The sequence below is a fragment of the Oryx dammah genome, unplaced genomic scaffold (genome assembly GCF_014754425.2).
Source record: "Oryx dammah isolate SB20612 unplaced genomic scaffold, SCBI_Odam_1.1 HiC_scaffold_26, whole genome shotgun sequence".
Taxonomy (NCBI): Eukaryota; Metazoa; Chordata; class Mammalia; order Artiodactyla; family Bovidae; genus Oryx; species Oryx dammah.
In genome coordinates, this window is record NW_024070210.1 from 80,137,331 (window position 1) to 80,256,143 (window position 118,813).

At 49.9% G+C, this 118,813-nt stretch overlaps 8 protein-coding genes and 1 long non-coding RNA gene across 15 annotated transcripts; 4 read left to right on the forward strand and 5 right to left on the reverse strand.

Annotated features, from left to right (window-relative positions):
* Window positions 1–13,269: 13,269 nt before the first annotated feature.
* Window positions 13,270–21,753, reverse strand: DHRS1 (dehydrogenase/reductase 1). Its single transcript, XM_040227353.1, has 9 exons — window positions 21,464–21,753; window positions 20,903–21,077; window positions 19,583–19,726; window positions 19,356–19,435; window positions 15,330–15,462; window positions 14,872–15,018; window positions 14,254–14,323; window positions 13,839–13,919; window positions 13,270–13,664 (listed from the first exon to the last, which is right to left on the reverse strand). Exons 2-9 carry the CDS (start codon window positions 21,050–21,052, stop codon window positions 13,528–13,530), a joined length of 942 nt encoding a protein of 313 aa, XP_040083287.1. The 5' UTR covers window positions 21,053–21,077; window positions 21,464–21,753; the 3' UTR covers window positions 13,270–13,527.
* On the forward strand, window positions 21,721–27,645 carry NOP9 (NOP9 nucleolar protein). Its single transcript, XM_040227350.1, has 10 exons — window positions 21,721–22,124; window positions 22,298–22,738; window positions 23,664–23,774; window positions 24,022–24,163; window positions 24,831–25,023; window positions 25,643–25,783; window positions 26,177–26,302; window positions 26,473–26,709; window positions 26,924–27,029; window positions 27,368–27,645. The coding sequence occupies exons 1-10, from the start codon at window positions 21,878–21,880 to the stop codon at window positions 27,523–27,525; spliced, it is 1,902 nt and encodes a 633-aa protein (XP_040083284.1). The 5' UTR covers window positions 21,721–21,877; the 3' UTR covers window positions 27,526–27,645.
* On the reverse strand, window positions 27,628–30,840 carry CIDEB (cell death inducing DFFA like effector b). Its single transcript, XM_040227354.1, has 5 exons — window positions 30,349–30,840; window positions 29,835–29,979; window positions 28,802–28,951; window positions 28,375–28,565; window positions 27,628–28,201 (listed from the first exon to the last, which is right to left on the reverse strand). The coding sequence occupies exons 1-5, from the start codon at window positions 30,387–30,389 to the stop codon at window positions 28,069–28,071; spliced, it is 660 nt and encodes a 219-aa protein (XP_040083288.1). The 5' UTR covers window positions 30,390–30,840; the 3' UTR covers window positions 27,628–28,068.
* Window positions 29,897–34,444, forward strand: LTB4R2 (leukotriene B4 receptor 2). Of its 2 annotated transcripts, XM_040227351.1 has the most exons (3): window positions 29,897–29,982; window positions 32,576–32,671; window positions 33,032–34,444. In XM_040227351.1, exon 3 carries the CDS (start codon window positions 33,052–33,054, stop codon window positions 34,126–34,128), a length of 1,077 nt encoding a protein of 358 aa, XP_040083285.1. In that variant the 5' UTR covers window positions 29,897–29,982; window positions 32,576–32,671; window positions 33,032–33,051; the 3' UTR covers window positions 34,129–34,444. The 2 variants fall into 2 exon arrangements, with proteins under 2 accessions (XP_040083285.1, XP_040083286.1); XM_040227352.1 differs by lacking the exon at window positions 32,576–32,671.
* Window positions 34,445–36,794: 2,350 nt separating this feature from the next.
* LTB4R (leukotriene B4 receptor) lies at window positions 36,795–39,505 on the forward strand. Its single transcript, XM_040227359.1, has 2 exons — window positions 36,795–37,588; window positions 38,206–39,505. Exon 2 carries the CDS (start codon window positions 38,221–38,223, stop codon window positions 39,268–39,270), a length of 1,050 nt encoding a protein of 349 aa, XP_040083293.1. The 5' UTR covers window positions 36,795–37,588; window positions 38,206–38,220; the 3' UTR covers window positions 39,271–39,505.
* A 557-nt stretch (window positions 39,506–40,062) lies between these two features.
* ADCY4 (adenylate cyclase 4) lies at window positions 40,063–55,707 on the reverse strand. 3 transcript variants are annotated; one of them, XR_005718785.1, is made up of 27 exons: window positions 55,611–55,707; window positions 55,080–55,287; window positions 53,691–53,888; window positions 53,425–53,586; window positions 52,731–52,880; window positions 52,143–52,291; window positions 51,957–52,068; window positions 51,106–51,233; window positions 50,792–50,950; window positions 50,406–50,538; window positions 50,031–50,204; window positions 47,519–47,562; window positions 47,298–47,384; window positions 47,032–47,101; window positions 46,617–46,714; window positions 45,867–45,951; window positions 45,623–45,760; window positions 44,543–44,653; window positions 44,164–44,348; window positions 43,900–43,984; window positions 43,286–43,444; window positions 42,220–42,366; window positions 41,820–41,927; window positions 41,586–41,700; window positions 41,160–41,284; window positions 40,873–41,076; window positions 40,063–40,706 (listed from the first exon to the last, which is right to left on the reverse strand). XR_005718785.1 is itself a non-coding variant. In XM_040227355.1 (26 exons), the coding sequence occupies exons 2-26, from the start codon at window positions 55,236–55,238 to the stop codon at window positions 40,924–40,926; spliced, it is 3,234 nt and encodes a 1,077-aa protein (XP_040083289.1). In that variant the 5' UTR covers window positions 55,239–55,287; window positions 55,611–55,707; the 3' UTR covers window positions 40,205–40,923. The 3 variants fall into 3 exon arrangements, 2 of the variants coding, with proteins under 2 accessions (XP_040083289.1, XP_040083290.1); XM_040227355.1 differs by having other exon boundaries at window positions 40,205–41,076; XM_040227356.1 differs by lacking the exon at window positions 55,611–55,707 and having other exon boundaries at window positions 40,205–41,076; window positions 55,080–55,551.
* A 981-nt stretch (window positions 55,708–56,688) lies between these two features.
* RIPK3 (receptor interacting serine/threonine kinase 3) lies at window positions 56,689–60,768 on the reverse strand. 2 transcript variants are annotated; one of them, XM_040227357.1, is made up of 10 exons: window positions 60,594–60,768; window positions 60,250–60,390; window positions 59,803–60,112; window positions 59,174–59,319; window positions 59,002–59,048; window positions 58,630–58,797; window positions 58,433–58,518; window positions 57,866–58,207; window positions 57,662–57,722; window positions 56,689–57,018 (listed from the first exon to the last, which is right to left on the reverse strand). In XM_040227357.1, the coding sequence occupies exons 1-10, from the start codon at window positions 60,611–60,613 to the stop codon at window positions 56,837–56,839; spliced, it is 1,503 nt and encodes a 500-aa protein (XP_040083291.1). In that variant the 5' UTR covers window positions 60,614–60,768; the 3' UTR covers window positions 56,689–56,836. The 2 variants fall into 2 exon arrangements, with proteins under 2 accessions (XP_040083291.1, XP_040083292.1); XM_040227358.1 differs by having other exon boundaries at window positions 58,630–58,794; window positions 60,594–60,765.
* Window positions 60,769–82,920: 22,152 nt separating this feature from the next.
* On the reverse strand, window positions 82,921–84,263 carry LOC120853487. Its single transcript, XR_005718786.1, has 2 exons — window positions 84,019–84,263; window positions 82,921–83,934 (listed from the first exon to the last, which is right to left on the reverse strand). It is a non-coding gene; the product is annotated as an uncharacterized LOC120853487 (long non-coding RNA).
* On the forward strand, window positions 83,005–94,654 carry NFATC4 (nuclear factor of activated T cells 4). Of its 3 annotated transcripts, XM_040227360.1 has the most exons (11): window positions 84,633–85,488; window positions 85,664–85,792; window positions 86,874–87,969; window positions 89,407–89,569; window positions 90,172–90,371; window positions 90,681–90,853; window positions 91,284–91,424; window positions 92,312–92,367; window positions 92,616–92,742; window positions 92,929–93,510; window positions 94,240–94,654. In XM_040227360.1, exons 1-11 carry the CDS (start codon window positions 85,287–85,289, stop codon window positions 94,305–94,307), a joined length of 2,937 nt encoding a protein of 978 aa, XP_040083294.1. In that variant the 5' UTR covers window positions 84,633–85,286; the 3' UTR covers window positions 94,308–94,654. The 3 variants fall into 3 exon arrangements, with proteins under 3 accessions (XP_040083296.1, XP_040083294.1, XP_040083295.1); XM_040227362.1 differs by lacking the exons at window positions 84,633–85,488; window positions 85,664–85,792 and adding an exon at window positions 83,005–83,090; XM_040227361.1 differs by having other exon boundaries at window positions 85,401–85,792.
* The last annotated feature ends 24,159 nt before the right edge of the window (window positions 94,655–118,813 follow it).

The following is a 118,813-nucleotide window of genomic DNA, read 5'->3' on the forward strand; positions in this document are numbered from 1 at the left end:
ATGTGACAGGTGCAATCTTATTACATCATAGTCGCAAAGGGTGGAGGAGACGGGGTGGAGGAAGGCTGCAGTAGGCATGAAATATTTTTTCGTGATTAGCAATCCTGAAACTAGGAAGTTTGAGTCAAGCAGACTTAAGGGAGGAAGTGAGTCTTAAATCTGCTTCCAAGAAGGTGGAGCCTGGTTTTGGAAAGAGGACAGGAAGGGCATTTCAAGCACGTGTTATGACAGGAAGGTGGGTGAGAGATAGCCAAACAGACTTAGCTGGCTGGCAGAGACTGAACCAGGTGCCTGCAGAGATAAGAGCAGTGGAGCCAAGACAAGCCTCTTGCTTTAAGGCAAAAGGATGTGTCAGGAGTTATATTTGGCCTCCTGTGTGGGATAAGTGGGAAGCAGGCAGGTGTCTGAGGCCACAGTCTGAATGATGCTTGAGGAAGGGATCTTACTCCCTTCTGTGCAGAGAAAAGAGCAAGAATAACCGAGTACTGACTGGGCCCAGACATCCTATTTGAGGCACTCACCACCTATTATGATTGCACGGTGAGGACCGGTGCATACAGTGGGTTCCCACGGAGGTTAAGTTGCTTGCCCAAGGTCGCAGAGCTGGGAGGAAACCAAGTGCCCCAACATCGCGTTCACTTACTGAGTTTATGATTAGTCTCTCCAACTAAAAATTTATTCCCTTCCTTTTACCCTCTGATCTCAATCCTGTGCTAACTGAACATCAATCAACCTGAGTCACATGACTAAAATTGCTGTTGTCGGTAACAGAAGAGGGCAGGGTGGGCGCAGGTAGGAATTCCACCCAGTAGGGAATGGAGACCACGGGAGGCAGTTGAGAGACCCACCAACAAACTCTAGTAGAGGCATGTGAGGGCCAGACTTGGGCGTTGGGGTGAAGAATCCTCACTGGGGAGTGAAGGGAAAAATAGACTATGAAGAGAGGTTCTGTGACCTTGAAGCCAATATTAATAACAACTAAATTCTTTACAACCAGGATAAGAAGAAACTGAGATTCTGCCCAAGGTCACACAATTTGTAAGTGATACAGCCTGGTGTCACGCTGAAAGTCAGGGTGCCCTTCAGAGGACAACTGAAATCACCCTTTATATACACACAATAAAGTTTTCTCCTTCTCTAAAACAAACTGACCAACCAACCAACTTTGGCTGTCTGATTTCAGAAGACACCGTATTTTCCCTCTGTCTAGCTTGTCCACTGTGCTCAGCTGCGCCCAGTGAACGTCCAGAGTGTGGGGATGTGAAGCGTCGCGAGACTTCTGGGAAGCTGGGGTGGGTGTGCTGGAGAGCCAGGTTGGGAGAAGTTCTACTGTGAGGAACTCAGAACTGATGGTCTGGGTCTTCTTGAGGCCATAGTTCTGCCGGGTATCAAGCGAGGAGTGAGTGGTTAGATGTTTGGGTGGGGGCACCCCAGGCGCTTGAGGGGAAATCAAATGCTGGGAAGTCTGGGCCAGGCTCCTCTGTCCATGGAATCCTCCAAGCAAGAATACCGGAGTGGGTTGCCATCTCCTCTTCCAAGGGATCTTTCTGACCTAGGGATTGAACTGGCATCTCTTACATCTCCTGCATTGGAAGGCAGGTGTTTTGTTGTTGTTGTTGTTTTTACCATCAGCACTTTTTTTTTTTTTTTTTACCATCCTGGTCTTTTGGGAAGCCCAGGGATCAGCTTAAGTTGCAGTAAAGGAGTTGCAAGGGGGAATAGCTGAGCCTGCCACCTGCCACCCTGAAGGAAGGGTGGAGTTGAAGCTTCTCTACACAGGAGCAGAAGCGGCCACTTCCTGTCTCTTGCAACATGGAAGCTCGTCTCCCTCAGCTTCTTGACTTTCTCTAACCTTGACCACCACCAGAACAGGACATCAGAGCTGGAGAGGGCTCGATGGATCATCTGGCCCCTGCTTATTTCCCAGCAGCCCTCACACACTTGGTAACATGAAATCACATACACGTTGGTGGCCGCCAGGGCTGGAAACCAGGTTTCCCAGTGACTATCACAGAGGTTCTGCAGCCATCAGCTCCATCTTGGGACATGTTTAGGGAGAAAATGGTTAACTGTGGGTAGGATGATAGGATAGTAGATATAACTGGTAGGAATTTCATCTCCAAATAATGGTGGTTAATGTGTGTTTGTCAACTTAAAGGGAAGTCTCTACTGGTGGTGGCTCTTTTCAGTGACATGCTGGCTGAGCACATTGCCATTCTCAAGAACTGAAGGCTGCTAACACATAGTTGGGAGCAATGCTGGATGATGGAATCCGGATCTAAACTTAATTTGAGGGCCCAGATTTGACCAGATGGCATCGAGTGGGGACAGAGGCACAGTCTGGTTCTTTGGTCCTCACACCATCCTCTGCACAAGGGCATGATGTGTTGGCAATGGAATGACACCAGTGGGCAGACAGGGTGATTCTGGTTGGGACAGGGTTGGTAAGAGCTAGCACCTTGCCAGAAGTAGTGGCCTGACTTTGAGCAGCATGAAGAGAACTTTAGGACCCAGAATGAGGGGGTGCAGAGGCCCCAGATCTGTGATGGTCAGACCCTGTTGGGAGTGTGTGGTCCATTTAAGATGGACAGGGACAAACAGCGAGGTCCAGAGGGAGAAATCAAGATGGTGAGAGCAGGCCATGACCAGAAAGAGGGTGTGGGAATGTCAAACTTGGGGAGAAGACTCCAGGGGCAGATGGTCTTCAGACTCTAAGGGCTTCTAGTTGGAACAGAAGCCACATTGATTCTGTTAATCCTGAGAGCAAAGAACAAAGACCGGTGAAGGTATATAGACTTGCTATGGGGGAAGACTTTCTTACAATTAAAGCTGTCCAAAGATAGAATGGGCCTAAATAAGTGCTGGTGAATTCACCATCATGGGAGAGGGGGATAACCAAATGTGTGCTGGTCAACAACTTAGTGAAAATGGGGTAGAGAACATTCGAGGACTAGAATGTTCTCCAAAGTTATGAAGGAATCTGACTCTTGGGATGGCCTCTGAGGGCTAGCATGACTCAAAGTCCAAGAAGATCCTTCATATTCACCACCTCCCCAAGGTTCTGGGGTCCTTCGTACTTGATTTGAGTGCTACAATTTTTTTCTGTCCTCTCTGCTCCTCAGTTCACTCTGCCAGGTTGGGGAAATTCCTCAATGGCCAGTGGTGCCACCAGATACCCATAACTGGAGAAGAAGAGAGAATAGATTGGCCAGTGAGAGGGAAGGGCAGGGTGCCAAGGCTGGGCCCCAAAGACAGAAGGGCCCCAGAGGGAAAGTCCCCATGCTAGAGTATCCTATTTCCCCCAGGGTGTGGCAGGTGCTGACTCAGGTTGGCAAATCTAGGGGAAGAGATGAAGGGAAAGCAACTGAAAAGCTGGAAAAACTTCTTGAACCAGAACTAGTCTCTATTACTAGAGCCAGGTACTGCATGGTGGCTGGTGAAGATGACAAGCTTGCCTTAAAATTGCCCAGAGTGTGGTGAGGCTGGGAACATGGCCAAGAAACTCACTGCCTGGCAGGGCCTGGATGACAACCACCAGTGCACAAGTCGAGGGTATGCCTTGGGTTTGGGGCATATACAGTGGGAGTGGTGCCAAGAAGTAGTAGTCCTGGATTCTATGCCTGCATGAGAAACAGAATCCTTAGGACAAGGAGAGACTGTGGGGTGCTCTGGGTGGTAGATGAGAACAAGGGACAGAGGACAGTCCCAGGAAGGAGGAGCTGCTTGCTTTGGGGAGGACCCAGCCCTTATCTCTTCCCTGTCCATTCCTTTGTTCAACAGAGAGTGACTGGGTGCCCCAGAACTGGATGCCATGGTAGGCATGGAGGGCAAATAGATACATGGAGCTTATGGCCCCAAGCAGGGCTGTCCCACAGACCCTTTGGAAACAGTGTAGAGAGGCAGTCAAGTAACCTTATAGGCAAATGTAACATTACAGCTCTGCCTTTAGAGAGACATGTGTGACTCTGGGGGATCTCTTATGCTAGTGGGTGAGGTTCGCAGGGAAGTGAGCTTGGAGTTGGGGCTGCAGGTGCTGCGGAGGAATCCTGGCTTGGGGCTCAAGCATGCATCTCCTCTGTGCCTCCCCAGCAGCAGGCCCTATGGTGCCTGCAGTCAGGTCATCCTGTGGGGGTGCACATCCCTGCCTTCTCTCTGGCCATGCTCTCTCAACAAGGCTGCTTTGATTGCATGTCCCCTCACCTAGTCCAGTGCCTGCACCATGGTAGCCACTCAACAACTATTTACATAATTCAGCCAGTCAATCCTTGAGTAGTAATCACTGAGTACCAATACAGATCACCCCACAGCATGATGAAGACTGCCAAGGTGCCTGCTCTCATAAAGCTTATTCTCAAGCTGGGGAAACCCACTCTGTAGAAGCAAATACATACAAAAGATGGTTTCATCGAGTCATAAGTGCCCCTAGGAAAATTAAATACCCCTAGGAAAGATATACACATCTGAATGCAGAGTTCCAAAGAATAGCAAGAAGAGATAAGAAAGCCTTCTTCAGCGATTAATGCAAAGAAATAGAGGAAAACAACATAATGGGAAAGACTAGAGATCTCTTCAAGAATATTAGAGACACCAAGGGAACATTTCATGCAAAGATGGGCTTGATAAAGGACAGAAATGGTATGGACTTAACAGAAGCAGAAGATATTAACAAGATGTGGCAAGAATACACAGAAGAACTGTACAAAAAGGATCTTCATGACCCAGATAATCACGATGGTGTGATCACTCATATAGAGCCAGACATCCTGGAATGTGAAGTCAAGTGGGCCTTAGAAAGCATCACTATGAGCAAAGCTAGTGGAGGTGATGGAATTCCAGTTGAGCTATTTCAAATCCTGAAAGATGATGCTGTGAAAGTGCTGCACTCAATATGCCAGCAAATTTGGAAAAGTCAGCAGTGGCCACAGGACTGGAAAAGGTCAGTTTTCATTCCAATCCCAAAGAAAGGCAATACCAAAGAATGCTCAAACTACCGCCCAATTGCACTCATCTCACAGGCTAGTAAAGTAATGCTCAAAATTCTCCAAGCCAGGCTTCAACAATATGTGAACCGTGAACTTCCTGATGTTCAAGTTGGTTTTAGAAAAGGCAGAGGAACCAGAGATCAAATAGCCAGCATCCGCTGGATCATCAAAAAAGCAAGAGAGTTCCAGAAAAACATCTATTTCTGCTTTATTGACTATGCCAAAGCCTTTGACTGTATAGATCACAATAAACTGTGGGAAATTCTTCAAGAGATGGGAATACCAGACCACCTGACCTGCCTCTTGAGAAATCTGTATGCAGGTCAGGAAGCAACAGTTCGAACTGGACATGGAACAACAGACTGGTTCCAAATAGGAAAAGAGTACGTCAAGGCTGTATATTATCACCCTGCTTATTTAACTTATATGCAGAGTACATCATGAGAAACACTGGACTGGAAGAAACACAAGCTGGAATCAAGATTGCCGGGAGAAATATCAATAACCTCAGATATGCAGATGACACCACCCTTATGGCAGAAAGTGAAGAGGAACTAAAAAGCCTCCTGATGAAAGTGAAAGAGGAGAGTGAAAAATTTGGCTTAAAGCTCAGTATTCAGAAAACGAAGATCATGGCATCCGGTCCCATCACTTCATGGGAAATAGATGGGGAAACAGTGGAAACAGTGTCAGACTTTATTTTGGGGGGCTCCAAAATCACTGCAGATGGTGACTGCAGCCATGAAATTAAAAGAGGCTTACTCCTTGGAAGAAAAGTTATGACCAACCTAGATAGCATATTAAAAAGCAGAGACATTACTTTGCTGACTAAGGTCTGTCTAGTCAAGGCCATGGTTTTTCCTGTGGTCCTGTATGGATGTGAGAGTTGGACTGTGAAGAAGGCTGAGCACCGAAGAATTGATGCTTTTAAACTGTAGTGTTGGAGAAGACTCTTGAGAGTCCCTTGGACTGCAAGGAGATCCAACCAGTCCATTATGAAGGAGATCAGCCCTGGGATTTCTTTGGAAGGAATGATGCTAAAGCTGAAACTACAGTACTTTGGCCACCTCATGCGAAGAGTTGACTCATTGGAAAAGACTCTGATGCTGGGAGGGATTGGGGGCAGGAGGAGAAGGGGACGACAGAGGATGAGATGGCTGGATGGCATCACTTGACTCGATGGACGTGAGTCTGAGTGAACTCCAGGAGTTGGTGATGACAGGGAGGCCTGGCGTGCTGTGATTCATGGGGTCACAAAGAGTCGGACACGACTGAGCGACTGAACTGAACTGAACTGAGGGCATTGACTAAAATATTTTATGTCATGTTATTATGTGTGAAATCTTCATAGAAAATTGAAATAATTAAAATTCACAGCTTATTGTGTTCTTTACCTTAAAGTTAAGTAGAGAACATCAAAGATTTGTTTGAATCTTTTTAAGGAAAATTTGTAAAGTTAATAGCATTTTAAAGCAATTTTTAAAATTTAATGTCATTCTGCACATTGTGGGTGGAGAGATATTTAACTCTACTTACTGTCAAAGCCATGGTTAGGATAGGAGAAGCCTTGACAGTGTTCTCATGTGACAATATTCTCAGTAGGACGCCACTAAAAAAGGAAAGGAGTCAATGCTTTAAAACAAATTCTTCTGGACAAGTAATGTATTCGTGTCATAAGTAAGTGGACCATGATCGAAAGCAAAGCCTATCCTTGTGGTCCTTCCTGTGTTGAGTGATGGGGCGGGCACAGGGTAAACTCTCAGAAAGTCAGGTGTGACGTGGGGAAACAGGAAAGGCTGATGCGCAGGAACCTCCATGTGGACAGGCAATGAGAGGAGCATCAGTTTTGTGTTCCGTGTATGTATATTTTTATGAGTCCTTTTAAAATCAAATTTTGTTTTTATCCTTTTGTTTTTTGCTTGTAAAAGGAATCTGGACTTTTCACTCTGTAAATAGTGTAGATGCACCTTTGCAAAGAGAAATTCAGCATCAGAAGACAAGGTTGCCCTTTAAAAAAGGAATGAACTAGGACCTGTGTGCACGTCGGGAGATTTAGACAGGAGCATGTGAAGCAGTGCAGGGCTGTTCATGTGGATACTATTGTTTGTTTCAGTCTCTACTAGAGGATACTGAGCATAAAAATTATAAAGATAATATTAACTACCATTCTTATGTATTGCTTTATTTTTACTAGTGATTTTCAACAAAGGTGGTACTGTCTCTAGGTCAATGCTATTCAAAGTGTGGCCCACGAACCAGAGCTGGTCTGTGAACTATCTATTTATTGGCCTGCAATGAGATAAGAGCAAAAACTGACAGTAACCATTTAGACACTTGCATGGTAATTTTTGTCTGTCAGATGCAATAAAATGGAACTTATATTCTGTATGTTTTAATTTTTTGTTTCATTTTCCCCTAGTGACTTTTTTTTTTTAAATAAAAGTATAGATATTGGACAGATTATGGAGTTGGGGAAGGTAACTGGCTTTTTATCACAGGTAGTTTGAGAGACACTGCCCTAACAGATATTGTAGGAATGTGTGGAGGTGTTTGGGAGTATAGTAATTGGGGGAATACAAGACATTCTGCTTCCCTTGTGGTTCAGCTGGTAAAGAATCCACCTGCAATGCGGGAGGCTTGGATTCTGTCCCTGGGTTGAGAAGATCCCCTGGAGAAGGGAAAAGTTACCCACTCCAGTATTCTGTGGAGAAGGCAATGGCACCCCACTCCAGTACTCTTGCCTGGAAAATCCCATGGATGGAGGAGCCTGGTAGGCTGTAGTCCATGGGGTCTCTAAGAGTCAGACACAACTCAGCGACTTCACTTTCACTTTTCACTTTCATGCATTGGAGAAGGAAATGGCAACCCACTCCAGTGTTCTTGCCTGGAGAATCCCAGGGACGGGGGAGCCTGGTGGGCTGCCGTCTATGGGGTCGCACAGAGTTGGACACGACTGAAGCGACTTAGCAGCAGAAGCAGGGCATTGAGATAAAGCTAGTGGTGGTGGTAGGGGTCCTGGGAAAGAATGAATGAGTGAGTGAATGAATGGCGAGCCATGGCGGTCAGAGCAAGACGTGCTGCATCCATCTGGGTGGGGCAGAGAAGGCCGAGCTGGGACTTAGATCCTTTAGATGCCATAGCCAGGAGCTTAGGGTAAGGTGGGGAAGGGTAGTCAGAGGTGTCTGCACCCTAGGCCTCATGCAAGGTGGGGAGGAAGTGGACAGGGAGTGGTGTGGAACCTCTGAATTCAGTGCAAAGAAGCAGAACGGCCGGAATTGCTGACTAAAGCAACACTGTGTCTCTGTATCCCCTTTGCACCCATCATGACTCAGGCTTGAGTTCCGAGGGGAGTGGAAGGGTGGGGCAGGGAGGACCCGGAGCTGAGGTTCAGGGAGCTTGCAGGGTTGGCCAGCTTCCCCAGGGCTTGTTCCCACAGAGGTCCCCGGTGCCCCCACAGCTGGCAGCTGTCCTGTGCAGTCTTCTCCCAGGCCCCAGACCCCTAAGCAGGGGGCAGGGAGCTGAGGTTGAGGCAGGAAATAGATGGGCTCCAGGTTAGACATTTACAGCCAGCCCCCTGTTTACACTGCTGAAACCGTGTAACTCTGACTGTGACTCGAGTCCAGCCTAAACCCAGAATGGGACTTGAACCCACAGTTTTTTATTTGTGTATTTATTTTAAATGTCAAAGCCTAAACATTTTTTTTAATATTTATTTATTTGGCTGTTTCGGCTCTTGGTTGCGGCACTCCGGATCTTCACTGTGTCCTGTGAGATCTTTCCTTTAGGCACATGGACTCTCTAGTTGTGGTTTGCAGGCTCAGAAGTTGCGGCATGTGGTCTTACTTGCTCCATAGCATGTGGGATATTAATTCCCTGACCAGGGATCAAACCCACGTTCCCTGCATTGCAAGGCAGATTCTTAACACCTGGACTGCCTGGGAAATCCCTCATCATCTTTTTTTTAAGTTTATGGAGAGTCACACTTTAAATTTTTATTTATTTCTGGCTGTGCTGGATCTTCCTTGCTGCTCGTGGGCTTTCTCTAGTTGCGGCGAGTGGGGGCAACTCTCTAGCTGCTGGTGCTCAGGTTTCTCATTGCAGTGGCTTGTCTCGTAGAGCACAGGCTCTGGGCGCACAGGCTTCAGTAGTTCTGATGCACAGGTTTAGTCGCCTGGTGGCATGTGGAATCTTCCCAGACCAAGGATCAAGCTAGTGTTCCCCGCATTAACAGGCAGATCCTTAACCACTGGACCACCAGGGAAGTCCCCCCTCATGGTCATTTAATTGAGAACACAGGCCTGTTCTCAGGATTTAATGAAGCTCAGGTTCTTGATGTCTCATTGCAGAAAGAATTCAGTGAGAGACAAAGGGATAGGTAAGAAGTGGATTTATTTGAGAGAAACATGCTTCACAGACAGAGTGTGGGCTGTCTCGGAAGACAGGAGGCCCAGAAATATGGGGTGTCAGTTTTTATGGGCTGGGTAATTTCACAGGCTAGTGAGCGGGTGAATTATCCAACCATTCTGGGGAAGGGACAGAGATTTCCAGGAACTGGGCCACCACCCACATTTCGATCTTTGATGGTTGGCCTTAGAACTGTCATGGCACTGGTGGATGTGTCTTTTAGCTTATGCTAACATATTACAATGACCGAAAGCTGGAATCTGAGACCCCATGGTTCTGCCCAGCTTCCATCACCTGGTTTTTTGCGTCAGTTAGTTGGTCAGAGCTACCTCCATGGGGACTCCCTGGGGACAGAAGCTCCACAGGTGGCCTCATCTGGGCACCCCTAACCCTTGGGCAGTTGCTCTAGAAAGAGAAGTCCACTTCAGGTGTGACATGCATCTTGCAGGAGCAGTGTGGGTCCACTTCTGAGGAGCCCAGGGCTGGCCAGGCTGCTGAGGCCCAGCTCCGCAGCACCACTGCTGCTTCTTGCAGCCATTTTTCTCCATTCCTTAGGTCATCAGCTGCTGTTTCTCTTACTCTCCCTGCTAGCAGGGTAGGGAAGATTTTGGCGATGGGAGCAGCTCCATAAGAATATGGGAAGTAGTGGGGCCTCTGGACCCAGGGCTGCCCCTTGTTTGGAAGTGTAGGACACAGGGGCCAGAACAGGCCTTTCAAGCCCGGAAAATACAACCCTTTAGCGCAAGAGAGGCCCAGATTTGCATGCAGTCAAATCTCTTCTCTGAGTATGCTTAGCTGTCTGCTTGCACAGGCGTGGGCTCTCTCTGTGGCTGCTTCCAGGTTGGGACTGGCAGTGGTGAGTAGGGATAAAAGGAAGGCTTCTCAGGTTACCTTTGTATACGTTTTGGATTTTGACCCACGTGAATGCTGTGTTTTAGAAATGTACATTTTAAAATGCTAACCAAAAGTCTCTTTTCCATCCTGCCCTGGGCTCCTTTAGGGGATTAAGCATCTCCTGGGGATTGACCAAGTCTATAGATTTGCTCTGGTAGGGGTGGGGGCTCCATCTCAGCAGCCCCGTGTCTCACCAGGGCTGACCTCCGGCAGGCTGGTGTCTCCTTCACAGCTCCAGCACACTTTCTTTCTTTGTGCCTGTTGTTGCTTTCATGACCCCTGCGCTTGTAACACCACAGCAGTCCTGCAGCAGCCCCCTCTCTTCCAACAGGCCCATCTGTTGACTCTGCCTCCTGCAGAATCTCTCCTGAGCCCACACCCCGACTGCCATCACATCCTGGGACACTGGTCAGCCTCCACGCAGCTCTTCTGATGCCTGCCTGTTTTCCCCCGGTCCATCTTCCCCACCCCTGAGCCCCAGTCAGCTTCCTCAAATACAAATTGTGCACACCCCTCTCCCGCTTACATCCTCCTGTAGCCAACAGCATTAGTGCTCTGCTCAGCTCTGCCTGGATGTCCCTTTCCATTTTTGTACCCAATGTCCCCTTCAAGTGCTTTCAGAGTTGACACCTGCAGCTCTTCTTGGAGGGCTGCCCTTGATCTGGACCTGGTTTACTCCACCCAGCCCCACCTGGGCTGCGCTGTGGCTGGTGACTGCTCAGTGGTAGCGGTGGTGGGGAATGAAAGCCCAGCTTCTTGCCCCAGCAGGGCTACCCTGAGGCCGTACACTCTAAGGCTGTCCTGCTGGACTCTGAGGGAAGTCACCTCCACAGCTGACTGGAGCTCCAGCTGGCCTCTCTCCAACCACCTACCTCCCTTGGGTATTCTGCCTTAATAGTCACTCAGCGTCTAGATGAATCCCTCATGTGGAAACCTATTGCCTACAATTTAAATCACCGATCTGTATTCATCTCCTTTCTCGGAAATTTTATCCCGTATCACATCTACAGTCACGTCATAGCAACTTCTAGCTGTCCTGCAACATTCTGTGTTTCAATACCTGCTTTTTTTTTTTTTTTTTCCAGTTAGGAAAAACTACTCCACCCCATTCTTTAAGTCTCTGATCAATATCACTCCCTCCAATTCCCTAATGGAGCCAGCTGCTTCCTCCTGTACTCTGTAACTTATAACAGCACCCATCTCACCAAACTGAACTAGTCTTCTCTAGCATGGTGCTGGGCAGAATGCAGGTGTCAAAGAAATGTTTCTGAATGAATACTGACTCCCAACACGTCCTAAGACTCTCTGCTATTGGGTTTCTCAGATCTTAACACTCTTCTGCCAATCAAACTCACTGTCCATGTTTCATTCTCTCAGACCTCTACTCTACTGTTTACATTTCTAAGATTAATTAAGTCTTGTTGGAGGGAAGCAGTGTGGTGTCTTTTGAAGAAAACCGCTCCCTCTGGCTTCTTGAGACCCCAGGACCAAAGCTGTACCCTGCATGGTGTGGACTCCTGGGGCCCCAGTTTACTCACTTCCTACGGTAAGTGGAAGGTCTAGCTGACTTCTAAGGTCTTCCAGAGCTGAATGAAAGTCCTCTGTGGGCTGGAGCCTACTCTGACTGGTTCTCTGCTCTCCCAAAGCCAAGAACAGTGCCTGCTGCAAAGCATACTCCTGCATATTTGTCAACAGAAAGACTGACTGACAACTTTACTGGCTCCATATTGCTTGGCCCATATGTGTTATTTCACTTAATTTTCAAAGGGGTGGAGTCAGGGTTTGTATGCAGATTTGTACACCTTTGAAGCCCATTTTCTTCCCATCATGCCTTGCAACCTTTAGGGGGCAAGGCCCTCATGAAAGGATTTGTCCCAATGATGTCTTTTAAAGATGCCTGTGGAAGGCTGGAGGAGATCCTGAGGCCCTTGTCCTTCTTAAAGCATATAGTCAATTGCTGGTGGTGAGTGGAAGGGGGCGAGAGGGTGTTGAGGAAATCTGATTGCTGTGATTTAAACAGGGTGCCTCAGCAAATGGTGGAGTTTAGATACAGTTCAGTCACATGCTTGTAAGCTGGCTGGCTCTTTTGAAAAAAAAAAAAAAAAAAAAAAACCCTGGTTGACAGCAGTTGTTGATTCCTGTAGCATGTATATTTTCACCATGGCTGAACTCAAGCAACCACTGTGAAGTCGCTGGCTGCAGGACTGGAGGAGATGCACATATCAGCTCTCATGGGTCAGAGAGCCACCCCAGCAGTCACTGGAGCAGTAACTTGGGGCTATTCCCAGAAAGCCACAGGAAGATTACAGCTTCCATAGGCTCTGTGGGCAGCTGTGGGAAGCCTCGGCTCTCCCCCTGCCTGTTTGGAAGATTAGAAATGGCCTCTGCCACTCTGATTTATAGTAGCTCTCCCATTACCTTGATGACCATGGAGCTGCTGGAGGGAAGGTGGCCTCAAAGCGGCCTTTGGCTCCTCCTTGGAACACACCCGCTGTTGCCTTGCCTCAGGCTGGGACAGACCCCCAAGCAGGGAAGGCAGCCCTGAAAGGCTCTTGTGACCAGTTCTTCAGGAAACAGTTCCTGGGGTGTCATCCCAAGAGGGAGAATGCGAGTGTGTCGGTGACTTCAACTATTCCTCTGCCTCTCCCTTAGGATTTTCCTCCCCAATTCCAGGAAGTCCTGAACATCAAGGACTCTGCCCTCCCTGGATTGGGCCTCACCTTGGGTTCAGGCCCAGCTAGAAGGCAGTGGGCATCCCTGAAGAGAGGGCGGAATGAGGGCATGGGAAAGCAGTGAGGCAAGGGGGTGTGCCTACTTCTGGCTGGGGCATGGGACGGGCAGCTCTGCAGGGAAGAGCAGGAGCAGATGTAGAGGAAAGGGGCCGTGTCCCGTGGATGCAGCTCCTGGAGAGCCTCAACATGTTGCATATTGTTAGGTCTTCCTCTAAAGCACCTACCACCTTGCTGAGCAAAGGATAAGCACTTGAAAATGAGTTGAAGGAGAAATGAGAGCTTTAATATTAGCCCCTAGAACATTTTTCAGTGTTAAGACAAAAAATAAGATGCAGGGGTAAGGAAGGCCTGAAGAAGGACCTATCAAGGCCCCCAGGGCTCAACCAGGGCACAGCAGAGGCTTCTCTTCAGATCAATGGTGTGCGGTAGGTAGGCGGGGAAGGCGGCTGTATTCCAAATGAGATAGACCAACCACTCAGCCCAAAGGGAAGAAGAATCGTGTGAGGCCAGCAGGGTTAGAACTTGCTAGCATAGAGGGTCATGACCCACTTGGGCACCCGGAGAAACCCAGGCAAGTAGGAGGCCAGCCAGCCCAGGCTGGAGACATGGGAGAGGGCGGAGCTCAAAGACAAATAATCTTGGACAGGGCGGCCTGTGGACCACAGGAAAAGGAGAAGGATTAGGTCCTTGTTTCCCGTTCCTCAGACACCCCCATGTAGCTGCAGAGACCGAGTGGAATGTGAGGAAGGAAGGGAGACAGGGGGAGGAGTGAGCTAGAAACAGAAGGAAGAGAGGTTCAGGCTGGCTGCTGGGCCAGAGCTCTTACCATCAACATCCTGCAGGCCGTAGCGCCGTGCGAGGTCACAGGACGGCAGCACCTTCCCACTCAGGCTCAGGATATTGGGATCTGTGGGCACACAGACAGCTGAGACAGCCTGCGAATGACCCAGGGTGACAAGGCTTGGGCCCAATGGCACAGGGCATCACCAAGACAGACGTAAGAGCCCATATTTGTTTCTTTCTGTTCCTAGGAAGGTTTCTGGGCCTCTGGCTCCTGGCCACCATTTCAAGGGTCCAATTCCTGAGGCTCCCACACCTCAAACTGGGCATCAGAACCTTTGGGTGTCCAGAAGCCATAGAAAAGAAGGGTGTATTCCTGGCTCAGGACCCAGAACCAGCGGCTACCACCCTGCAGATCCTCCATGCCCTTCCTTGTTAACAGCTGCCCCCAACCTTTTCACCTGTTGCCAACGCCACCACACACTTGCCACTCATTTCTGTCGTCTCCGCGGATGAGAAACGAAATTTGAACTGAAATGCAGGGGCAGAGAGTGAAGGGTTAGTTTCCAAGAGCACTGCCCAAGTCCCTTTCCTGCTTTCAGCTTTTGTTCCAGGAGAGGGAGGCCCTTGCCACTGCACCTACAGGACTCAGCATCTGGGAAGGTATGGGAATCACTCCTTCCCACATCCGTGAGCCCTGTAACCGCGTACTGGTACCCACTGCCTTTCTGCCTTTCCTAAGTGGAAGAATATGGGGATGCCAACTGTATCTGGGCCTTTTAGATTAGTTCAGAGTGGAGGTCAAGACTATGAGCTCTGGAGGTGGATAGTCTTCCCACTTACAGGATGTGTGACTTTGAGCAAGTTTCTTAACCTCCCTGAGTTTCAGTCTCCCAATCTGTAAAATGGAGCTACCATCTCCCTTACAGAGTGAAGGACAGAATGTGCGTCAGTGCTCAGCCCTGCACCTGCTCCTCGAGCCCTGGTATCTACTCTTTGTTGCTGTTACTGTCTTGTCATTGGGGAGGGAAAGACTGGTTCCTTGCGTTCCCTGCCGCCCTCGCCCTGCCCTTGGCCACCTGCTTAACCAGGGGATCTGAAGCATTCTCCTCCTTCATCACGTGCTCCTTCAGCAGCTCTGTCTGCACCACCCCCGGCCACAGAGACACGTAGCTGACCCCGTGGCGCCGCAGCTCCTGAGCACAGTCCGCAGCCATCCTGTCGCACTGCAGAGGGACAGAAAGCCGGGTGGGAGTCAAGGCACCTGGTCGTGTCACCTCCCTCTCCTGCCTTGCCTGCTTCCGCCGAGGATGCCCCCAGCCCCTGGCCTTCCCAGGAGCCCGGTCTTAGCTATCCACCTTCCCCAGCACACTGGCTGGCCAGCTGAGAGGAGCCCAGGCTAAGGAACCATCTATACAGGGGCAGAGGAAGAGGGGAGGGCCATTCAGCCTCACCACCTGGACCACCAAGGACCATTTCTCTTGAACTCTAGGAACCGTGATGGTCTACCCCAACCCCTGCACCAGTGGGTCCTCACCGCAGCTTTGCCCACGCCATAGGGAACGCTGAAGAGATACTGCAGCCCCCCAATGGAGGAGATGATCACGATGAGCCCCCGGCCAGCTGGCACCATCAGCCGAGCCCCATACACTGAACACAAGTAATGGCCTCTAGAAGGTGGGGCAGAGAAGAAGAAATGAACCACATCAGGGCTGTCTCAAGAAGCTTCTTCTGCCCCCTAGTGGCGTCTGAGCCAGGTGGTGGTGGTGGTTTAGTCACTAAGTCGTGTCCGTCTCCTGCGACCCCATGGACTGTAGCTAGCCAGGCTCCTCTGCCCATGGGATTCTCCAGGCAAGAATACTAGAGTGGGTTGCCATTTCCTTCACCAACAGGGCGGCCAACCTGGTGAACCAAGGGCCTGAGGTCACATTCTAAGAAAACCACAGGTAAAATTAACCACTGAAAGACGAGAAATGGCAATCTTGAGAAGACTGTAGTGGAAGAAAAGTGCTCTACCATGTCAGCAATGACAAAGCTAAAATAGCTCGGGGGGATAGAATATAATAAACACATAGGATCTACAAGGAAAAACTATAAAGTTCTATTTAACATAAAAGAATACAGGCCGCTCTCTCCCTCTGAGATGGCCCACACTCTATGTGTGGACTGTTTCTCTCTGAATAATCCACTTCTTACCTAAATATGTAAAAAAAGAGCAAGTACAGACAGAACCTGTTCAGAAGAACCAACATGTAAAGCTTGAGTTCTGCTTAAATTAATCCGCAGATTCAACTTGAGTTATATCTCAAGACTTCTGGAGAAACTGATCATAATCTAAAGGTCAAGGAGAATAAATGTGTGAAAATAGCCGGGAAAATTCTGAAGAAGGAAGATTAATATCTTGTGGGTAAGGGGGATATGCTGCCATAAAATGTACAATGACATAATAGTTAAAAGAATGCAGAGGACTTCCCTGGTGGTCCACTGGCTAAGATTCTGAGCTTCCAATGTAAAAGGTTCAATCTCTGGTCAGGGAACTAGACCCCACATAGATCCCACATGCCGCAACAAAGGTCGAAGATCACGCCTGCTACACCTAAGACCTGGCTCAGCCAAATAAGTAAATATTTTTTTAAAAAGAATTCAGGACTGGCATTATAATATCTAAATATGTCAATGAAACAAAATACTCAATAGTTAATCCAAGTGTAGAGAAGAATCCAGCAATTAGTAAGGCGACATTTCAAACCCACAGGGAGAGACAGTTGCTGTTCAGTCGCTCAGTGGTGTCCAACCCTTGGAGACACGACTGAGAGGCTGAACAACAAACATCTGGCCAACACATAATTTGGGCTTCCCTAGGGGCACTAGTGCACAGTACCCGCCTGCCAGTGCAGGAGACATAAGAGACGCGGGTTTGATCCGTGGGTCAGGAAGATCCTCTGGAGGAGGGCCTGGCAACCCACTCCAGTGTTCTTGCCTGGAGAATCCCAAGGACAGAGGAGCCTGGCGGGCTACAGCCCACTTCAGAGTTGGACATGAATGAAGTGACTTAGCATGTATGCACGGTCAGTTATTTAGTGGGTGGGATGGGTTCTCTACCTCATTTATTGCTTTAAAATGCAGTCCCAAAATACCTGGGTATAAAAAAGTTAGTGCCTAAAAGCAATAAAAGAAAGTATAAATAAATAAATTAAATGAATTTGCTCAGTTGTGTCCGACTCTGCGACCCTGTGGATTGTAGCCTACCAGGCTCCTCCCTCCATGGAATTCTCCAGGCAAGAATACTGGAGTGAGTTGCCATTTCCTTCTCCAATATCTCTTTGAGCCCCTTTTTTTGGGAGAGGAGGCAATAATACTGGAGTGGGTTGCCATTCCCTTCTCCAGGAGATCTTCCCGACCCAGGGATTAAACCCGGGTGTCCCGCATTGTAGGCAGACGCTTTACCGTGGGGAAGCTTGTCTCAGTACCACACCAAGATATAAATGACTTACACATTAAGACATGTATATATGTAGATATACAAATACATACATGTATATACATTTAAGTACGTTTGGAGAGCTGAGGAAAGCATGCAGGCAAGTAACAAGTAATAAATTGGGAAAGATATTTGTAAAATACACATTAAAGGGATCTACTCTACAAAGGTCTCTTATAAATTGATGTGAAAAGAATAATTTAGTAACACAACTCACAAAAGAATAAAGAACCGATACAAATGTAAAAAACAAAAGCTCAACTTCACATATAATAGAGAAATGTGAATTTAAAAAACACCTTCAGATATCTTTGGCTTATTAGAATGGCCAAACTTGCCTGACCTTGTGGCCCGTTATTGTCTAATATGATAGAGGACATGGGGAAACATATATTCTCCTTCATCGTTCTGAGATTATAAATTGGTGGGGTCTTTTGATAATGTTTACTAAAATCTCTGGGGTACATATTTTTTAGCCTAGTTTTTTCCCACTATTCCAACAGATAAGGAGTTAGATAAATAAATTATGGTATCTCTTCCCAGTGGGATATTTAAATGAATGGTAGAATATATACTAGGCTATTAACAGTAACTATATCTCAGGCAAAAGAGGAAGGGTTGGTGATTATGGAATAAGATTATACTAAGCTACCCAGTATATTTGGGGGCTTCCCTGGTGGCTCAGTAGTAAAGAGTCCACCTGCCAATGCAGGAGATGTCAGTTCGATCCCTGGGTCAGGAAGATCCTCTTGAGAAGGAAATGGCAACCCACTCCAGTCTTCTTGCCTGGGAAATCCCATGGATAGAGGAGACTAGCAGGCTATAGTCCATGAGGTCACAGAAGAGTCAGACACGACAGTGACTAAACAACAACGACAATATCTTGGGCAAAAGAGAGGGGTGGTGACTAGGGGAATATGCTTACACTGGTCTACACGGTATATTTTTTTAAAAAATCACACACACATACTTGATAACCAGAAAAACATTTGTTTTGCACAGGAGACAGGACACTTCAAATGCAAACAAGTAGAGTGAGTTATGGTATCATAAAGGCCAGCCTCAGGCAATGCAGAGGAAAGGCACAAGTATGTGTGTGAGAGGTGAGAGGAGGTGTTGGTGCGCTTCCAGCAGGGTCCCAGAGTAACCTTCGCTTTGGAGAATTCATCAGGGCTCTGGCGCCAGGGTCTGGGCCTTTGCTTTGCAGGCTCAAAACCCTGACCAGCAAGAGATGAGTGTGGAAGGCCCCTTTCTTTAGAGGGCTAAGGACATGGGTGTTGCCAATTTCTAGCTCTTGGGGTTTTCTTGACTCTTGGTTGACCATCTCCCTCTCCTCACAACATTTATTCCACTTTGGAAATGACAAGTGGATTGCAATCCTGCTTCCCTGAGATTGCCACTAGAAGCTGAGGGTTTCCTTACATGCTTTAGATGTAGATTCGCATATACTCTCTGGGTGACTCCCACAGGTGGCTGATCACACCCATGCAGGATAGTTTCTGAGAGAGTGCCCTCTTCCCAACAATAAACACAGACCTGAAGGATGTATGTCACGCTGGGTGAGCTGTAAATGCTGTTTCATCTCATTCCTTTTCCAGATGTATGTGAAACCCCTGCCCTCTCTACTCACACCTGGAACACTCTTGCCTGTAGGCCTGGAGTGAGGAGGGGAAGGCTAAGATGGCTGGCACTCAATCTTCCTTACTGACCTTCTGCTGATCTAAAACAAAACAATTCTTTCCTCTAGCCATGTTTGGACATACCGACTACAGGTGGCACGCTTTACCCAAGGAAAGAGGCTTCCTTATGGATCATGCATTTGGACAAGCAGAGAGTGAGACAGGAGAGCGGGCAAGGGCAAGCTCAGCTGAAAACTACTGACAGAAACAAGGCAGAAGCTGATGTTCCTGGGTCCAGATTCACCTGGCTGAAACTTCTTCAGAGGTCAGTGGACAAATAGGACAGATGGGAGAAGAAGGAGACGAGGAGATCAGAAGGAAAAGCAGAGGACACTTGTTAATGTTTGGCTGAGTGACTGAGGGGAGCCCAGGCTCTTAGGTGCGTGGCCGGGGAAGCACCTACCTGAGTCCGACGTTGTTGATGTCATCCCAAATGGAGGCGGGGCTTTCCCAGAATGACTTATTAGAGTTGTTCAGGATCGACTGGAAGGCACAGGGAAAGTGATGAATAGTATGCTCTGGAGGCAAGAAGGGGCTGGATAATGGAAGGGACAACCAGTGGGGATGAGGACTCAGAGGTCAGAGGGGGAGGTCCGAAGTGTGAAGCTGGGATCAAAGTTCGAAAAGCACCTGGACCCCAGCATAGGCATTGTTGACCAGCACATCCAGACGTCCTTGCTGTTCTCGATCCACCTGCTCAAACAGATTTCGCACTTCACTCTCCTGGCTTGAATCACATACCACGGGCACACACCGGCCTCCCCGGGACTGCGCCTGGAGAGGGACAGAAGGGGTATGAGCTCCGAGTCGCACAACGTGAGACAGAACTCAGCTCCCGTCAGCCCCACGGTGGGAGCTAAGGCAGTTTTAGGACTCAGGCAGCAGCTGAGGCAACATGGTGGGCAATACTGCCCTCTGGTGTCTGTTTGAGGAGTTTCAGTAATGCCAGGTACTGTCGTAAAGCAAGCGGGATACGGAATCCCAGGTTTAAAATTTGCAGACATTTTCTGAGGTCTACGATGTTCAGGGCATTGTATTACTATGCATGTGGAGGCCGAGGGACAAACAGGCTTGGAGATTCTCTTGAGAAAGGAGTTCTTTTTCTTCATTCTTAGTCATTTCCATCTCTTGTGCCCTTAGCTCCCACCCTTCACCATTCATCTGGAATCTCAACTCAATCCCAGCCTTCTAACCCTCACTCCACCAACACTGCTGCCTGGTAAATGAAAAAACAAAGTTCTCAGACATGAACTATCTCTACTTCCTATTCTGCCTCACCTTTTACAAATGTGTCCCCTCTTCTAACTTCAGAGAAAGAAGAAGAATTTATTCAAGAACAGTCTTCATATCCTGAAGATTCATGCTCTGGGCCCTACCCTCTGACCTCCCTGCCTAACTGCTCACTCACCTTTCTAGTACATTCTGGACTCACTTATTGCTTATCATGTTCATATTCATTACTTTCATCTCTTATCACTTCCTGTATTCACATTACATTTAAATGATTCATTTCTGCCTTAGACTTCAAAGCAAAAGTTATGTCTAACTAAATTTGGTAACTCCACTGTTTCACCCAGTGCCTAGCAAATCAAAGGCACCCCCAAATTTATTTAACTGAAATTCAGTAGAAAAATCAAATGAAAGCATACAATTCAATAAAATCTTAACAAGAAAAGAGAAAGAGCACAGGTCCACAACTCTTAAAATGCAATTCCAAAATCCCTAAAGCTCTCAAATAAGGTGTTTTTTTTTTTTTTCATAAAATTCACTTAATGGCAAAATGTGCCCTGATCTGAAGCTACTTATGGGGTTTACTTATCCCACTTAGAATAAATGTTCATGTTTATGGAGGAATATTTTGGTTTCAGGTAAGGGATTAAGAGAAGTAGTTAATGGAAAGAGCTCCCTCAGGTGGTTTCTGCCCCCTGGGACTCCAGAGGACGCACTCACCTCCTGAGCAGTGGCCTGCAGCGTGTCCAGGTGGCGGCCAGTGATGTAAACTGTGGCACCTGCTTGGCAGAGCTGCAAAGCGATGCCCCTGCCAATACCCCTGGAGGCACCAGTCACCACGCACACCTGGCCCTTCATGGTAGCTGGCATGACTCAGCAAGCCAAGGGGTTAAATCTGTGGAACCAAGGACTTGCTCTGAGGGAAGCCTGCAGACTGCGTTATTCGGAGGGGGGCGATCCTGATAGAGGTAGGAAGGGGAGCCAAGGTTGAGATCCTCCGATGGGGAGAGAAGTTTCTGAGAGGAATAACTAGCGCAGGCCCCGGTCAAGGTTGGCTGTCCGTTTTGGGAGACCAAGGAGTGAAGAAGGGGGCTACGTGGGGCCGGCCACCTACTGGGACTCTGAGTGGGGCTGTGGCGGGGCAGTCCCTCTCGGCACGTCTGGCAGAGTCCTGAGCTCTGGAGTTCAGGCCCCCTGCCCAGAGGTACGGCTTCCGCGTGGAGGGTTGGCGCGAGGCCCAGGGGCCCTGAGCCCGATGTGTAGGGAGCTCGAACTCCATACCTGCCACCTGTGCTGCCGCTGGAGTCCTCGCGCCGTCTGGCTCACAAAGTTCTCGAAGTCGGGGAGTTTTAATTCTGGTCTCAGGGGCGGGACAAGAAGTCAAGAGGACGACGGTTGAGTGGAGGTTCACGTTCCGGTCCGGTTTCCGCAGGAGACTCGGAGGATCGGGTTAAAGAGTACGACAAGCAGGAGCCTGGACAGCGGCGGAGGCCAGGACCCACCAGCCGAGCGGGGCGATCCAGAGACTCAGCCACGCCTTCACCAGAGGGACCGTCGCGAAGCTATGACGTGTATGCTGCGCCTTAAGCGCGCCGGCGTGTCTAAACTCTGCCGGGCCCAGGCCCGCACCCTGCTGACTGAGGTTCTCCCAGCGGCTAAGGCAGCTTTTCCGGGCGGAGCGGCCCCGACGCACCCATGGGCCTGGGTCCGCGTTCCCCCCACAAACAGGAGCGCCGGTTCCCAGCTGGCGGAAAACGAGGGCGCGGGGCCAAGGGCTTGGGGCGCCCCCCACCAGGCCGCCAGCGACATCCCTGCCCGCCTCCGGATGGGCGCTCGGAGCCGGCCCCAGATGCGCACCCTCACCTGAGCCCAGAAGCTCTGGGGTATTTCCGCCGGGCGCTGTCCGCGCTGAAAGAGGCCCCCGAGACGGGAGAAGAACGAGGTAGGGAGCAACTTGGGGAGAGGTATCAAGGGAGGAACTGGTTGGACATAAAATTCAAGACAGGTAAGGACAATTTCGTGGGTCCCCAGGGTGTGAGGACTTAGTTTCATCTCCCCTAAGGCATAACCTTATCCTCCTCTCATTCTCTTTAATGTATTTCTTGTTTTTTTCAGAGCTGATGGTGCGCAATGTTTTGAAGGAAGTGGAAGCTCAGGCCCTAGCCTTGGCCACAAACCGGACTGGCAGTGAGATGCTGCAGGAACTGTTGGGGTTCAGTCCCCGGAAGCCGTTGTGTCGAGTATGGGCCGCTCTGCACTCCAATTTGCGCTTTGTGGCCTGTCATCGATGTGGGGTCCACGTTTTGCAAAGCGCTTTGCTGCAGCTGCCTCGATTGCTAGGGAGCCCTGCAGAGGAGGAAGAGAAGGATGGGAAGGATGGTCATGTGGAGACCCTGGAGGAGCTGGTCCTGGGACTAGCTGCTGAGGTCTGTGATGATTTTCTTTTCTATTGTGGAGACACACATGGCAGCTTCGTGGTCAGAACTTTGCTGCAGGTATTGGGAGGGACTCTTCTGGACTCTGAGAGACCCAGGCACCGTGGCTCCCAGTCACCTGGTAAGTATTACAAGAAAGGGGTGTGGACCTCCAGGGAAGGAGAGTTTAGGAAGTTCAGAAGGAGAGAGTAAGCAGAAGATTTCTTCATGTCTTTGAAGAATTAGCAGTGAAATTAGGACAGGGATATAGCAGGCCAAAGATTAGTGGGCATGGAGGCCCAGAGGTGAGGATGCCTATGTGTGTTTAGGGAACAGCTGTTGAAGAATGGGGGTAAGCGGAAGAGGTTATTTACTTGAGCATTGCCTCTCAAATTTTTTTTTTAACTACAGCTCACAGTAAGAAAACAGTTTTCAAGCATCATTCAGTATACATGTGTGTGTATATACACACATTGGATTCAAGCCAAAGGTCAGGAAGCAAGACCCTTCTACATACAACCCACTGATATTTTCTTTCTCTCTTTTTTTTTTTTTCCCCGTGCCATGTGTGGCTTGCAAGATCTTAATTACCCAACCAGGGATCAAACCCTTTCCCCTTGCAGTGAGAGTGCGGAGCCCTAACCACTGGACCACCAGGGAATTTCCTCCTTTTTCATTTTATTCTGTGTGTTACATTAAAAAGTGCTTGTTGAGACCCACTAGATTGATTTTATAATACACTTACAGGCAGCGGACCTACATTTTGAAAAACATTGGGAAATAGGATAGTGAGTTTAGGTGAGGCCTGATTTTGGAACACCTTGAATTCCTGACTGAGGAGTTTGGACTATCTCCTATGGACCATGCGGGAGCTGGTTGAAGTTCCTTAGAAAAATTAAAAGGAAAATGTAGTCTCAGTTCAGTCATGGAGATGAGATGAGACATTGAGTTGTACCATATGCATTCTGCATCTCCAGGCCAAATCCTTATTCAGCTGTGCAATTCTTCTCCCTTCAGGATGGCAGTCTGTGGTCTCACCACTGTATATGTTCTTGATCTTCCTTCAGAAGCACAAAAGGCCCCATCTCGGGAATGTAAGCCAACTGATTTTGAGGTCCCTGAAACCTTCTTGAATTGCCTTCAGAACCTGAGCTCCTGCTTTCTAAAGGACATTGCTGGTAAGGAGGGAAATAGAGGAAGATCTCGGATCTTCTTTTTTGGAGAGGATTATCATCAAACAAGGCTCTTATTTCCATTGGTCTTATTTGTCTCTTTTTCAAATCTTGCCTGGTTTGATGTTGTAAAGGCTCTATTTAGACCCTTTGTCTCCATATTCCCTTGTACCCTGTTGCCTGAGGTTTGAGGTTGTGTAGGTTGTCTAGATTTGGGGAAAGCCACTTTTATTATTTCTGCCCTCCCCCACAGTGTTTATCACTGACAAGATATCCAGCTTCTGCCTTCAAGTGGCCTTACAGATCTTACACCGAAAGCTGCCCCAGTTTTGTGCCCACCTCTGCAATGCTGTGATTGGCTATCTGAGTAGCCGGAATTCCTCAGCAGATGGCAGGTATGGACAGGGCCTCAGGATTGATCAAGGTGGTGGGCCATGTGAAATGAATGACACAGTGTGAGTATTTTGTTTGTTTCCATTCTCTGTGTGTGTTTATTTTTTTATTTTACTTTTTTGTCTAGCTTTATTGAGATATAATTGACATACAACACTATATAATTTTAAAGTATACAGCATGATTGACTGGTTTACCTCACGAAACAGTTACCACAATAAGTTTAGTGAACATCCATCATCTCATTTATATACAAAATTAAAGAAATGAGAAAAAAAAAATTTTTTTCCTAGTGATGGGAATTCTTAGGATTTAATTTCTTAACAACTTTCGTATATAACGTATGGTAGTGTTGTTATATTTATTATGTTATGCATTACATCCTTAGTATATATGTACCTTATAAATGGAATTTTGTAACTTTTGATTGTCTCCAGCCAATTCCCCCTCCCCCCAGACCTCTGTCTCTGGTAACCACAAATCTGATCTCTTTTCCTTGTTTGTTTGTTCTTGAAGTATAATTGACCTACAACATTATATTAGTTCCTGTTACACAATGTAGTGATTTGCTATTTCAGTACGCTTCAAAATGATCACCGTGGTAAGTCCAGTGATGTGAGTATTTTGAACGAAGTGAAGACTACCTGATCGTCTTCTCCTTGTCCTCAGCCCCCTATTGCTGTTTCTGCGAGATCAGACAAGCTCCAGGCTCTTGGAGCAGGTGCTGCTAGTGTCAGAGCCCTCAAGGCTCCAGAGCCTCTTTGAAGATCACCTCCAAGGACAGCTGCAGGCCTTGGCTGCACATTCTATTGCCAACTTCCCTTTGCAGCGTTTCTTGGATGCTATCACCACCCCTGAGCTGGTGAGTTGAGAACTTGGCCAAGTCTGTGTCTTTTAGTTCTTGTTCACTGGACTTTGGTTTACTGTGTACATGCCTCTGTATTTCCAATAGTGTGCTGGCCATTCCCCTTGAGAAGTCACTCCTGGAGGCTTCCCAGAGCTTAGGGTGAAGGTGCCTTCTTCCCAGAAAGGACATGCTTTAGCTTTTCTCAGGTGCCAGTGTCAGTAGGAGATTGGCTTAATCCAAGTTCTCAGCCTGAGCTTCCGTGGCTTGCTTAGTCTCTGGGTGCTTGGCTGCAAATCCACACGAGCAGCAGAACTGCTTTCGTAGCTTCTCTTTCTCTTTGCCTTTTAGTGCCAAGGCATGCTTTGCCAGGATCCCCTGGGTTGAGAGCTAGGATGGAAGGGCAGGTTTAATTCTAGTCCTCCCTTATCCTTCCCCTCCCCATGTGAGGCCTCACCTCTAAGACAAATCCTTTTGTTCTGGATCTTCCTTATCCATCCAAACCAAATTCTTGCTAATGCCAATGCTTTTGTGTTTTACCTAACATTTTTAGTTGCTTTTGGCAGGAAGATTTCATCGAATAACTTAGCCCACCATTACCAGAATGTCAAATTATTTATCCCATGTCTCCCCTCAGCTGTCCCCTGTGTTTGAGGAGCTGAGCCCCGCCCTGGAAGCTGTGCTGGCCCAGGGTCACCCAGGGGTAGTCATTGCCCTGGTTGGCGCCTGCCGCAGAGTTGGGACCCACCAAGCCCAGGTCCTGCAGCTGTTGTTGGAGGTGAGTGGGGGTTACCTGCAACCCATTTGTACCCTGAGTTCAAGTTCTACCTGCTAGGATTTAGCTAATCTTCAGTTGTTGTATTTCTGGACCCATGGGATATGATACCCAGCGAGTTCACAGGTATGGGGGAAATGAAGCCAGAGCCATCTCATGGCCCTGAAATGAAAAGTGTCTCCCTGGACAAAGAAAGAAGTTTTAAGGAAAAAATATTTATTCAGCCCCTGTTATATATATGGAGGCTGTGAATACAGCAAGGAAGGTAAGATCCTCTCATGCAACTTATGTTCTTGTGGAGTCAGGCACCTGTCCTGAACGCTTTCCCCTGGCTAGAAAGCCGAGGTGTCGGATGAGGTAGTTCTCAGCTTCATCACGTTCTGTCTTCCCTTCTAGGCATTCCACTGTGCAGAGCCCTCTTCCCGGCAAGTGGCCTGTGTGCCCCTCTTTGCCACTTTGATGGCTTATGAGGTGTACTATGGACTGGCGGAGGAGGAGGGGGCAGTGCCCATGGAGCACCAGGTGGGTGAGGTAGGGGAGAGGCCAAGCCTGTGACTAGTTGGGAACCAGGCCTCCCAGAGCTGAGGAAGCCCCTCGCCACTGATGTGAGGGTGGTGGGATCTCTTGGCTTCATCCAAGTGAAGGTGGCGGTTTGGTGGCTGCCTCCTAACTGCCTGTCTTTGTCCTCTCAGGTGGAAATGGCCGCCGCCAGGGACCTGGGGGAAGCGACAGTTCTTGGGTCTCTCCTGCTGCAGCATCTGCTGCACTTCTCCAGGCCCTGTCTCATACTCCGAAGTCTCAGTGCCTTGACAGGACCGCAGCTTCTGACTCTGGCCCAAAGCCCTGCCGGCTCCCACGTGCTCGATGCCGTCCTCACCAGCCCCTCCGTGACGCGCAAGCAGCGCCGCCGGGTGCTAAAGCCCCTAAAGGTTAGATTTCTGGCTCCTGTTTTAATTCTTCTGCCATCCCTCCATTTGGAGAGTGTGTGCTTTTCCCGGGACTGGCCTTCAGTCACAGAGAGGATGCGTAGTTCCTAGACTGCTTCATCTTGGCCTCTTAACTTCACCTCCCCACCCTATCCCCACCAACAACACCCTTTTATGGACTGCCCTAGATGGCACTACCTTACTTATCTCAATGCAGGGACATTATGTGACGCTGGCCTGTAGTCGCCATGGCAGCCGTGTGCTAGATGCTATCTGGAGCGGAGCAGCCTTGGGGGCCCGGAAGGAAATTGCTGCTGAGCTGGGTGAGCGCCTTGTTTTGACCTTTCCAAACGTTCCTGTTCCTTATTCTGAAAAGCTGAATGGCTGGGAGTGGACCTAAATTCAGCAGACTTCAGTTCAAAAGGGTGGTTTTGGCTGTGGGTTCTGAGCAGTCTGCTCTCCCCTGCCCCTCCATGTAGTCTGCCCCTCTGTGTCGCCCTCCGCTCCCATTTCTGTTATTTGGACAGTGAGGTGTTAATTCTGTCCTGGGGTAGACCCAGGGTTCCAGAAAAACGGAGGGACCTTCTCCCCAAGTAGAGTCTCTTCAAGCCTAGGGGGATGACTGCATGGTGATACTGAGCCTGAATGGTTCCCTTTGCAGGGGAGCGGAACCAGGAGCTGATAAGAGACCCTTTTGGCCACCATGTGGCTCGCAACGTGGCCCTGACTACCTTCCTGAAGCGTCGAGAGGCTTGGGAACAGGAGCAGGGGGCGGTGGCCAAGTGGAGGCGGGCCTTGAACTCCATACTTGAAGACTGAGGGCTTCGGATCTGGGACTGGGTGTTGATGGGGGAGGTGCGGAGAGGAAGTATCTATCCTGCCCTGTTCTAGTTTAAATTGGAGTCAAATGTCTTACCGATAAACATTTTTATATTTTTATTGGAAACACTTTTGTTATGTTGCAGGGGGAAGGGTACAGAGAAATAGAGATCTCAAGGTGAGGTTAGAGAGGGCTCTGTTCAGGGCACCGAGGAGCCTAAGGACAGCAGGGGAGTGGTAATGACTTCTAGATGTAGTGGCAATCAGGATGGGATCCAGACACCTGGGAACAGGCTATGGCCATTCAGGGTAAGTGGGAGGCTGGAACGATGGTCAGGAAGGGATAGTGTTCTGCAGGAACAGGTGTAGGCTGGGAATGGAAGAGTCATGCCGACAGGCCTGTTGTTACCACATCAGAGGACAGTGGGGAGACCAGGTGAGTTAGCCAGCCTGCACTGTGCAGGCCCCCAAGCTCGATGCTGTCACAGTCCTTCACAGTCTGTCTCTTGGAATGAGGCTGGGGCAGAAGCTCAGACCCCCTTCTCAGTAGGGTTTAAGGCGACCCTGCCGCTGCCACCGCTCAGTCCCTTCTACTGCACGACGAAGGGTGGAGGAAATCCCCAGCAGCATATGGCCCAGGCCTTGCAGCAGTGAGGAGGCCCATCGGAGGAGCTCCCTGCAGGGCGAAGATAAGAGGAAGTCAGAGGTGGGGGGAGCCTGGGAGGCGGCCACAGGCTGGAGGCTGGGGGTTTTCCGCAAGGGAGAGCTAACAGGGTTGGGGGAAGCATGAGAAGGAACTGTTGGGGCTGCAACTGTAGGGGTGGAAAAGTGTGACATGTGGCCTCTGACCTGAGTATTTTCTTTGGGCCGAGTCCTTGAATGTCACAGCTCATGGAGTAGAGCCCGTAGAACGTGGCTTTGATGTTCAGGCTGCCGAAGAGATCTCGAGGGCTCTGCTTGTATACGTCGAAGGTGATGCGGGCGATGTCCTTGCTGTGCTTGGGCTTCTCCCGGCCCAGGCCATACGACAGTACCCCACTCTGCAGGGCACTCCCCTCATCAGTGTACTGAAGCTTCACCACTACACCCTATCAGCCCCGGGACAGACACTGACCCCCCGCCCCTTGCCTGGATTGCTTGTCCTCTATGAGGAGTCTGACAACTCCTCACCTCTCTCATTGCCTCTGCCCTCAAGATCAGGGCTAGGCGAGACAAGAGGCTTGGGAGAGACAGAAGGGATCAGTGGTCTACTGCAGCCCCAGAATGGGCCTCTCACCCTGCGGGGGCTCCAGCTGTGTCCAAACTCCAGCACCATCAGGCACGTGTCATCCTCCAACAGCTGGAAGAAGTCCTCGCTCTCCACGGTGGTCCCGTCTTCCTCCAGCACCAGTGTGAGTGCTCCACTCAGCGCCAGGGCCTCCAGAGCCTGCCCAGTGGCAAGAAGCAGGAGAGAAGGGACAGAGCTTATCCTGTGCCCTGTCCCTGCCCAGCTGCCCAGCACCCAGCGGTCGGCCCTGGGTGCTGGGTGCTGACTCCAGCTCTCCGCGGCTCTCTGGCGTCCCTGCAGAAGGCTCCAGCTCACGGTGTTCTTTGGTTGTTGGGAAACCCTCATTAGGGCCTGTTGTTTTCCCATTTGTCCTGTTTTGCTCCTGCCATGGCACTGTCACCTCTCCCAGCTTCCAAGCCACACCTGCCGGTTTGGAATTGTAAAGCTAGCCAAGTTCTCTGGGGTAAAGGTATTATGCTGACAAGGCCTGCCATGATGGGGTCTCATCTCCAGCGCCCCAGCTCACTCTCCCCAACCCTCACAGAGTTCTCCAGAGCTGTTTGCAGTCATGGTGACTTTTCACCTTTTTGAGTCTTCACAAGGGTCAAGTATCTGTTGTAGCACTTTCATACCTTATCTTCTACACCTTTCCACAGCCCAAGGAGGCAGCTGTATCATTTCCTTTTTACAAATGAAGAAACTGAAATTTTGATGGGCTGAATACCTACCCAAGGTTTGACAGTAGGAAGCAGCAGAATCAGGATTTGAATTTGATCTGTCAGACACTGCCGTTCCCTACATTGGAGTTCTGAAATGTATTGCTCCAACCCTATACACTCCTTCCCCACCCCCAAAGACAAGCTTGCTCCTTAGAAAAAAAATGAATCGCCTCAAATGCAGTCGAAGCCCTGCTTTCAGCCCTTGGAGGGAGGGGCAGCCATGTAATAACCACAGCTCTTTCTGCTCATCATTCCAAACTCTCTCTCTTGACTAGCCCCTTGGCTGCCCCTACTCTTGGCACCGAGGGACTTGACTCACTCGCCTTGTCTAGCAGTTCCTGACGGGTAGCGGCTGTCAGGCCTTTCCGGGTGGTCCGCTTGTGATCACAGACTCGGAAAGGTCGCTGGGGTGGTGGAGCTGAGGTCCAGACCTTTCGGCCCAAATCGGCGCTCATGTTGGATACTGACCTGGTAGGTGGGAAGGAGGGTCAAGAAAGGGTGAGAGGCCTGCTGAGTGCACTGGGGGTGATGGGCGTGGGTGGGGTAACTGCAGCTTTAGGGGAGTTGGAAGAGAGGCTCTAGGTTTGCAGATTAGAGTAGCCCAGGGAGAGGAAAAGACTACCAAGCGGGGATGGAGGAAGTGGGGGGCTGGCGGGGGAATGGGGAGAATGGGGGACTGGGTGTGGGGCAGAGTCTAGACAAGCCCACTGTGAAAGTGGTGGCAGGGAGGGGGAGGGGCCCAAATTGGAGAGTCTAGGAAACTAGAGGCTGAATGGAGTGTTGTGGCTCTGCCCATATACCCAGAGCTGGAGAGTGGAGTGGAGGGTTAGGAGTCACCTGAGCAGGCCGCTGGGGTCCAGGTTAGAGAGGTACTCCATGGTGGAGGGAGGGACCTGGAGAGGAGCCTCTCCCTGGAGTCCTAGGCTGGGTGCTTCTCTGCTGGGCTGGAGCTGAAGTGGTGGTGTTTTCTGTTACGGAGCTGGGATCTCAGCCCCAGTGAGTAGGGGGATGAATCAAGCCTGGACTCTGGCCCCTCTGCCTGGCCAGTACACAGGGCAAAGTCCAAGGTGGGGGTGGGGGCGTGGCTGCGTGGCGTGGTGGTGGAAGGACTATGTTCCCCAGATGCCAGACAAAAGCCATGGAGGTTTTGTGAGGGTGTCTCTGGTGGCAGTGTGTGATGTGACAGTAAACAGGAACTATGTAATTGGAATGTAATCTCTGGTGTTTTTCTTTATATGGAGGGAATTTCTAGCTGCCAATCTGTGCAAAGCTGCGTTGTGTGCTTTGCTTTGTATGTGCTGCCACCTACTGAAAAAAACATTTACTGCAGTTTTAGGAAAAGGGAGGCTGTGCTGAGGACCCTCAGGGCTTGGAGAAAACAGGATAGGAGGCAGTGTGCACCCACGGGGTGTAACCCATGGATCCAGGATCATCAGGATCTTGTCTGGGACCTTGGCCTTCCTGCTTCCCTGCTCTTCCTTCTGTGGTCCAGGGGAGGGGCTGGCTTAACATTTCTCTGACTTCCTTCTCTAGAACTGCCTGCTTCAGTCACAGTGGATTAGTCACTCACTTTTCCCTCCCACTGGCCAATAATTAGCATGAAGGAGTCATGGATGGGGGCTTCCCAGGTGGCGCTGGTGGTAAAGAACCCGCCTACCAATGCAGGAGACAGATGCGGGTTCAGTCCCGGGGTCAGGAAGATCCCCTGGAGAAGGTCATGGCAGCCCACTCCAGTATTCTTACGGTCCCTATGGACAGAAGAGCCTGGTGGACTACAGTCCATGGGGTCGCAAAGAGTCAGACATGACTGAGCGACAGCACGCACAGTCATGGTTGGGGGCAGAGAAAATGCCTCCTTTAATGGACTTTAGGTATCCCGTGTCCCATCTCTCACTTCAGCTGTGGTTGTGATAACAGTTGTGTGGAAGCTCAGACTCTCACTGTCAGTGAACACATCACACAAACACTGTCCAGGAGCCTGGTCTGAAGCTGTACAGGACAGGCTGCCAGTGTGCGTCAGGGTATTATAGCCTCTAGGACAACCCTCAAACAATGGGGAAGGTGAGCTGGACATAAACATCTGCCTTCTGTCTTTCGGGAAGGTATTCCGTGTGCTCAGAGGTTCCTGGAGCCCACTGAAGGAACTCAATAACACACTCTTACTGGCTCCCCTCTTCCCCTTCCCTTGCTCTCACTCTGGCTTCCCGAGCTGACCACCTAAAGACAGGATTACCTGAATCCACACCCTCGACTCAGGCTCTGCTGGGAGAGAAACCAAACTAATACTGGTGTCCTGGCTCCCAAGGAGCCGCTTTCTGGCTGTTAACAGGCAAAAGCCTTTTTCCTTCTTCCCTCACCGTTATCCATCTGCCCGATTTCATCCCTAAGCTTTGCCCGACCTCACCACCCCGAGACAGCTTCCTTCCAGCGTGTCTCTCGCTGCAGCCTCTCCCTTTCCTCCCCTCATATCCCGGTGCAGCCCAGCAGCGTGGCCTCGTCATGGGCGCGTGTCACACCACCGTGCGTCTCCCACTCCCCCCGGGGACTTAGCCCCACGCGTTACACTGAAAGTTGTCTCTGAGAGCCGTGAGGCTGGAGTGACTGGGGCAGGGCCCAAGGCAGGAGATGAGAGCGGGTAGGTAGGAAGCTGAGGAAAAGGGGCTTAGCCATGTCAGGAGTCTGAAAACAGGCAAAGATACAGCAGCTATGGGAATGAGAAGTTGGGTTGCCTTCTCTGCTGAGAGCTGGCAAGGGACGCCTGACAGTGTAAGAGCTGCAGGGTGGGAGGGCTGAGAACTGGGGGGGGGTGTGTGTTGCAGGGGGGAAAATGAGTGCAGAGGCAGGACCCAGGGCCAGGATCCGGCAGTGTCCCTACTCCCCACACACCCAGGGAACCTTATCTGCACCCCCTAGCCTATCCTGTTTCTTGGGGAGGCGGGCTCTCACATGCCTGGACGAGTTAGTGATGGGAAGCAGCAGGGTGAGGGAGGGCTCCTGGAAAGGCCCAAGAGGAGCCCCACCTTGTCCCTCCCTGTTTCTGCCTCACCCTCTGCCAACCTGACAGGCACAGGACAGACTTAGACAACTTGCCCACTGCCACTTTGCCTTTGGGCTTCCCCAGGCCCCTGGAGAGCCCCCAACCCTGGTCCCGCCCAGCTGGGTAAGTAGATCTGCCCACTAGACCTTACTCCCCTCCACTCACTTTTGCCCTGCGGTATATACATATAGGGAGTGGGGCCGGACCAAGAAGGAGAGGCTAGGTGAGAAGGGTGGAGGTGGAGGCAGGGACAGCCTGGGAGTCACGACTGGGGAGGTGGCCTGACAGAGAGCAGCGGATATGGGTTCCAAGAAGTAGTGTTTGAGCTGGGGCTGGGGTCCTGGGGGGTAAGGGACAGAGGCCCCCCCAGACAGAACAGAGGCAGGCTGCAGAGGAGTGAGGGACGCTCAGTCCCTTCTCACTGGCCATCAGGCGGAACGTGGGCTTCTGCCCCACCTGAATGCGCCCCACAACTCTTTCCAGCCTCCCGGAAGGACAGAAGAATGTCGGTCTGCTACCGTCCTCCGGGGAACGAGACGCTGCTGAGCTGGAAGACCTCGCGGGCCACGGGTACGGCCTTCCTGCTGCTGGCGGCGCTGCTGGGGCTGCCGGGCAATGGCTTTGTGGTGTGGAGCCTGGCCGGCTGGCGGTCCGCGCGAGGACGACCCCTGGCGGCCACGCTCGTGCTGCACCTGGCGCTGGCCGACGGCGCGGTGCTGCTGCTCACGCCGCTCTTCGTGGCCTTCCTGACCCGGCAGGCCTGGCCCCTGGGCCAGGCGGGCTGCAAGGCCGTGTACTACGTGTGCGCGCTCAGCATGTACGCCAGCGTGCTGCTCACCGGGCTGCTCAGCCTGCAGCGCTGCCTCGCCGTCACGCGCCCCTTCCTGGCGCCCCGGCTACGCAGCCCGGCCCTGGCCCGCCGCCTGCTGCTGGCCGTCTGGCTGGCCGCCCTAGTCCTCGCCACCCCGGTGGCCGTCTACCGTCACCTCGGGGCGGACCGTGTGTGCCAGCTGTGCCACCCGTCGGCCGCCCACGCCGCTGCCCACCTGAGCCTGGAGACCCTGACCGCCTTCGTGCTGCCCTTCGGGCTGGTGCTCGGTTGCTACGGCGTGACGCTGGCGCGGCTGCGGGGCGTCCGCTGGGGCGCCGGGCGGCGCGTGACGCGGGTGGGCCGGCTGGTGGGCGCCATCGTGCTGGCCTTCGGCCTGCTCTGGGCCCCCTACCACGCCGTCAACGTGCTGCAGGCGCTGGCCGCGCTGGCTCCGCCCGAAGGGGCCTTCGCCAGGCTTGGCGGGGCGGGCCAGGCGGCGCGAGCCGGAACCACGGCTCTGGCCTTCTTCAGCTCCAGCGTCAACCCGGTGCTCTACCTCTTCACCGCGGGGGATCTCCTGCCCCGGGCGGGTCCCCGCTTCCTCATGCGGCTCTTTGAGGGCTCTGGAGAAGCCCGCGGGGGCGGCCGCTCTAGGGACGGGACCTTGGAGCTCCGAGCTACCCCTCGGCTCAAAGTGGTGGGGCGGGGCGGCGGCAATGGAGACCCTGGGGGCGGGGCGCAGAAGGATAGTCAGGGTTGGGACCCTTGACGTCAAACCCTACCACCAGGCCTGCTCTTCCCTGTTCCCTTCCAGCGCCCCCTTGGAACTCAGGGAACCACTCTGGATGGTTTGGGGATCCTTCTCCCGCCAGCGCTGAGATCTCTCTGGGCAGAATTATTATACATCTGGGGCAGGCCCAGGTTCCTCCCAGAACTGGGAGTGGTGATGGCCCGTATTTAAAGAATATCATGTACCTGCAGGCTGGCTTGTGCCCGGGGGCCAGAGCTGCTAACTTGTTGCCAATAGCTGTTGTGAAAGACACTGTGAAATTGTGTGAAATACATTACAGGATGGCTTAAGAGTGCTCCCTCCAGTGGTTCATCCTACTTGAGTGAAACTACCCGGTGTTCACCTAGCTCACTGCTGGGTCAGGCCAAGGCTGGGCCGTGCAAGCCCTCGGTGGCATCTTAACCTGTCCTCCCCAGCCCAGATGGCCTGGTTCCCCCAAGCCAACCCATAGAACCTCTCTGGAAATAAAAGAAAGAGGAAGGAAAGGTGTGAGTGCTTGGCAGAGGGATGGTGATAAAGATCTATTCTCTGGGTCTGTTAGAGCTAAGTGGGGGGGAAACTGGCTCTGGGAGGGGAAAGTCAGTCTGTAGGGTTTGAAAGGAAAGTTTTCTTGTCTGTCTTGTGGTTGGAACAGTGAGGGAGGGACCTTGAAGTCAGAGACTTACCTTCTCTGAATGTAACTCTCCCTGAAAAGGTCACCTGACTAAAAAAAGGGAGCTCAGGAGCAGACAGTCATTCACCCAGGAGGCTTCTGGGGGTTGGAGTTGAGGGGTATGAGGAACGGTGTGGATATCTGGAAGACAAAAAGAATTTTTCAGGGAGATGCCACTTCTCCTTTCTCTCTTTTTCCTCTCTGCCAAGTCTTGGCTTCTCCCAAGACTGCTAGCTGTTCCTCACCTCCCCCAATACTTCTCGGTTCCCATCTTTTGGAATCTCTCTAGGTCTCAAAGTTGTTCTGGATCTTGACACTTTTGAGTTTGAGAATGTAGGATGGAGTCCTTTTTAGGGGATGTCCATGTGCACACACGTGTGGTCACTGGGTAACCAGCTCATCCCTATTTGCCTAGGGCTTTCTCAGTTTTAGCACTGCAAGTCTCTTGTCTCAGCTCCCTGAGTCTCTAACAAACTTAGATGCTTGATTACCTGAGTGGTCACACCGACCATCAATCACCCTAGGTTCTGCTTTTGTGACTGTTCACACCACCCAGGCAGAAGTCAAGTTAGAGGAAATCCAGTCCTCAGGGTCAGGCCAGGGCCACCAAAACTGGGGCTGGACAGAGCTCTGGACTCGGGGGTGGGGCAGAAAGTATGGTTAGAGCGTCTAGTCTGGGGGAGAAAGATCATAGAGATGGAGGTGGGGAGCAACGTGGAAGAGGAGGCAAAGACAACGTAGTTCTTGTCAGAAGGGGCCTCTGGGTGACCCCAGAGCTCTGAGCCAGAAGCTTCTATCCCCAAACACTGACTTCATGGCTTTCTTCCGGTCCTTGTGCACCAGAGCAGAGGCTTCCTAACTCCTGTTACACATTCCCCATCCCACAGGCCGTCTGTGGTCAGAAAGCTCTTCCTCAACTCTGCCTCCAGTTCCTGCTGCGGTTTCAGCCCATTTCTTTTCATCATATCCTCTAGCTGATAGCTGCTGGGTCAAATCTGCTCTGGCTCGTTTCTTTTTTTATTTCTTAAAAGAATTTAATTTACTTATTTTTTGCTGTGCTGGGTCTTCGTAGCTGTGCACGGGCTTTCTCAAGTTGTGGTGAGTGGGGGCTACTCTCTAGTTGTGGTGTGTGAGTTTCTCACTGAGGGCGCTTCTCTCGTTGTGGCTCAAAGGCTCTAGACCTTGGGTTCAGGAATCGTGGCGCACAGGCTTAGTTGCCCCTTGGCATGTGGAATCTTCCTGGAGCAGGGATTGAATCCATGTCCCCTGGCAGGCAGATTCTTAACCACAGGGAAGTCCTGCTCTGGCTTTTCTCAAAGCAGGAAAGCTGGGGCCACTACAAAGGTTAAGGGACCTCAATGACCACCATTCCACTCTTACCCATTACCACCATTATGCATATTTCCCAAGAAGTGGAGTTGGAAGGGAAGCAAGAAGGCTAGTGATTGGATTGAAGATTAGACTTCTTGGTTCTTAGCTTCTGCAGGAAAGTCAAGAAGAGGAGCGTGCCCTCCTTCCAGGGAGGGGGAAGAGTGGTCCTTTTGGGGGATGTTTCACTTTCCACATTCCTGGTTTCCCCCTCTCTCATGCCTGCTTCTTGTGCTCATCTCTGCTTTCCCTCTGTGTCTAAGGTGGGACAGACGTCAGCTGTGGGAAGGTGGGAAAGCAGTGGTGTTGACTTACTTGTCCAGCGCCCACATCTTAAGTCTGAATTCATGTGGCAGCATGGCCACACTGGCAAGTGCAAGGCAAGTGGTTCAGGAAGGGGAAGAAATTGTCACTCTGCAATGGCGCCCCACTCCAGTACTCTTGCCTGGAAAATCCCATGGACGGTGGAGCCTGGTAGTCTGCAGTCCACGGGGTCGATAAGAGTCGGTCACGACTGAGCGACTTCACTTTCACTTTTCACTTTCATGCATTGGAAAAGGAAATGGCAACCCACTCCAGTGTTCTTGCCTGGAGAATCCCAGGGATGGGATAGCCTGGTGGGCTGCCGTCTATGGGGTCGCACAGAGTCGGACACAACTGAAGCGACTTAGCAATAGCAGTAGCAGTGATACTAGAGAGACCATTTGGCTTCTACGAAAGAAAAGGGAGATGGACCTAGAATGGAACTAGTTCTTTTAAATGAGGGGAGGGATGGAGGGTGCTGGAAGGGGGTCCTCTCCACCATATTCCAGTCACAGCTTGAAACCAAGCCAAAGGCAGAGTGCTGTCCTCTTTAAGTCATGACATCACCTGACCCGAACCCAGAACTGAGCCACAGCCCCAGCCCACATTTCCTATTAATCTGAAAATCTACATCGTTCACAGAAGATATAAAGATACTCAACATTCTGACCTCTCAGTCTGAGTCCATTTCCCCTCTCTGGCTTCCTTCCCTCCTCCTTCATCATTCTGTTAGATTCTTCAGTCTAGACCTGCATCTGAGGCCACACTTCAGCCTACCCACCCCCTCTCTCCTCTTTCCTCTTTCACTACCCCTTTGGGGCGCTTCTCTTCTGGCCCCACCCCTGAGGAGTCCTCCTTCCCACTGGACTCTGGAACACAAAGACTATTCCACCCCACCTAGTGAAGGGAGCGAGTAGAAGTTTCCGCCCCACCCTCAGGAAGATGCATCTTCCCTCCCCTGCTCTGTGGTACTTCCTCTCTAGCCGACTTAACTGATAGCACCCAGACCCCAGGCCAGGCCCCTGACACCGGCACAGATCTTGGGATAGGCTACGCCGTTCTGCCCTCACCCTGGGATTGGCACCAGCTTCCAACCAGTGCCCAGCAAAGCCTTAAGTAAGTACCCTAGGAGTAGGGGAGGTGGGGGGAGAGAGCACAACTCTAAGGTCCAAAGGACTTCCAAAGAAAGCTGATGAGTGGTAAAGGAACTTTAGAGGACTTGGTCTTGTCTCCTGTCCAAGAAATCTTCCCCATCCCTGTTATTCTTGTTGGACCCTGGGCACCTCTGGGGTGAGTGGGTAGGTGATTGGAAGAGGGCAGTGGCACTTGAGTGGGCTGAGAGTCTGGCAGGGATGGAGTGGTGGTAGGGAAAAGGAGCTAGCCTTCTGAGAGGTGCAGCATTGTTAAGAAAAGCCTTCACTTTGGTTCTAGCTTTTAGGGTCTCCTAAGGGGTGGAGGCTGACGGGTCTGGAAATACTGCTTCTGCTGTTGCTGTATATTTTGCAGTTGGGTCTATGGGTAGGAAGGGGCTCTGTGGCCCAGTTAGGAAATTAATCTTTCTATTCAGCCAGATCCCCTTAAGACAGGTCAGTGGGTGGTGATGAGGGTAGTATTTCCTGGTGAGCAGCATCTGATGGTGCTGACCTTTGGAGATGGATGAGAGTGCCCAGACTAGGTGTGTCCAGAGTGTCAGGAAACCCTTCCTTCATGCCCGTGTCACCCTCACTCTTCAGGTCCTTGCTATAGCCATGAACACTACGTCTCCTGCAGCAGCCTCCTCATCAGGAGTCAGTTTCATCCCTCTGCTGGTCCTCATCGTGCTGTCAGTGGCGCTGGCTGTAGGGCTTCCTGGCAACAGCTTTGTGGTGTGGAGCGTCCTGGCAAAGCTGCAGAAGCGCTCTGTCACTGCCCTGATGGTGCTGCACTTGGCTCTGGCCGACTTGGCCGTGCTGCTCACTGCCCCCTTTTTCCTCCACTCTGTGGCCCAAGGCACCTGGACTTTCGGATTGTCCGGCTGCCGCCTGTTCCACTATGTCTGTGGAGTCAGCATGTATGCCAGCGTCCTACTTATCACGACCATGAGTCTGGACCGCTCCCTGGCAGTGGCCCTCCCCTTTGTGTCCCAGAAGCTGCGCACCAAGGCAGTAGCCTGGCGGGTGCTGGCCGGCATCTGGGTGGTGTCTGTTCTGCTGGCCACTCCCGTCGTCTTGTACCGCACGGTGCACTTGGAATTGAACAATAGGAGCCTGACCTGCTTCCTGAAGTACCCCAGCGAAAGACATCGGGCCTTCCATCTGTTCTTCGAGGTGATCACCGGCTTCCTTCTGCCCTTCCTGGTCGTGGTGGCCAGCTACTGCGACATTGGGCGCAGGTTGCGGGCCCGGCGCTTCCGCCGCAGCCGCCGCACCGGCCGCCTGGTGGCGCTCATCATCCTGGCCTTCGCCGCCTTCTGGCTGCCCTACCACATGGTGAACCTGGCCGAGGGGTTCCGCGCGGCAGCGGGCAAGGCCCTGGGTTCCGGACCGGTGGGTGAGAGGCTGCTCCTGGCCCGCCGCGTGCTCATCACGCTGGCCTTCCTGAGCAGCAGCGTGAACCCCCTGCTGTACGCGTGCGCCGGGGGCGGCCTGTTGCGCTCGGCCGGCGTGGGCTTCGTCGCCAAGCTGTTGGAGGGCACCGGCTCCGAGGCGTCCAGCAGCCGTCGCGGGGGCACCCTGGCCCAGACGGTGAGGGGCATCCCCGCCTCTCCCGAGCCTGACCCCGCCGAGAGCCTCACTGCCTCCACCAACCCTCTCGAGTGAAGCGAACTCAACTAGGCCTGCTGGGTGGCCGCAGTGCAAGGACGGTAGCTTTCCTCCTGGGGGAATGCCCTCCCCACTGGCCTGACCCAATTGTTGACCAGCCCCCTCCTTCCCCCAAGAAGAGAACGCTGGTGGGAGAGAGGAGCGGAAGGCGGGGAGGGGCACAACTCAGGGCTGAATGGGAACCAGGTCCCCACAGGCAGCTTTACAATTAAAACTGAAGTCTGAAACTGGGTCAACCCGGGTGTGTGTGGTGTGTTCATGATGGGGGACTGGGGTGCTCCTGGTTGCTCCTCAATAGCAGAGTGGCACATCCTTTAGTTTCCTGTGCTTTTCAGTTTTGGGACACAGAGACAGAGAAATCAGACCTTCCCACCCCGATTCTGAGAAAGGTAATCTGTAGATCATACTTGGAACAACACAGGTCTGCAGACCCCTGAAGGAGATAGCCAAGGAAGACCACCCAGGTGTGCCCATCACTCCAGACTCCCTGACTCAGCACAGGAAGAACCTTTAGACCTGCCCAGAAGGCTGGGGTGGGAATCTTTGTTAGCGGGACTCCAACCTCCTGCCAGTACTCTTTGTCCTGTCAATGGGAGAGATCTTAGGGGATTGCCTCTCTTCCCTCTCTCTTCCGAGGCAGTCTCACCAGCGAGCCAAGTCATCAGATCTTATTCCTTAGAACTCTGCACATCAGCATCTTGCCAGCCCGTAAAATGCCGTGGCACAGGCTGGAGCTGAAGGTCCTCTGTGATGTGATCACCCTTAGGAAATGAAGATTTGCAAAAGCAAGAGGGTTGGGTCATTCTTTACTTGGGAAGACTGTTGTCTTGGAGAGCCTTGGACTGGCTCTGTTCTGACAGCATTTTAAGAAGATGGTAGCGGCAGTTTACTTTTTGAATCTCTTGCATAAAAAGAGAAAGACAACTATGAGAAAAGTCAAAAATCCTCGTGTAACATCCGCACATCAAGATACCTCTCATGGACCCCAAAACGTGAGCAGGAATGAGCCATGGATGCTTTAGGACCTATGTAATATCAACATCTGGGCAGGAGGCAAAAGGAAGCAATGGAGAATCTGAGAGACCTGAGAATTGGAGACCCCCAACTGTATACATGTCCTTGCTAGAAAGCATGGTGGGTCAGCTTGAGAACAGCAGCAGAAATGAGGAGGGACCTAATAGATTATATCCCAGGCCTCCCACCCATGCTACATAGCAAGCACATAACAGGTGTTTATTTAGTGTTTGTTGTGTAAATAAAAATCAAATGACATTCTCCTGGAGACTCTTTCCAGTATCTGTGGGTGGGAAGCCGGAGAGGACAAGTCTTTGTTTTGAGTCACGTGGATAAAATTCTTCCTACTTCCAAGGGTGCCCAATACTGGAATCAGGTTGGCATGCAGGCAGAGAGGCAGAAGCAGTCCTTTTGCTGAGCTTGTGAGAAAAAAAATCACTCCTTTTTAACACACTCATGCGCACACTTGCACACATACATTCAGTGTGGCCTGGGAAGAAGCAGTCCTACTGAGAGGCAAGGAGAAGATAAACTAATCCTCAGCTAAACTAGCAGCTTCTGACATCAATTCTAACCCAGACATACCAGAGTCTCTTTACTGAGGATCTTACAGATGGAGAGGACAGGGTTGGGTTCTCAGCCTAGGGTGGCTGAGGGAGGTCCAGTTCGTGTCAAATCTGTGTTCAAGAAGTAGGTGCAGAGCTGCCCTTTGCCTTTGACCTTGATGATGCCCCGGCTGTAGCAGGTGTAGCCTAAGGACTGCAGGGCCCAGGCTGTCTCTTCTGTTACCTGCAATTGGAAAGGGGTGAAGGAATGCGGGGGTGTCCTTAACACTGTCCCCCTGCCCCCACGCTTCTGAGTGGCTCCCTCACCTGAATCTTGCCCAGGACGCCTGTGCTCTCCATGCGGCTGGCCACGTTCACCGTGTTGCCCCAGATATCATATTGTGGTTTCTGGGCCCCGATCACTCCAGCCACTACAGGTCCGTGGTTTAACCCTGACAAGAGGTGTGGTAAAGAGGGGCTCTGAGGGGGAATTTTGAAGAAGGAGCAGGGGGAAGAATCTCAGGGAACTAGACTGAAGGGGCTGGGGGCCTTGGAGGAAAGGACGGGCCAGAGGAGCGCTGCTTAGGGAAGGAAGTAGATGGGCCTCCTAGCTCCATGCTCCATGCCAAGGGGTGAGTCTGCAGGGGTTTTCCGGGATGAGTTGGGGAGCAGCTAACAAAGGACTTGGGGGAGGGAAAGCTTGGGAAGCTGAGAAGGAGGTCCCAAACTGCCCCAGGAAGGGAGGGTCCTCACCTACACGCAAGCGGAAGTTGTTGAATGAGTGCTTGTTGATGACATCCAGCTTAGATCCAAGGGCCACAGCAAACTCTACCATGGTGCCAAGGTGGCTGCAGCTTTGCTCAGCATCCTGGCAAAGGGCCAGCCCACCAGGATGGGTCAATGAAGGCACAGGGATAAGGCCCACGTACGGGCCCACCAAGGAGGGCCCAGAAGAGGGTTAGTAGGTAAGGAAGGGAGACGCGGCACCTGCTGTGCATCCTGCCCAGAGGCGGCGTTCAAGCCGGTAGCTGCCATGTAGGTGCTGCAGATGGTTTTGATCTTCTCCACCCCACTGAACTTGGGCTTGGAGAGCAGCTGTACAGAAAGGAGGCTGTGTCCCCAGTCTCTCTGGCTCTCTCCCAGAAGCCCAGCCCCAGGCTTTTGGAAGCTAAAGGACCAGTTGTCGGGTCAGGGATGGTGGCAGGGCGGGAGTCAGCAGTGAGCAGAGTTGTTGGGGAAGGCAGAGCTGGGGGATCAGAGGAGGAGCAGGAGGGCTGGGGAGGGGAGGATGGTCCTCCTGGCCAAGAGAGTGAAATGGAAGGAGGGCCTGGTGGGAAATTCTAGAATCCAGGACATAGGGTCTGGGGGTGATCCTTGGAGCTGTCACCTCATCAAAATCAGCGATTATCTCATTGAGCAGCCGCAGACACTCTAGCCCCTCGTGGTTGATGCTGGATTCAGAGTAGAACTCCTTAAAGTCTGGGACCGAGGCGAAGAGGACACACACACACTCATAGGACTGGTGGTAGAGGTCCTGGGAGGGCAGGGGGCCAGGGTGAGGGGTCACGCCATGTTCTTCCCCCCTCTGGGTCTGTATGGGTCCTCCTCCCTGTGTCCACACTCCTCCCCCTCAGTTTAAGAAAGATCAGGAAGGAAGGAGAGGGGTAGAGTCAGGTTACTCCAGGGATGTGACTCAGGAGTTAAAGATTGGGTCTCACTGTGATTCCAGGAAAGAGAGAGGTTCGGAGTCAAGATCACCTCACAGCAGCGTGAAGGGAGTCTCTTTTGGAACTGGGATCATATCCATGGGAATTATCTTTATGTCTTATTGTTGAAAAGTGTTAAGTCAGCTTACAAAGATAGCTACACTTTGGAAGATAAAATGAAGCAGTAATAGCCTCCAGAACTCTGAGAAATAAATTTTGCTATTCAAACTAAAAAATAAAAAAGCAATAGTAGGGAAAAGAAGAGTCTAGAGCAGCAGCATCCAGCAGAAGTTTCCGTGGTGATGGAAATGTTCTGTTGGCTGCACTGTTCTATACGGTGGCCACTAGCCAAAGCAGCGGTGGAGCACTTGAAATGAGGCCAGCGTGACCGAGGAACTGAATCTTCTATTTTAATTAATGGCTACACTGGGCTAATGGCTACCAGACTGGACAGTGAAGGGGTAGAGAGATGGGAGGACTGTGTCCTTCACACAGTTCCCATTGACACTCCATGAGGCTTTTGAAGGGTAGGGAGCAGCCATTGGAGAGGACACTCCTTCCCAGGAAGACCTTGGGAGGCAGAGACTGTGCTCACCAAAAAGAGCCTAAGAACTTGAAAAGATGGAGGCCCCTGACAGGCATCGGGGCTTGGGTGGCCGCCCAGCCCGTCAGGCAGGAGCGCAGACAAGATGGGCCAAGCCAAGGCTTCCATCCTCTGGGGCTCAGGAGTTGGGGGTGGGGAGTCACCTCATTGCGCCGATTCTGACCAATAAACTGGGGGGCCACGTGGGCAGGGAGCACGTTCTCCAAGAGCAGCCGAGTCAGGTTCTCCATCGTCTCCGTCTCCTCCTGCTCTTGCCTCAGCTTCTTCTTCCACAGAAAGTCCAGGCGGCAGTAATATTCATTCTGTGGAGGGTCATAGGGGGCCGTGGGGAGATACGGTACAGGAGGGCCCGGCTTCTGAGCATTCACCCCTCATTCCATGATGCTGAAATCACGCTATACCCCCAGTTTAGAGAAAAGCTTAAGGTGCAACTCTGCCTAGGGAGACTGCCTCGAATCTAGATTCAAATGAGGGAGGGCGGTGGGGGCAGAAGATGTTTTTTCTTAAACATGATTTTCCTAGATTGGTGTGGGAGGGAGGGGCGGAGGGGAGGATTTAAGGGCACACCCCTTGGGGAGCAAAGAAGAAGAAAGGGAGCAGGAAATGTCACTTAGAAGCTGCCAATGGACAGACCATTTGGGTTCACCCCTGGAAATGTGAGATTAAGGGAAAGGGTGAGAGGGACTAAGTTACATATATGGGGACCCCGCCTCACCCTTCCTAGGGAGGCCCTAGAGTGGTGAGCTGGGAGACTTACCTGCCGAGCCAGGACTAGGAGGGTGAAGAAGAAGATGAAGAAGGAGGCTGCTCCCATCAGTTTGGGCTCCTTCAGCACCCCTGGCCTGAGGAGGCCACAGATCAGGGTTGTCCCATGGCCTCCCCATCACTTCCCGCACCAGGACCCATAGAGCCCTCTGCCTCCCTCTCTCTTTGCCCTGTGGGTGGTTCAGGCAGAGAGATGCGGACAGTTCTGCTCTGTCCCATCCTAGCCTGGGCCCATCTGTGCAGCGGCTGTGCACACCTGGAGTCCAAGGTGCCCAGGTAGAGGCGGGCGATGAGGCAGTCGGACAGCCAGGCGTGGGAGTGCAGGAAGACGGAGCAGGAGGCCGTCACCCACAGCAGGAGCAGCAGCAGCTTCAGCTCAAAGCTCATGTGCAGGAAGAGGGAGCAGGACAGGAACCCCAACACGCAGCAGTGCATGGAGTACTGAGGGCCAGGCAGGGCGGTCAGGAGGCGGGGCCTGTCCCGCGGGCAGGGGCAGGGGACACCCCAGGGCTCCTGTCCCATCAAGAGGGGCAGAGGCGACAGCCACGCAAACTCACACCGAGTGGGACTTGTGTCTGTCCCTGTCCGCAGGATGGAGTGTGGGAGGGACAGTCAGGGCTGTGGGGGACACTCACCGGGACGCTGATGAGAGGCATGGACCCAGGGATCTCCCAGGAGAGGTTGGAAGCCATGGAGGATACATTGGGAGCCTGGAAAGGGCAGGCTGATGCTGCTGGTAAGAAGACCTGTGGGAGACAAGGAGCTGGGGCAGCAGGCAGCTGCTTGGGCACGATGGTGACTTTAGCAGGGTATCAGCTGACCCGGGGTGAGTCAGGGCCAGACTCTGCCAAAGTGGCGGACCCTGCTGTCCTCCCTGGTTGGTGAGGGAGTCTCGGTGCTGGGGTCCTTGCTGGGAGTGAGCAGGGATTGGGGGAGTGGGTGTCATGAGCACTAGAATGTCATGGATCAAAAGATCCATAATCCAAGATCACTGTGTGATCTTTTGCCAACCATGTAATCTCTCTGGGCCTCAGCTTCCGCTTTTGTAACTTGGTTGGGGGATGATTCCTAAAGTGTTTTTCAGGGATAGAATTCTAGGAATGATTCTAAGTTCTAAACAACCTGCCAAACTCAGCTTTCAAAATCATAATTGTGTAAGGCAGGGCTTCCCCGGTGGCTCAGACAGGAAAGAAACTGCCTGCAATTTGGGAGACCCAGGTTCAACCCCTGGGTTGGGGAGATCCCCTAGAGAAGGGAATGGCAACCCACTTCAGTATTCTTGCCTGGAGAATCCCATGGATAGAGGAGCCTAGCAGGCTATAGTCCATGGGGTCACAGAGAGTCAGATACCACTGAGCGACTAATACTACTTTCATTTTCAAGGTAAGTAAGGAAAAGCTGCCTACATAGAAAAAAAGATAGGAAGGATGTCCACCAAAGTGTTATTAATGATGATTACGCCCAGGTGGTAGGCTGTGCATGACTGTAATTTTCATTTATACTTGTGGGGGAGCCTGGTGGGCTGCCGTCTGTGGGGTCGCACAGAGTCGGACACGACTGAAGCGACTTAGCAGCAGCAGCAGCAGCAGCAGCAACAACATTTCCAGTATCCCTGGCCTTAGTCCAGCTGTTCTCCCAAATCCAAGGGTCCTCTTTCAGCCTCTGGAAGGCCCAGCATGGCCTGAGGGGGATGCACAGGGCCCCTTCTCTCTCACCAGGCTGGTAATGGCCATGAGGAAGACGAGCAGGATGGCAGCGGTGCCCAGAGCCACTCGCAGTCCTGGCCGTGTGGCCACCAGGACAGACAGGGTGGGCAGCCAGTGCAGCATCTTGGGGCCTTTCAAGACACACTTCTGTGGAAGGAGCACGGGAGTCTTAGCCCTGCAGCTGGAGCACCCACTATGGGCCAGGTCGTGGTCAGGGCCCCAGCTCGCCACTCTGCCCCTAAGCCCACCTCACCATCAGATGCTCTGAGAAGCAGACGAAGAGGAGGAGGAAGAAGAGGAGGAAGGTGATGCTATAGGTGATGGTCAGAGCTGGAGGCCTACAGAGAGACAAGAATGAGGCCTTGAGGAGCCAGAAGAGGCTTTCTGTGTGCTGGAAAGACATCCTGTAGTCTGGGTGGGAGACACAGGGAAAAGTGGTCCTGGGGATCTGAACTGGCTGCTGCTGGAGATGAAAGACATTACATACTGATGACCTGGTAAAGCTGCAGGGTCTTGGACAGTACTGGGATAACGCAGGGACAGTTTCTGAAGGGACGGGGGCTCATGAGAGTGGCCGAGGCTGCGTCAGACCGGTCTCTGGGCTTTTGGGCCAAAGTTCTTTCACCTGGCTGGGTTCTGAATGAGTCCTCACCCTTCCTAGCAGCGAACTGAGTGAGGACCTACTCTCTAAGCTCATTTGCTGTGAGATTTGGATTTCTTAATGGAAACAAAAGAAATCCAAATCTCGTGGGACTGTTGTTAGAACAGGGAGATAGGCGAGTGAAAATGCTCGGGGGCATGCAGAAAGTGCACAGGATGGAAGACAGTGAGATGAGGGCTACGATTACTGGTTCCCCAGAACAAGTATTTCCATTTCCTCTGTGGTTCAGTGCCCTGAGCCGAGGGGAAGTGACTAAGGGAAGAAAGTGTGTGTTAGGGGTCTGGAAGAGCCAGGGGACCTCTTTTGGAGAATCAGGGCTTTCTTTTTCTAGGGGTCTCTCACCTGTTTGTCACCAGCATCTGGATAATGAAGTTGGAGAGAAAAACCAGGAAGGTGCAGGCTGCATAGTATTTGAAGGCGGGGAGTGCAGAGAGCCGATACTGCAAGGGTTGGGGAGGGGTCGGCACCACTGCTGCCCATCACCTTGAAGGTGTCAATCCCAAGCAAGAAGTGGCCCCCAGCCTCACTGTCCTACCCTCCAGTTCTGACCCAGGAAGCCCCTACCGGTTCTCCAAGGAGCTGTCCTCCTTCCTCTCATCACCAACCAGTAATTCAAAGGACTAGAACGAGCCCGTCACCCCTCCAAGGTCACAAACTGACCAGAACTGGGAAAGGGAGGTGGGCCACAGGGCCTGTGCCTCCCCAAGGCAGAGAAACTGAGGTTGGGAAACCCTCTGGCGCCATCTCCCCAGCCTACCTCTTTCTCCATCTCCTTCTCTCTGAAGTACAGTGTCAGTGGATTGAAGTCCTTTGACTGTTTCCACTGTCTGATGGGAGATGGGAGGCAGTAAGCCCAGAAGAGGAAGGGGCAGGGAGGGGAGGTGTGGTCAGGTGAGTGGAAAGGCTAGAGCTGGGAAGGTTTTCCCTTCCTTTCTGGGCAGAGGAAGCACTGTCCTTCCTCTACCACCCAAGCCCTGGCCTCCAGCCCTCCCAGCCCTCCCAGCCCTCTTCAGATCTCCATACTTCTGAGAATTGAGCTGTTCGATGACCTGGAAGAACTTGGCATCCCCAGTGTCTAGTTCCTCGTCAAGTGCCCGCATGGTACGGCTCCTGAACAGTGAGAGCCCAGTGTGTCACCAGGAAGACCGTCAAAAGCATCTGGGCAAAGCAGGAGCAGCCCCCCCAGGAAGGATGGAGGTAGGTCACAGGGACAACCCCACTCAAATTTGCTCAGGCCACCTCACCGGTCCAGGCTCCACTGGGGGCTGAAGGAAGACAGGGCCTTCTCCTGCAAGGAGAACACAGGGATGGAGGAAGATGAAAGATGGTGAGCATCCTCCACCATGGTGGAGCCTCTCTGCAGCGAGGCATTTCAAATTTGCACGGGCCTTGACTTGAGCATCTGACCCAACTCTCTCTCTCTCCCGTTCTATCTTTATCTCTAGCTCTCTATAAACACATCACCATTTCTAACTCCATTTCCATCTCTACCAAATTCCACCTGCCCACAAACCACATTTATTTCTTCAAGCTTCTTTCTGACCTTTCAGACTCCAAGAATCTCTATGCCCTCTGATTTCCTCATAGTTTCTATCACTTAAGAGGCAACCCTGGATCTTCTGTAGGCTTGATGGCTGTGATTTCTTGTGTCTCATCTTCCCTAAGGGCTGCAACAGATTCCCAAGGCAGTGACTTGCCCGTCACCCCATGCCAAAAAAATCCCTGTTGGTTGAAACTGGAATGGCAATGCAGAACACTTTGAATCTCCTCTGCCCTTTCATGATGATCAGGCTGAGCTGGGAGGTGGTAGGGGAGAGAACCAAAAGTGGAGAAGAAGGGGGAAGAGGAAGAGAAACCTGGTTGCAGTCATTCTCTTCTGCACCAAAAGGAATATGTAATGTGTGCAGAGATGTGAGAAGCAGCATGCAACTGAGGATGAGCGCCAAGGAAGGAGGTGAAGTGCCGCAGCCACTACCTAGGGCAAGATGTAGGGTGACCATCCTTCCCCACTCCCCTGGCTCACGTGAAGAAAACAGGTCACAGGGGGGCCACCCTGTGGGTTTGGCCCACAAACCAAAACCCTGTGTACGTGAGAAGAGCAGAGAGGGAGACACAGAGTGATTGAGAGGTATATTTCAGGCATGGAACCGTCTATACATCTACACCTGAGTCTAACTTTTATCAAACTACCTCCTGCCCTCCCCTATGCCTATAAATTATTTAAAGGCAGGGAACTATCTCATTCATTTCTGTCTTTTCAAGAACTGCCCTAGTGCATGCCACATAGTAGGTACTGAAAGACTGTAGAAGGAATAAATACGGATGGATGGTAGCCACCACACAAACACTGCCCAGTCACCCCATAGTTCCACATTGTTTAATAGTAATCCAAGTGTGATTCTCAGGATCCCTAACATTTAAATGAGACCCTGGAACGTCAGGGACTGAGAAGGGAGTTTCTGGGCTGGTGTGGTCCCGCATTGAAAGATACCTTAGAACAAGGGGTTCCCACTCTGCCCTGACACTTATTAGCCTGCATGACAGTGAAGGATTTAGGGAGGTCTGGCAGGGTTCTGAGGAGGCATCCCCACCATGATGGATGAGGACTGCACTCAACACTGTCTTACAGCCCCTGGGCAAGCCCTCTTCTCCCCTACCCACACCAGGCGGCCTCATCCTGCAATAGTCACTGGGTCTTGGGTCCTTCCTTCCTCTCCATCCTGCCAGCATAGCATTCTGACCTCTCCCCTTCCCCACGCTGAGGCACTCAGCCACTGAGCCACTGCTGCCAAGGTCCTCCACCCCTCCCCGCACCCCACTGCTCACTGGTCTCTGGCCTGCTTTCCTGTTGGATGGGAGAGGAGGGGGAATGGGACACAGAAAGGGTACTCTGGAGTTGTCCCATAAATCCAAGCAGGTTTACCTGGCTGAGAAGATTCTGGGAAGATCTGTGGACAAGTGGCTAGGAATGCTGAACAGTTTGGGGGAAGATGGGGAACAATGGAGGAGAACAGGCTGAGGACTCAAATCCCAGGGCAAGCCTTTAGGGGGATGGCCTGGGCCCCTGCATGAGGAGGTTCAGGCCATTTGTCATCAAGTCCCAAGAGCCTGTGGGGGAGATGCAGGCTCTCCTGGCAGAGATGAATCACTCATTACTTCGGAGTGCTTTGCATAGATCAGCTAGTAACATCCTGCCCTAGCTTTCCCCAGACAAGGGGCGAGCCGGCCTCCCTGCCCTCTCCCCGACCGCCCACTCATGGTTACTTTCCTCTTCAAGGCCACGAGAGACTTTCACTTTCACTTCATCTTATCTGTGTACAAGTGCTGGAGAGTGGGGGCAACGAGTGATTGGCCCCCACTGTCCTGGTCCCAGTAGGGACTGAAAAAGAGAGCGTGCGGTCTGAGCTAAACAGACCCATTTCCTGGTGGGGACGGGTATGCAGCACTGGCCTCAGAGTTAGGAGGGAGTATGGTTCCGGGGGAAGGGGCTTCCTGAATGGAGGCTGGGGAGCAATGGACTCGGTGTCTATGGGGTCTTGAGTCTTCTCTGAACTGAGCTCAGAGGGAACTCATCTTCGTCCTTTCTCTGGAAAGAAGGGCAGGGAAGGTCCTGAACCAGTGACTGGTGTGACCAGACAGTTCAGGACCTTGGGATGTCATCAAGTGACTCACTGGTGGAGGGGCAGGAAGGGCTGGCAGTGGGCCACGGAGGTGGGTTGACGTTAAGTGCTGGGCTCATGAAGGAGGTGCACATACCGGGAGAGGGGTAGACGTGGACACAGGGCTCTCTACATGGCTCAGGTGGGCGAAAGGCTTGGCTGCACCCCAGGACTCCAGGTAGCGGGTCATCAGCAGGGACGGACGCATCGTGGGGCCCTCCAGAGAGGACAGCAACCCTCCTGCAGTGCCCTTCTCATCCTCCTCTGCAGCCTGGGCCATATGAGGGCTGAGAGTCAAGATCACGTTGACCTGACTTCCCCATTCTCCCCACACTCCTTTAAGGCTGTGTCCCCTCCCTCGTGATTTACACCTCAGGACCCAGGAGTTCAATCTCTGGCATGGACAAGATCAGGCTCATTGGCTGTGGATGTCAAGGTGGGCCAGGTCACAGGGTCCAGGCTGGCTTCTCACCCAGGGGTCGATGACCAGGTAGGTCGGCTCCCCTAGCTCCCGAAGGTATGGGTCCCGGTGTTCCATGGCTGCGTCCTCCACAGCATAAGCCCCGGCCAGCAGGGCCAGCGTGGCCCCTGTGATATGTACTCGTCTGGAAGAAGAGGGCAAGGGCAGTCAGGAGGGAGGGATTCCACACCTCTCATTTCTTTCGAGGATCATTCCTGGAGGTCTGACTTCCAGCAAGATCCTGTGCTACAGGAGGTGTCTCCCAGCTCCCCTCCCTGTCCCTAGGATCTCCCTGAGCCCCACTTGAGAACATGCTCATTTTAAAGAACTATGAAAACTAGGCATGTGGGAGGCCTGATGGGTCTTTTGCTATAGCCTCCTGGAGCCCCAGCTCTCACCCTGGCACTCCACTCGCCTCCATGTGGTTGGCTAGAGTGACATCATGGGACCAGACATCATATTGCCATTTCTGTAGCCCGATGACCCCGCAGAGCACGCTGCCTGAGTGCACGCCCACACGCATGTTGATATCCACGCCCGTGGCTGCCCGAAGTTTCCTGAGCAAGATGTGTAGAGAACAGTCTGAGTGCTGACTTCAGCCCTACCCATGCTGTACTGTACCCCGCCCTCTTTCCAGAAGGACTTCCACCATCCTGTCTGCTCCCCCGCCTGTCTGCTCCCCGGCACATCCATCCTGCCCACCCCAGGTGACCTGATGGCCCGGCACATGTCCAGCCCCATGCGCACACAATTGATGGCGTGGTCTGGCAGTGAGAGCGGCAGCCCAGAGACACAGTAGTAACAGTCTCCCAGGATCTTGATCCGCATGCATTCGTGCTCCTAGGGAAGGGTGTGCAAGGGTTGGGGGCACTTGGTGAGCAGCCAGAGGAAGCAGGAAGGGGCTGGGACAAGTGGGAGCAAATGTGGTATCCCTGAAGAACTTCTGAGGTTGGGAGTGTCAAGATCAGATCTAGGGCCTCCCTCAACTTGATATGGGGCTGGCTGAGGTTTTCTATGTGGGTGTCTTTCTCAGAAGGTCGTCTGAAGGGTTGGGATGTTTGTGAATCTCTCCAGCTTTGGCGCATGTAGGGTGTATCCAGATTTGAGCATATGAAAGTCATCTCAGGATTGAGGGTTTTTTTCTAGAGGATACCCAAGATTAAATTTCTTGGGGGCATCCCTGGGGACTAACAAGGTAGCTAAGCTGAGGATGCAGAGGGCAGAGATTTCCCTTGGAAGGGCCTCTTAACATTAGTGCATCAGAAAAATCCATCTAGATTTGGTTGTGGTGTCCAGAGCCACCTGTGCTGGGACTCAGAGTCTGTTCGGGGGTGTTGTGGTTAGGGCATCTGTGAGGATGTTGAAAGAGCCCTCCAAGTCTGAGGTGTGCAGTGAGCAGTTCCATACCTGGGGATGTTTGAGAAAGTTTCCTACGGCATTGGAGTATCTGGGAGCCCCCATGTGCTTGGAAGTGGGACAGGGATCTTATAAAGGCAGGACTTTTCCTGGCAGGGTCTCTCCACGGTGGGGAGTTTCAAGGTGGGGAAGGAAGCCCCCTCTGACCTTGGCGATTTGGTCGAACTTGCCAAAGAGCTCGTTGAGCATAAGCACCAACTCCTTAGGGGAGCACTCACTGGCCAGTCGCGTGAAGCCCACGATGTCAGCATACAGCACGCTGGGCAGGGCAGAGGGCATCAGTGGGGCTGGGGTCTCAGCCCACACTCCCTCCCCTCTGACCATCCTTCATACCTGACTCCCTGGTGCCTCTTGACATAGAGGCTGTGGAAGTTGTTGGTGCTCTCTGGCCGTGACCCCTGTCCAGCCTGCAGTCGTGCCATGATCTCCTCCTTCATCTCTCGGGCCAGGTAGGCAGGAAGGATGGACAAGAGAAGGTGTTCCTGAGGGAGGCAACTATGAGCACCAACCCTCACCCCCACTCCCTAAAGCCAGGAGCCCCACCCCCCTCAAACCCCTAGGAGCCCACAGACTCCCCCAGCCCCAGAGGTGTTCACCAGAGCGATGGCCCAGATCCTTCCCACCGCCCACAGCCCAGCTCCAGCTCTGCCCTGATCGATGTTAGGGATTAAACTTCCAGCACCGACACAGGAATTAGAGCCCTTCGTTTAATATCATAAGGCTCTAAAGTGCTTTCACAAGATTCAGGGTTTTTTGAACCTCACAGCAGCCTTCCAAGGCGGGCAATAGCTATATTTCATAAAGGAGGAAGCAGGTCAAGTGACCTGCCTAAAGTCATTCAGTCTCCGGAGCCCGGTTGTGGGACCCAAACAACTCCCCTCTCCGAGCCCCAGCCCCGCTGGGCCTCCTGGCCCGGAGGACCTGATGCTTCTTCTCAGTGTCCAGTCTCCGCCGCGAGTGCAGGGAACTAAGCGCCTCCCGGAACGTGGCGCGCAGCGCGCGCTCCATCAGCGCCTTGTGATAGGCTCCGGCCGCGTTCCCGCACAGGAACAGCACCGCGTTTGCAGCCAGCTGCGGGGAGCGTCATTCTCAGGGGATGCTGCACCCCGGGGTGGTGGCGGGGGACTAACCGAGATGGCAGGGAGGACTCTACAGTTAAGAGTATTTCGAGGCAACGGGTGCCGCATTGTGGAGTCTGTAGGGGGCTCTTCTCCCTCATCCCATCACCCCATCCAGACCCTTGGTTGCTGCACCAACATAGCCTGTTAGGTCGAGAAACCTTCTGCCGGAATACCTCTCCACCATCCCCGCCCACGCGGCAGTAGGAAACTACTCAAGCTCTAATTTTTACATTCTCTGTGAAGGTTCTGTTATCCACATCTGTCCCCATCACCCTGGCCCCCTGGCGAACTCCCTTCCCTGGGGGCCAGAGCCCTCTTCTGGCGTTTGCAGGCATTGAGCTGGCACTGTGGACCAGCTCCACCAGGTCTGTGTTTGAACCCTGAGCCCTGCCATGGAGTCAGCTCAACAAAACAGCTGGTGAATCCCCAGAGGAAGCAAGCAGCGCCCAGCAGAGCCAGCCCCCGGACGCAGCCTGTGCTTCCTGTGTGCTCACCTGTGGTAGCAGCGCCGGCCGAGAGTTGGGCTGAGGCCCGAGATACAGTCCAAGGACCAGCAGGTGTGAGAGTGAGGTGGTGACCCCCGCGGTGATGGCGTCCCTCATGTCCAAGGGCAACATGGCATACACAGTGAAGATGACAAAAAGGAAAAAGGACACCTGGGGGAGAGAGGCACTGGAAGCTGCAAGCTTGCGCTGCTCTTCCAGCCTGGGTGCATGTTTGAGGCCTAGGAATCCCCATTCCCCTGCCCGACCTGCCTCACCTGGTCCCAGGCGCTCACCACGCCCCCAGTGAACAGGAGGCTGTGGCCCAGTGCGAGCAGTGCTGCCCACACGAGGCCTGACAGGGGACGTGTCCAGCGTTGCAGTCGCTGCTCCCGGGAAGCCAGGACCAGCAGCAGTGAGAAGCCGCCCAGAGCGCACAGCACAGTGGTCAGGAAGGCTGGGTCTGCGGCCAGCTCCTGGTGGGGAGGGGGAACATGAGGCAAGATGGCAATGTGGGGTTTGGGGAGCTTATCCAAGAAGAGGAGGAGCAGACAGCAGTGAGCAAAGCACCTCCACTTGTCTTTCACATTAGATTGAAATACACGAAAAAGCTAATAATCTGTTTTTAATCAACAGAGCCAGCAGTCTCCTGTGATTCAACTCGCTATCTCACTTGCATACTGCAGGGCAACTGACCCAGAAGACCTTGCTCCAACCTCATATTGGCCGCTTGTGAATCTAGACCTTTCTGAGCCTCAAGTTTTTCACCTGTCAGATAGGAACTGTAGCACCCCTCCCATCCCTACCCCACCCCTGGAATCCCAAAGGAAGTCAAAAATTCTAGCTCACAGAGGGACTTAGCTTGAGTGTATCCAATCTGGTCAACTGGCTTGGGAAATTCGAGGCTCGGAGTTTCAGGCCCTGTCCCCACCTCCCCGTGCTTTGGCAGGGGGACACTGAGAAACTCCCTTGCCTGCCTAGGAGCTGGATCTCCCCATTCCTCAAGGCGTAGAAGCACCACCCCGTTCCCAGTCTCCACCACTTGTCCCCACCTCTTCCTGGACTTGGAGGAGGACCATTGGTCTCATCCAGTGGGTTTCCCACCTTGCCTCCGAAATGTGGAAAGAAAACATGGAGCAGGATATTTCCAGAAATGGAACTGAAGAGCCCTTTTCCCCCACAAAAGAAACTGGAAATAGGTTATCTGGGGTCTAAATGAGAGCAGGATGGAAAGTGCTTTCTGGGAGTCTGTGGGTACAACTGTGGCACAGCCCCCGAAGAGGGAAAGAAAACCAGGAAACAGATTCCCATGGGGCCCAGTGTAATTTCCCCCCTGGAAAATCAGAAAACCCGGCGTTGGATTAATCCTAGGGCCAGCAGATCACAGGCGCTGGTAAGACTGGTCAGACCCACAGTGAAGTGAGAAGCATCGAGGGCCCAGCTGTCTCCTCGCATAGACCCAGGACTGTGCCCGGAGAGGCAGTGACTTGTGCAGGGTCACTGCGGGTCCTAGCAAGGTCTAGCACTTGTTTCCCGGATCCCAGCAAAGAAAACACATTGAAAGGAAGACCCACGAATCCCAACCCTGAAAATGCCCTGGAGGCAGTGCCTGTCCCGCAGTCCTCAAGGACGCCTGCACCAGAGCCCCCCTCCACTCCCCTGCTCACCCTGCCACTTGCCCAGGCCACAGGGAGCAACGCCAGGAGCCCCAAGAGCACGATCAGCAGCAGCAGCAGCAGCAGTGGGTACTGCTGGCTCAGGCTGTAGTAGGTCTCGTAGAAGAGGTCTTCGCTGGGGGGCTGCCGGGGACTGAAGAGGCGGGCCATGGTCTCGCAGGGCCCTGCGCCACACTGCCTGGGGGGTGGACCCCTGGGGCTGAGGAGGGCCAGGGTGAGTTACTGTCTGATGCTCCGACCAGCCCCAACTGTGCCCTTCTCACCAGGACCAAGCCACTAGCTCCCAGACCTCCCAAGCTCACGGCAATCCCATCTCCTTCCAGGTACTCTCTGGGCCTCCCAGCCTTCTTCCAGCTGGCGGTGAGGGGACTCCCCACTCGTTTGATGTCACCCCTCAAACCCAGACTGCAGAGGTGCTCAGGCAAAAGCCAGGGGCACAGGATTTAGGGTTAAAGCAAAGGAGCCCCAGGATTTAGGGTTAAAGCAAAGGAGCCCCAGCTCTCCCCTTTCCCCCCAACTCACGGCCGCGATGCTGCTGCAGCTGAACCGAGTAACTCTGGGGCAGGTTATGGAGTCAGCGTGCTGCTAGGCTAGTAGCTCTGAGCCCAGGGCAACAGGCACTTCCCTCCAGGCGCCTCGGCCCCCTCCCACTTCCCTGATGGGACAGCCCGGCCCTTCCTGTGCCCTAGCTGGACTCGGCACTCCCACCTCCTCCCCCACGCTGATTGTCTCTCCTGACACCACAGCCTCCCCACATCTGTTCCCCTCAAGGAAGGGGAATGCAGACCACAGGAGAGATGCAAGGGGTGGTGTGGGCTGCACCAAGTGTTAAATGTCAAAATGGGCCCCAAACCTTGGGTGTGGGGAGACTGAGGGTGGGCTGGAGCAAAAGCTGGCAGGGATGTGGGGAAGAGGAGCATGGTGGCGTATGGGGACCAGGGTCTGGGTCCAGATGGGAGGCGATCCTTCCCTGCCCCTCCAGCCTGGATGGCAGTGCTGTGGCCATGTCTGAGCGGTCTATACTCCGGTGGTGTCCAGCTCCATGGGAGGGGCACATCTGCGTGTAGCTTCATGGAGCCATTGCTGTCCACTCCCAAATACCAGCTGAGAATCAAAGGTTTCCAGTGTGTCCATGGAAGCAATGTGTGCGTGAATATGCATGGGGGAGGGAGGTGGTAGTATGGGGGCTGACCTACGAGAGAGACTAGGGGCATCATGCAGGGCAAAGATGTGCTGGGGCCTGAGAACTCCCAGGGAGAGCCCCTCCCCAGGACTCCGCTGCCAAGTGTCTACAGCCCAGAAGAAAAGGTGGTGGCAGGACCAGCCTGTATCCTCAGGGTTTGGTTTAGGGTGGGGTCTTGCCTGCTCTACAGGAAGTGCTCTGCCCTGAGATTAGAGCTGCCCCAGGAGCCAAGATTCCTTCCTGCCCCCACGGCCAGCAGGGCCCTGACCTTGTGTGCCACAACATTGCCCGCCCACAGCCCTCAGCATCCCACTTCTGGCCACACAGAGAAACCACAGTGCCTCCCATCCCCTCGATGTCAGCTCCCCCGTCTCTCATCCATGTCTCTTCCTGCCCCTGGCTGAAGCTTTAGCCTCCTTCATGGTGCTTTGGTTAAAAGGCCACATTTATTGTCTCCTGGGGCCACAAAGACAGTTCAGGTGAAGGCCTGATGGCCCTCAGAGAAAGTCTAGGCTAGCAGCCTCAAGTCCAGGAGGCAGTTGAGAAGCTGCTTCAATTCTTGCTATTAGGCTTCAGGTTCTTGCGGTCGTTTTGAACTTTTTCCTTGAGGGGTGCACTGAGGGACCCTATCCACGGCCCCAGGTGCCACGCCCTTCGTGGAGAAGGCAGTTCTTCCTTGTATAATTATGCGGTTGTTGTTTCCAATCTGTACTCCTTCGCAGTTAAAGATGGTAGGAAGCCATGGCCCTTTAAGAGAAAGAGTGAGGATGTTGGGAGGATTAAGTGGCTGGAGATTTATAGTAAGGAGGAGCATCAGGATAGAGGGGCAGCGACACCTCGTGTTCACCCTGGGGAAATGCAAGTGTGGGGTCTTGGCCTGCCTTCAGCCTTTCCCTTCGGGCTTCAAATTCCCTTCAGAATTTGGTTTGCAGAAGCTAAAGAGGAGTGGCAACTAACATCTGAGACTTTGATGTTGTTCAATCACTCAGTCGTGTCTGACTCGTTGTGACCCCATGAACTGCACTATATCACGCTTCCCTGCCTTTCACTATCTCCAGGAGTCTGCTCAAACTCAAGTCCATTGAATAGATGATCTTTGGGTCTTTTCTGATGGGCGACCCCCTGAACCAACACGGCGACAATGGAATGGAATTTAGAGGTTCACAGCGCTGGTGTTGGGGCAAGTCCAAATGCTCAGGAGCCAAGTTGGCTTTGCTGTGTGACCTCAGTGGCTGTCAGTTTCTTCATTTACAAAATGAGAAGGCTGGGGTAGGTGGGCTCTAGCGCTTTCTCATTCCCCCTCCCCAAGTACCCTGGATCTGTATTTGGTCTTGAGGAAGAGGCTAGTAGAAGAATTGAGCAGGGAACGACAGGAATGGGAAGTGGGTACCTGGTGCCAGATTTGGTGCCGGCCCTCTGGGAGGCCAGTTGGTGTCACGTCTCTCAGCCCCCTGCAAACAACACAGGGCTCTCAGGCTCCCTGTCCTGGAGCCTGATCCCTTATGGCAGACGCCCTCAGCCCCAAGTGTCCCCTGGCAAGGGGGCAGGATTCACAGGAGTCCCAGCACGTCCTGTAGTCCTGCCAATGTCTCACCTGACTCCCTTGGGGTCCAGGACCTGGGATCCAAGCAGAGGTGGGCCTGGGATTCTGGGTTCTGAAAGGTAAAGTCTCTGGAGTCTGAGGAGGCCGGGCTGTTGAATCTGAAGATGTCTCTGCTGTCCAGGCAGGTGGAACCTGCTCTCTCTGGACCCTGATGCTCTCAAGAAGGTTTGTACATTTTTCAGGAACAGAGCTGGGGCACCCCTCCAGATTCAGGGTCATCATTTCAGAGACCAAGGAATCATGGCTTCCTGTGGTTTCCTTAGGACTGTCTCTTTCTGTCCTTTCCAGGCCTGGGCTGTTGCTGCCCCTGTACTCAGAAAGGAACTCCTTCACCTGTAAGGATGGGGAGCTGCCTGGGCATGGAGGTGGGACAGCCGGAGTAAACCCAAGGGAGCTGGGTCCATATCTGTTGCCTGGGAACTCAGGGATGGGGTGAGGAGAGGGAGGACCATAGTCAAAGCTTAGAGAATGGTGGTCAGTGGGGGGTTATTGAGTGGCCAAGGGGGCCACGTTGTGCCATCCTGCCCAGCTCCTGGCAGGGGGGTGTTGAGCACTCACCATGTAGACCGCAGCATTCATCTTTCTACCAGACACATCTCCTTTATTTACCAGATCAAGGGCTTTCTTGGTGTTTATTCGGCATTCTAGAGAGAAGGCAGAGTGGGTGGCAGGTGAACAAAATTTCTTTTCCGGGGAAAAAGACCCTGCTGACAAATTCAGGCCTATCTTGACTGCCAGTTGGATGGCCAGCACACCTTGGAAGGAAGGCCTCTTCTGGGGCTCATGGCTCCAGCACTTCTGCATCAGATCTGTCAGTTCTTCCAAGCCAGGAGTCTCAGGCCCAGACGGGGGCAGCTCAGTCAGTGGGGGCCGGATCTGCCTCTCACACACTGCTTCCCGCACCAATAATGTCTGGGGCACTACTAGGGTGGGGGAGGGTGTGAAGAGAAGGCATTCAGAGTATGAAGGCTACCCCATCACAGAAAGGGGTGGGGAGTGTAGGAGATGTGAGGAGGGAGTGGGGCAGTCTGAGCAGGTAAACAGGAGGAGGAGAGCTTGGGGATTGGGAGATTAGGGGCTTAGGGGAGGGGGGCACCTGAGGTGAAGGATCCCAGAGTCTGTCTTACTCTCAGCTTCTCTTCCGGCTAGCACTGCCCATGTTAGGATCCCAAAGCTGCAGTAGACACAAAGCTGAGGCCTGATCCAACTGCTGGCAAGATTGCTTTCCATACAGTATACCTTTGAAGGACCCAGGCAGGTGTAGAAATTGGGGATATATGTTTGGAGTGGATGCCTTACCTGTAGACATCACTGGCCCTGGAGGCCTTCTGGTTTATATTAGCCAACAGTTCTGGGGCCAGGTAGGCTGGGGTGCACCCTGACTCCCCGGATCCTGCCCCTGACTGTGAGCCTCCCTGAAATGTGGACAGGCCAAAATCTGCCACCTGCAAAAGGGAGATAAGAACGAGGAGATAGGGAATGGGCAGGTCCAAGAAACTCCCAGAACCCTCTTCTTACCCCCCTCCCCCCAAAAGTGCAGGCTCAGCCTTGTAAAGACTGTATGGAGGGTTAGGGGAAGGGTAGGACCAGTGGGGCCCCTGGTTGGAGGTCTGGGTCCCCTCTCCATGGCACTGGGTTGAGTTCTGAGTCTCCTGGGCTAGATCAGCCACGGATCTTTGGAGGGCCTGGTGGGGTGGACCTGTGGAACTGACCACGTTGGTCAAGGCCTCTATCACCTGGTGTGGCAGGGGCCAGAGCTCCAGGCTGGGCCTTGACACTTGGGCAGCCCTGTGTCCAGAGGGAGATGCTGAGGGTATTCAGGAGACAGGGCTGCAGCAGATGCGGGTCCTATGTCCCGTGGATGGGGTTGGAGCAGCTCTGGGGCAGGACTTGGTCCAGAAGATGGGCTGGGTGAGGGATGGGCTGACCTTGGCGTGCAGCTCTGAGTCTAGTAGGACGTTGGAGGGCTTGAGGTCCCGGTGGAGAAGCACTGGGTTCTGGCTGTGCAGGTAGCACATCCCGAGCACCAGCTCATGCAGCAGGCGGCAGAGGAGCGGCCAGGGCCGAGGGCAATGGGGCTGTAGCAGCTCCGCCAGGGAGCCGTTCTCCATGAATGGAGTCACCAGAGCCGGCCCAGACACGAACTCCCACTCCAGCTTCTCGGTGACCCCCAGCAGGAGCAGCACATGCTTGTTATGCAGACTGGACATGGCCTTCAACTCCCTGGATATGGCCCTCCTGCGCTCAGGAGAGAGGGGCCGTCAGCTCTGCGCCTGAGAGATCCTTCCCGCGGCCCTCAGGCCCCGCCCCGCGGCACAGCGGCCCCTCCTCCCCGGCCCAGCCTCCTGGATCAGACCCCACCTCGGGTCACTCACGAGTTCACGATCTTGACCGCCACTTCTACGCCCCAACTCCTGTGATGTGCCCGGAAGACAGAGCCAAATCCGCCCTTGCCTATTAACTCCGGGTTCTCCAGTTCCTCGATGGGCACCAGCGGGGCTGAGGCACCAATGGCCCTGAGAGAGGGGGGCCACGTAACCAGCCGGCCATGGGCCCAAGGCCTCCCTGCTCCCCTCTCAGGCCCACCCCTCTAACCGCCCCCCGCGCCCACCTCCGTGACTCGGCTCAGCGCTGTCAGTTCGAGCCCCAGCCCCTCCCGTGAGACCCACTGTGCCCTGGTCTTGGCACAAGGCGCATCCATATCTCACTCTCCACTTACCATAACGCAGAGCCAGACATCAGGCTGGAAGATGAGAGAAGCTTCTGGAAGTTGCGAGCCCCCACGGATGAAAGAGGGTTTGGGGGCTGGGAGAGGAGTCAATCTCCAGGCTCCTTCACGGTTCCGCTTCCCGCTTCGCGGGGTTGTGCTCTCTGCCCGAACCACTTCCTTCTTTAATTGATGCCTCTGCAGTCCCGCCCCGGGGGCGGGGAAGGGCACAGGGCAGGCTGCAGAACAGAAACTAGTGCTGCTCCTAAGGTGTCAGGTCAGGCCCGGTTGTCGCTGGGTATCCTCACCCTCCAGGAACCCACAAGCACCTCCTACTGCTGGCCTCTATCCCTTCTTCCACAGGATTCCCAGCTCCAGCGCCAAGCTTGGGATCCCGCGGCGGGGTTCGGGGGAGTGGAGGGTTGGCGGGGGGTTGGGGGTGGGGGTGCGGGCGGTGGCGCTGAGTAGGATGTAATGGTCCTAGGACTCTGTTCTCCCACAGCTGCCCTAAGATCATAGCTAACACTTCTCTAAAGCTCACCACATGCCATTAGCTCATTTAATCCTCACATCAACCCCAAGGGGATAGGTACTGCTTTTGTTACTTCTTTATAGGTGAGAAAGCACTGAGCGTATAAGCACCTGGCCCAAGCTGACATAGAACTGACGTCAGAGCCTGGCTCTGAACCGTGAAGCTTTGCCGCTTTCACAAAGGCGTCAGCTGGTGGGGAAGGTTACTAGGGAAGGTGTGGCGTGTCCACTGGGCTCTATTCTTTCCGAATACAGACCTCTCCCAGGGGGCTGTGGTCAGCTAGGTGAATTGGCGCACCAGAGAGTTGCTGATACTGTGGTGTACACGGCAGTGGAGACACCGCAGAGCCTCTCTGCCCTCTCTCCCCACAGCCACTCCTCCATTGCAAATTCTCTGGTTAATATTAATAAATCTTCCTGACCAACATGCTCTGGACAAGGGTCTTGGAGAACTCAGGAGCTTGGGGAGACTTAAGGATTCAGGGTTGACAAAAGGTGTTCATATTTTACCTGCCCAAGGCCTGACCATAGCTGAAGGTTATGGAATTAGATACCACCAGCCTTAGGCACTCAGTCCTTCATGGGGAGACTCAACCCTGTGGGTCATGGGGCAAGACTCCCTGGAAGGTGCTTACCTTGTGGAACTTTCCATCCTGTCCAGTGGTCCATGGACTCCTCTAGCCGGAGCAAAAGCAGCCAGCAGTTAACTGTGGTTTCTCCAGAAACTGGAACTCCAGTATACACATCTTGAATTCTGATGGAGTCAGTGCATGCTATTTTTGACCTATTTAGGGAATGCTTAAACTGTAGTCTCTTTGAAAGCTGGTACAAGGTAGGTATCCAATAAATATTTGTTGAATTGGATTAATAAATGAACAACCCAAACTTTTTGAGGCTTCACTGAAATGCTAATCATCCCAGGTGCTGCTCCATACTCAACTGAGAGGAGCTAGGAGGTTGGGTTTATTTCTGGTTTGGGGTCTCTTCATGTACCTGCACAGTCAACAGAATTCATCTGAAGTCTTATGGTGATATGGTGGTATCTCACAGAATATAAAGGCAAGTCTGGAAGTTCCTCAAAAAAGTCTAGTTCAGGAACTAAGAGCCATCAGAGAGGACAGTCATTCATGATTCTTTTTGAGCTCATGGTCTCAACACCTGGCCTCCATTTGAGGAGAGTAGTCAGAAAGGAGTTAGAGGTGCATTTAAAAACCTTTTACAGCTAGATTTCTTTAGATTGACATACGAACCTGAGAATCGGAAGAAGTTACTGTAAAGTGTAAGATTGAGGATGGTGTCAGAACCTATAATAGTTTTTGACTCAAAATAAACCATCTTGGGCTTCCCTGATGGCTCAGTGGTAAAGAATCTGCCTGTCCATATAGAAGACACAGATTCGATTTTCTGTCCAGGAAGATCCCACAAGCTGCGAGGCAACCACGCCCGTGTGCCACCACTACTGGGGCTGTGCTCTAGAGCCCATGAGCTGTAGCTGTTGGAGCTTATGCACATTTGAGCCCATGCTCCACAATAAGAAATGCCGCTGCAATGAGAAGCCCTTGCGTCTCAACTAGAGTCTTCCCTGCTCGCCGCCACTAGAGTAAAAGCCCACACAGCTACAAAGACCTAGCTCAGACAAAAATAAATAAAAGTGCCCACTGAGTTTCCAGCAAATGTATGAAGAAAAAAGTCCATACTCAGGCACATCATCAAGAAATTTCAAAAAAATATAAAAAACAAACCAAGCATCTTTAAGAGAGGGAGGGGTAGGAAGAGGAGCCTGGAGTGAGTGCCTGAGAAGACCTCTGCTTTCTTCTTCCAGCAGTGGAGAACTGGCAAGGCAGAGTTGATTCCTGGATTTTGAAGCTCTGGCCTTTTCTGAGGCCAGGGACACCTGACCCTGGTTGACCCAGGCCTTTGGAGTCTATTTGGGTGTCTCTCATCCCTTCAGTTCTCTAGAGCTGATTGTCTTCAGCGACCTTCAGCCCATCCTTTGGACCTGCTCTGATTCCCTATTTCTAGTTGCTGGGATGCAAGTGAGGCACAGAGATTGTGGTCTCCCTTCTTGCATATTCTAGCCCTAATTCTCCTCTGTTGTTTGATTAAGAGATTTCAATTATAGAATAAATTGTATTAATTGAGGTGACAGTAAAAAAGATTATGGAGAATTTTTGTTTTCCTTAGTATTTGAGTATTTTATATTAACAGGTATCACTTTTATAAACAGAAAGAAAGAAAAAGGTTATGATGTATGCAAAGATTTAGCCAAAGTTTCAGGATATTCACTGATATGTTGTTTAAAATAGTGAAAAAATAGAAACTTAAATACCAAATAATAGGAAAAAGATTGAATACATTACACAGTGGAAGACTATGCAGCCATTAAAATGGTGCTCTAGACCTATATTTATTGTACAAGAGGGGTTTATCATATATCAAAGGGAAAAAAGCAGGGTATAAAACAATATATACCATATAATCACATTTGTTTGGGTTTGCTTCAAAAATCCTCTTCCAGTAGTGTGACAGAGTTCATAGAAACCTCCCATGGCAGAATACCTAAATGCTATATAAAGCACAACAAACATATTTTAAAAGTAACTTGGTGAGGTCCCGTGGAAATAAGGATAATCTCCCACGTGCATCCCCCTGAAGCAAACAAAATAATACAAAGCAAAAAGGAAATAGTAAGTAAACAGAGAGGTCAACTAAGTAGAAACTTAGAGCTTTGGGAACTGGGTAGGGGTAAGAGAGTTTGGGGGAGAACCAGAGAATAAAGAGCTAAATGTGAGACAACTCTATTCCCCCCAAAGCTTGGATCCTCAAGGGGCTACATTCTTAACAGAAAGGAAGAAGTCCACCTGCTTGCAGAGGGAACCTACAAGCAAACCTATCCAGACTGCAGCACTAGATGTTACCATTAATAAAATGTTAGCTTCCATGTGAGATCTGCTAACAAAGGGATTTGCGGTTGGAATTTTAACTTTTCCTTTTTTTAAGTAAACCATAAGCTTAAAACGTTAAATGGCCCCATGTTATTAATTCTCCTTGAAGTCCAACAGAAGCAAATGGAATTCTCCCTAGAGAAAAGCTTCTTCAATTCAAACTTCTGGATTAAATTCAGCCAAATATAAACTCATCAAAAAATTACTGAATATAAATATATAAGGATTCAAGTCACCACAGATGAGTATCAGCAGGAATGATAATCAACAGGCTTAAATCTTTAAGGGGTCCAGAATTTGGAACAATCAGATGAAGAAACTGAAGCTATTGGGAAGTGTTTAAAGAAACAGAAGATGGAACAGAGAACATAAACCAGGAATAAGAGATTATAATAATACCTGGAGAGATGTAGGAAAAAATAAATTATCAAGAAATAAAAATTTTTATGAAACCATTAAAATTAAAACTGCCATACAGACGATATAGCTGAAGAAAGTCCACTAAAAGATGGACCTGAGAAAATTAATCAGAATGCAGCAACAGAGACAAGCTGATAAAAAAAAAATTGAGGCAAAAAAAGCGAGATGATCTTTCAGTTATCAAATTGGCTTCTCCATGAGAAGAGAAAGAAAAATGGGGCAAGGCAATATTAGAGGAGCAAATGATTGAAAATTTTCCAGAATTGATGAAAGACAGGAATTCAGAAATATAGGAAGCACGATTTATGCCAAGAAGGGTAAATTTGAAGAAATCCACATCTAGACACAATTCAATAAAACTGCAGAACAATTAAGAACAACAAACTAAAGGCTAGAGAGAAAACACAGATCATCCATGAAGAAATACAGCTAAACCGGTGGCACAATTCTCGACGGCCACTGGAAACCAGAAGACGTTGGAATGACTCAAAGTGCTAAAATAAAGGGGGGAAAATCTATAAACATTGAATTGTATCCTCAGTAAAGTTATTTTTGAGACAAAGTTTTTTTTTTTAAAGACACTTTCAAATAAGGGAAAACTGAGTTTAACACCGACAGAGTCTTCTAAAGAAATTTCTGAAGAGTCACCTAAAGAAATTTCCAGTGGATGTGCACCAGGAATATGAAGAAAACCTACCCCAGATGGAACATGCCAGAAGGAATATCAGTTTCCTCAAAAGTTCAACCACAAAATCATTTAGCATCATATCAGACTCATAGAAATGAGAAGGTGTGGTTCACTGATTTTATAAAGGCTCTGCTGGGACTTTCCTGTCTGTCCAGTGATTAAAAACCGAGTTTCCATTTTAGGGGTCATGGGTTCGATCCTAGGTTGGCAAACAAAGACCTCACATGCCACATGGCCAAGAAGAAAAGAAAAAAGCAAAAAGGATCTGTTACCAGCAATTCCACTTCTGGAATTGAAATTCCACTCAAAGGAATTGAAAGCAGTGACTCAAACTGATATTTACACACCAGTGTATTTATTGGTGAAATGCAAGCATTATTTACAATATTATTTGTAAATGCAGCATTATTTGTAATAGCCAAAACATGGAAACAACCCAAATTATCATCAGTGAATGAATACAAAATAGGGTCTATGCCATACAGTGGAATACTATTCATCCTTAGGAAGGAATAAAATTCTGACACATGCTATAATGTGGATGAACCTGGAAGCTATTATGCTAAGTGAAATAAGCCAGTCACAAAAAAGACAAATATTGTACGATTATACTGTTATGAGCTACCTAGAATAATCAGTTCATAGAGACAGAAAGGAGAATGGTGGTTGCCAGGGGCTAAGGGGAGAAGGCCATGAGGAGTTACTGTTCGAGTGGTACAGAGTTTTAGTTTAGGAAGATGAAAATTTCTGAAGGATAGTGGTGGTGGTTATACGACAATGTGAATGTACTTAATGCCACTGAACTGTACACTTAAAAATGATTGAAGTGGTAGATTTTATGTTATGTATGTTTCACCACAAAAAGACTTGCTAAAAATGTGATTCCATATATTAGCTAGGGAGATACGAAGATTTCTATTAACATTTAGTTATCTGGTTTGAACATTAAATTTTACTAGGAAGAAACAATAAACTTTCAGTTCAGTTCAGTTCAGTCGCTCAGTCGTGTCCGACTCTTTGCGACCCCATGAATTGCAGCACGCCAGGCCTCCCTGTCCATCACTAACTCTGAGAGTTCACTCAAACTCATGTGCATCGAGTTGGTGATGCCATCCAGCCATCTCATCCTCTGTCATCCCCTTCTCCTCTGGCCCCCAATCCCTTCCAGCATCAGGGTCTTTTCCAATGAGTCAACTCTTCACATGAGGTGGCCAAAGTATTGGAGTTTCAGCCTCAGCATCAGTCCTTCCAATGAACAACCAGGACCAATCTCCTTCAGAATGGACTGGTTGGATTTCCTTGCAGTCCAAGGGACTCTCAAGAGTCTTCTCCAACACCACAGTTCAAAAGCATCAATTCTTCAGCACTCAGCTTTCTTCACAGTCCAACTCTCACATCCATACATGACCACTGGAAAAACCATAGCTTTGACTAGACGGACCTCTGTTGGCAAAGTAATGTCTCTGCTTTTTAATATGTTATCTAGGTTGGTCATAATTTAGTTCTTCTTCACTTTCTGCCATAAGGGTGGTGTCATCTGCATATCTGAGGTGATTGATATTTCTCCTGGCAATCTTGATTCCAGCTTGTGCTTCTTCCAGTCCAGCGTTTCTCATGATGTACTCTGCATAGAAGTTAAATAAGCAGGGTGACAATATACAGCCTTGACGTACTCCTTTTCCTATTTGGAACCAGTCTGTTGTTCCATGTCCAGTTCTAACTGTTGCTTCCGCACCTGCATACAGATTTCTCAAGAGGCAGGTCAGGTGGTCTGGTATTCCTATCTCTTTCAAAATTTCCCACAGTTTATTGTAATCTATACAGTCAAAGGCTTTGGCATAGTCAATAAGCAGAAACAGATGCTTTTCTGGAACTCTCTTGCTTTTTTGATGATCCAGCGGATGCTGGCTATTTGATCTCTGGTTCCTCTGCCTTTTCTAAAACCAGCTTGAACATCTGGAAGTTCACGGTTCACATATTGCTGAAGCCTGACTTGGAGAATTTTGAGCATTACTTTACTAGCGTGTGAGATGAGTGCAATTGTGCGGTAGTTTGAGCGTTCTTTGGCATTGCCTTTCTTTGGGATTGGAATGAAAACTGACCTTTTCCAGTCCTGTGGCCACTGCTGAGGTTTCCAAATTTGCTGGCATATTGAGTGCAGCACTTTCCCAGCATCATCTTTCAGGATTTGAAATAGCTCAACTGGAATTCCATCACCTCCCCTAGCTTTGTTCATAGTGATGCTTTCTAAGGCCCACTTGACTTCACATTCCAGGATGTCTGGCTGTAGGTGAGTGATCACACCATCATGATTATCTGGGTTGTGAAGATCTTTTTTGTACAGTTCTTCCGTGTATTCTTGCCACCTCTTGTTAATATCTTCTGCTTCTGTTAGGTCCATACCATTTCTGTCCTTTATCGAGCCCATCTTTGCATGAAATGTTCCCTTGGTATCTCTAATATTCTTGAAGAGATCTCTAGTCTTTCCCATTCTGTTTTCCTCTATTTCTTTGCATTGATCACTGAGGAAGGCTTTCTTATCTCTCCTTGCTATTCTTTGGAACTCTGCATTCAGATGCTTATATCTTTCCTTTTCTCCTTTGCTTTTCGCTTCTTTTCTTTTCACAGCTATTTGTAAGGCCTCCTCAGACATCCATTTTGCTTTTTAGCATTTCTTTTCCATGGGGATGGTCTTGTACAATGTCAGAAACAATGTACATGAACCTCTGTCCATAGTTCATCAGGTACTCTGTATATCAGATCTAGACCCTTAAATCTATTTCTCACTTCCACTGTAGAATCATAAGGGATTTGATTTAGGTCAGACCTGAATGGTCTAGTGGATTTCCCTACTTTCTTCAATTTAAGTCTGAATTTTGCAATAAAGTGTTCATGATCTGAGCCACAGTCAGCTCCTGGTCTTGTTTTTGCTGACTGTATAGAGCTTCTCCATCTTTGGCTGCAAAGAATATAATCAATCTGATTTCAGTGTTGACCATCTGGTGATGTCCATGTGTAGAGTCTTCTCTTGTGTTGTTGGAAGAGGGTGTTTGCTATGACCAGTGCATTCTCTTGGCAAAACTCTATTAGCCTTTGCCCTGCTTCACTCCATACTTCAAAGCCAAATTTGCCTGTTACTCCAGGTGTTTCTTGACTTCCTACTTTTGCATTCCAGTCCCCTAGAAAGAAAAGGACATCTTTTTTGGGTGTTAGTTCTAAAAGGTCTTGCAGGTCTTCATAGAACCATTCAACTTCAGCTTCTTCAGCCTTACTGGTTGGGGCATAGGCTTGGATCACGGTGATATTAAATGGTTTGCCTTGGAAATGAACACAGATCGTTTTGTCGTTTTTTAGATTGCATCCAAATACTGCATTTCGGACTCTTTTGTTGACCATGATGGCTACTCCATTTCTTCTAAGGGATTCCTGCCCACAGTAGTAGATATAAGGGTCATCTGAGTTAAATTCACACACTAAATTTTACTGGAAGAAACATTAAGCTTTAGATATATAAATCTAAATGTACAAATAGAAAAATGTTTAAAGTGATGGACAGTAGGTTTTCAGGGGCTTTTATTTTCTTATATTTTATATTCATATTTTTCTATGTATTTTTAAATTTTTATTTATTTATTTGGCTGTCCCGGGTCTTAGTTGGTGGCACACAGGATCTTCATTGAGTCATGTGGGCTCAGTAGTTGTGGCCTGTGGGCTTAGCTGCTCCAAGACATGTGGGATCTAGTTCCCTGACGAAGTATTGAACCTTTATCCCTTGAATTGCAAAGAAGATTCTTAACCATTGGACCACCGGGAAAGTCCCATTTATCTGTATTTTCTAACTCTCCTAAAGTGAATTTGATGGACTGCAAGGAGATCAAACCAGTCAATCCTAATATTGAATCCTAATATTGAAATCAACCCTGAATATTCATTGGAAGGACTGATGCTGAGACTGAAGCTCCAATACTTCGGCCACCTGATGTGAAGAGCCCACTCATTACAAAAGACCCTGATGTTGGGAAAGAATGAAGGCAGAAGGAGAAGGGGACGACAGAGGATGAGATAGTTGGATGACATCACTGACTCATTGGGCATGAATTTGAGCAATCCCTGGGGGATGGTGAAGGACAGGGAAGCCTGGTGTGCTGCAGTTCATGGGGTTGCAAACTGAGCGACTGAACAACAACACAGAAGTGAATTTATGGGAGTTATCTGGTAGGGCTCCATCTCAGCCTCCCCTTTCCCCCAGGACTGGGGGTGCAGCAGCTTCCTTCTCCCACCTATCACTGCCCTGACCTGAAAACCCATTCTGCTGCTGCCTCTTGACTTTTGCAGCCATCCATCTGCTGGTGTCACGTTTAACACCTGATTGAAGTTGGCTCTTGGTGTTCCAGTGAGGAATAGGGTTTTGACAGACAAAACCTGGGAGAAGTGATTCCAGCAGAGAGGATGTCATGAGCAAAAGTGCAAACTTTACAGTGTGAACTTTGGGAAAGACAAGGGGTCCAGACTGGTTAAGTCGCCTTTCCCCACCATAAGTCATTATTATCATCATTATCATCAACAGTGATAAAAAGCTAGTCCTTTTTTACACTTGATGGTTTACAAAGTCCTTTCACAGAATGTCATCACAATTCTGAGAGGTCAGACTTATTGTCAAATTTTGCAGATGAAGAAATTTTTTATTTCTGTCTCTCTGTTTTTTTTGGTCTGGATGTGAAGAACAACCATAAAACAAGGACCTCTGTTACTGTGGCAGGGCAGGTCCTCCCCTCGCTGGCACACGGCTGCTTCTGCTTATCAGGGGAAATCTTATCTCTGCTCCCAGCTGCTGAAAAATACCCTCCCCAGAGAGGGAAAGGCTACAACTATGGGCAAATTAACTGTCACTTTGGGAGACTGGGCTGCATTCTACTTAGAAAAGTCACAAACCAACCCACCCCCATCCGCTACTCCAGGGAGCAGAGAAGAGTTATGGAGAAAACGTTCTGCTTGGAGAGGAATCTATGGTATTGTGATTTAACAAGAAATAGTTGCTCTTTGGCCCCATTCTTGGCACAGAGCTCCTAAAACACTTGGAATTTCCAGTGTTGAGAGAGGAATGTTGCTACATTGATGAAGTGACTTTTGGAAAGCCCTTAGGTACCAAAGGGATGCGGGCTGGTTGCCAGAGGGACCAACCTTGTGATTAGAGGGCTGGAACCTTTGGTACCTGATCCATCTTCAAACTCTGGATCAGAGAGAGGGGCTGGAGATTGAATCAATGGCAAATCAATCATGCCTATGTAATGAAGCCTCCACAAACCCGGAAAGGATGAATTTGGAGAGCTTCCGGGTTGGCGAACACATTGATTTTCTGGGAGAGTGGCACCTGGAGAGGGCATGGAAGCTCTGTGCCCTCTCCCCCGTACCTCACCATGTGCATCTCTTCCATCTGTCTGTTCCTGAGTTAAATCCTTTTCTCATAAACCAGAGATCTAGTAAGCACAATCTTTCTTTGTGTTCTGCATTGCTCTAGTAAATTAACTGATACCAAGGCAAGGTTTGATGGAAACTTCAATCTATTGCCTGTTGGCTAGAAACCCAGGTGATAACCTGGAATTGAGACTACTATCTGAAGTTGGGGGAGGGGCAGACTTGTAGGACAGAGCCCTTCTCTACCTTGTGGGATCTGATGCTCTCTCCAGGTAGTGTCAGGGTTGAGTTGAATTGTAGGACACCCTGCTGGTGTCCTAGAATTGCTTGATGCTGGGGGACAGCTGCCCCTTCCTGACACACATTGGAATTGGGTCCAGAACCTTTAGGATCCCTACTGAGGTGGCCCCTGCTTCTCTCTGCTTTTGGATTCATTTTGGAGGGAAACCTTTTCAGTGCCCGGGGCATGCTCTTCTTTAGTGTTCCAAGGAGGACAAAAGCCTCTTTTCACTTGTTTTCCTCAGCAAAGTGGAGAGAGTGATGCTTTCACAAAGAATTGCTCTGTCTAGGGCCACCTGCTTCGGCAAATGGAATCTCTGCTCACCATTGGCTCTTCACAGAGCAGATTTGGCAGAACCTAAGCTGCCTGTCTGCACCTTCGAGGTGAGGGAAATTGGAAGAGTAGCTTCTTTCTATTCTACCTTAGCATGAAGAGACTAAAAAGATTTTGAACAACCATCAATGACAAGTGTCCATACATGCTGTTCTTTAGTTGCTAAGTCATGTATGACTCTTTGTGACCCCATGGACTGCCACCTACTAGGCTCCTCTGTCCATGGCAAGAAGACTGGAGTAGGTTGCCATTTCCTTCTCCAGGGGATCTTCCCAACCCAGGGATTGAACCTGCGTCTCCTGCACTGGCAGGTGGATTCTTTACCACCGAGCTACCCGGGGAGCCTGTCCATACACAGACAGCCATAATTCGCCTTCTAGTGTCAGTGTGGAGTCCTTCTCTCTTTGCTTTCTGTGTCTAGTTAATGTTGATGGTTTAATTTCTGTGCTCTCCTAGCCTCTCTCATCCCAGTAAGGCAGCTTTCCCAGCTGAATGTTCTGCTCTCTCTCTCTCATAGGGAGTTAACTATAATCTAGTGGTCAAAGGTACAGGCTCTGAGGCTAGGCTACCTGGAACTTAATTCTGCCTCTGCAAGTTACTAGCTGTTTGATATTTAACAAGTTACTCAGTTTCTCTGCTCTTCAATTAATTATACTACCGACTGGACTGGGTGACTGAGAGGATGAAAAGAAATAACACAGGAAAGAATACAGCCCATTTCCAGGTACATGTTGTGTGCTAAATAAGTGATAGACACTAATACAATCAGTATTATTGTGTTTCCAACCTGAGGAACATTGCTAATTCACTATTTGTAGAGCAGAGAAAAATGATTTCACTGCTGCTCAGTGAAATAGCTAGCTTTTCCTTCTGGTAAATTCCCAGCCCCACCCTTTCCTCCCAGGGCCCCTTTAATGACTCACCCCTCAGGTATTCTCACTCCTCTCTCCCAGACAAGTGTCCAGAGGGAGCAGTTGAGGAAGTCAGTTGTGTCCCTGCCTGTGGTCTAGAGGAGGACTTGAATCCCAGGTCGCAAGCTTCCCAACTGTCAGGTTGCCTAAGGTTGAGGAGACCACGTGGTTGACGCAAAGATGGGCTTTGGGCCCCAAGCAGCTGCTTTTGGTGCCCCCCGCCACACATTCTCAGGCCCCCTTTGATTTGAGCTGCACCCACGGTGGATCTGCCCCCCGCACCCCCAACCGGCCTCCATCCTGCCAGCGCCCCATCCAAAAGGCCTGTCTCAGTCTTTCTTCCTCAGTTGACAGAACTGTGGTGAGAGGGGAGGAGAGTTAATGCCTTGGGGGCAACCCTCGTGGTGGAGGACATCGGTCAGTGCCCCGGTCTCCTGTCTTTCAAAGGGTCTTTTTTCTTTTCTCTTTATGGATCCATTGACTATAGCCCACCAGGCTCCTCTGTCCATGGAAATTCCCAGGCAAGAATGCTGGAGTGGGTGGCCATTTCCTTCTCCAGGGGATCTTCCCGACCCAGGGATTGAACCCAGGTCTCGTGTGTCTCCTGCACTGCAGGCAGAATCTTTTACCACAGAGCCACTGGGGAAGGCCCTTAAGATCTAAAAAATTAATAAATTTTTTTTTTTTTTTGCTGTGCTGGGTCTTTGCTGCTGCTCCAACTTCTCTCTAGTTGCGGTCTGTGGGCTTCTCGATGTGGGGCTTCTCTTGTTGCGGAGCTTGGACTCCAGGTGCACAGGCTCAGCAGTCGCAGCTTGAGGGCGCGGTAGGTGAGGCTTCAGGCTCTCAAGCACGGGCCCAGTAGTTGAGGCTCAGCGCTTAGTTGCGGCTCAGGGCTTAGTTGCTCTATGGCATGTGGGATCTTCCTGGATCAGGGATCGACCTGTGTCTCCTGCATTGGCAGGCGGACCCTCCACCACTGAGTCACCAGGAAAGCCTCAAAGGGTCACTTCTGAGCTATGTCCTATTACTCTTCAGAGGGCCTCTGACAGGGCTGAGCTCCACAACAGTAGCTAGCTCAACAGATGCCTTTTGGGGACACTATCTCCTCCCCTGACTCACATTTTCTGCTCCATCCCTTCTGACCCTTGGGACCACCCTCCGGACGTCTCATGTTCTGGCCTCAGACGGTGTTTTCAGGGGAACACAATCCAAGCCCTCTGCCACGTTTCCTCCTCATTGTTTATCCTCTGGATGTCTTTGTGTCTAGGATCCCTCCCTGTCTGGAAGGAAAGAGGGCAAAAGTGGGAACAGAAATGAATCTAACTCCTTCAGAGATGGGAACTCATTTATTTATGTCCCTACAGCTTTCTCATCTGTTATCTCACTCAAATTTTAGCAACAAACCTGTGAGGCAGATTATTATTAGCCCCATTTTATGGATGAAGAAAATGAGATGCTGTGAGAGTTTAAGTAACCAGTCTAAGGTCATACAAAAATTTAAAAAAAACCATGTCTATGCTCTTTCATCCATGGGGTCGAAAAGAATCAGACACTGAGCAACTGAACTGAACTGATGCTCTTATAGCTGCTTTCTTTTATGGGTGAGGTCCTCTGAAAGAGTACTCTGGAAGCAGGACTTTGAATCAATCAAGTAAAAGTTTATCAGTTTTTCTTTTTTTTTTTACTTCATCCTGTGGCATGTGGGATCTTAGTTTCCTGACCAAGGATTGAACCCATGTCTCCTGCACTGGAAGCTGAGTCTTAACCACTGGACCATCAGGAAGTTCCTATCAACTTTTTTAAGTTAAATATTTTAACAGCATTATTTAAGTAGAGTTGACATTCAATACATTGCCCATATTTAAGGTGTACAATGTAATGAGTTTTGACATACTTATGTGCCAGGGAGACCATCAGCACAATTAAGACAGTGAACATATGTATCACATCTGAAACTTCCCTGTACCCCCTTTTAATCTTTCCCTCTGCCTTTCTGTGCTATTTTCCCTTTCTTGGCAACCACTAATTTGCTTTCTGTCACTTTAGATTGGTTTGCCTTTTTTATTTTATATTAATATAAATGGAATCACATAGTATGTGTTCTTTTTTTATCTGATCTCTTTCACTTAATGTGACTATTTTGAGATTCACCTATGTTGCTGTGTGTATAAACAGGTTAGGGCTTCCCAGGTGGCACTAGTGGTAAAGAACTCACCTGCCAATTCAGGAGACATAAGTGACACGGGTTTGATCCCTACACTGGGAAGATCCCCTAGAGGTGGGCATGGTAACCCACTCCAGTTTTCTTGCTTGGAGAATCCCATGGATTGAGGAGCATGGTAGGCTGCAGTCCAAAGGGTCACAAAGGACTGGGCATGACTGAAGTGACAGCATGCATGCATAGCTTATTCCTGTTTGTTGCTGAGTAGTATTCTGTTGTACCACAATTTCTTCATCAGTTCATCTGTTCACGGACAATAATTTTTGGCTCTTACAAATGCACGTGTCGTGTACAAGTCTTCATATAGGCCTATGTTTCCAGTTCTCTCAGGCGAATATCCAGGAGTGGAATGTTCAGTCACATGATAGGTATATTTAACTTTTGAAGAAACTTCTAAACATCTTGTCAGCATGGTTATACCATTGTACACTCCTACCAGTGATGAGTGAGCCTGCGCTCACAGGGGATTGTCCACCGCAGAGAGTCCCAAACAGACCTACACCAAGACATATTATAATAAAAGTTGCAAAAATTAAAAGTAAAGAGAAGATCCTAAAGGGAGCAAGAAAAAGGAAAAGGTTTAATAACAAGATAATCCTCATAAGACTATCAGCTGATTTCTCTACAGAAACACTGCAGGGCAGAAGGGAGTGGCAAAATATATTCAAAAGTCTCAAAAGGGAAAAATCTACATCCTAGAATACTCTACCCAGTAAGATTATCATTTATAATAGGAGAAATAAGTAATTTCTCAGATGAGCAAAAACTAAAAGAATACAGCAATGCTAAACTTATCCTAAAAGAAATATTGAAAGGTCTTTTCTATATAGAAAAGAAGCAAGAAGATATAGGAAGAAATAAATCATAATTGGAAAGTAAATCACTTAAACTAGCCAATATAGAGATCAAAGGGAAAAAAATACCTATTTGTGAAAGTAATGATAAAAAAAAAAGAAACAGCAAAAGGTTAAATGGGAAAATGTGAAAAAAAAAAAAGGACATCAAACCATAAAATGTGGGAAAAGAGAGTAAGAACATGCAGATTCTTTTTCTTTTTCAGAATGTGTTTGAGCCTCAAACAAGCAAAAACTAAAAGAATACAGCAATACTAAAGGCTGTATCAGCCTAAAGCAAACAGATATAGGAAGGGGTTAACATACTTGAAAAACAGGGCAGCCACAAATAAAAAACATACAATAGATTCACAAATGTCAAAAAGAAGAGAAAACAAGCATGAAATAAAAGGAAATTCAGTTCAGTTCAGTTCAGTCGCTCAGTCGTGTCCGACTCTTTGCGACCCCATGAATCACAGCACGCCAGGCCTCCCTGTCCATCACCAAATCCCGGAGTTCACTCAAACTCACGTCCATCGAGTCCGTGATGCCACCCAGCCATCTCATCCTCTGCCATCCCCTTCTCCTCCTGCCCCCAATCCCTCCCAGCATCAGAGTCTTTTCCAATGAGTCAACTCTTCTCATGAGGTGGCCAAAGTACTGGAGTTTCAGCTTTAGCATCATTCCTTCCAAAGAAATCCCAGGGCTGATCTCCTTCAGAATGGATTGGTTGGATCTCCTTGCAGTCCAAGGGACTCTCAAGAGTCTTCTCCAACACCACAGTTCAAAAGCATCAATTCTTTGGTGCTCAGCCTTCTTCACAGTCCAACTCTCACATCCATACATGACCACTGGAAAAACCATAGCCTTGACTAGACAGTCCTTAGTTGGCAAAGTAATGTCTCTGCTTTTTAATATGCTATCTAGGTTGGTCATAACTTTTCTTCTAAGGAGTAAGCATCTTTTAATTTCATGGCTGCAGTCACCATCTGCAGTGATTTTGGAGCCCCCCAAAATAAAGTCTGACACTGTTTCCACTGTTTCCTCATCTATTTCCCATGAAGTGATGGGACCAGATGCCATGATCTTTGTTTTCTGAATGTTGAGGTTTAAGCCAATTTTTTCACTCTCCTCTTTCACTTTCATCAAGAGGCTTTTTAGTTCCTCTTCACTTTCTGCCATAAGGGTGGTGTCATCTGCATATCTGAGGTGATTGATATTTCTCCTGGCAATCTTGATTCCAGCTTGTGTTTCTTCCAGTCCAGCATTTCTCATGATGTACTCTGCATAGAAGTTAAATAAGCAGGGTGACAATATGCAGCCTTGATGTACTCCTTTTCCTATTTGAAACCAGTCTGTTGTTCGTCCAGTTCTAACTGTTGCTTCCTGACCTGCATACAAATTTCTTAAGAGGCAGGTCAGGTGGTCTGGTATTCCCATCTCTTTCAGAATTTCCCACAGTTTATTGTGATCCACACAGTCAAAGGCTTTGGCATAGTCAATAAAGCAGAAAAAGGAAATTATCAAACTACAAAAAGAAAAAGAAAGAACCAAAAGAAGAAACAAAGAATCAACTGGAAAACAAAGTTTAAAATGGCAATAAATACATATGTATCAACAATCATCTAAATTCAATGGACCGAATGCTCCAGTCAAAAGACATGGAGTGGATTAAAATTTAAAAAACATGAACCTACCATATACCGTCTACAGGAGGCACACCTTTGGGCAATGGACACACATAGGATGAAGTAAGGGAATGGGAAAAGATATTTCATGCAAATGAAAATGACAGGAAAGTGGTAGTTATAATACTCACATGAGACAAAATACACTTTAAAGCAAAAGCTATAAAGAAAGATAAAGGACAATATATAATGATAAAAGGACGAATCAAGAAGATTTTATTAATACACTCATCAATATAGAAGCACCCAAGTACATACACAAATACTAACAAACATAAAGGGAGAAATTGATAGGAATACAGTAGTAGAAGATTTTAACATCAAAGGACAAATTTTCCAAACAGAAAATCAATCAGGCAACAGAGATCCTCAATGATACAATAGAACAGTTAGACTTGATGTTTTCAGGACATTACATCCCTATGCCCACCCTCCCAAATCACGTTCTTCTAAAGTCCACATGGAACATTCTCTAGGACTGACTACATACTAGGGCACAAAACTAACGTCAATAAATTTAAGAGTAGAGAAACTATTTCAAGCATCTTCTCTGACCACAATGGACTAAAACTAGAAATCAACCACAAGAAGAGAAAGGACAAAAAAGCCCAATTACATGAAGACTAAACAACATGCTACTAAAAAACCAAAGGATTAACAAGGAAATTAAAAAATACCTTGAGACAAATGACAATCAAAATGCATATAAAATATATGAGATGCAGCAAAAGCAGTTCTTAGAGGGAAATTCATAGTGATATAGGCCTTCCTTAAAAAAAAAAAACAACAACAACAAAAAAGAAAAATCTCAAGTAAACAATCTAACCTATCACCTAAAAGAATTATAAAAAGAAGAAAAAACAAGACCTAAAGTCAGTAGAAGGAAGGAAATAATAAAAATCAGGGAGGAAATAAATGAAACAGAGATTTTTAAAAAATAGAAAAAAATCAAAGTCAAGAGCTGGTTCTTTGAAAAGGTAAACAAAACTGACAAACCTCTGGCCAGACTCAACAAGGAGAAAGGCAAGAGAATCAAAATAAATAAAATAAGAAATGAAAAAGGAGAAATTACAACTGGTACTACAGAAATTAAAACAAACAAACAAACAAAGATTAATTATATGCCAACAAATTTGACAACCTAGAAGAAATGGACAACTTTCTAGAAACATACAGCTCAACCAAAAGTGAATCAAGGAGAAACAGATAATTTGAACAGACCAATCACTAGAAGAGAAGTAGAATCTGGACTTAAAAACTTCCTACAGGGACTTCCCTGATGGTCCAGTGGTTGAGTCCATGCTTCCAATATAGGGGCTGTGAGTTTGATCACTGGTGGGGGTACTAAGATCCTATATGCCATCAGTTCAGTTCAGTTTAGTCACTCAGTCATGTCTGACTCTGCAGCCCCATGAATCGCAGCACACCAGGCCTCCATGTCCATCACCAAATCCCGGAGTTCACTCAAACTCACGTCCATCGAGTCAGTGATGCCACCCAGCCATCTCATCCTCGGTCGTCCCCTTCTCCTCCTGCCCCCAACCCCTCCCAGCATGAGTCTTTTCCAATGAGTCAACTCTTCTCATGAGGTGGCCAAAGTACTGGAGTTTCAGCTTTAGCATCATTCCTTCCAAAGAAATCCCAGGGCTGATCTCCTTCGGAATGGACTGGTTGGATCTCCTTGCAGTCCAAGGGACTCTCAAGAGTCTTCTCCCAACACCACAGTTCAAAAGCATCAATTCTTTGGCGCTCAGCCTTCTTCACAGTCCAACTCTCACATCCATACATGACCACTGGAAAAGCCATAGCCTTGACTAGATGGACCTTAGTTGGCAAAGTAATGTCTCTGCTTTTGAATATGCTGTCTAGGTTGGTCATAACTTTTCTTCCAAGGAGTAAGCATCTTTTAATTTCATGGCTGCAGTCACCATCTGCAGTGATTTTGGAGCCCAAAAAATAAAGTCTGACACTGTTTCCACTGTTTCTCCATCTATTTCCGATATGCCATCTGGCACAGCCAAAAAACAAAACAAAACAAAAACTCTCTACAAACAAAAGTCCAGGACCAGATGAATTCACAGGTGAATTCTACCAAACATACAAAGAAGACCTTTTACTGATTCTTCTCAAACTCGCCCAAAAGATTGAAGAGTTGGGAATACTTCCAAAGACATTCTATGAAGCCACTCTCACACTGATACCAAATTCAAAGATACTATCAAACAGAAAATTGCAGGCCTATATCTTTGACAAATATAGATGCAAAAATTCTTAACAAAATATTACCAAACAGACTCCAACAATACATAAAAAAGATCATATAGTACGACCAAGTGAGATTCAACCCAAGTTCATAAGTGAGGAAAGTGAAAGTGAAAGTCACTCAGTCATGTTCAACTCTGTGACCCCCATGGAATACAGTCCATGGAATTCTCCAGGCCAGAATACTGGAGTGGGTAGCCGTTCCCTTCTCCAGGGGATCTTCCCAACCCAGGGATCAAACCCAGGTCTCCCACACTGCAGGCAGATTCTTTACCAGCTGAGCCACCTGGGAAGCCCCAAGTTCATTAGGATTCTCCTTTTCTCTTAGTTCTGCTATCTCTCCTGTCAAAATGTTCCTCTTTTGCTTAAGTTATAGGGAGCCAGGCTCTGTTGCTTCCAACCAACCATCTCTTATGGATAGAATTGTTTTGTTACATTGCCTGAATTATTGGTTATTATTAAACTTTTTTATTAGTTTATAACTTTCACCTTTATATTTTATCTCCCAATTACATAATATGTAGCTGGAAGGAACCACTAAGTATCAGGGTGGTTTGTTACACAGCATTTGCTCAGGCTTGAGGTCCAGGATCTAGGTGATGAGATTTGGGCCCTCATGCCAGAGCTTGGTGCTGTAATGGGATGAGGCTTTAAGGTCTTTCGGGGAGAGGATGAATGTGGATTGTTATGGCCAGATGGTGACAGATTTCATTTGCTAAAGAAGACCATATGTATGTGTTTACTGCATTCTACATGCTCTTCTTCCAATATAACTGATACTTCTTCCCAGAGGTGGCGGGTTTATGTTCTCATCCCTTGATTCTGGCCAGGGGCTTGTGACTTTCAAGACTAGATCGTGGGCTTCCCTAGTGTCTCAGTGGTAAAGAATCTGCTTGCCAATGCAGGAGACATGGGTTCAGTCCTAATCCCTGATCTGGGAAGATCCCACATGCCACAAAGCAACTAAGCCTACGTGCCACAACTGTGAAGCCTGTGCTCTAGAGCCTGGGAGCCTGAACTACTGAGCCTACATGTCAAAGCTACTGAAGCTAGAGCACCTAGGAACCTTTCCTCTGCGATAAGAGAAGCCACTGCAATGAGAAACCCGTGCACTACAACTAGAGAAAAGCCTGCACAGCAATGAAGACTAAGCACAGCCAGCGATAAATTAATAAATGAAAAAAATATATATATAAAAAAAGACTAGGTCAGGAAAAGAACGTAGCGTCTACCTGAAGCATGCTCTCGAAGCTGCTGTTTTGTAAGGAAGCCCAAGCCACACCCAACAGTCATATGTATGTGGTACAACCAGTTGTTCTGGCTAGTTTCATCCAACAGCCAGTGTCAGTAGCTAGACATGTGACAGTTACAGCTCCTAGCCTTCAAGTCCCTCACCAGACGTGGAGCAGATAAGGAGCCTTCCTCCCTCCTGAATTTCTTAACCATGAGAAATAACAAATGATCATTATGGTTTGAAGGCACCCAGTTTTGAAGGTGATTTGTTATGCAATAATAGAAACTATTACAGTAAAAATGGAGTGTTTGTATTTAAAACTTTTCAGTGAAGGAAGCACCTGAAAGCTGTTAGCTTCAAGGAGAAACAAAAACATATTGCAATTTTTGGAACTTTGAAATGGGATTGTTAATGAATCGTGCCAATCTTTTCCTTAGTTTTTTTTATCTATTGATTTCTGTGAAAAATATTTTTAAATCAAAATATTTAGTCATAAAAAGGAATAAATACTGGTATGTACTACAAGTGGATGAACTTTGAAAACATTAGGCTAAGTGGAGGCAAATTTATAGGGACAGAAAGTAAATTAGTGGTTTCCAGGGAGAAAGGGAAGGGGGAAATCGGGAGTGACTGCTAGTAGGTAGGGTATTTCTTTGGGGGTTATGAAAATAGCCTGGATTTAGATATGGTGATAGCTGCACAGCCTTGTACATATACTAAAACCTACTGAGTTGTACATTCCAAAAGAGTGGATTTTATGGTATATGGATTATATCTCAAAAAATTAAGACTATGAAAGTTTTCTTTGATCAGCCATAAGTCACACAGATCAACAAATCTGGCTGTACTGTCTACATGTGAAGATCAATTTTGACAAAATCATTGACAAATTTGCAAAAATTAAGACCTGGAACAGAAATTGTGATGTTATAATTCATTCTTATGACAGACCAATATGTAAGTATATGTTTTTTCTTTATATTTAAAATAAAAATTATATGCATAAAATTACATTAATCTGTTGCTTTTTCTCTTATACTGCCATATATATATATAAATGTAGATAATCTGTAACTATATGCCATGTATATCTATATCTATATGACATATATATAGATATATTTACTTGTCTTTTTAAACATGTGAGCATATGAAGTCAATAAAAGAAAAGTATTATTCTCTATTTTTTTGGCTATTATTGTTTCATACATGATTAATACTGAAAATCGTATAGATAAGTTTTAAAAATTATATGCTTCAGTTATCAAATGTGTAAAGTATGTCATTGATGTTAATAGTGTTATTGAGAGTCAAGGTCTATACTGGAATGGCAATGAAGGGAATGCAAAGGAAGGAGATAGATAAGTAAGTATAGATAGATACTCTGTGAATAAAATAGTTCTGTCCAGTTAGGGGGCAAGGAAGGAGATGTCAAGTATGAAATGTATCTCCAACCTGATAATAACCAACAATTCTTGGAGGCTTGGTCTATAAATATAGGCACCCAATGCCTAGAAATGCCTCTAAACATAGAAGTTCCTCAATACATATTTTTTGTTTGAATGAAAGATCTTAGATAGGACACATCTTACTTAGCTCACCTATTCTCCATCCATCTTTTTACTCCAGCCATTACTATGGCAACCAACTGCTTGCCCCTGTCACCTGAGAGTACCAGCTTGCAGGTATAGCTCCTATTTTTATGCCTCTTGCTCAGGGGCTTCTTTGCTGCAGCACTGTGGAATACCTACCATTTTCTGACACGTGTAAAGCTGGAAGAGTGAGGGAATTAACAGTCAAAGGGGAACTTTTGACCACTGGGGGTGAGGGTGAGTAGATGAATATCCTGTCTCTGGAATCACATTCTGTATGGCTACTCAGAAAGTGCTCAGTGGGACAATGTTCCAAGTTGTTCGAGGTGGCCACCAGCTCCACATCACTTGTTTGGATGGCTTTTCCGCTTTCCCATTTCACTCTTCCCAATTCCCCATTTTTGTCCCCTGTGGTTACTCTCCACAATACCTGCATCTCATTCTTTTTTAAGGGTTTGATTTTTGGGGGTGGGGGGAAGGCCACTCTAAGATTCCTACATAAAATGTGGTATAGTAGAATTAGCACTGGACAAGGACCCAGAAAACCTGGGTTCCAGACCTAGCTTTCTCACTAATCTCAAATGAAGAGGAGTGTTTTTATTACTATTTTCAGATGTACATGTACTGACAGGAAAAGATCTCCAAGTCATTTGTTAACTGAGGGGGAAAAAAAAGCAAGTCAAGAAAAATGCTTGCAACATGGTCTGACATACACAAAAAGGGCAGGCATGCGTACGTGCGTGCTCAGTCGCTAAGCTGTGTCTGACTCCGAAACCCCAGGGTCTGTAGCCCTCCAGGGAGCTCTGTCCATGGGATTTTCCAGCCAAGAATACTGGAGTGAATTGTCATTTCCTCCTCCTTCCCAACCTCGGGATACAACCGGGGTCTCCTGTGCCTCCTGCATTGACAGGCGGATTCTGTATCACTGAGCCACCTGAGAATCCTGGGCACGTGTACCATATACAGGTTAATAAACTTAGACAAAATGGTGGGGTATCACAGCTTACTATATATTTTTGTATGGCTTGAATCCTTTACAAGGAGCCTGTATTTTGTGTAATTTAGAAACAGCAACAACAACAAAAGTCCGCTTCCAAGGCCGCTGAGTCACGCTTGTGAGAGTGGAAAGCAGAAGTCAACGCTCTATGAACACAAGGTGAGAAAGAGGAGCTGTGCTCAGACGTGCGCGCTAGGGGACCGCGGATCGGGGACCAAGGCCAGGGGTCGAGAAACTGGACCCGCGGGAGGGCGGGCGGCTGGGTCTTTGTAGTCGCCAGGGGGCAGATGTGCGGAGCAACCCAAACCTACAACTACCCACTCTTCCCCGGGCAGGACTTCGCAGAAGTTATAAATTCCATCCCTTAGCTGCAGTTCAGACAGATCCGAGGGTTTTCAGAGCCGACGGGAGCCCCTCCTCATCTGCCCCACGAGGAAAGCTTGGCGCTCTGAGCAGTCTGCAGGCTCGTTCATACCACATTTACGCGCAACAACTCTTTTCTCCGGCCGCACCACACCTCCCGGCCCCCACCCGCAGAGGGGAAATTGAGTCACTAGAAGGCGAGGCCAGAGTCTCCAGGGGAATGTGCGCCAACTCCAGTCCTCAGGGCCTTCCAGATGCTGGAAGGAGGGGGAGGGACCTCAGGAAAATACACAGAGGGGGTGAGGGCGGGGGGAGCGGCTGGCTGGGCAGGAGCTGAGCCAGACACATGGAGAAACGCTGCCCAGGATCAAAGGAAATATGACATTTGAAAAGAATGCGCACGTCTGCTAGTGCTGCGGAGCGGAGCAGAGGGCGGGGGGGGGGGGCCCCCGCGGGGGGCGTAGGCGGCGGGTCGGGGATGGAGAGCTAGAGCAGGGGCAGGGTCTCCACGCCCGCCCGCCTTGCCTCGGCTTCCCACGGCCCTCCGTCAGCCTCTTGGGTGCGGGTTGGCAGTCCGTCTCAGGATGCTCCTCACTCTCTCTCTCCTTGGGTCTCTCCTTTCTTTATTTCCATGATGAAGCTGGAAGGGAAATGTAACCTGAGGCGACAAACCAAAGCGGGGGAAAAAAGAAAGGAAAAAAAAAAAAAAATCAAACCAGGCCACCTCCCCGCTCGGCCTCGGAACATTCTTCTCTCCCCGCCGGCCTGGCTTCTTCTCCCCGCCCCTCCGGCGTCGCGGTCCTGGGCTCGCCGCCGGGGCAGCTCCGCACGTCACTGGGGTCCCCCGGGGCTGGGGGGTCCCCAGGGCGGGCCAGAGGGAGGGCGGGAGGGGAGGGGGGCGGGCAGTCGCCTCCGCCGCGGCGGAGCTCGGGCCGGCCGGGCCAGCCCTCCCCTGCGCCCCGGCCCCGCCGAGCCTGTTTCTCATTAGAGTAGCGGGCGCGGTCCCCGCCCGGCTCCCGAGTGTTTGTAAACGTCTGAGCGGAGGGCCGTCGCTTAACCCATTCGGTGCGGGGCCCGGGCGCAGCTGCGGGCTGGGCCCTGAGCTGGAGGTCTTTAGATTAAAGGTGGTAACTGCGGCCTGCTGATAGATTTGTAGCCTAAGGTCTGCGTAGGGGGAATGGTACTGACACCCATGCCTACACCCTAACCGACCGGCGTCTGAATAATTTCGACTTAAATCCCTCTCGCACAACAGGACCCTACTATGCCTGTCCTTTCTAGGAACTCCAGTCCGAGTCTTTCTTCCTTCTCCCGCCCAGGTGACAGGTGTCCAACCCAGGGGCCCACCCGGTCTCGGGACTGCTGGACACCGGTAAACCCGGCCAGGATTATCAGGAGAGCTGGAGCGGGATGCCAGAGGATCCGAGATTCATTCCCGACTAAGGTTCTAGGGAGGAAAGAGCCCGCTTCCCTTGGAGGCTAGTTAATGGCCCCTCTGGGTGGCTGAGACTAGGGCAGCAGTAAAGTCCGGCCTGGATTGTCGCCCTTCAGGAGTCATGGACCTTTGAACAGTGCCTCAAGACCAATAACTGCTTCACTTTTGGGGGACGGGGAGAGATGGACCGGTGGAGGGGCTGGTTCGGCCCCGCAAAGGCTTCCTTACAGAAGGCTTAGGCGGGACGGCCTCAGGCTAGAGACTTTAACGGAATGGCCTTCTCCACTTCAGAGCAGCCTGGAGCCATTCTGCACCCCAGAGCCTCGTTGGCCTTAGACGAGGGAAAGGGGAGAAAAGGTGGTGCTTCCTTGCTAGTTGCTGGCTGCACAACTCTTCAGAAAGGGTCTTCCGTGGGCCCTCTACACTGTGGGCCCAGGATGTGGCCCCTTTAAGGCATTCGGACCCAGAGCCCTAGAACTCAGACTAAGTTGGGGATTGCGGTGGGACTGCGCCCTGCGGAAAATGATTGTCACCACTGAGGGCCAATAGGCATCATTATGGTCCTACCAACGCTGGAGAGACCGTTTTCCAATTCAGTTTTGTTCTTTTTTTTTTTCTTGAGGGGGAGGGACTGGAGAGAGGACGGAGGAAGGGAGAGGGGGAGGGTTGCGGGAGGGAGGGGGCACAAGGGGCGCGTGGTTTTCCCATCTCATCCCTGGAGGAGGGGCTGGAGCATCCCCGGCAGCCAATCAGAGACAGGTTGGGGGAGCACTTTGAAGAAGTTTGGGGAAAAAAGTTTGGAAAAGTTTCTATAATAACGAGGGGGCGTCCGGAGGGAGGCGTCAGCGGCGGAGGAGGGGGCGTCTCAGAGAAGGGAGGGAGGGAGTCGCCGGTCAAGACACTGCAGCCTCCTGAGATCCCCCCTCCCGCCCAGACCGGGACCTGGGGGCTCCGGCCGGACCCATGGGGGCAGCGAGCTGCGAGGATGAGGAGCTGGAGTTTAAGCTGGTGTTCGGGGAGGAAAAGGAGGCCCCCCCGCTGGGCGCGGGTGGGGCGGGGGAAGGTCAGTGCGGGGCTGGGAAGGGGTCTGGGGCTCCGTGAGGGAAGGGAGCGGGTGTCCTGAGTCTGGGGGCTTCAGGGGAGAGAGCCTGGGGTGAGAGATGAGGGGGTCAGAGGTTGCGGGAAGTCGCGGGGCTCGGGGGGATCTGCGGACATGAGGCTGGGGGCCCAGCACCACTTTCTCCTTTTTAGGTCGTGACTGGGGTGGGGGTGGGGGTGCCGTTGGCTGCGCGCCGCCTCTCGGCAGGGCCGTCTGTCACTGGGATGCGGGGCGGGCGGGAACACGGTCCTGAGAGCCCAGGGCGCCGCCAGGGAAAGGGGACATTGCGCTCTGGAGCTTGCCCCTCGGGGACGGAGCCCTGGGCCGGCAGACGGGACGCCAGGGGCTGGGGGCGCTCTCAGGCCCCGCCAGGGCGCCCCTCCCCCTCCCGCGTCTGGCCGCAATGAGAGGCAGATGGCTGGGATTGAGCCGGGGGCGGCGGCCGCCGCTCGCACGGAATCCGCGCAGCCCGCGCCCCCGCCCCCCCGCGCCTCGCCGGGGCGGCGCGCAGCACCCCCTTCGCTGCACCCCCGCCCCCGATTGGGGGGAGTGAGGGAGGAGCCACCTTCCCTCGTCATCACAGCCCTGGAGCCCCCCTTCCCCTGGCCACCGTTGCGATGGCAACTGGGGCTCCTGCCAGCGCCGTTTGGGGGTTTGGGAACCGCTACTAATTGGGTTCATGTGTGAGTCGCCCCCAGCCCAGCCCAATGCTTCCCTAAACACGCCTCCAAACCCAGCTCCAGCCCCTCTCGACCCGCCTCGAGACCCGCCCCCTGTCTGGTACCCCAGATCCCAGCGCCAGAGCCCTGAGGTTCTCTGAGTAGGAAAAGGTCCGGCACTTCTGGATCTATCTTCTCCACCTTCCCAAGTCCAACTCTGCTTTTGTCTTTGTGGCTCTGAAGGGCATTTCAGAGACCCCCTTCAGGCGGGGGTAGCATACCGGCTGGAGGTGGCTGCCCACTCCAGGAACCTAGACATCTCACCTGCCTCTTTCTCTCCCCGCCTTCTGCGTCATCCCTGTCTCTGTCTCCTTCCCTTTCCACAGAACTGGACTCAGAGGACGCCCCACCATGCTGCCGTCTGGCCCTGGGGGAGCCCCCTCCCTATGGCGCTGCTCCCATTGGCATTCCCCGGCCTCCACCCCCTCGGCCTGGCATGCACTCCCCACCACCCCGCCCGGCCCCCTCACCTGGCACTTGGGAGAGCCAGCCAGCCCGGTCAGTGAGGCTGGGGGGGCCGGGAGGGAGCTCCGGGGGGGCTGGGGGAGGCCGTGTTCTTGAGTGCCCCAGCATCCGCATCACCTCTATCTCTCCCACTCCTGACCCACCAGCTGCGCTGGAGGACAACCCAGATCCCTGGGGGGAAGGCTCCCCCAGGGACTACCCCCCACCGGAAGGCTTTGGAGGCTACCGAGAGGCAGGGGGGCAGGGTGGGGGCCCATTCTTCAGTCCGAGCCCAGGCAGCAGCAGCCTGTCCTCCTGGAGCTTCTTCTCGGATGCCTCGGACGAGGCAGCCTTGTATGCGGCCTGTGATGAGGTGGAGTCTGAGCTAAATGAGGCAGCCTCCCGCTTTGGCCTGGGCTCCCCACTGCCCTCACCCCGGGCCTCCCCGAGGCCGTGGACCCCCGATGACCCCTGGAGCCTGTATGGTCCGAGTCCTGGAGGCCGGGGGCCAGAGGATAGCTGGCTACTCCTCAGTGCTCCTGGGCCCACCCCAGCCTCCCCACGACCTGCCTCTCCATGTGGCAAGAGGCGCTATTCCAGCTCAGGAACCCCATCTTCGGCCTCCCCAGCTCTGTCCCGCCGAGGCAGCCTAGGGGAGGAGGGGCCTGAACCACCTCCACCACCCCCCTTGCCTCTGGTCCGGGACCCTGGCTCCCCTGGCCCCTTTGACTATGTGGGAGCCCCATCGGCCGAAAGCATCCCGCAGAAGACCCGGAGGACTTCCAGCGAGCAGGCCGTGGCCCTGCCTCGATCTGAGGAGCCTGCCCCATGCAATGGGAAGCTGCCCTCGGGAGCAGAGGAGGCCGGGGCTCCTCCTGGGGGTCCTCGGAAGGAGGCGGCTGGCATGGACTACCTGGCGGTGCCTTCTCCACTGGCGTGGTCCAAAGCCCGGATCGGGGGACACAGCCCCATCTTCAGGTGAGGGCTGTGCCCAAAATCACTACTGTCTCCAGCCATCCCACACAGGGAGCAGGAGGGTCAAGGGATGAATTTGGAAAAGGTCCTAGGGCACAGAAAAGAGAATCTACTACCAGCTTGACTGCTGCCATTCACTCAGTTTTAGGAAGAATTTTTTAACATGCATCTCCTTTGGGCAGATGATTTGCCGAAGGTCAGTCACTCCCTGTATATTAATTAGAAAAAGCCCCTGGAACCCTAGAAGGACCACCTAGGTAAAGGAGGAATTCCTCTAGGCATCCTCCACCCTTAGCTCTGTGCTGGATCCTGGGCTGGAATTCTGCCCTGCAATGGGCAGCAGGAAGTCCCCTTTCTCTAACTCAATTTCTCAGGCCTGACTTGTGGCTTAAAAGTATATCTGCAAAATTTGGATGAAGTAGCATGTGTTTGCAAGTCAAAGAATTCATGTTAAAACAAACAGTTCTTACTGCCCTTCTACACCTCTCACCCTCAAAGAACCGTGTCTATTTCTATAATCCTAAGTCTTGGATGTCAGATTGAGCTGGTTTCATCCAGAAAAATTCCCTGGGGGAAAGAAACCTTAGCACCCATTCCTCTGGGTTCTTGTAGGGCAGGGTTTCTCAGCCTCAGCTCTCCTGATATTTTGAGCAGAATAATTCTTTGTTGTGTCAGTTGTGCTGGACATTGTAGGATGTTTAGCAGCATCCTGGTCTCTATCCACTCTCCTAGTTGTAACAACTTTTTAGTTGTTTCCAGACATTGCCGAGTGTCACCTGGGGTCACTTACCAGTTGAGATCCCCCGGCCCAGAGTGTCTTCGTGCTCACTACAAGGAATTTGCATCTGTATCCCCAGCTCTCTGGAACCTACCTGTCCAGCTCCAACTAGTGGAAAGTGCGCTGGCCTGGGAAGGGATGCGATCAGTCCCTGTTCTGTTAGTTGCTGGGTTGCTTAGCCCACTATGTTCTACTTGAAATGCGAGATCTTAGCTCCTGATCACTAGACCAGGGATGGAACCTGTACCTCCTGCAGTGAAAGCTTAGAGTCCTAACCACTGGACCACCAGGGAATTCCCTGAATTTGTGCTTCTTTATTTGACTCTTCCCATCCAGGCCTGGGAGGGTTAGACCGGGCTTGGGGTTCCTCTGTATCCAGAGGAACCCTTGCCCCACCCCCACCAGACCCAGTGTTCAGAGCTGGGAAGAAGGGAGTCTCAGTCCTGGTGTCTCCTGACCCCTATCTTGAGGGCCTCTGAGAGGCCTGTCCCCTATTGCCCCTGATTCTAGGCTTGTGGACCATTTTACTTCTGCTCTGATTTCCTTTCTCTCAAACCCACCCGCCCCTTCCTCCCTCACACCCCTGAGAGTTGGGACCCAGGGTTGCCCTGACTCAGGTCTGAGGCTGCAGGTGATCACTGCTTCTCTGTGTCTCTCTCCAGGACCTCTGCCCTCCCCCCGCTCGACTGGCCTTTGCCCAGCCAGTATGAGCAGCTGGAGCTGAGGATCGAGGTACAGCCCAGAGCCCACCACAGGGCCCACTATGAGACAGAGGGCAGCCGGGGAGCTGTCAAAGCTGCCCCTGGTGGTCACCCTGTAGTCAAGGTAAGTGGTAGAAGCCAGGCCTAATAGCCTGTCTCTTCTCCAGTCCCAGATCCCTGCAGATGGGCCCCAGCTGTGCAGACCCATGGCACTGCCCTTTCCCACACTCCTTCTCAGCAATGACCCTGCAGGCGGCCTGGGGGAGGGACTAGCGCTGGGGGAGGAAGGGTGCACTTCAGGGACCCGGATGTACTTTCTACTCTTCTGTCCCTCCACCCCGACTCCATTCATCCCATGGGACACCAGCCTCCTGTCTACTCTGGAAAATGATGGTCTGCCAGATGTGGGGGAGGGGTTAGGCTGAGGCCAAAGTTCACTGGGAGTTAGGTTGTCTCTGTTGAGTTGGGCCAGTCTCTCGTGGAAGATTTTCCCCTTCACCCAGCCCAGTTTGGGCCTCATTCCAAGAATAACACTGTGAACTCCAGGCCACGTTTTCTCCCCAGCTGGTGGAGAGTTGGTGCCCAATCCCCCCTGGGAATCCCTTCCAGGATATCCTTTATCTTTCACTCCTCTGGAGGCGGCCGGGGGTGGGGACTGAAAACTTGGGGGTGGGTGAAGGATGAGACAGGCAGATTTCAGCTGGGTGGCCTGTCTCCCTCTGCCAGCTTCTGGGCTACAGCGAGAAGCCCCTGACCCTGCAGATGTTCATCGGCACCGCGGACGAGAGGAACCTGCGGCCCCATGCTTTCTATCAGGTGCACCGCATCACCGGCAAGATGGTGGCCACGGCCAGCTACGAAGCCGTAGTCAGTGGCACCAAGGTGCTGGAGATGACCCTGCTTCCTGAGAACAACATGGCAGCCAAGTAGGTTCTCACTCCACCTCCTTCTAGTCTTTGGGCTTTAGGACTAGCCTTTTCCGTGGAGCCTATAAGCTAGGCCAACTCCTCCTCTCCCCAGAGGAGTTAGACATCATCCCTAGGAGGTGCCAGGCCCTCTCACTATCTAGAAGAGGACTTTGGGGGTGGGGAGCACTCTGGGTTAAAACAGCCACCCCCATAATCTCCCAGGGAAGGTCATTTAGAGCTTTGGATGGAGGATGGGGACTCCCTTCTTGGGAGGCATCCCTTCCTGGCCTCAGATGGGACGGCTTGCCTTCCGTTCTTTGGCTTCAGCATTGATTGTGCCGGAATCCTGAAGCTGCGGAATTCAGATATCGAACTGCGGAAGGGCGAGACAGACATCGGGCGCAAGAACACACGCGTGCGGCTGGTGTTCCGAGTACACGTGCCCCAAGGCAGCGGGAAGGTGGTCTCGGTGCAGACAGCATCGGTGCCCATCGAGTGCTGTGAGCAAAGAGGCCCTGTGCCACCTTTCTGCCTCTGGCTAACTTCTTGTCTGTGTGTCTGTCTGCCCATCTCCTCTGCAGAGTGTGCAGTGCCTGGTTGGTCCCCTAAGGGACCCAGCCTTTATTTCTATTGTGGATGGGCTGGGGGAAGTGTTCTATTTTCCCTCTGCTGCAGATTCGGTCCTTGGGCTGGACCAGAGCAACCCTAGCCTCCATCTGCCCCTGGGCAGCCCCTTGGCCTCTCTCTCCGCCCAGGAGTGGTTCCTTACATGGTCTATGTGACCCCAGGAAGACTGTTGTTTTTCTTGTATGTCTGCCGCTGAGGAGGGCTCCTCCAGGCCCTGTGGCAGTTATCCTAGGCAGGGTGGGGGCGCAGGAGCCTGTCCTCTCCATAGCAGCCCAGCCAGGCCTTTCCTGCACTGCTCTGCAGCCCAGCGATCAGCTCAGGAGCTGCCCCAGGTGGAGGCCTACAGCCCCAGTGCCTGCTCTGTCAGGGGAGGGGAGGAGCTCGTGCTGACTGGCTCCAACTTCCTGCCAGACTCCAAGGTGGTGTTCATCGAGAGGGGCCCTGGTGAGTACCCTCCAGGAGGAAGAGCTTGGAACAGGGAGGGTGAACAGTCTCTCAACTAGCAAGTGGAGCCTCAATTTCCTTATCTGTAAAATGGAATGGAAAGACTGCCCTTCCTCTTCCACTGTCTGCTTCCCATGCATATGACAGCCATCTGAAATGCTCAAGATGGCGAATAAATGTAAGAAATACACATTCTTTTTATTAAAGATGAGTCAGCTGTGAGCTAATTTACCCCGATGTGGACAGGGAAGATGAGAAAGGAAGAGGGGACTATACCCTCACTGCCAGACCCTGATCCCCTCCTGAGTTTCGGGACTGGCAGCACAGCTATGATGACAGGAGCCTGTGAGGCACCCCAGCAGAGAGCTGCAGGGGTGCAGAAGGGAAGACTGAGGGGCCCAGGTACACCCCCAACCTGAGGCTGCAGCTTGCCTCTAACCCTGCCTGCCCAGAGCCCCAGCCCCTGCCTTCAAGTTTAGCACCCTAGGACCATATCAGAGCAGAGTCAGAGGTTCTGGGTCCTGAGACTTGGAGTCTTATTGACTCCCTTCAAGCTGAGACTATTTCCTACCCATGAACTTCCTTCCAGCTCTATCATGGGAGGGGATGTTTGGAGTTGGGTGGGAGGGCTCATGAGTTTTTTCTGGTCCCTGGACTGGTCCTGCCTCTTCTCTTGGCTCAACTGATGGCTTGAGATCTTGGAGACAGTTTTAAACCCGGCCTGTTCCATTCGGTTGAGTAAACAGGCAGTGGGCTCTTCTGTGAGCCAGGCTTTGTTGGGACCTTCCGAGTCTGGCCTTAGCTCAGCAAGAGGGGAAATGGGAGAGGCCTGGGCAGTGGGCAGGGACTGTGGGGCTGGGCTGGAGCTCCCTGTTCTTTCTGCACAGATGGAAAGTTGCAATGGGAGGAGGAGGCCACAGTGAACCGGTTGCAGAGCAATGAGGTACCTGTGTTCCTAGGGTCTCCACCCTGGGGGTGGGAAAAGTCAGGAAATTCTCAGCTGATTCCCTTGCTTGTGGACTCCAGAAGCTACCTGTTCTTTGCTAGAGGAGACATCCTGGCCATTCTGGAAGCAGGGACACCTCTGGGGGATGAATTTTGCTCCTTTGCAAATGGAAGAAGCCAGGAGGTGGCGTTTGGGCTGAGCCTAGATCCAGAGGGCTCCCTGCCTCACCCTCTGCTCCGCCCCAGGTGACTCTGACCCTGACGGTCCCTGAGTACAGCAACAAGCGCGTGTCCCGGCCGGTCCAGGCCTACTTCTACGTCTCTAATGGGCGGAGGAAGCGCAGTCCTACCCAGAGTTTCAAGTTCCTGCCTGGTGCGTTCTGGCGCAGCCTGTGGTGGCAGGGTGGGGGCTAAGGCAGGGGTGGAGGGATGCAGTGCCCCATGGGGAGAGGCTAAGGGGTGGGTGAGGCCTGGGCTGGAGAGGTGGGGTTGGCTGGGGTGTGGTGGGGAGACTGCCAGCCCTCTCACCAGCATGCCCTTCTGCTTCCCCTCCATCCAGTGATCTTCAAGGAGGAGCCTCTGCCGGATGCATCTCTCCGGGGCTTCCCCTCAGCATCGGGCCCCCACTTTGGCTCTGACATGGACTTCTCACCACCCAGGCCCCCCTACCCCTCCTATCCCCATGAAGACCCTGCTTATGAAACTCCTTACCTGTCAGAAGGCTTCAGCTATGGCACGCCCCCTCTGTACCCCCAGACGGGGCCCCCACCATCCTACAGACCAGGCCTGCGGATGTTCCCTGAGACGGGGGGTGCCACAGGTTGTGCCCGCCCACCTCCAGTCTCTCTCCTTCCCCGGCCTTTCCCTAGTGACCCCTATGGAGGACGGGGCTCTCCCTTTCCCCTGGGGCTGCAGTTCCCTCCTCCCTCCCCCTTCCGGCCCCCACTGCCTTCATCCCCACCACTTGAAGGCCCCTTCCCTCCCCAGGGCAGTGTTCACCCCCCACCTGCTGAGGGATACAGTGAGGTAGGGCCAAGCTACGGCCCTGGGGAGGGGGCTCCGGAGCAGGAGAAATCCAGGGGTGGCTACGGCAGCGGCTTCCGAGACAGTGTCCCTATCCAGGGTATCACGCTGGAGGAAGGTGGGTGTGGGGCCCGGGGCTGCGAGTGTGAGTGTGTGCAAGAGATTGCTCTGCATGTTTGCTGAGGGCTGGAGCCTGGCTTTCCAGAGACTGGGCCCCAGTGGCCCCTCGGGGCCAGTTGGAGGGTCTCAGAAGGCAAGTGCCTGGTGCCTGTGGCCAGCTGACTCCGGTTAACTTAATTCTGAAGGGGGCAGGGAGTACCCACCCCGCCCTCCTCCTGCCTAGGCCCTTCACCCCAGATCACGAAGACACAGGGCTAGAAGTACTTGCAAGACCATTCAATCTAGCTCCCTCAATTTGCAGATTCAGACGCTGAGTTTCAGAGAAGGGCAGTGGTTTGCTGGTGTTCCAGTCAAGTTTTCCCTTGTCTCACCTCCCCCCAAACATGGTGACTGTGGTCTTGAGTGGCAATGAGGACACTTATTTCACCTCTTCTCCTTCCCATTGGCTACACCCACTTCCGGCCCTGCTGACAGTGCGGGCTGAGCCAGCAGGAAGGGGCTGGCATGAGGGCCGGAGAGCCCACGTGGACAGAGTTGAGCAAGATTTGATTGAGAGCAGGTGTTAGGACACAGTGGGGAAACTGAGGCCCAGTGGAAGAGAAGCCAGCCGGTGCAGGAGGAATCTAGAGGCATCCTAGAGGGAGGCCTGCCTGGAATGGATTGGGGGTCTCTGGAAAAGAAGGCGACCTGCCCTGCTCCCAGTCTCTCAACTGCCCCTCCTTTACAGTGAGTGAGATCATTGGCCGAGACCTGAGTGGCTTCCCTGCACCTCCTGGAGAAGAGCCTCCCGCCTGAACCATCGCCTGGCACCCCGCCCCCAGCTCTACCCACTTTCCCTTGTCCTGGGGTGGTGCTTCCAGAGGCTTGGGGGCCAATCTGGTTCCATCTTCCCCAGCTCTCGCCTCCTCTCCCTTGCCTTCCCTCCCCTCCTCTAGCTGAGGTGTGGCCCCCCCGTCTGGTGCTGCCTTGAAGGGGTGGGAGCAAGAGAGTGTGGAGGACTGGGATGGGGTGGACTCTGGGTGGGGCCTGCACACGAGGACTGGAGGGTGCCGGGAGCGAAGGCCCTGTCTAGACTGTGTACAGGCCTCGGCATGGGGAGGCCCGGACAGGCTGATGGCTAATAAACTGCTCGCTGACTAGTGCTTCTGGCTCCAGAACTCTTTGGAGAGAGAGATATGGGGCAGCTTACTCTAGCCCTGGCTGGAGGAAGCTTAGAACCTGGTAAGGGGTGGGCTGTGGCTGGGAAGACCGCATCCCAGAGTCATGGTACAGGGGCCTGGGGAGGGTTTGAAGGGTCCCAGAGGCTCCTTAGGGGGTTTCCTTGGTGGTGCACTGGTAAAGAATCTGCCTGTCAGTACAAGAGACACTGGTCTATCCCTGGGTTAAGAAGATCCCCTGGAGAAGGAAATGGCAACCCACTTCCATCTTCTTGCCTGGGAAATGCCATGAACAGAGGAGCCTGGCGTGCTCTAGTCCATAGGGTCACAAAGCATCAGACACAACTTAGGGATTAAACAATACCAACAACAGAGGCTCCCCCTAAGCAACCAGGGTGAGGTTGGGAGCGAGAGCTTGCAAACCTCTCCTCCCTGGGGATTCAGATTCCTTTAGGCGCTTTGGGAAAATCTGTGTATTTTCAAGTTACTTTCTCTTACTATCACTGAGATGATTCTGATTCATAGCCAGGGTCAGGAAACACCCGTCCAGTCCCTCTCCCTCATTTATCAAGGAGGACTCAAAGGTTCAGAGAGGGAAATGGACTTGCCCTTTATCATACAGCTAATCAATAGCAGGTTGAACGCTACACTCCTGGGCTCCTGCCCCCAGCCCACCCTCAGATGTCCTAACCCGTGGGGGTCAGGCCCCCAAAGCTTATTTCTCTGGAGCAGAGTAGGGGCTGAGGGAGGAATGGCCTGGGCCCATCCATGCTCTGGATTCTCCCCTGTTTGGGGACTGTGAAGACATTTGGGAAAGATCTATGCTTCAGAGGTAGATTGAAGGAAGCTAAGCGGCACCTTTAACCACTGACAAGCCCAGCCTGGGAAACCTGGATTGGCCCCTGTCTTCCCAGCCTAGGGGGCCCAAGTCCCAGTGGGTTGGGGAGAGCCTGGCACACAGCAGGGGGTCATGCCCCAGAGATATTCAAGGTATTAGGAACTTGCCTTGCCTCAAGGCTGGTGGGGCCTCTCTGTGTCCAGTGTGTACAGACAGGCTTGGCAAGTCCCCATGTGTTCAGGGGTGGGTGTGACAGAAGCTGACTCTGGAATGGAGGACAAGAGAACCAGGATGACCTCTGGTCTGGTCATTGCTATTTTGCAATGAATTTGCTTTATCTTCCTGAACACAAACTGCTGCGAACCAGACTGACATCAGGTGATTGGCTCGCTGGGGCGTGGCTGCTTCTCAAAGGTATCCTCCACAGGGCTAGTGTGGTCACCCCATGCTCCCATGGCAGGAAGGACCCAGGGCGCATGTCCTAGCCAGCACTCTTCAACTCCCCCTGCAAGATCTATGACAGCGGATGCATCAGCCTGTGTGAATGAAAGGTTTTAGTGATGAGAGCTCATTGCCTCCCTGGGCAGACCGTTTTACTCTCTGCCAGGGCACTGCCATTCATTCACTGCCAGGCATTTATTGAGCAGCTACTAAGTGCCAGCTAGTGGATCCTGGAGGACCCTGAGCCTCATGGGGTGACAGATTGAAAACAGTGCATTATAACTCAACAATTCAACTCAGTCAAGGTTTCTTATACAGACAGTATGTCAGATGGGTGGGAGGGGATACATAATTTTAATATGGGATACAGAGAGTAGGGACGCTCCATCAAGCTGTGGGGGTCAGAGGGAACTTTGGGGTTGACCTCTAGACCGAGATCTGAAGCATGGCCTGGGGGTTGACTGGGGTGAGAGTGGTGCAAGGGCAGGTCCAGGCAGTACCCCCAAATGGACTATATCTGGAGGGAGGGCCCACAAATCAGGGCCTTGGCACACTCATAGAACTGGTGAAGTTCTAGAAATGGGGTGCCATGAGTAAGGACCAGGGGGAAGCAGCAGCTGGATTCTGAGGGGCTTTGTAGCCATAGTGGGAAACCTATCCAAAGGTAAAGGGCACTTTCCCACTAGATGGTTGGGCTTAGGCTATTCCAGTAGTCATGTACGGATGTAAGAGTTGGACTGTAAAGAAGGCTGAGGACTGAACAGCTGATGCTTTCGAACTGTGGTGCTGGAGAACACTTTGAGAGTCCTTTGGACAGCAAGGAGATCAAAGCAGTCAGTCCTAAAGGAAATCAACCCTGAATACTCATTGGAAGGGCTGATGCTGAAGCTGAAACTTCAATACTTTTCCAATGAGTTGGAAAAAACCCTGATGCTGGGAAAGATTGAAGGCAAAAAGTAGAAGAGGGTGGCAGAGGATGAGATGGTTAGATAGCATCACTGACTCAATAGACATGAATCTGAGCAAATTCCAGGAGATGGTGAAGGACAGGGAAGCCTGGTGTTCTGCAGTTCACAGGGTTGCAAAGAGTCAGACATGACTTAGTGACTAAACAACGACAGCAACAGGTTGGGATTGGTACAGTCGATTTGCCTTACAGTTCTTCCATCTGCTTCCAACTGCTCTGCCAGGGCACCGTTCTGCCCTCTGGGCCCACAATTTGAAGGCTTAACCCCTCTTCCCATTAGAATCCTAAAGTAGGTCAGCTCCCAGGGTCATTGTCTCTTCCCAGGTTCCTACAGACATCCAACTCCCTGAGGCTGGAGTTGAGGGAGAGAGGAGAAGGAGGGTGGATCTTCGGTTGGTGGCAGAAAACATTTTCTTGGCCAGGGTTTCTCGAAGTGTGGTCTGAGGATCACTTGTGTTTGAGTCATTAGGGAGGGTTTTGGGCTTTATTTATTTCTTTTTTCATTTTTGTTCTTCATACAGATTCCTAGGCAACCCCTGACCTACTCTATTGTATTCTCTGGGGGCAGGCCTGAGTTTCAGCATTTTAAACAGTACCCTAGGTGATTCTCCAGGACCAGGAAGCTTGAGAACTAGAGTTGCTTGTCAATTAAGGGTCATTCCTTCCCACTTCAGGCTCTAAAATGGCTCCCTGCCCCCTTCTCACACATCTAGTCTGGCCTACTCTGGATGGAAGGTCACCTGGAAAGGTGTGCTAGGGGAGGGGAAAGGCACACACATTCTTGCCGTTGCAGCTCACCACTCCCCTCACCCGGCTCTGTCTTGTTCCCTGGACAATCTGAGATGGTCTCGGGGCAGCCTGGAGCTTTGGTGCAGGACAACCTGCCCTAGAACTTTCGAGTCTCCTTCTCTGGCTGGATGTCTGGACCTCTAAGGCACGTGGGGAGGGCACACTGGGCAGGCTTCCAGGTGGGTTTGGGCTTTGCTTGGAGCACCCCTTGCCAGACTTGGTAAGTGTCGGGAAGAAGGCTGCAGAGGAGTAACATCTCACATACCTCCTGGAAACTCCAGACGCAGTTTGGGAAGTGTGCAGGGGTTTGGTGTATTTTTAGAAGATGGTTTTAATGGCATCATTGTCTGATGGATTCCACAAAAACATTTCAAGAAAAGAAAAGGGAAAAAAAGGAGATGGGGAAGGAACCTCTTGACTATACAAGACTTAAAGATATAACAATGTGGGTATTCTTTATAAGATTAAGCATAGACTTGCCATGCAATACCACCAGCAATCTCTTCCCTACATATTGACCCTGGTAAATAAAAAAATATGCCCATACAAAAGTCTATTCCCAAATGTGTATAGCAGTTTTGTTCTTTAACAACCCAAACTGGAAACAACCAAGATGTTCTTCAGGGGGTAAACAGATGAACTGTAGTATGTCCATGTGGTGGAATGCATGCGTGCGTATGTGCTAAGTCACTTCAGTCGTGTCCAACTCTGTGTGACTCTATGGACTACAGCCTGCCAGGCTCCTCTGTCCATGGGATTATCCAGGCAAGAATACTGGAGTGGGTTGCCATGCTGTCCTCCAGGGGATCTTCCCGATTCAGGGACCGAATCTGTGTCTCTTACATCTTCTGCACTGAGGCAGGTTCTTTACCACTAGTACTGCCTAGGAAGCCCCATACAGTGGAATACTACCCGGTAATAAAAATCAATGAACTATTGATTCATGCAACAATATACATAAGCATTAAACGCACTTTGCTAAGTGAAAGGAGCCAGACTCAAGTGGCTACATTTTGTGTGATTCTATTTACATGACATTCTGGAAGAGGCAAAATGATAGAGAGAAAACAGATCAGTGGTTGCAGGGGGAATACTTAGAGAACAAGCTGGTGTTGACTGCAAGGGGATCGCACATGGGAATTTTCAGTGTGATGGAACTGTTGTGGGTGATTATCGTGACTCTATGCCACTTTTCTATGTCGAGATCTAAAGAACTCTACAAAGACAGAACTTAATTGTAATCAAAACTTTTAAAAGTCATTCAATCCTAAATAGAATGCAAAATGTAATATATGAATCTAACTGTATTATGAATATAAACAGAACATGTAGGGGAGGAGCTAAAACAAGTAGTTTTGGAAAACTGTTTTGACTGGATACTGTGAGACAAAAGGAATCACACATAAAGATTATAGCTGGCAAATGCATCACAGGTTAACAATTCTGAAACTACTTAACCTGTATGCTAGTGCTGAACAGTAAGTAAATAAATTGTAGTGAGATAGGGTTTTCACTGTCAGGGAAAGAAGGGGGTGGTTAGTTTGATGTGGAGGGTGGAAGGCCAGAATAAACTTTGTGGTGCTGCATTCAAGTTGGAGATATCAGAATGAACTCATTCTCACTTTACATATATCTAGGTCTATCAACATACTATTATCCATGTTATAGAATATATATAATGGAGCTATATAAATATCTACATAGACCAATAATCCATAGGTATCTCTATGATATATATGTACATATTACACACAAACACACAAATAGATGCAGAGATAAATATAGCTATTGTGTGTATACAGGGGTTAATATACATACATATATTTGCTAGCTTTGTCTGCTAGGAAAGCCTAAAATGAGTGGCACTCCATTAGCAATGGAGACACCTAGCATCTAGCTTTTGGCTTCTAAATAACGTTCTCCAATAAAAGGAACCAGGGTTCTTTGGAAAAATGGCTAATTCCAGAACTGAGGGACAGGGAAAATACAAGGTAATTCTGGAGCAATGTACATTGCCAGAAAGTAAGTGCCAAAAAGGCAAGGCACCTATTCAAAAGACGCAAGAGCCAACTCAAATGATGTTCCAGTGGCCAGAGCTGAAGCAATTTGAGCAATGTAAAAAGTGATGATAATAATAGATTATAATTCAAATAATAAATCTCTGTAAGTCCACACTGCTACAAATAAATGACTGAATAACTGAGAGAAGGGATAATCTTTTCAGAAAAAATTTCTCTTACTATGTGCAGAAGGAATAAGGGAAACAGGAAATCACCATTAGACCATTGTAGTAATGATTGCTATGGGCAAGATCCATTGATGAGTGCTAAAATCAGTAGGTAAAACTTTCAGGAAGACCAGGATATTTGTAAAGCCTCAAAGTATCTGCTCCAAAATTAGCCCTACTAATCGCTGTGAGAGTTTTAATGTACTGTCCCAAATTCTTTGATACCCCTTGCTCTAGAAGATGGAGCTTAATACCTCTTGCCTTGAACATGGTCTGAACTTAGTGACTTGCTTCCAACAAATAGAGTATGGAAAGGGAAAAATTAAAAACTTCACAGTAGAGAAACCAGGCAAATACCACCCTAACCAAGAAATCAAGGTTAACATCACCAGCAATAAGTCATTTGATATCAGGGGGTCCCTGATATGATACATTAAGAATCTCACATAACCTCCATGATATTCTTTCCCCAAACCCATAACCTCAGTCTATTCATAAGAAAGCACCAAACAAGCCCAAGTTGGCAAGCATTCTATAAAATATATAACTGTGAATCTTGAAAAGGGTTGAGATGTTTATCTTTGTTATAAGGAAAAACACAAGCATGTTTATACACTGACGCCAGTGAGGGAGTGAAGCTGAAGCTCTGGTGGGGGGAGGGGCAATCTGTTCTCACGTGTCCCAATTTTCTCACTTTTGGAGACACAGCCCCTCTGTCTGCTGCTCCCAGGCCTCGTGGCCACTGGAAGTGTCACAGGCACTTTGGATGCACTTTCCAGTGAACCATAAATGCCTGGTTTCTTCCCTCCCCTCCATCTAGACAGTTGCTGTTTGTGTCCTTGTCCAGGCTGGAGAGCCTGCAGAAAAGAGATCCCTTCCTTCCCAGCAGGTTTCCCTGGTGGCTCAGATGGTGAAGAGTCTGAGACCCGGGTTTGCTCCCTGGATAGGTTTCCTCCCTGGCAAAAGGAATGGCTACCCACTCTAGTATTCTTGCCTGGGGAATTCCACGGACAAGGCTACAGTCCATAGGGTCACAAAGAGTCAGACACGACTGAGCAACTAATACTTTGACTTTTTTCATTTCCATCCCAGCAGGACCTAGCCGATCTTCTGTCCTGCTTGGCTGTGCCCTGGGGCAGGTGGTGGCCTCTTCCTCCAAGTGACCCAGGGGTGAACAGTGCCCAGGAGCGCTAGGAAGGTGATAGACACCAGGGGGCAGCAGTAACAAGGGGTAGGGTGGGGTGGGCAGATGGGAGGAGGAAGGTTAGAAAAAGCAAGACCTTGTTCCTGTTCCTACGAACATCCCATGCTATATCATTTTCTTCTGTTTCTCAGACCATCCCTTGAAGATCAATTCCCCTTTCTAAGAATTTACAGTCATGTGGCCCCTAGGAATCATAGATTTGCCTGTTAATTGTATTCTTTTAAGAGAGCTTTCCCTGTTTTCTCCTACTAGATTGTAAGGTCCTAAAGAGCAGAGTCAGTGTTTATAACTCTGTCTCTCCTTGTACAGTGAATAATAAAAGCTGCCATTTTTGAGATGTGTGTTAGGAGCATACATTATGTGTTTTAACTCCATGCTTGCTGCAACCAAGGCTCTGAAATATGTACCAAGAACAGCAGCAACAGAAGTAGATAACATCTGGGGAAGGCTCACTCTGCTCCAAGCATCTCATCAAGCCCTCAAAAAGCCCACCTCATTTAATCCTCTCCCAGCAATCCCGGGAAGTTGTTCTATTACTACTTCCCATTTCATAGATGAGGAAACCGAGACACAGAAGGCTTAAGTAATGTCGAGAGTCACACAGCTTCCCAGGGACAGAGCTGGGATTCGCAGGTTACCTTGTAACTCCAGGTCCAGCAATGTTTTCCATGATACTGCAGCCAGTTCCTTATCACATGGGTGAAATCAGGTGAAAAGTAAACATGCAAGGTTGCCTTCACATGAGGCAGACAGACAGTCCAGATACTGAACTTCAGACTTGGAATCAAAGGCCCTGGGATTCATGCTCCCATTTAGATATCACTCATTTTTTAAGCAGTGAAATGCAGAGGTTGTGCTGGTCCAAACAGCGTCTGAGATTGCTTCCAATTCCAATGTGCTAGAGTTTTATGGTGTGATGGGAATACCAGACCATCTCACCTGCCTCCTGAGAAACCTGTATGCAGGTCAAGAAACAACAGTTAGAACTGGACATGAAACAGCTGACTGGTTCCAAATTGAGAAAGGAGTATGACAAGGCTGTATATTGTCACCCTGCTTATTTAACTTATATGTAGAGTTTATCATGTGAAATGCTTGGCTGGATGAAACACAAGCTGGAGTCAAGATTACCAAGAGAAATATCAATAACTTTAGATATGCAGATGACACCACCCTTATGGCAGAAAGAGAAGAAGAACCAAAGAGCCTCTTGATGAAAGTGAAAGAGGAGAGTGAAAAAGCTGGCTTAAAACTCAACATTCAGATAACTTCATTGCTAATACTAACAAGCCGGTACTCTTTCTAACCCTTCTGATGTCTATGTCAGAAGCTTTCTCTCTCTCCTTCATACTTTAATAAAACTTTATTACACACACACACACACAAAAAAAAAAAACCTCAACATTCAAAAAATGAAGATCATGGCATCTGGTCCCATCACTTCTTGGCATATAGATGGTGAAACAATGGAAACAGTCACAGACTTTATTTTCTTGGGCTCCAAAATCACTGCAGATGGTGACTACAGCCTTGAAATTAAAAGATGCTTGCTCCTTGGAAGAAAAACTATGACCAACCTAGACAGCATATTAAAAAACAAAGACATTACCTTGCTGACAAAGGTCCATCTAGTCAAAGCTATGGTTTTTCTAGTAGTCATGTATGGATGTGAGAGTTGGACCATATAGAAGGCTGAGCACCAAAGAATTGATGCTTTGAACTGTGGTATTGGAGAAGACTCTTTAGAGTCCTATGGACTGCAAAGAGATCAAACCAGTCAATCCTAAAGGAAACCCTGAATATTCATTGTAAGGACTGATGCTGAAGCTGAAACTCCAATTCTTCGGCCACGTGATGTGAAGAGTTGGCTCATTAGAAAAGACCCTGATGCTGGGAAAGATTGAAGGCACGAGGAGAAGGGGATGACAGAGGACGAGATGGTTGGATGGCATCACCAACTCAATGGACATGAGTTTGAGCAAGCTCCGGGAGATGGTTAAGGACAGGGAAGCCTGGCATGCTGCAGTCCATGGGGTGACAAAGAGTTGGACACGACTGAGCAACTGAGCAACAACAACAAGAAGAGCTTTATGTAACAAATGGCAGAGTGCAGAGGAGGCTACAGAAGGTGACCTTCCTTCTCAAGGTTGCTAGGTAAAATACAGGGTGTCCAAGCCCTGCCCCCAAGCCCCCAGTCCTTCCCTGGTTGGGTGGAGTGGGGATGGGTAAACAGGCTGGGTGTTTGTAGAGACAAGGGGCAGAACTTGCTTTGAACCTTCACTGTGCCCTCTCCGCATCCATTCTTAGGTCCTTTAAGGATGTTGCTCAGTCTCAGAGAAGTCTTCTTCATCCCTTATCCCTCATGGTGGCGATAGGCAGAGGAAGAAAGCTACAAAACCATACCACTTAGATTCAACCAGGTGCTGAAACAACTTACCACCCCTAACACGAGTGAAGATACAGAGCATGAAAGGTTTTTCCAAGGCAAAAGAGGTTAAACTCCAATGCCATTTTAGGTTGTTTTGGTATTATTTTCTCCATTCTGAAAATGTTAGCACTTCTAACTTAGCACCCCATTGGCTACTGACCTGATTTGGGGGTCCCTCAATTTTGAGTGGCTCTGGCTATGCTCCATTTCCTGCCTCCATCAGGACTTCACATTGTTTCCCTGAAGTAGTACAAGAGAGTAGAACAAGAGGGTGATCTTTTGTTCTCTGAAATGTGACACTGTCACAAAAATTTGCTCTGGCTTCATTGTTCATTGCTCTGCTGTGCTTAGTCACTCAGTCGTGCTTGACTCTTTGAGACCCAATGGACTTCAGCCTGCCAGTCTTCTCTGTCCATGGGGATTCTCCAGGCAAGAATACTGGAGTGGGTTGCCATGCCCTCCTCCAGGGGATCTTCCCAACCCAGGGATCAAACCTAGGTCTCCCATATTGCAAGCAGGTTCTTTACCATCTGAGCCACCAGGGAAGCCTTCAGAAGGAAGTGGGAAGTTGTATTTGACTGGGACCTCAGACTTCAGATAGGGTTTTGACAGGTTGAGGAAGTGAAAGAATAGCATGGACAAAAATTCAGAGTCTGTGTTATCTTTGTGCAAAGTGGATGATCAGTATGGTCTGAATGTTGTGAAGGTGAACAGTGCATTTGGGGGTGGGAGGACATCAGATTGGGCTGAGTGATTAGTCCTGTAAGCTGGGTAGAATCATGATGTTCAGATAATATGCGCTGATTTTTATATCTCATATTTTAGATTCCTTTAAGATTTACTATGAGCAGGAGTATTAACAAAACGACTAAGAGCTAATGATTGTCAAATATTTACTATACATGCTAGTAAGCACTTTGGACTTCCCAGGTGGCACTAGCGGTAAAGAAACTGCCTGCCAATGCAAAAGATGTTAGAGACACAGGTTCAGTCCTTAGGTGGGGAAGAGCCCCTGGAAAAGTGTGTGGGAACCCACTCCAGTATTCTTGCCTGGAGAATCCCGTGGACAGAAGAGCCTAGTGAGCCACAAGTCCATAGCGTCACAGAGTCAGACACGAATACAGTGACTCAGCATGCATGCAAGCACTTGATATGTTTTATCTCCTTTAAAGCCCCATAATCTCCCATCTCCTTGACAAGTAGTATTAGCATCGTCTCTTTAAAGATGAATTTGGGATTCTTAGAACTAGGATGTCATCTCTGGACTACAAGTATCAGAGCCTATGCTTTTAATCATTATATTCTGCTGCCACCACCAAATGGGTTCCATGGATAAGAATATTGGAAAACCATTGGTAGGAGTTACTGTAAATGTCTGAGCAAACTCATGCCACAGAGAAAGTGGCATTCTTCTGTAACCTGCAGAATTCTGTAACCTGGATTCCAAGTCAAATCAAGGGTGAAGGTGGTGGGGGTATCTGGTGACTGGCAGACTAGTGTAAAGGTCACTTCCATAGCCTGGGCAAATGGTGTCTGTGGCATCTAAACCAAATAAATATCAGAAGATAAGGGCACATTCATGGGTCAGATAAGAAGAAGCAATGAATGAATTGTTTGCAGAACACTAATGTAAGCACACCACTTCCTTTTTAGAAAGCTTGTAGGCTCCCTACTGCCTGCAGCTCTGAGTCTCTGTGTTATTACATTATTGTATACATATAATTTTAAATAGGGCCCTGATGTGGCCCTAATGTAAACTGTGGACTTTGGTTGGCACTGATGTGTCAGTGTTGATTCATCTATTGTTACAAAAGCCCCACACACCACACTGATGTGGGATGTTGATAGTGGCACATATGTGAGTGGAGGAGGCATATGGGAACTCTGTACAGCACTTTCCACTCAACTTTGCTAAGAACCTAAAACTACTCTAAAAATAAAGTCTCTATGTTCAACGTAAGGGGGAGTGTTAATTTCTGAGGTCAGTTTAGGAAACACAGGCAAATAAAGTTAATTTCTTAAAGCAATTGCCGGACTTACAGCATTCCTTTCTTTCATAACGCTTAATACAATTACAATGAAATACTTAAGTCGTCCTTTTTGTTCAGTGCTAGAGATAGGCTCCATGAGACCAGGGACCATGATCACTGATGCACCTCTAGTACTTAGAACACCATTTGGCACACAGTGGGCACTCACTACTTACTGACTGAAGAGAAATCCATCTACCAGACTTGATGACAGGCTGGATGGGAGAGGCCAGGGAGCAGGAGGTGGACATAGCTTTGGAGTAGCTTTAATTAATCATAGCCTTGCTCCATAGCTCCCCACAGCCTGTCCTGCTTTGTTTGACTTGTGCTGGCCTCTGACCTCTGGAGCCCTGCTTGGGCAGCCGGGCCCCCCACCATAGTGGCCTTCAGGAAGTCCGCATTTGCCCCAGTGACCCCCACCAGACCTCCAGCCTCTCCATAGCTGCTCACCCTAAAAATCCTTCCACCCAGCCTCAAAGCCCCAGCCCCACACCCACAGAGCTCTGAAATATTGCTGGTCTTGGTGTTTTGCAACAATTACCCAAAGTGCACCAGTGTTTCATGGCCATAAATACAAGGAAAACGTGGGAGGGGTCCACGGGTGGCCCTGGGAAACCGGGAGCGGATCCTCATAAGCCCCGCCCCAGGCTTGTTCTAGGGAGGGCTGGAAATCTGCCATGACTAAGGCAGGCAGAAATGGCCCTATCTGGAATGATGTCGGGGACAGAGACTCTCTTCGCCAGCTCAAGCCAAGATAAACAATAATCCTAAAACCCTAAAGCTGGTCTTTGTTTCAGGAATGAGTTCAAGAGAGATGTCACTGAGAAAATTCTCAATAACAGACGGAATCTATTCTTTAAGTAGTGATATATTTGTATAATATCAGCTATGCCTCCTTCCTGTTAGTATTAAAAACTCTAAAGGCAGTGTGTGCGTGCTCAGTCGTGTCTAACTCTTTGCAACCCCATGGACTGTATGTAGTCCACCAGGCTCCTCTGTCTGTGGGATTTCCCAGGCAAGAATACTGGAGTGAGCTGCCATTTCTTTCTCCAGGGGATCTTCCCAATCCAGGGTTTAAACCCGGGGTTTCCCTGGTGGCTCAGATGGTAAAGAATCTGCCTACAATGCAGGAAACTTGGGTTTGATCCCTGGGTCAGGAAGATCCCCTGGAGAACGGAATGGCCGCCCACTCCAGTATTCTTGCCTGGAATATTTCAGGGACAGAGGAGCCTGGAGGGCTACAGTTTAAGGGGTCGAAAAGAGTTGGACACGACTGAGCAACTAACACTTTCATTTGCAACACTCCCACATTGCAGGAAGATTCTTTACCACTGAGCCACCTGGGGAGCCTATACTTGTTCATGAAAAAATATTTTTAAAATGTAGAGGACTCAAGCAAAAAGTGGAACTCTCTTCCAACACTGCCTACCCACCCCCACTACCCTCATTTTAAAATCAAGTTCTATGTCTTGTTTTGCAGCGTGTGCCCTGCTCCCCCACTTTGAGGAACTGGTCAATCATCTCCCTCATTATTTTTATTGGCCATGTAATTTTCCATGGTCTCAGAGCACCATAATTCTGGAGAACAACCTGAGCAGGCACAGCCTTTAACACAGCAATTCTATTTCTAGGAATCTGTCCTACAGAAATGCCAACACCCACTGAAAGGCTGTATTACGTGAATGTTTGCCAGCAGTGAAACACGGGAAACAGTTTGTTAATTTGTCTTACAACTGGGGAGAGACAAGGAGCAAATGCTTTAGGTATGAGAAACTTGGCTTTGGTAACTCTGTAGAAGAGACAAAGGGCCATTATCAGATAGAGGACAGGGGTTTCCTACTAATAAAAGTTTCCTTTTAGGGGAGTCCAAACAGATAGTATCAGCCTAGCTGGACTCCTGAGGTCTAAGCCAATAGAAGGGACATTTCAGATAGTAGACAGTTTTTTTTCCCCAAAGATAGAGGGTAGCAAGGGATTTGGCATTTTGTTTATTATTTTTGGTATAAAGCATAGAAAATAATAAAAATGTTTCTTAAACATTAAGAAAAGCATAAATGTCACAAACACTGTAACATCCAGAAAAATATCATGGTATTTAAAATTTTTTACTGCCTGCTGTACAGTTCATGTGACCTATACCTCGGTGTGACCAGCCCAGATGTGGTGATACCCTGGGCAACAGGAATATTTCTGGAAGCCATTTCAACACAGGGACCCCAAGCAATAACTTGGTTCTGTGGGGGAGGTTACTCTAGGCCATATAAACCCATGTCACCAACCTGTAATTAATGTGTCTCCAACCCACCTTCCGCCTGGCCAGGAACCCCAAATGCACTTGGCTGCCCTGATGCCACCTGACACTAGGTGTCACAAGGTGTGACAGAGGGGAGTGTGAAAGGAAAGACACTGGTTTTATCAACTGGGGTTTAAATATCTTTTGCAGATTTTACAAAAACACAAGACCTAAGCACAGCTGGCCAGGGCCTGTCCCAGGGCCTTAGCACTGGCCTATGTGAGGGAAGAGCCCAGAAGCCTCAGCTCCCTTAGGGACACAGTGAATGAAGCTTTGGGTGTGAGTACTGGCGGATGGATTGGGGCAGCCAGCATCTGAAGGTATCCTCAGCCCTCCTTCCCTTGAACTTGGCTTTTTAAAGTTCATCCTCAGATGTCTTGGACATAGTTCCATATTAGGACAAATAGAGGACCTTAATTCTCAGTTCAGTTCAGTTCAGTCACTCAGTTGTGTCCAACTCTGCAGTCCATGGACTGCAGCACACCAGGCTTCCTTGTCCATCACCAACTCCTGGAGTTTACTCAAACCCATGTCCATAGAGTCAGTGACGCCATCCAGCCACCTCATCCTCTGTCATCCCCTGCTCCTCCTACCTTCAATCTTTCCCAGCATCAGGTTCTTTTCCAATGAGTCAGCTCTTCACATCAGGTGGCCAAAGTATTGGAGTTTCAGCTTCAGCATCAGGCCTTCCAATGAATATTCAGGACTGATTTCCTTTAGGATGGACTGGTTGGATTTCCTTGCAGTCCAAGGGACTCTCAAGAGTCTTCTCCAACACCACAGTTCAAAAGCATCAATTTTTTGGCACTCAGCTTTCTTCACAATCCAACTCTCACATTCATACATGACTACTGGAAAAACCATAGCCTTGACTAGACGGACATTTGTGGCAAAGTAATTTCTCTGCTTTTAATATGCTGTCTACTTTGGTCATAGCTTTTCTTCCAAGGAGCAATCATCTTTTAATTTTATGGCTGTAGTCACCATCTGCAGTGATTTTGGAGCCCCCCAAAATAAAGTCTGCCACTGTTTCCACTGTTTCCTCATCTATTTGCCATGAAGTGATGGGAACAGATGCCATCATCTTACTTTTCTGAACGATGAGTTTTAAGCCAACTTTTTCATTCTCCTCTTTCACTTTCATCAAGAGGCTCTTTAGTTCTTCTTCACTTTCTGCCATAAGGGTGGTGTCATCTGCATATCTGAACTTATTGATATTTCTCCCGGCAATCTTGATTCCAGCTGTGTTTCATCCAGCCCAGCATTTCTCATGATGTATTCTGCATATACATTAAATAAGCAGGGTGACAATATACAGCCTTGATGTACTCCTTTCCCAATTTGGAACCAGTCTGTTGTTCCATGTCTAGTTCTAACTGTTAGTTCTTGACCTGCATACAGATTTCTCCAGAGGCAGGTCAGGTGGCCTGGTATTCCCATTTCTTGAAGAATTTCCCACAGTTTGTGTGATCCACACAGTCAAAGGCTTTGGTATAGTCAATAAAGCAGAAGTAGATGCTTTTCTGGAACTCTCTTGCTTTTTCCATGATCCAGTGGATATTGGCAATTTGATCTCTGGTTCCTCTGCCTTTTCTAAATCCAGTTTGAACATCTGGAAGTTCACATTTCACATATTGCTGAAGCCTGGCTTGGAGAATTTTGAGCATTACTTTAATAGCATGTGAGATGAGTGCAATTGTGCAGTAGTTTGAGCATTCTTTGGCATTGCCTTTCTTTGGAATTGGAATGAAAACTGTTCCAGTCCTATGGCCACTGCTGAGTTTTCCAATTTGCTGGGATACTGAGTGCAGCACTTTCACAGCATCATCTTTTAGGATTTGAAATAGCTTAACTGGAATTCCATCACCTCCACTAGCTTTGTTCGTAGTGGTGCTTCCTAAGGCCCACTTGATTTCGCATTCCAGGATGTCTGGCTCTAGGTGAGTGATCACACCATCATGGTTATCTGGGTCATGAAGATCTTTTCTGTATAGTTCTTCTGTGTATTCTTGCCACCTCTTCTTAATATCTTCTGCTTCTGTTAGGTCCGTACAATTTCTCTCCTTTACTGTGCCCATCTTTGCATGAAATGTTCCCTTGGTATCTCTAATTTTCTTGAAGAGATCTCTAGTCTTTCCCATTCTATTGTTTTCCTCTAATTCTTTGCGTTGATTACTGAGGAAGGCTTTCTTATCTCTCCTTGCTATTTTTTGGAACTCTGCATTCAAATGGGTTTATCTTTCCTCTTCTCCTTTGCCTTTTGTGTCTTTTCTTTTCTCAGCTATTTGTAAGGCCTCCTCAAACATCCATTTTGCCTTTTTGCATTTCTTTTTCTTGGGAATGGTCTTGATCACTGCCTCCTGTACAATGTCAAGAACCTCTGTCCATAGTTCTTCAGGCACTCTGTCTATCAGATCTAATCCCTTGAATCTGTCACTTCCACTGTATAATCATAAGGGATTTGATTTAAGTCATACCTGAATGGTCTAGTGGTTTTCCCTACTTTCTTCAATTTAAGTCTGAATTTGGCAATAAGGAGTTCATGATCTGAACCATAGTCAGCTCCCGGTCTTGTTTTTGCTGACTGTATGGTGCTTCTCCATCTTTGGCTGCAAAGAATATAATCAATCTGATCTCAGTATTGACCATCTGGTGGTGTCCATTTGTAGAGTCTTCTCTCGTGCTGTTGGAAGAGGGTGTTATGACCAGTGCATTCTCTTGGCAAAACCCTGTTAGCCTTTGACCAGCTTTGTTTTGTATTCCAAGGCCAAATTTGCATGTTACTCCATGTATCTTTTGACTTCCTACTTTTGCATTTTGACCCTAATTCTACTCTCCAGTTTTTTTTGAATGATAATATTTCATTATGTGAGTCCACATTTAGATTTTTTCCAATCTGCCATAACAAACGATGCTACAAAGAATATCTTTGGTCATATATATTTTTAAAGCACATGTGAGAATATATTTGTAAAATACTATCTTAGAGTGCAGCTTGCAGGACACAGAATATATACAGTTAAAACACCACCAATTGATGGATATTACCAATTGCTGTCTTTGGAGTCTGTGAGGACATACCAGCAGGATACAAAAGTGGCTAACCCCGCATGTTAACAAACATTGCTGATTCTTGCTACTTAGTAGGTGAAAAATGCTGTCTGGCTGTGGTTTTAATTTGCACTTCTCTTATTTGGAGTGAAGAGGAGCATCTTTTTAATATGTTTAAGAGCCAACTTACATTTCTTCTTTTGTGGACTTTTTATAGCCTTTGTTCATTTTTCTGTTGAGTTAGCCTTTTTCTTATTGATTTGTAAGATCTGTTTAAATACCAAGGAAACTAGGTCTTGGTCTGTGACATAATTGGCAAATATGTTTTTCCAGCTTTTCATTTTGTCTGTTGACTCTGCTTAGGGTATTTACTTTCCTATGGGAAAAAATTCTATATTTATGTAACTGAATGTATTAAACAAGTTTTTAATGACTTCTGCTGTGGTGTCATTCTTAGAAAGTCATGCTTCTCCAAAATATAACAACAACAACAAAAATTCTCCCATAGTTTGTTGTAATATTTTCATGATGTTATTTTTAAAGTTTTATTTCTTTATTTATTTTTGGCTGCATGGCACTTTGATGCTGTTTGAGGGCTTTCTCTAGTTGCAGTGCTCCAGCTTGTCATTGCAGTGGCTTCTCATGTCGTGGTATGTGGGCTCTAGGCATGCGGGCTTTAGTAGTTGTTGCCCATGGGCTTAGTTACCCCATGATGTGTGAAATCTTCCTGGACTAGGGATTGAACCGTGTTCCAGCATTGGCAGGCAGATTCTTAACCAGTGAGTCAATGTCATTTTGATATTTAAATATTTGATTCTTCAGGAATTTGCTTTGTTGTATGAAGTGTGGTTTTGTTTTATCTCAGAAGGCTATCTCATTGTCTCAAGATTATTTATTAAAAAATCCACGGTATCTCTTCAGTTCAGTTCAGTTCAGTTCAGTCACTCAGTCGTGTCCGAATCTTTGCGATCCCATGAATCGCAGCACGCCAGGCCTCCTGTCCATCACCAACTCCTGGAGTTCACCCAAACTCGTGTGCATCGAGTTGATGATGCCATCCAACCCTCTCATTCTCTGTCGTCTCCTTCTCCTCCTGCCCCAACCCCTCCCAGCATCAGGGTCTTTTCCAATGAGTCAGTTCTTCGCATGAGGTGGCCAAAGTACTGGAGTTTCAGCTTCAGTTCCAAAGAACACCCAGGACTGATTTCCTTTAGAATGGACTGGTTGAATCTCCTTGCAATCCAAGGGACTCTCAAGAGTCTTCTCCAACACCACAGTTCAAAAGCATCAATTCTTCGGTGCTCAGCTTTCTTCACAGTCCAACTCTCACATCCATACATGACCACTGGAAAAACCATAGCTTTAACTAGACAGTCCTTAGTCGGCAAAGTAATGTCTCTGCTTTTAATATGCTGTCTACGTTGGTCATAACTTTCCTTCCAAGGAGTAAGTGTCTTTTAATTTCATGGCTGCAATCACCATCTGCAGTGATTTTGGAGCCCCCCAAAATAAAGTCTGACACTGTTTCCACTGTCTCCCCATCTATTTCCCGTGAAGTGATGGGACCAGACGCCATGATCTTCGTTTTCTGAATGTTGAGCTTTAAGCCAACTTTTTCACTCTCCTCTTTCACTTTCATCAAGAGGCTTTTTAGTTCTTCTTCACTTTCTGCCATAAGGGTGGTGTCATCTGCATATCTGAGGTGATTGATATTTCTCCTGGCAATCTTGATTCCAGCTTGTACTTCTTCCAGTCCAGCGTTTCTCATGATGTACTCTGCATAGAAGTTAAATAAGCAGGGTGACAATATACAGCCTTGACGTACTCCTTTTCCTATTTGGAACCAGTCTGTTGTTCCATGTCCAGTTCTAACTGTTGCTTCCTGACCTGCATACAAATTTCTTAAGAGGCAGGTCAGGTGGTCTGGTATTCCCATCTCTTTCGGAATTTCCCACAGTTTATTGTGATCCACACAGTCAAAGGCTTTGATAGTCAATAAAGCAGAAAGAGATGTTTTTCTGGAACTCTTGCTGTTTCAATGATCCAGCAATGTTGGCAATTTGCTATATACTAAATTCCGAGATGATGTTATGACCAACCTAGATAGCATACTGAAAAGCAGAGACATCACTTTGCCAACAAGGTCCATTGAGTCAAGGCTATGGTTTTCCAGTGGTCATGTATGGATGCGAGAGTTGGACTATGAAGAAAGCTAAGCACCGAAGAATTGATGCTTTTGAACTGTGGTGTTGGAGAAGACTCTTGAGAGTCCCTTGGACTGCAAGAAGATCCAACCAGTCCATTCTGAAGATCAGCCCTGGGATTTCTTTGGAAGGAATGATGCTAAAGCTGAAACTCCAGTACTTTGGCCACCTCATGCGAAGTGTTGCCTCATTGGAAAAGACTCTGATGCTGGGAGGGATTGGGGGCAGGAGGAGAAGGGGATGACCGAGGATGAGATGGCTGGATGGCATCACCGACTCAATGGACGTGAGTTTGGGTGAACTCCGGGATTTGGTGATGGACAGGGAGGCCTGGCATGCTGCGATTCACGGGGTCGCAAAGAGTCGGACACAACTGAGCTACTGAACTGAACTGAACTGAACTGAAATTCTGAGATGTAGTCTAGATTCTTCTTTTCTAGATTTTTAGTCTGTTCCATTGAACAATTTGTCTATTCATGTACCAGTTACATATAGTAGCTTCATATATTTTGTTTCAGGACTTTCAGCTTCCAGAACTTTGAGAGACTACGTATCTGTTGTTTTAAGCCATGTTAGGGAAATTAAAATGGAGGAAGTCTTGTTCAGGCTTCAGAAGCAGGAAATCAGGCCTCTGACCTGCTTCTGACCTGCCTGGATTCCATGCTTGCCAGTAAACACAAGTCAGGTGGCACTTTAGATAAGAAAGGGAGTGGGTCTCAGAATTTTCTTGAGCCCTTGAGGGTCTGGCTAACCCCCAGGGTCTAAGAAGTCTCGTGATCTTTTCCCATCTGGGACTCCAGATTGCTGTTAATGAGGGACCTACCAGCGTTATTCAAGTCTGGATGTTGGTCAACATAATTTGGTGATGTATGTGCTGTTAATCTTCTCTATTGTTTATATTTCTCTTCTTTTAATGACTATATATTGAAATTAAAATGAATAATCCTCTATTAAATATTGACATTTTTTATTATGTGTGATGAATGGTTCTAATGAATCCCTCAAAACTAAAAAGAAAATAAAACTTTCAGCAAAACAAGCCACTCAGTTGGGGTAACTTGCAACAGCAGCTCCTCAGAAACTGATACAGTAAGAGAGCTGGGGTTTGTACACAAATCTTTGTAAGTCCTGTGTTCTGAATAGGAGTGCAAGGATATTCTTCCCTGTTCCTAAGAGAGTGCTGGTGAGGGGAAGATTAGTATAAATTCAGTGCCCTGGGACCTCATTAGCCTGTTCTCTGTCCCTTCCAGCCTCCCTCCTTGCTGTTCTCCAACCTTGCCTATGTCCTGGAGGCCTCTGTCAGTGGCCGGTTTGACCCCGCTGCCTTTGGCTTTTTATGGAGTTTGGCCAGTGCTTGACTACTGGCAGAATGTTGAAAGGTAGCTCCCTTCCAGCCTGTCAGAGGCTCTCCATCTTTCCCTAAGACCACAGATCACGTCTTGTGGCATTTGGCAGCTCCAGCTCTGGCCTGTTGTTTGGTTCCCCTATTCCCTTTCAGGCTTCCAGGTATTTGACTGCTTTCCCTCAACAAGCCCTCGAGTACTACTGGTTTTCTCACCAGTCTCTTACTGGTTTTCCTTAATCCTGCCCACTCCTCATAAAAGACCCATTCCTAAAACTTCCTTCAGCCTCCCCTTTTGAGGCGATTCTGTGTTTCCTACCCAGATCCTGACCAACATGGGAGCCCCTGTTTAACCCCAGTTTCCCCAGCTCTTGTCTCCACCTGCTCATTTGGAACGACCTTAAGTGCTGATCTTCCATGTGCCTTTGGGAGGTTATTTCTGCGCGGATGGAAGCCTTCCAGGAGTGCAAGCCGCTCAGGCACTCTGGCAAAGTTAAAGGGAATCCTGTCTCCCCTCTTGGTCACTCCCTCACAAAGGTCCCAAGCAGGCTGACTAGGTCTCAGGGCTCCCCACCCTCCATCCCCAGGAACTGGGCTAGGTGTAGATCTGAGCTAGGCAGGGAGGTATTTGAGAGATAAGCCTCTTTTCCCACGAGAGCCTTGGAGGTATAAGAAAGATTCTATTACTCCATCAGTCTCACAGGGCAGGCCCCTGCTTTAACCAAGACAGCCTTCTCCTCTGAGGCCTCCTGGCAGGGTGTGCTATCCTGTTCTCAGACATGCCTGCTGCTACTGCTGCTAAGTCGCTTCAGTCGTGTCCGACTCTGTGCGACCCCATAGACGGCAGCCCACCAGGCTCCCCTGTCCATGGGATTCTCCAGGCAAGAACACTGGAGTGGGTTGCCATTTCCTTCTCCAATGCATGAAAGTGAAAAGTGAAAGTGAAGTCCCTCAGTCGTGTCCGACTCTTAGCGACCCCATGGACTGCAGCCCACCGGGCTCCTCCGTCCATGGGATTTTCCAGGCAAGAGTGCTGGAGTGGGGTGCCATTGCCTTCTCCGCAGACATGCCTAGACAGACCTAATTCTACTTACACTTAAGCTGGGATCCTTGTGTAGAAGGTTGAGAAGGTAGATTTGGGCTCAGGGGAGGAAGGTTTCCAATGCAACAAGGTTTAACCCAATATTCTAGGCGAGAAACCACTGAATATATCTGTGTTGGAGAGAGATTTAGGTCAAACATTGGGACGAGCTCAGTGTGTTGTCATCTCAGTGTCTGCGGTCTTGTGCCCCCTCTAGCTGAAATATCATCTTGCCTGAGAGGACCCCTTTGGGAACTCTCCACCATCACACCTTGTCTTATTCTCAGCAGAGCATTTCTTATTCTCTGAAATTACAGCTGTTTTCTTCTTTCTTCACCCATTCCATGAGGGCAGGGAGCTATCTTTCTTAGTCAATGCTATACTCCCAGGGCCCGGCTCATAGTAGACAATCAGTATGTGTTGAATTTGTTGAAGGAGTTAATGTGTTTGACCCAATGAATGAATTTAGATGAGGAAGACTGGAGCGATCAAGGGACTTGGTTACCTGCTAAGAGCACATCAGGTTGGGACTAGAACCAGGCTATATAACTAAATCTGCTACATCTAGGGGAGAGACAGGAGTGGGGGATGGGTTTGCAGGAAGGATGAGGAGAGCCCGATCTAGGTGATGGGCTGGTGGCCGTAAGCTGTAAAAGGATAGAACGGGACTTCCCTGGCAGTTCACTGGTTAAGACTCTGCACTCTGCCGAAGGGGGCACAGATTCAGTCCTTGACTGGGGAGCTAAGGTCTCATATGCCATACAGGGCGGGCAGCCAAAAAAAAGGCTGGAAAGGAGGGGATCTCTGGGAGCGTATTATGATGTACTGGCCAGAAGTGAGGTGGAAGAAGAGACAAGATCAAGGTAGGGAAGATGAAAATGAACTGGGTGTCTACTTGGTGCCAGGCGATGTACCAGGTGCGGTACCCACGTGATCTAATTTACAACCCGTGGCATAGGTATCATGGTTGCTGTTGCTCATTCACTAACCTGTGTCCAACTCTTTGTGACCCAGGCTTTCCTGTCATTCACTATCTCCTGGAATTTGCTCAAACTCATGTCCACCGAGTCAGTGGTGCTGTCTAACCATCTCTTTCTCTGCTGTCCCCTTCTCCTTCTGCCCTCCATCTTTACCAGGATCAGGGTCTTTCCCAGTGAGTCAGCTTTTTGTATCAGGTGACCAGTAGAACAGTGTCAGACTTTATTTTTTTGGGTCCCCAAATCACTGCAGATGGTGACTGCAGCCATGAAATTAAAAGATGCTTACTCCTTGGAAGGAAAGTTATGACCAACCTAGATAGCATGTTAAAAAGCAGAGACATTACTTTGCCAACAAAGGTCCGTCTAGTCAAGGCTATGATTTTTCCAGTGGTCATGTATGGATGTGAGAGTTGGACTGTGAAGAAAGCTGAGCGCCGAAGAATTGATGCTTTTGAACTGTGGTGCTGGAGAAGACTCTTGAGAGTCCCTTGGACTGCAAGGAGATTCAACCAGTCCATTCTAAAAGGAGATCAGTCCTGGGGGTTCATTGGAAGGCCTGATGCTGAAGCTGAAACTCCAGTACTTTGGCCACCTCATGCGAAGAGCTGACTCATTGGAAAAGACCCTGATGCTGGGAGGGATTGGGGGAAGGAGGAGAAGGGGATGACCGAGGATGAGATGGCTGGATGGCATCACTGACTCGATGGACATGAGTTTGGGTAAACTCCAGGAGTTGGTGATGGACAGGGAGGCCTGGCGTGCTGTGATTCATGGGGTCGCAAAGAGTCGGACATGACTGAGCTACTGAACTGACTGACCAAAGTATTGGAGTTTTAGCTTCAGCATCAGTCCTTCTAATGAATATTTAATAGGTATCATTATCCCTATTTTATGGGAAATGGAGATGCAAGAGTTCAAATAAATGACCCTCTTTTTACCCACTTATCAAGTACCTGATGCCTAAGTTTGACCTTGTCCCGCCCTCTGCATGGCCCCTTTGAACATAAGATTAAACCTGAGAGTTTTCCTTCAGGATGTCACTGTGCCTGCAGTTCACAGTCAGTTGGAAGAGGGCAACAAGAAATAAGTGTTTATGCAAGGAAGGAGGGGTGGGGCCTGGGTATGAGGCTGTCATTTGCTTCAGAGGAGAAACTGAGGCACAATAAAGTAGGGGCTTCTTCTGATAAAGGGAGAGCAGTTAGAAGTAGGAAGAGTGGAGAGAGATGGAAGCTCCACTGGAGGGTCTTCTGCTGCAAGGCGCTCTGGAGGGCAGCCCAGGGACAGCAGAACTTGGAGCCAGAGATGACATAGACCCGCTTTTCTGGATTTCACCCTAGGGTAAGTGGGAGTGGAGGTGTGGCACAGGAGGGGCTGAATCCAGACCAGAGGACTGGGGGTGGGCCCCTCTCCCTGCCCCTTCTTTGCAATGGGGTGCCCCTGGCTCTTTGCCTGCACAGAAATGTGCCATGGCCCCTGCAGCCGAGATGTCCCAGGGCAGGCCTGAAGTCCACTGCCCTTTGTCCCCATAGGTACACTCACGCCTGTCAGACAGAGGCTCTGGGTTTGGGGTTGGAAAAGGCAGTTCCCGGAGGCCCAGGATGCAGACTCTGCCCTCCACAGAGCCGGGTTCTGTTCAGGCCACAGGGCTGCATAAGGTGTTCTTTGTGCCCCTGATGCCTCCTGAGAAGGATGTTGGCGGCAGCCCCCCAGTCCAGGGCTGGTCCCTGACCACCGAGGCCTAGCAGCTGACTGGCGGCAGGTCAGGGGTTGAGGGAACCCTCAGAGGCTGTCAGCAACCAGACCCTCACTCCCATCCTAAAGCTTCCCCTCTCGGCTTAGCTCAAACTTGCTCAGAAAGGCTTTCATAAACAGTGCAAGTCTGAAAACTCCCGTAAACTCGGGCGCTCTCCCCGCCCCTCCAGCCCTGGGGGCTTCAGGAGGCTCCGGGCTGCCTGCCAGCCCCAGGCTGTCCCCAGACTTGGGGGCGGGGGGTGAGGGGGCGGTGCTTTTACCCTCTCCTTCCTGCTCGGTCTCCGGCCCGGAGTTTTCCTCAGGCCCCAGCCTCCCAGGCTCCCCACCCTGCTCTCCTTTAACCCTTTCTTGCGAGGGAAGGAGGGGCGCGGCTCTCGGTTCTCCTGGGAGGCCTAGGAGGCGGCAGGGCTGGCCGGAGGAACGGAGAGAAAGGCCGGGTGCCCGAAACCAAGCCCCCTCTCCCCCCACCGGGGTGCCCTTCCTTCCTCTCCCTCCCCCTGGGGAAAGGGGAATGTGG

What these genes read in the sequence shown, in the direction of transcription:
- DHRS1 (XM_040227353.1), bottom strand. Translation starts at nt 21,052, where the DNA reads ATGCCAGCTACCATGAAGGGCCAGGTGTGCGTGGTGACTGGTGCCTCC. An exon ending in TGCAGGCCACTGCTCAGGAG is followed by an intron (nt 19,727 to 20,902) that starts GTGAGTGCGTCC and finishes GTCCCTCTCCAG; the next exon opens with GCGCAGTCCCGGGGAGGCCG. An exon ending in ATCAACAACGTCGGACTCAG is followed by an intron (nt 15,463 to 19,355) that starts GTAGGTGCTTCC and finishes CCCACCTTCTAG; the next exon opens with AGGCCATTACTTGTGTTCAG.
- NOP9 (XM_040227350.1), top strand. Translation starts at nt 21,878, where the DNA reads ATGGGCCTGGGTCCGCGTTCCCCCCACAAACAGGAGCGCCGGTTCCCA. An exon ending in CCGTGGCTCCCAGTCACCTG is followed by an intron (nt 22,739 to 23,663) that starts GTAAGTATTACA and finishes ATCTTCCTTCAG; the next exon opens with AAGCACAAAAGGCCCCATCT. An exon ending in CAGTGCCCATGGAGCACCAG is followed by an intron (nt 26,303 to 26,472) that starts GTGGGTGAGGTA and finishes TTGTCCTCTCAG; the next exon opens with GTGGAAATGGCCGCCGCCAG.
- CIDEB (XM_040227354.1), bottom strand. Translation starts at nt 30,389, where the DNA reads ATGGAGTACCTCTCTAACCTGGACCCCAGCGGCCTGCTCAG. An exon ending in GACCCCAGCGGCCTGCTCAG is followed by an intron (nt 29,980 to 30,348) that starts GTGACTCCTAAC and finishes CCCACCTACCAG; the next exon opens with GTCAGTATCCAACATGAGCG. An exon ending in GTCAGGAACTGCTAGACAAG is followed by an intron (nt 28,952 to 29,834) that starts GCGAGTGAGTCA and finishes GCCACTGGGCAG; the next exon opens with GCTCTGGAGGCCCTGGCGCT.
- LTB4R2 (XM_040227351.1), top strand. Translation starts at nt 33,052, where the DNA reads ATGTCGGTCTGCTACCGTCCTCCGGGGAACGAGACGCTGCTGAGCTGG.
- LTB4R (XM_040227359.1), top strand. Translation starts at nt 38,221, where the DNA reads ATGAACACTACGTCTCCTGCAGCAGCCTCCTCATCAGGAGTCAGTTTC.
- ADCY4 (XM_040227355.1), bottom strand. Translation starts at nt 55,238, where the DNA reads ATGGCCCGCCTCTTCAGTCCCCGGCAGCCCCCCAGCGAAGACCTCTTC. An exon ending in AAGAGGCACCAGGGAGTCAG is followed by an intron (nt 52,069 to 52,142) that starts GTATGAAGGATG and finishes TGCCCTGCCCAG; the next exon opens with CGTGCTGTATGCTGACATCG. An exon ending in CAACTTCCGCTTGCGTGTAG is followed by an intron (nt 41,285 to 41,585) that starts GTGAGGACCCTC and finishes ACCTCTTGTCAG; the next exon opens with GGTTAAACCACGGACCTGTA.
- RIPK3 (XM_040227357.1), bottom strand. Translation starts at nt 60,613, where the DNA reads ATGTCTGGCTCTGCGTTATG. An exon ending in ATGTCTGGCTCTGCGTTATG is followed by an intron (nt 60,391 to 60,593) that starts GTAAGTGGAGAG and finishes CCCCTCTCTCAG; the next exon opens with GGCCATTGGTGCCTCAGCCC. An exon ending in AGGGCCAGTGATGTCTACAG is followed by an intron (nt 59,049 to 59,173) that starts GTAAGGCATCCA and finishes TGTCTACTGCAG; the next exon opens with CTTTGGGATCCTAACATGGG.
- NFATC4 (XM_040227360.1), top strand. Translation starts at nt 85,287, where the DNA reads ATGGTCCTACCAACGCTGGAGAGACCGTTTTCCAATTCAGTTTTGTTC. An exon ending in CGGCAGCCAATCAGAGACAG is followed by an intron (nt 85,489 to 85,663) that starts GTTGGGGGAGCA and finishes CCTCCCGCCCAG; the next exon opens with ACCGGGACCTGGGGGCTCCG. An exon ending in GAGAACAACATGGCAGCCAA is followed by an intron (nt 90,372 to 90,680) that starts GTAGGTTCTCAC and finishes CTTTGGCTTCAG; the next exon opens with CATTGATTGTGCCGGAATCC.